Below are 144,179 nucleotides of genomic sequence, written 5' to 3'. Positions count from 1 at the left end.
TTAGAAAATACATATCTCTGATTATATTTGAATAAAAAAAGAGTAAAGGTTTGAAAAAGGAAACCTGAAGCAAGTGGATGAATTTAAATCATGGAAGAAAACTAATATTGAGCATGCTTTGCGGACAGAACTCAAGTTCTCAACTATGAATGAAAACTGATGATAATCTTCCCCCCTGGGGTGGGGGGTAAAGAAAATAAACCATAAAATTTCGACAAATTCTGAATTTGCTCACGACATAAAACTAGCGGGCAACCTTAACTTAGGTTCAGGTGTTTTCTCATGCCTCAAGCTTATAAGTACATGATATATCTTCGCATTAACAAGTCTATTAGAACCTGATATCATTTCAGGAGCTTCTAGATGGAGAATGATGCCACAAAACAAACAAGAGCTTTCTTCAAAAAAAATTCGAACCATCTCAAGTAATATTGACCAACAAATAATTACATCCTTTCTGTACCTCCTGCATTAACATGTTCAGAAACAATCCGAACCAACGGCAGTGATATGCTCAATGCTTGACCTAATCCATCAGGGTTTCACAAAGCATGTATGTGCCATAACTTTATATTTCAAAAATACCAAAAACCGAGTATCGATTTCCAACCTCTGATCCACAAACTGAAATCAAAACAAAGGGAATCAAAACAACAAAACTATGAAAATATACGACAGTTTAAGAAAGAATCTCTGCCTTCCAACATCCTTGGACAAAACTCCTGTCATCTTAAGCCCTCACTCTTTTATGATTGGTACCTTCTGTACAAATTTGTGTTTTGTCAACAGAAGTTGCAATACCTGAACAGTCTACAAAGAAATCTATGGGCACACCATCTAAAATCCAAGTCAGTAGTCATCGAATGCCCCTTAGCCTTATGAATGAATCATTGAACAGGCCACGTTCCTATCAAGGATAAGGAGTCAGCTGAGCATTTCAACAGCAGGATTGTGGGCCAGGATCATATCAGAGTTCCTGCTTGTGTCTATCACCTTTAAATTCATATGAAAGGTAGGAGAATAAATGACATCAAAGACTAAGTGGGATCTATCCAGGAATATGCAAATGCTGGACAGCAGGGTCCTGCAAAGAATTGCGTTTGTACAATTTATATAACAACCTTATCAGTCTTCTCACATTTTCGGCATAAATGCCCATACCATCTCAACAGCTCCACAACTGTGCGATCGTCGATCAGGATCAGCGCAACACCATATTTGTCCATACCCATCATTAGTATTACTATCATCACCACATGGACTTTGGTATAACCATCAATGTGACACACAAAAAGTCCTAAGGTGAAACATATGAACTCATAAAACATTCCAGGAAATTGTTAGAACTTCCATTAAGGGCTCATTTGGTTCACAAGAAAAGAAGGAAGAAAAATGTGGTCAACAGAAAAGTAATGAGATCATTGAGATGCCTCTTGTTTGATTAGAGTTTTCAAACGAGAGAGACGGAAAAGTTGTATTCCCATCGGAATATGATTCTCACGTTTCATGAAAAAGTCTTTCCCATGTGAAATATGAAAAAGATACTTTCTCATGAGCCGGAAATCACTCTATTTTTATTTTTTTCCAAAAAAAATCCTTCGGCATTAAAGAGGCATTAAAGGCCTAATTTTTATTAAGGGTATAATAGGAATTACACAACTTTCTCAAAAAAATGGATGGTCAACCAAACATAAGCACTCTGAAAATCTGACACTTTTTCATTGTCAACCAAACATGCCAAAAGTACTTTTTCAGACATCCTCTTCCTAGGAATCTACTTTTCAGGAATCATATTTTTAGAAGAAAAAATACTTCCCGCGAACCAAACGAGCCCTACAAGCCAAGGCACGTATCAATTACACAAAACCCCAAAAAACAATTGTCCAGTTCATCTGCCTACTCGAATTCTTGGTAACTTTAACTATCCTTTGGCTCATTTTTTTGAAACAAACACAAGATAGTGAAAAAAAAAATTACCACATCAAAATATATGTATTTATCCAGGACCTAGTCCCACTAAAATTGCACTACATAAGCTTTGCTTTACTACTATCTATTTTCTATTATCCAACCTCCGTGGCATTCTTTCCTACCTGTAACTCTGCAGTTTATCTCATCTTTCAGAATGCAGCATCAACAACAGATAGATTATCCTATTGTGAGGCAGCATAAACATGCAATCAGAAACTCAGCAGCATGAAGCCAATCAAAAGTAGACCACAGTAACAACTCAGCATTATAAATTACATGGATCCAAACCACCAAGAAATGGAGATAAACTCCAAAGATTATATGCATACAGAAGAGTGTTATAGGAGATAACATGCGAAAGGAAATAAGACAAACATAGTCTTTATGAAGGTTCAACCACAAAGTTGTCATTAATGACTTGAATCACAAAGCCATAAATTAGCAGGACACAAGATGTAAGAAAATTATATTAAACTGAAGTAAACATCACCTCTAAAATTCCAAGCAATTATATTCATAATAAACATAACTGCAGCTGTAATTGGAAAACATCTCATGAAAAATAAGAATAAAACATCAGAAATTAAAACATGTCCAACACTAGACTCAAAACACCAAAATTTCAGAGCTTTCATGCTTGTCCAATTCCTAATAAAAGACAAGTCTAAGATCAAATGAATTCTTCCTCCCATAAGATATATCTAAAACAACCTCAAATAGCTAGTTCATCCTTCTGATAAGCTCGTTAATGTAATTCTCACGGTTTCCAGCATCCCCTCCTTCCACATAGTGCTTCCTCTTCTTCTTCAGGCCACCCAATGGTGCCTTAAGCTTGAATGGCCACAGGAAGTTGTTTGCCTCCTTGAAGTGCGGTCCAACAGTCATAATCTCATGAACAAGGTCTTCAATGCAGATAATGCCGTACTTCCCCAAGCCCTGACAACCAAACAGTAACATTGTATAAATAATGCATAAAAGCAAGACCTACAAACATCCTAATAACAAACCTGCTCAATAATAGAATTGTCTGAGAGAGGAATCCTCTGCTTGTTCAACTTCCCGTAGCCTCTCTTGTAAATTAGTTCCCTCACACTCTTCAAGTTAGGGTACCTAAAAAAAGATTAATTCCCAAAAAGTGAATGCAATGTCCACACAATTAACAATCTTATTAAAGTTGAACCAAAAAAAAAAGATATGATTTAATACCCATATGTCACGTAAGGCTCAACCCTACGCAACATGTTCACGGTCGCCTTGTTAACTTTCAGAAACACTCCATTAAATATCTGCAGCAAAATTAGCATAACTAAATTCATAAAAAACATAAAATAAAATCGAAATAATCATCTTTCGCAAGATAATGAAACAATCAGGATCAACAACCATTACCTGTCTGAGACGAAGGAGCTGCAAAATCTTTCGCGTTTTTGGGTGCATGGCATTGATGCTGTACGAGATTAAGAAAAATAAACAAAAACCCATGACTGATTACTGCTAAACATAGATAAAAAAAATCCGGTGCACAACAAGATAACAATTTATTGATTAATAATAAAATGCATAACATTTAGTAAAAACCAAAAAGCATCAATAATTACTAACAAAGATAGCTAACGCATCTATAGTTTATAGTCAATTATAATTTTTTATATAAAGTCAAATATATAGATAGAGGGTTAAATAAGAAGAAAGAGCTTACCCTCGAATTCGGATGATGAAGAGAAGCTTGGCTTCGGGGCTAACATAGAAACCTCCCTTCATCCTCGCCTCTCTCTTCAAATGGATCAGTTCCTTCTCCTGCCAAGCCAGAACCAGTTCCCCATATTAGATAAAGATCATTTTTTTTTAAGAAAAATGTATAAAAAAACGAAGGTCTGAAGTAACGATTCCCAATCATCGCACCTGGTCCTCATACTCCTTGGCATATTGCTGGGCTCTGCTAAAGATGAGCTTCCGGTTCTCACGGTCTTTGTTCTTCTTGGCGTCGATATTCTTCTTCTTCGCAATCACCCACACCTCCTCCCTCTTCCTCTTCTTCAGCACCGATTCGGGGATCACCGCCTTCGCTTCCTCAGTCGCCATCTCGCTCTTCCTCTCTCTGCGAAACCAGATAACAGAACCTGATCAGCGAACCCTTACTGCGATCAAAACCCTAAATACCCAAAAAAAAAAAGAACAAATCTCCGCTCTCCGTCTCTCCCAAAACCCTAGATTCCGATCGTGGGAGAGATCAGATAGCGAGCCGTAAACTGGAAGAGGGTTTTCTTCTCCTTTGGGCGCTTACACTTCGGAGCTCTTGGATCCGGTAATGGCCGTGCTGCGAGAGAGAGGAACGGTTGGCTTGGAGTTAGGCTTTTAATGGGTTTTCCACTCAGTGTTAGGGCATGGATAAGCGAAAGGACGCTAGCATCCGACGGTTACTGTTTTGAGAAAGCTCCTAATAAAATCTGGGCGGTCCGTTGTATGCGCGAATATAATGTTCTGCGGAACAGTGTAAGGAAGTGTGTCCCGCGGTCTTGTGGCGAGGTCTAGGCCGTCGCTACCTGATCATCGGAGGAGGAGCACTCTGTTGGTTTAGGGGGATTTTGCATTTTTTATTTTTTTGACATCGTTGTATTATTTTGTTACAAAAATTTACAGTTTATTTCTTTGGACCTAGGGAAAAAAAAGTTTCAGTTTAAAAAATTTTGGATGCTTGCATCAAACTAGCGAATTCACTCCAGTCGTATGCTCAAACAAGTACTAAGGGCCACAATTTTTTAATAGTTAATACACATATTTTGATTTTGATAATGCATGAAAATGTGTTTATTATTGAACATATTTGTTGCGCTTGGAATACAATGTAAGAATATATTATGTTTGTTTGAAAATATCCAAGATTTTTCAAAATTTCATCACTCTTGTATTAAAAAATATCAATATTTTATATAAAATGGTAAAGTAAAATGAGTTGATCATGTGAAACTCTAACTGGGTAATTTTATTATGGTTAGACAAAATCAATCATTGTCTAAACCACAAGTGCATGCTCAGGTCTCAAAGCAATAACAATTTTTTGATTCTTAAAAATTTATTTAATCATGGTCTAAAATAACTCATTCTTATAATCAATTATTCTAATGTGATCTAAGTCAAACTATGATCAAATAAAATGTCGTTCTAACTAAACTAGTCTAACTAAAACTCTAATAATTGCTAATATCTTCGGAAGATGTAGCGCACTCTCTCAAGTCTCGAGCAATAATGATGTAGGACGCTACAAAGTGGGGTCTAAACATGTTAAATAATTAATTAATTAAAAAGCATGATGCTGACCAAATAAATCATTTTTTGAATAATACATATATCTCTTTTGAAATTTATTATTATTTTTATTACTGATACTAGAGACCCATCATCTGGCTATGCCCACGTAAACCAGTGGTATGGGTCAAATACAAAATACACAAAGTGCCAGCTACTACTATTCACTAGTGTCTTGGTGTCGCAATAAGTTTTTCAAATTACAAGTCGATAGGGCTAACGAATAATCTCCATTGATGGGGCAAATCATAGCTGTGTTGAGAATACATACATATGAAATAAATTCCATAATTTACCCCATCATATTTACAAATTTTATAACAAAACATATAACATATTTAAAAAGATTTACTATTATAGCAATTACATGCCCAGCCTATTTGACCAAGTATAAAATAGATATCTGATGTGTAACAAGATCAATGCATGCAAACTAATTCTTTTTTTTTTATATATATATATAATTAGATTTCAGCAACCCAATTCATAAACTATTAGCCAACTCAAATCTAACAGCTATCAGATGATTATATTAAAAATCGAATTTACTGTAAGAAACTACCGACAATTGATCAGTTCCTTTAACAAATTTTAAAGAAGGATCGTTGATGATTAGGAAATCAACACATAATTAGGGCACGTTGTTCTACTTTAAGTTTCCTGCTGTTAAGTATAAAAATTTGGGAACTTAACTGAATCCAATAACGACTTACTCAGAATTGTAGTAGAAGGATCACACGGACACGATGCTCGAGAAAAAAATCCTGGAAGAGGGAGGCAAGTCCAGGGTCCTGATTCGCTGACGGGTCGCCCTTCGTTGAGACGGATGGAGGAAACCGACAAGATCTGGAACAGAAGTCCTGGGTTAATTGAGGTAGCAGGATGTTTGGAAAAACAAAACACAATAGTCTAATCAAAGGATAAATAATCCGGACGAAGATTCGCCGGATCGGGAAGGAGTCCGGAAGAGAGAACGGGAAGCCGGATGATGAGCGCCGCCTACGCTAGAAGAAGTTGTGGAAGTCAGGGGGGACGCCGCGTCACTTAGAAGAGAAGGATTTTAAAGAAGGAAGGAGGGTGGGATCTTGGGATTGGACACCAAACTTCTTTCAGGCAATACATCAAACAGCTTCTCTTCTTTTCATTTCATTTCCAACATAACAAGATAAACCCCTTTTATAGGCAGAGCAACCAGTACATGATAAAGAAGAAATAAATGGCCCCGTAACCGGCTGATACATTCAAGCCAAAGTGATGGAAATTAATCGTTCCAAGGAACCGTGGAAGCTGGGAAGACTCGTGATGGAGAATACGATGTTGAAATGGATCGGGATGGCCTCTTCTTGGATGAATAACAGCAGCGTTCAAAATCCCATGGCAACCGGCTGATATTTCCTTGAAACAGGGACGTCTCATGGGCTTCAAAGAACGGCTGGAGGGCACTGGAGTCGAATGGGATGAACCTGGATGGTATTTTGGGATGAAGAACGGATGCTTCTTGGGATTCTGCAAGGAACGGCTGGAGGAGAAGATGACCCGTCGGCGATGGAGTTGGAACGGCTGGAGGAGAAGATGACCCGTCGGCGATGGAGTTGGAACGGCTGGAGGAGAAGATGACCCGTCGTCTTCTTTGGCTGGAGTTGGAAGAGAACCGGTCGTCGGCTGGGAGGAAGGCGACTCGTCGGCTGGGATCGGCTGGGAGGAGGACTTGGAGCTTCATTCGGTTGGGAAGAAACCACCTTGGAACCGGCTGGGGAGAAGACGAGTACGGCGCTTTGGAACAGGGGAGCTGAACCGGCTGGTGCTTGATGAGTGAACCGGCTGGTGTTTTGATGAGTGAACCGGCTGGAGCTTTGATGAGTGAACCGGCTGGAGCTTTGGGAGGGTTCTTTTGAATGTAGACTTTATTATGACATGGACTCAATACTACTTGGGCTGGACCGACATTGACTTGACTCAGCATTACTTGAACTGGACTTGAATTGGATTGGACCTGACACGAACTTGACTTAAATAACGAGAAAAAATAAAAATAAAAACTGGACGACTCAAGAAATGTGGACTAGCAGTCAAGCCAAAGTGATGCTGGCTCATTGGTGTCCCCACCAATTCTCCCGGACTGGAGAAAATTCAACTCCGTTGAAGGAAGTTGTTTCTGGCTTTGATAGTGCTCAAGAATGTCTGGATCAATCTGCTGCAGTTCCTCTCGGGTTATCCATGTGTCATCAGACTCTGGCCGACCGTGCCAACGAACTAGGTATCTCTGGTAGCCTTTCCTCCTAGTAGAAATAATCTGCTCGTCCAGGATCCTCTCAATGCGATCGTGTTTCTTGGAAAACTTTGGCCGTGGACACTCAGGTAAGGGTTCACTCTCAAAGGAGGGATTAGGCTCAAATGGCTCACTGGGTATCGTTATTGGCTTTTTATACTTAACCAAATCAGAAATATTAAAGGTAGAACTAATGCCAAAATCTGGTGGTAAATCTACCACAAATGCATTTGATCCGACCTTCTTTAAAATTTTAAAAGGACCTGCTCCTCGTGCATGCAATTTCTTAACAGTTCCAGAAGGAAATCGTTCTGGTCTAATTCGTATCATAACATAATCACCTTCAGCTAAATCAGATGTCCGGCGGTGTGAATCTGCTAATTGTTTATAAATTTGATTGCTGATATTTAGTTTTTTTATAATATCTTTATGCAGATCCCTAATATGTTGTGCAAATGACTCAGCTGACTCAGATGTCCTGGAATGCATGGGTAATGGAATGAGATCAACAGGTTTTCTAGGGTGCTGACCGTAAACAACCTCAAATGGACTCATGCCAATGGTTCTGTTGACGGAACTATTATATGCGAATTCGGCTCGAGGTAGTAAAAGATCCCAAGTTTTCATATTTTCACCTACTAAACACCGAAGTAAATTACCCAAACTTCTATTTACAACTTCGGTTTGACCGTCAGTCTGAGGATGATATGCAGATGAAAATTTTAACTTTGTCCCCATTAGATGCCATAAAGTTTTCCAGAAATAACTGACAAACTTGACATCTCGGTCTGATACAATGGATTCGGGTAACCCATGTAGACGAACGATTTCGTTAAAATATATCCGGGCAACTTGAGAAGCATCGAAGGTTTTGGAACAGGGCAGGAAATGAGCCATTTTCGAAAATCTGTCTACAACCACAAAGATGGAGTCATGTCTCTTGGCAGTCCGTGGTAATCCTAGAATAAAATCCATACTGACATCTTTCCAGGGATATTCAGGTATTGGAAGTGGAGTGTATAATCCCGTATTCTGTCTTTGCTGTTTGGCAACAGCACAGATTCGACACTGAGCCACAATTTTGGCAACGTCGCGCTTCAAACTGGGCCAGTAGAATTGACGCTCTACGGCTTCAATAGTTTTGGCCTTCCCAAAATGACCAGACAATCCCCCAGCGTGTAATTCCCAAATTAAAAAATCTCGAACAGACGTATGCGGGACACATAATTTATTATTCAGGAAAAGGTACCCCTCTTGTAGGGAATACTTATCTATCTCTTTCGAAGTTCCTTGTTGGAGAGCAGACATGATTTTTCCAAAATCAGGACAGTTATCATATTCTTCTTTTAATTTTTCGAATCCAGTGACTTGAACACTGACTACTGACAACAGGTTTGCCTTTCGAGATAACGCGTCAGCAGCTCGATTATCTACACCGGAACGATGTTTTAATACAAAAGTGTATGATTGTAAAAATTCAACCCATTTGCCATGTCTAGGATTTAATTTCTTTTGTGAACTAAGGAATCTGAGGGCTTCATGGTCTGAATATAAAATGAATTCTTGTGGTAGTAAGTAGTGCCTCCAAAATTTAAGAGTTTGAATTATGGCATAAAATTTCTTATCGTAGGTGGAGTATTTGCGCCTGGTTTCATTTAGTTTTTCACTAAAATAGGCCACAGGGTGTTTGTCTTGACTTAGGACTCCACCAATTCCTACACCTGATGCGTCACATGCGACTTCAAAGACTTTAGAAAAATCAGGAAGTCGTAACACAGGTGCACTGGTCATTAAAGTCTTTATCTCCTCAAAAGCACGGTTACTAGCCTTAGTCCACTCAAAGGCTCCTTTACGAATACAATCTGTAATTGGTGTCATGATCGTGCTGAATCCCTTAATAAATCTACGGTAAAAGGTGGCTAACCCATGAAAACTTCTTACTTCATGCACATTCTGGGGTACGGGCCAATTCTTGATTGCACTCACCTTTTCAGGATCCACAGATAGTCCATCTGGAGTCACAACAAATCCTAAGAATGTAACACGTGTAGTCATAAACTCACATTTCTTAAGGTTGATAAATAGGCTTTCGGATCTAAGCGTCTGGAAAACTTGCCGAAGATGGTCTAGATGTTCCTCCTTTGTTTTACTGTAAATGAGGATGTCATCAAAGTAGACAACAACAAATGTTCTCATGAAAGGTCGTAGTACTTGAGTCATTAGTCTCATGAAAGTGCTGGGAGCATTTGACAGACCGAACGGCATTACTAACCACTCATATAGTCCATCCTTGGTTTTAAATGCGGTCTTCCACTCGTCTCCTGGTCTGATTCTAACCTGATGGTAACCACTTTTAAGATCAATTTTAGAAAATATATTCGATCCAGAGATCATATCTAGCATGTCGTCTAGTCGGGGAATCGGAAATCGATATCGTATTGTGATCTTGTTAATTGCCCGACTATCAATACACATTCTCCAAGTTCCATCTTTTTTTGGAGTTAAAAGGGCAGGTACGGCACATGGGCTTAAACTCTCCCTAATGAATCCTTTTCTTAGGAGTTCTTCGACTTGACGTTTCAACTCGGCATGTTCAGTAGGATTGAGCCGATAGTGAGGGGCATTTGGTAGGGTCGCTCCAGGGACTAGGTCTATTGCGTGCTGTATGTTCCTCATAGGTGGTAGTTGATCAGGAAGTTCCTCTGGGGTGAGTTCCTCAAATTCTTTAAGAAGATTAGTCATTTCTTCTGGAATTGGGCTTGTTTCTTTCAGACTAACTTCTTTAACAGCTAAAACCCACACAGAAGGGCTTTCTTTGATGTCTCTTTCTAGTTCTTTTGCGTTGATCAAATGTAATCCCTTGGGTTGCTCTTCCTCTTTTGGTTTTATTGGGTTACTATCCTTTGGCTTTTTTGGTGGTGAAGGGTATAGTGTGATTTTCTTGCCTTTGTGCATGAATGAGCAAGTATTTGTTCGACCAAAAAGCGTGGCATTTTGATCGAATAACCAAGGTCGTCCTAAAATAATGCTTCCGACGTCCATAGGAAGAACGTCGCACCAAATTTCTTCCTGGTAGGATTGAAACTTAATGGGTACCTTGCAACGGTATCTAACAGGTATGGATGAAGTATCTAACCAGGCGACCTTGTAGGGACTGGGGTGGTCGACGGGTGTAAGTCCAAGCTTGGAAATTGTATCAGTGGAAACTGCGTTGATGCAACTTCCACTATCGATGATAATTTTACAGACCTTGTTCCCATTGTTTATGTAGGTATGAAAAATTGTAATTCTTCGCCAATCTTCACATTCCTTTGGTTGTGTCAGGGTACATCTTAGTACATTTATCCTAACTTCAGGTTCAGTTTCTTCAGTGAAATTTGGTTCATCGAATCCCTCGGCTAGTTCGGGATCAGCTATGTGAATTTCTTCGTCTTCTACAGTTTCCCCAGGGTGTTCCTCTTCGATCTCTCCAATATGTAGGGCACGAGAAGGGCACTGGTTTGCAAAATGTCCAATTCCATGACAGTTGAAACATCTACCCCTTGAGCTACTCTCCCTACGTCCTTCATTCAGGATGCCTTTGCCTCGGTCTTCTTTCCTGGGTGGAGGAGCAACTAATGGAGGTCTGGTGGTTGAGGTTGGATTTGGATTAGTTCTGGGGACTTGGTGTGGTTCGGGTCTAGGACCTAGTATACTTGAGTTTCTAGGTTCACTGGGTCGAGTGTTTGGCATTCTTTGGAATCTCTCATAATCCTGAGCTAATTGATATGCCTGCTCTAGACTATAGACCTCTCGCATGAAAAGCTCTCGTTGGATGTCATTTCTTAACCCGGCACGAAATCGGGAAAGGGTGACAGAGGGATCCTCATTGACATGACATCGCATGAGATACTCATCAAACTTGGCGATGTAGTCAGTGACGGATTTGTTTCCCTGGGTCAAGGTCTGCCATTGATCAAGAAGGCGTTGTTGATAGGAAGTGGGAAGGTATTTCTCCCTAAGTTTATCCTTCATTTCATCCCAGGTTCGGATGGGTTCCTGTCTCCTATGTAAAATTAGACGTTCCACATTCTGCCAATAATATTTGGCTTGACCGAGAAGCCTCATTTTTGCAAATCGAATTTTTCGCTCTTCAGACATGTCGTACCATTCGAAATAATGATTCATATCTGACTCCCAGTCAAGATACTCATGAGGATCCATGCGGCCTACGAAGCTGGGTGCCTCAACCCTGACACTTCGAAGTATACGGTCATCGATGTCACGGTGATCATTAAGAGGTTGATTTATAGGATCACGACCTCTTTCATTGTGATGGGGCCTTTCTCTGGGATAGTCATCTAGTGGACGATTGTGATTTCTGTCAAAGTTTTGCCTATTCCTGGGATAGTCATTGACATGTTGGTGGTTCCGATCAAAGAGTGGGTGATCAATTCTTTCTCTTGGGTTATTGGCTTGGGAAGGACTACCCCTATCTTGGTATTCTTCTAAGGCATCGACTCGAGTACATAACCTTCCTAGCTTCTCATTAATTTCTCTAAGGATTGAGCTGATGTCAGGGTCCATCCCACGACTGGACTCAGGCTCGTCTGGTTGATAACTAGTTCCGGATCTGGTAGTCATGGAGTTTGGGTAGCTTTTCTTTGAATTTTATTTTTTTATTTTTACACAAACACCCTAATACAATAAAGCAAACACATGCATCACCCAACAATTTCTAAGGTTTTCCCTAAAAATTCTAGACAGCTCCTAACTGAGTTGAAGAGTACACTTAAGCCTCCAATCCGGTCTAATAACCTAGTCGACCAGGTAAGCTCCCAGGTAAGTGGAGGGGTCACATTGCATGTAGCAAAGGTCCCACTTAAAACCCACTTTCCTCGAACAGAGACTGTCTCCCTTTAATCACTTAAAGGGACAAAGCTTGCCTAGACATCGACCGGGATCATAGAGCGAAATTGGTGCAACTTTCAGTGATCTTCGTCCTATTGAGCTCGATTATCCTTAGGGGCCAACGTCTAATTAATTTTAATTAGGCTTAGGATATTTATGCACTGGGATGATTTTTGGGCTAAGGACGAGTGATGAAATCCCGACCTTATCTTGTTAATGGGTTCAGCCCTTAGATTATTTTATGCAAATGCTTATAATCAAGAAATTTTTTTATCATTTTATGTCATGTCATTAAATTGCATTTGAATAGTTGATCAAGCAAACTAGCTAAAAACTTTTAATCTTAATGTTGATGACCCAAATAAACTATACTCAGAAAAGGATGCGGAAAGATTAAAACTGGTTAGTAATTCTAAGTTCTGCACTAATGCATGAAAATGGTGCCCTAATAAACCGTGCTCTGATACCAAATTGATGTGTAACAAGATCAATGCATGCAAACTAATTCTTTTTTTTTTATATATATATAATTAGATTTCAGCAACCCAATTCATAAACTATTAGCCAACTCAAATCTAACAGCTATCAGATGATTATATTAAAAATCGAATTTACTGTAAGAAACTACCGACAATTGATCAGTTCCTTTAACAAATTTTAAAGAAGGATCGTTGATGATTAGGAAATCAACACATAATTAGGGCACGTTGTTCTACTTTAAGTTTCCTGCTGTTAAGTATAAAAATTTGGGAACTTAACTGAATCCAATAACGACTTACTCAGAATTGTAGTAGAAGGATCACACGGACACGATGCTCGAGAAAAAAATCCTGGAAGAGGGAGGCAAGTCCAGGGTCCTGATTCGCTGACGGGTTGCCCTTCGTTGAGACGGATGGAGGAAACCGACAAGATCTGGAACAGAAGTCCTGGGTTAATTGAGGTAGCAGGATGTTTGGAAAAACAAAACACAATAGTCTAATCAAAGGATAAATAATCCGGACGAAGATTCGCCGGATCGGGAAGGAGTCCGGAAGAGAGAACGGGAAGCCGGATGATGAGCGCCGCCTACGCTAGAAGAAGTTGTGGAAGTCAGGGGGGACGCCGCGTCACTTAGAAGAGAAGGATTTTAAAGAAGGAAGGAGGGTGGGATCTTGGGATTGGACACCAAACTTCTTTCAGGCAATACATCAAACAGCTTCTCTTCTTTTCATTTCATTTCCAACATAACAAGATAAACCCCTTTTATAGGCAGAGCAACCAGTACATGATAAAGAAGAAATAAATGGCCCCGTAACCGGCTGATACATTCAAGCCAAAGTGATGGAAATTAATCGTTCCAAGGAACCGTGGAAGCTGGGAAGACTCGTGATGGAGAATACGATGTTGAAATGGATCGGGATGGCCTCTTCTTGGATGAATAACAGCAGCGTTCAAAATCCCATGGCAACCGGCTGATATTTCCTTGAAACAGGGACGTCTCATGGGCTTCAAAGAACGGCTGGAGGGCACTGGAGTCGAATGGGATGAACCTGGTTGGTATTTTGGGATGAAGAACGGATGCTTCTTGGGATTCTGCAAGGAACGGCTGGAGGAGAAGATGACCCGTCGGCGATGGAGTTGGAACGGCTGGAGGAGAAGATGACCCGTCGTCTTCTTTGGCTGGAGTTGGAAGAGAACCGGTCGTCGGCTGGGAGGAAGGCGACTCGTCGGCTGGGATCGGCTGGGAGGAGGACTTGGAGCTTCATTCGGTTGGGAAGAAACCACCTTGGAACCGGCTGGGGAGAAGACGAGTACGGCGCTTTGGAACAGGGGAGCTGAACCGGCTGGTGCTTGATGAGTGAACCGGCTGGTGTTTTGATGAGTGAACCGGCTGGAGCTTTGATGAGTGAACCGGCTGGAGCTTTGGGAGGGTTCTTTTGAATGTAGACTTTATTATGACATGGACTCAATACTACTTGGGCTGGACCGACATTGACTTGACTCAGCATTACTTGAACTGGACTTGAATTGGATTGGACCTGACACGAACTTGACTTAAATAACGAGAAAAAATAAAAATAAAAACTGGACGACTCAAGAAATGTGGACTAGCAGTCAAGCCAAAGTGATGCTGGCTCATTGGTGTCCCCACCAATATCACGATGATATTTAATAAACTAATTATTGTTTTATGAAAATTCGAAAAATATACTTTGAAGCATTAAGCTACTTACTTCTTCTTGCTTCAAAATCCTACTTCTGACAAGCGAGTCAGGTTTATCTGTATTAATATCATTAAAATATAGTTAATTTCATCGTCATCTTGGAAACCAAACAAAGTCAAAAATTAAAGTACTATTGGGGATACGACCTCGTGCCCCTCAGTTAGATTGGTCAAGTGGCATTGTCCAACTATTTGGGTTAGTCAAAATAAGATGAACTCAATTGGTCAAGATGAGTTATAATTTAAGTAACTCAATAAAGGTTAAGGATAACTAAATTCTAGGGATACCTGACAATGCTGGGGGTACTAGTCTGGTATGTTGCTCAGGTATTGAGGCGGTATAGGGCGTCCACCCTAGGGGTCAACTAGGATTCAAGCAAAAGAAGACAGAATTTTATACGAGGAACCCTAGGGCTAGCTAGAGAGAGAAAGAGGAAGAAAAGAGAGAGAGTCTCAATTCGGGTTCAATCAAAGATATGGGTTTGGTTTGTCATAGTTGCATAAATCATCTCTGCATCAAGTCTATAGGTTAGAAAAGAGAAATTAACTAGCAGGGAAGAAGAACAAAATATATATATATATATATATATATAGAGAGAGAGAGAGAGAGAGAGAAATTAATAAATAAATAAAGAAAACTAAAATGGGAAGAAAAATGAGAACTAAGAAGAAGGAGAGGAAGAGAGGAAAAAGAAAGAAGAGAGTAGAGGGAAGAGAAGAGAAAAGGTCGGGAAAGAGTGGTGGCAACCAGGCCTGGGTGGTCGACGGCCAGCCGATGATAGCAACAGTGGTCGACGGCAGCTGCAGTAGCCGATGAGAAGAGAGAAATTAAGGACATTCTTGGTTTGGCCCGAAACAAGGAAGATAGCTCAACATAAGGAAGAATAGAGAAGAAAGAGGGAAGAAAAACTCACCAGCATGGGGTGGAGATGGTGGATCTCAATCGAGGACAACTCGGTTCGCCAGTCATGTGGCGGCGACACTTGGAATGGGGAGTAGAAGAAAAATAGGGCCGTAGGGGAACTAGAGAGAAATGGAAAGGATTTTGGGGTGGCAGAGCTCGAATGCAGCAACATGATGGCTGCCGGAGGTGAGGAAGAAAGGAAAAGAGGCTCGTCGGTGGATCAATCACAGAGGATGAGGGGGGTTTAAAGGATTTCGAATGGGAGGATAGGCTCGATGTTGTTGCACCCACCCACAATTCTGGTAAGGGTTGAGCACGACCCAATGGCCGCCGGCCGTTCAAACGACCCCATGGAGTCATCATCGGCCACAACTCTGCAGCCTTATCCCCTCAACGGCCGGCGGATCAGGCAGGAGAATGCGATTCCTCTATTTTGATCTCTTTTTTTTTTTGAAATTTTTGAGTTGAAGTATGTGGCCATTGCTGACTTCAACTTGAGTCAAGCCAATGAGGCCCATGAGGCCCAGTGAGGCTATTTCTCCCATTCTCCACTCAAAAAATATCATCCGTTCTTACTCTGGCACATTTTAAAAGTTTAAATGTATCTATAATCAGAGAAAATGATAACATCCATGGACTTCACTCATTGGAGAGGAGGGTATCTATTGATCTTAAACCCAAAGTAATAATGAGGTGTCCAAATTTCCATAAAAATAATAATAATGAGGTATCTAAATTAAAGATACGCCCTACTGATCATGATATATGCCATTGACATGTTTACTAATGTCCATAGTATGAATCAAGTAGATGTAAAAATAAATAGTTAAAATGATTTGAGACCATGTTTTGTATTTGGTGCTCAAGTTAGAAACCACCAAAATAATATATTTTTGATTTAAATGTGTTAAGATCCAACACAAAATTTTAAGTTGGAAGGTGGATCGACCATGAGCATGTAACCACCATTGGAGTCCTCAACTATCTAATGTGGGACTATTTCTCAATACCCCCGCTCATGTGTTGAGCATAAGGGACAAAACCTAGATGGTTGGAACCCTGAGTGAGAGATAACATGTGGATTAGCAAGTGAAAACATAGAGATAATGATAAGCTTAGATTACCACACTAAGATCTAACCCAAAAGCTTAAGTTAGTAAGTGGATGGGTTTGCGAGTAAATAAGCGACACTAGAGTCCTTAAGTTATCTAATGTGGGGCTATTCTTCAACAAAATGTTCCATAATCACGATCCATTTTAAATACCTCCTTTTTAATTTAGCATGCACTTCTCTCTAGAAGAGCACGATCCATCCTACAATAATATACTTTCAATTAAAAGAGGAGTTCTAATTGTCTATATTTCCTCCTATCTAAAAAAAAGGAGCTAAGATTGATGGATCTAAAGTTAATCATACACCTAGAGCAAGGACTATAAATAAATTTCTTTTTTGTACTTCATATGTAGGGGTCTGCAAAAAAACTGATTGAACCTCAAACTCGATCGAAATTGGTCTCTTTGGGGTTTTTTTTTTGAAAAAAAAGGTTTGATGTCGGTCTGAGAAAGTCTTGAACCGAAAAAATTCAGTTCGCTTCAGTTTGAGTTTTAGAAGACTAATTCAAACCAACTCGTCTTGATCTAACACGATGCATATGTATGTGTATATATTCAAACAGACTCAATCTGACCCAACCACACTCTCTCACACACATATGTATCTCAATTTTTACTTTTTATTATACTTTCTATTATATATAAAATATTTTTTTATACTTTGACCTAGCCCAACCTATTTTGCCTAACCAGTTGAATATCAACTTAATAAATCAAACCGAACTAAATTTCTCGATTCATTTTCAAGCAATTGTTGGAAATGATCGGTTTGATTTTCATTTCAATTTTAAGAAGTTAGTTTAAATAGGTTCGATTTTGGGTACGTCTCCAAACTGACCGTATCTGATCTTTGTATACCCTTATTCATATGGTGATCTTTAAACCATTTCACATCCATGGGAATCCTCAAAGTATGAAAGGAGAGAAGGCCTACCTCAATAATCTTAGTAGGTTATTAGTGTTGTATTTCAATTCTCTCAATCAAGAAAAATGCCTAGTGAACAACATATTAATTTTTTTCCTTGCTTGAACATCTCTATGTATTGTTTATTACAGGACATTTATAAAAAAGAGTGATTATCAATTCAAAAGTAAGGCAGCGATAGCATTACTACAAAAGTTGTGAAAATATTTTTCTGCATTGTTCTAGTTTTAAGATTTTATTTGGTTGTAACAATGCAGTGCCAAAATAAAAATAAAAAAACAACATTTCAATTTTTTAATTTGACTGAGTGAAGGTTATTATAATCAGTGAAGGTTATTATGATTATAGGCGACCGTTCCCTGCACGAGTGTACATAGTTGCAAAATCATAGGAGAAACAATGCTGTCCAGTCTCCATTGCTCCCTTGGCCAGGTCTCAATTGCACCAAGCAATGTACTTCACTATACTAATTTTTCACTTTATTGATTTCACTGAATTAGCATCTTATTTGAGGCTGCAGATCAAATTAGAATTTGGATTATCGTAAAAAATTAGTTTTTTTAATAAATATTTTTCTAAATATCAAATTTTGTATGTATATTTTTTTAAAACTGATATTTTGCATGTATAATCTCGTAAAATATGTGTTTTTGCTATTCTACTTTCTTATTCTTATTTTTGTATATATATCTATGCTATCTAACGTGGTTAAAAAATTAATGATTTCAAATTAAAATAACTAAAATATTTTTAATGAATAGATATGTAAAAAAAATATAAAGCAATCACGATGAAAAAAAAATAATTTCAAAATTTTATTTTATTTTTAATCAAAATAAATATGATTTTTTTAATATTATTAGAAGAATAGATATTTGTACTATTTTATGAAGAATAAAAAATAAATATAAATTTAGGAGGTATTCACTCAAATTTAAATTTTTAAAAGGATATCTATGAAAAGAAAACCTTAAAAAATTAGAATACTTGATATCGCCAGGGACGTAAGCTGCGGGGTCTTCATAACGGATATAAAGAGAGTCCGGTGCTGGGAAAGGCGATTCATGGAGGTCTTGGACTCTTGGGATATTCTTCTCGCATCACTCCCTTTCTCTCTTCTCTTCCTCCTTCGCTCTATTTCACATTATCTTATCCTCGATTCAAGAAGTCTCCCAGCTCCGACTCTCCGGTTGGTTTTCCTTATCAAGATCACATGCCCTTCTTCTCTTTCTTCTTCTTGTTGACGTTGCTCTCTTGGTTGCTTCTTTCTCTGTTATTCTTTCCTAGGGTTCTTCTATGTTCAGTATGCTAATTTTTCACTATATTAATTTCACCGAATTAGCGTCTTATTTAACGTTGCATTTCAACTTAGAATTTAGATTTTAATATTAGATAGCGCGTGGGACGTAAGCTGCAGGATCTTCGTCACGGCTACATCGGGGGGAATCGGTCGGTAAAGAAGGGTCTTGGGATAATTCTCTCTTATCCTCCTCCTTCGTTCCTATTCCAGATTATCGTATCCTGGATACAAGAAGTCTCCCAACCCTGCGGTTGGTTTTCTTTATCAAGATCCTTCTCTTTCTTCTTCTTCTTACCGTTGTTCATGTAGACGGATTATGGCCATTATGTTAAGCTTCTTTATCTCTTCCTTTTTCTTTTCTAGGGTTTTTCTTGCTTCTTTTCTTCATTTTTTTTGCTGTTAGTTTTACAAGAAGAGGCTGTGATGATTCCTGAACGAGGGTTTGCTGCATTGGGAAGCGGAAAACGGCTATGTCTAACGGCAAAGCGGAATCTTGGATGCTCTGCTGTTCGGTTTGCTGCCTTCTTGCTTTATCTGGGGGACGTCTTGAGGCTAAGAACGCGAATAAATGGTGAATTCGAGCCAATTTTTCCTCTTCCTTTTCTTCTCTTTTCTAAGTCGGCGTTTTTTTTCAAGATTTTGTTTTTAAGGTTTCGTGAATTTCTTTTGCTGCTGTTTATCTCATCTGATGAGTTGTTCTTGTGGTTCCTCAAGAATTCATAGGATATGGAGGTCAATGGAGGATATAAGGTAGGGTTTTTAGAACCCAATTCCTCAAATTATATTATGTTGGTCACTGAAAATTAGGGATTGTTTGCTTCCAATTAGATTTGTAAAGGTTTTGAAGAATCTATCGCCTTCCAACGACGATTTCTCAAATTTCTTGATTCATCAATTTTTTACTCCTTTTTTACTAATTTTTCTTGGGAAATGAAGGCGCGCTGTCTTGCATGGATTCCCTTTTCCTCCATCTCTTTACTCCTTTCCTTCTTTTCTCTCCAAGCAATAATATGTCAGTCGACAACTTGGAAAAGCTCCCATACCATACTCCAGAGCAAATTCTTTGTTGTACAGACCTGGCACTGCTTTTTTTCTAATGCGGCTTTCATACGGGATGACCGGGGCTCATGATAACTTAAGTTCTATCTTGTTTTCATAAAAAATTTTAGCCTCCTTATTGCAGGAGTTGAAGGAGTCCTTAGAAATTTTTCTGAAGCTGGTATTGAAGAAGCCCATCCGCTTCAACTTCCCCTTGATGATGCAATAGAATCCCTCAAATGATTTATGCTGCTGCTTTATGTGCTTTTATTTTTCTCAATCTTCCTACTCATCTCTGCAAACTTAATGGTAGTTTGCTCTGCTTATGTGCTTTTATGCTTCAGACACCAGGATCACACTCCCTGCTGCTCTCAAGTGGTGTTTCAAGTGCTACTGCATTAATTTCTGTGCTGCCTGTTCAGATTTGGTATGTACTCCACGCATTATGACCATCAATGAAACACTTCTTTCCTTTTAAACGCATAAATATTGCTTGTCTGCAGGAATTGTTCATTTGATTAATTGGTTGCCACATATTCTTCTTGCAATTGCAAGCAAAAATGTGAACTTCTTTTACTCTTTTAAATTTGCAACTTCATACTTATCCTATATTTCATAATATTACTTGCTGATTAGTTGGGGAAAGTGGAAATAGAATGTGAAAAAATTGTATTCTTTGCAATTTGGGGTCTGTTGTTCTGCAGGCTGTTGCTGTGGCCTATTGGTGACTCCCAAGATTTCTGGTAAATGGGACCAAATATGCCTTTCCTCCTACTGAACTCCATATGCCATTTCTCTCCATACCTTTCTGTTGTTTTCTTTGTTTGCCAACTATCTAATTATTCTTTTATCAACAACTTATGAAGTTGTATATGTCACATCCTTTGTATTACTTTTCTTTCTTTTGTATTATTAAAGACCACTAATGATTCACCCAGGAGGGGTGAGGTGTAATTTATGATGTTTAATCAACTTCTGTTATCAATTTCCCCGCAGATTGCTGAGGTGATAATGAGATCTTGTGAAGGTGATTTGCCTGTAGGAGCATAATTTGCATGTGATATTGCCCACCAAAACCAAAGCTCAAGCAATAACTTTCATGATTTGCCTATAAATTTATCCATTAGAACTTATGGCTAGAGGAAGTCATGAAAGATGACTTGTGTCCCTGATCTCACACTAATTCTACCTTGTCATGATAGCCTTACCTAAACTTCTTAAGCTTCCAAAAGATGTCATCTCTCATTTAGCCACTGCAATATCATACATGATAAAATGCTGAAGAGCAACCATGTGCTGAGTTATGATTCTTAAAAATTAAATTGTATTTAGATATGCCACTAGGAAAGTTTTCAGAATCAATTGTCACACCAAAAATCCTGTCTAATATTCTGGTTACTTCACGATGACCAAATGTAATGGCTAATTAGTTACTAAAGGAATTTATAAATTGAAACCTTGGAATGCATTTTCTAAGAAAAAATTGTGTTGCATATTGTAGTAAGAACATCATAATTGTTGGGGCATGGAAGTGACAGAACTGCTAAATTATGTTAATACATGTCAAATATTTTTTTTTTTCAGATTTAGTGGTCCAATGCATGATAAACTTTTTGGCGATGAAAACTTCCAAGCAAGTAGGTAGATGTACATGGTCGAAAAGTTTCACAATTCTCTCAAAGAATGTTTTTGGACCTTTAGGAAATCAAAACACTAAAATTGCTGATAAATAATGTTAATGAAGACTAATTTTATAAAAACACCACTTTGGAGTGGCTTAAATAATTGGACATAGGCTAGAGATTTTCTTGGTGAATGGAGGTGCTCTTAGGTTTAGGTTGAAGGGTAAAAATGACCAGAAAAAGTTTGGAAGAAGGGATTTATGCACAAATTTGTTGTGGACTTGGCTTTGTTTAGGAACCAACAAACTTATCTGTGGCAAAAGCTAATTAGACCACTATATTCTTAGGTCATTGTTAAGGCTAGAAAAATTATTTAGGAAGCTGTTAAGGAGTTTGTTGTGCATTAGGCTGGTAACTGCTACTGGAATCAATATTGAGTGTTTTAGATGATACTGGCGAAAAAACTCCTTTGCTGGTTTATTTCTTGCTTTGATGATATATCCTAAGAATTGTATTGCATTAAGAGAAGTGCTTTACTTGACTTTGTATGGGTACCTTGTTCTGCAGAGGGTAATGTTGGTGCTACTTTAACGGGCATAGCAGGGCTTAGGGTAGTTGCTATGGTTCTTGCTGTCTTTTCAGTCAGGTAAGTAAGAACTTGCTCATGTACATCATTACATCATTCTATATTGTTAGCAACAAAAGATTTTTTATTATTAAAGCTTGCAGATACTTTACTGATATAGCAAGCCCTGATGCTGCAATTTATAAAGGGATAGAGAAGTGTAGAGTGTGCAGTGAATGGAGCCATTAAGATCTTGACAGTTGCAGTATTATTCATACTTCAGATATTGGCATATTTTCTTTTCTTAAATAAAATAAGGTCTTTCAACCCCCCAAAAAAACATAACTTTGTGACTGTTGTGGTTATTGTGGTACCAAAACTGCTTACGTTGGCTGTCACCTTCACCTTGATATAAGTACACATGATTTCTCTGGTACATATCTTTCTTGAACTTAAATACAGATGTTTCCTGGCATATATGCTTGGATGGTGTTCAAATGATTGCATTACAGGTGCTTAGGCTTTCAGCATGTGAAACTATGGGGTCAGCTGCAACTATTTGCAGTTATAAAAGGAGCTTTGACCCTTAATTAGGTATAACCAATGTGTAGTTTCATGGTCTTTACTATTTGCTTTTTAATTATTTCAAAGTTTAATCGCAAGTAGATGTGAAAATGGGAGTGTGATATTTGGCTTTTAATATGCCGGGTCCACTTGAAGAAGTAGAAGTTTCCATTTTCCTTTAAAAAGTATTCAAATTTTATATGTTTTCTAAATCTTCAAATGTTCTACATTCATGTTTTACATGTCCACCATGGAGGCATACATTGGTGGGAGGAAGATAGATCCTCTAGAAGATGTGGAATTGAGATCTTCAACTGCATTCTATTTTTCAGTCGAAGGAATTGCTCAGAATACAACTGTCGGTATATTTGAGCCAGAGGTACGCCTGTCTGTTCTGTTTGAACCGCTCTAACCACAACTTGGTTTGTTATTACTATGACTATGACCAAGATGGACTTGTTTATTTGTTTTGGAACTAGATCGATATAATATTGTGCTGACTGCATTATATCTTCTGTGTTTTTTTGATTTTTATGAACTTTAGAGTGGCTGAACTATTGAGGATACTAGTTCACCTACTGAAAAGGCTATCCTTTATTGGGCAGTTCAGGTATACATTATACAATAATGCTGTTTACCTTCTTTTATAACACCAATGTCTTTTCTCATCAGTTGTTGATCATGTTGATGATCTTGCATATCTGGGGATGAAATTTGATGATGCAAGGTTGATATCTTCAATTCTTCAAGTCTTCCCCCTTTAATTCTGAGAAAAAGCATGGTGGTGCTGCAGTACACGTGGTAATCACATTTCATATTTATTTAAAAAACCATATTGGTTCTATATTTGCTGACAATGAGAACTAATTTAGGGCTATTGATAATTTTTTTCCTCTCTTTGGTGAATTTTATACATCTCAGATGGAACTGTGGGCATATGTGGTTCACTTCTGAAGTATGGTTGGTTCACTGATGATTTGATAATAGTTTTGCTTAATCGGGTGCTACTTGAATTATCGGACCATGCGGCAATTTTGTCACTATTCAGAAAACAATATTTGCAAACTATGTGCCCCGTTCAGGCTCATTTTTTGGTTCTTCTGGTTTGCTGGGCATTTACTTTTTTTGTCCTGTATACTAGCCTCAATAATTACTTATCTCTGTGACCCACTTTCTGTGAAGCTTAATAATGCTGGTTTCAAATGCTAACAGTGTTAAAATAGCTTCCTAACTAGATTTCCTGGAGTTCTTAGATCTATGCTGTGTTAATTATGTTACCTGATGCTTGCATATTTGCTACATGGGGCATCTTGCCAGCGCAGTCATGCACTGATATCTTGTTTTCTCATGCTTATTTATGCAGTATTTTTCTTCACACTGATGCATGGCTGTCATATCTTAATTATTCATTTTGGTTTTTGTCTATTTGTAATTGCAGGGAGATTCTGAAGTTCACTTGCATTGGAGAGGTGCTGCTGAAATTGTTCCTGCTGCATGCAGAGCTGGCCTGAACCAGATGGTTTGGCTCAGCCAATGACTTCAGACAAGGTGAAGCTCTTTAATCCTTACTAGTTAAGCAGTTGCTGAACCATTTTGTCCCTGCAGGTTAATGCATTTAAGAAATTCATTGAAGATATGACAGCAGTTAGCCTTTGTTGTGTCGCTTCTGTACAAATTATATGTATACTTTTCCAAATGAGGAATAGGGAGACAACTGGCAGTTGCCAGAGGATGACCTGATTCTACTTGGTATTATGGGGGATACAGAAGGTGCATGGTGAGAAATGTATCTGGCAGTGATCGAGTTGGTCATTGAAGTTATGTCTAGACAATGTTCATATATATATCTATATATTCTTAAGCAACCCCGGATAAAGACCCTTACCTTCCATTTTTAGTTCTTTACTCATTTATGGGGAGGTTAGATACTCAATATTTCTTCCACTATGGAAAGGAGAAGGAATGAGTCACTTTACTATATGTCAGAAAATGTGAATGATATCAGAGTGTTTGCTGTAGGCCAAGTACAGTATTTCTTAATAAATTTATTATGTACATGACTGCAAATGTCAACTAGCTCAGTGAATCTTAACGTTGTTCCCTAATTTGACATGCAAATAACTCAGTCACTACTTTTTTTTTTTTTTTGAGCCCATTAGTACTATTTTTCCACAATAAACTATCCAATTAATAAGGAGTTAAGGACCCTTCTCACATCATCCTGATCCAAAAATTACCTGGATCGGAAACCAATAGTATTCAGTTAAAGCAATTGTTTCCGTTTTCTTTGGTGATTTAGGGTAAATTAATAGGCAAATCGAGTCCAACTAATATCCATCAAGATAATTTTTCGCGTTATTAACTTTCTGGCTTCATTAATGGATCCTAACAAGTCATCTTCTATGTTCCACCTCATTTGTTTTACTCTGTTTTATTTAATATCGGTGGTGATTTTTTGGGTACTGAATTTGTTGGCTTTCAGGATCCTTGTAGGCCTAGGGTCAGAGATGCTGGAGAGATGCACTCATGCAGGTTTCAAGATGCTTTGCCAATAAGTTGGTATGGCATAACAGACAAGCAAGTTTACAGGCATTATGAGTTGCCCTGGGAATCTTTGACCTCAATTGACTTTGATGTCAAAGTCAAGTATGAAACTGGCTTAGCATAGACAGTTGATTGCTCAACTTATTGGTCAATCAGTCATTGAATGTTTGTTAGCATGTTAATAGTGTAACCAAGATATGCGGTACCGACTGTACCGACGTACCGGTGGGCATCGGTACCGGTACGGTACCGAACCAAACCGAGCCGAACCGGTACTGTACCGATGGGGCTAAAAGCCAAAAAAAATTGGAGCCGGTATGGACTGGTCGGTTCGGGCCGGTACCGGTTCGGTACGGGCCGGTATGTGTCGGCATGGGTCGGTACGCATCGGTACCGATCGGTACGGTTCGGTATCGAAATATGTAGCTGTACCGTACCGGTAGGGTCCGGTACCAGTATGTACCGGCCGGTACCGGCCCGTACCGGCCGGTACCGACAGACCATGAGTGTAACAAAAGTTTGTCTTTCATTAGCAAGGTTTATTTTGGAGTTAGCATCAAGAGGCCATCTTCAATAAGCTATGCTATTATTATCTATTTAGAAAATTTTCAACCATGCAGAGGAGATTTATTTTCCTTACATGTTTTAATAAATATTATAAATTTGATTTAACATTTTGAATAACTAGGTATTCTTGGTCAGTCGAAATAATCTTCAGAAAGCGAAGCTATAGCTTTGGTGTTCTGGATACTTACAGATGCCGATGCCTCAGAGCCAACTGTTATATAGGGAAAAGTATTTCGAGCCATGACTGATTCAGGAAGAGGGAGAATTGCTGAGAAAATATTTGTAAGACAAACACTACCATTCTTTTATGTATTAAAGCGAAGTCCATTGTTAAGATTTTGTCAAGATATCATAAAAGTAACATTATAGAGCATTATTTTTTGTAAGTACCAGCCACGAGGCATGTGCAATGCATGTCGGAGGGAAGAGAAAACAGAGAGTCAAATCTATTTAGGAGTAAATTCAAAGAATTCAATCTACATGGAAGCCAAATTAGAGAAAGAAATTGTATCCGTTTTCTTTGGTGATTTAGGGTAAACTAATAGGCGAATCGAGTCCAACTAATATCCATCAAGATAATTTCTCATGTTATTAACTTTCTGACGTCATTACTGGATCCTAACCAGTCGTCTTCTGTGTTCCACCTCATTTGTTTTACTCTGTTTGATTTAATATCGGTGGTGACTTTTTTGGGTACTGAATTTGTTGGCTCTCAGGATCCTTGTAGGCCTGGGGTCAGAGATGCTGTAGAGAATGCACTCATGCAGGTTTCAAGATGCTTTTCCAATAACTTGGTATGGCATAACAGACAAGCAAGTTTACAGTCATTATCAGTTGCCCCGGGAATCTTTGGCCTCAATTGACTTTGATGTCAAAGTCAAGTATGAAACTGGCTCAGCATAGGCAGTTGATTGCTTAACTTATTGGTCAATCAGTCGTTGAATGTTTGTTAGCATGTTAATACTGTAACAAAAATTTGTCTTTCATTAGCAAGGTTCATTTTGAAATTAGCATCAAGAGGCCATCTTCAATAAGCTATGCTATTATTATCTATTTAGAAAATTTTCAACCATGCAGAGGAGATGTGTTTTCCTTTCATGTTTTAATAAATATTATAAATTTGATTTAACATTTTGAATAACTAGGTATTCTTGGTCGGTCGAAATAATCTTCAGAAAGCTGAATTTATAGCTTTGGTGTTCTGGATACTTACAGATGCCAATGCCTCAGAGCCAACTGTTGTATAGCGAAAAGTATTTTGAGCCAAGACTGATTCAGGTAGAGGGAGAATTGCTGAGAAAATATTTGTCAGACAAACACTAACATTCTTTTATGTATTAAAGTGAAGTCCATTGTTAAGATTATGTCAAGATATCATAAAAGCCACATAATAGAGCATTATTTTTTGTAAGTACTAGTCACGAGGCATGTGCAATGCATGTTGGAGGGAAGAGAAAACGGAGAGTCAAATCTATTTAGGAGTCAATTCAAAGAATTCAATCTACATGGGAGTCAAATTAGGGAAATAAATGAGGTCCAATTTGTTTGCAAGTTTTATGGGAGGGATCCGATTTGATTGGAAAATGAGGAGATGAAGTGTGTGTAGTTAAGATAGGCAAAAAGTAAGTGTGATAATTAACATATTTATAAAATAAATAGGAGAGCATTGTCGGTATAAAAAGCAGCATGCGGAATCAGGAAGGAAAATTCCTTGATTACAAAACTCTCATTTTTATCAATAGTATAGATTTTTAGTTTAATTGTTATTGAAATGGTGATTGGTATGATATACAAAGAAATCTAGAATCAGTTGGTATTGGTTTAGGATCAGATTGACTCAAGTCAAAACCAAAATGTGATAGACTAGCATGACATGCTTAGTGAAACAACATGCTAGCTGCTTATTTGCCAAAAACTTGCATTTGAAATTGCTAATTTGTCTGTATTGATAAAAGGAGAGTGACAGTTTTGTCTTATATTTGACCTGTCAAACAGAACTCACTGTGGTGATTATATGCATGGTGCACTATGTCAATAACTTGTGCTAATTCTCTTTCATATCCTTGTTTGATCATTTTGTATGGCTTCATCTTGTGTAAGCAGCTTCTTTGGGTCAATCTCATCATGAACCCGGTTGGAGCACTTGCGTGGTAAACAAACCAACAACAAATCACCTTGTGGACATACCTGCTGGTTGAAGTTTAGGAATGTTTGTAAACATGGTGGACCATAACAAGAACCTGCTCTATTCTCATTCATATCTTTGTTTGATCATTTTGTATGGCTTCATCTTATCTAAACAGCTTCTTTTTGCCACTGTCATCATGTACACGGTTGGAACACTTGCATTGGTTGCCATCCCTATGGTCTTGGTCATGACTCATGAGCCTCCCTAGAAAGCCTTCTTCTCGTGAAGTGGAAGAAAATGTGAGTCTCGTCCAATTAGCTTACTGATCTAGGATTCTGAGAGAGATACTGAGAAAGCGGAAGACATTGATGCTCTCTTTGACCCAACTTCTGACTTTCTTTGCCAATTAGATGCTGGAAGGGCTGATGGTCAAATTCTCTAACAGCAAGGCAAGCTTGGATGGTCTGCCATTTTGCAGGCAACTTGTTGTAGCTGTTCGCAGATGGTCTAAGACTCACAGAGTGCCTGAGAAACCGGTGGATTTGTGCCTCCATTTTCTTTTTCTTCTGTCTGTTTGTTTGTTTGCTAGTTTTTGTTTTCTGCTGATTGGGTTCTCAAGTTCTCAGAATTTCATATGACATAGTGGTGGATGAAAGATTGGGGGGTAGATCTCATAGAAATAAAGCAGCTAGGTTATGGGAATGCAAATGCTTACTTCATTATAATAAGGTTGGTAAAACCTTACAAAATTGTTTGTCTGATGTATGGCATGCAGTGGTTTTGAATCTGAAGCATTAAAAAATAAACTCTTATCTGAAATGATGACTATGGTTATTATTGTTGTAACTTTGAATTAGAGATTTTCTTAGGTTCTTTCTTGACTCATGTCTCCACTTTTCTCATTTTATCACCAGATATGAAGTTTGTATTAAGTTGATCTTTTTTATAAGAATTTTAAATTATGATGTTTAACCCCTTCATTTTTCCTTTTCCTCTTCTTGTTGAGGATTGCTGGTGCACCCCATTCACTGCACTCTCAAAACTCAAAAGCAAAATGAGCGGAAAAAGTTACAGGAAGAAGAGTGGATTACAAGCTTGAAGTTGTCCAACAATTGCAAGGGGATCTCCCAGTGGGGTACGCTTACATGCACATCCATATTACTAAGCTCTCATGTAAGATGTAACCAGTGTCTTCAAGATGGCTACAAGAATTTGGGATGATAAGATCACCAGAAGCGCTACCCATGGGCTAGGGCTACTCTTTTTCTTTCTTTTTTCTTCTCTCCTTTGTTTCTATTCACCTGTAATAATTTTTCATTAGTTTAGCTTGATCCTTAATTGAACCCCATCTCTCCTCTCCCTTGCATGTCTTAATGAATGAAAGCCTAGGCAACTCTTGAATGATCTCTACTGTTCAGTAGGCGACCGACTTGCAGCCTTTATTAGATGGAGAGATAGATAACCATACAGGAGAGGAATGAGGGGGATTTTAAGGTCTGACAAAAAGATTGCTCTGAGCCTTGGACCTTGGATCTGTGGTTGGTTTTCTTTCTCAAGCTTAGGGTGAAGCTTTTGGAAGAGCATAGTTGGTTTGAAGGTTCCCCTCTCCTTGGCCCATGCTTCTCTCCCTTTTATCAGATGAAACTTCTCTTCATACTTCTGCTTGGTCTTCTAGTGGCAGTGGTGCTAATATGGTGCTTCTCTCGCTTTCTTCTTTTCTTTCTTCGCACTTGCTTTTGTTCGCCATCTTTTCATAAACAGGAACATGGCATTGTTCTTCGATTTATAAGAAGAGGGGGTGATAATTCGTCAGACAAAGGTTACCGTCACTGTTAAGAGGAAACAACTATTTAAACATCAAAGCAGGCGTGGATGATTTGCTATTCTGCAGGAAACTGTTTGCAGCTATTTTATTTTAGTTACAGAGAATTGGAGACCCAATGATGCTAACAATGCTGGATGAATTTGTGAATCTTAGCCTCCTCTTCCTCTTCTCCCTTTCTACCCTTTCCTGATTTCCAGATTTTAAAGATTTTGTTTTCTAAAACACATTTAATTCATTCATTTTCATGCTTCTGACAATTTGTTCACATGGTTCCTCAGCAATTTATAGCATGTGGACATGTACCAAAAGCAGCTAGGATTCTGGAGACCTAATTTCTCATAATTCATTCTGGTTTACTAACGTTTTGGATTGGTTTGCTTGGTATCAGGGTTTATAACATTTTAGTGGTTTTGTACCTATTCCTGTCCAAGGAAATTTTATCTTGGGTTTTCTTATTTTGTTCCCTTAACTCATCTTTTTTACTTGCATTAATTTTCTTTTTGGGGCACAAAGTTTTTGGTCTTGTTTGGTCTATCCTGGAAGCCTCCAATTCGGTGCATGGGTATGCAACAACGAGGCCCAACAAACTGATTTCTTATTAGTGTCATTATACTAAGTGGCTGGTGGGGTATTGGAAATTTTTCAAGGGTTATTTTACTCTGTTTCTTTGGTTATCTTTTTAAGCTTTCTTTATCAAGGTATTTTGGGAGTTTAACCATAATTTTCTTTGGCATCAATGAAAGGGTGCTCCCCTTTGACTCTCCATTGTTGATTTCCTATTCTATTCAATACCAACTTGTCATTTAGTTTTTTGAGATGCTTTATTTTATATCTCGCAATCTTCTTACTGAACTCGAGGCAGTGAGGTTTTGCTCAATTTTATGCTTTGATGCTACAGACGCCTGAACCATATCCATGTCTACCAAGATGAGGTGCATCATGGCTGCTGCACAAATTTCTATACTTGTTTGGAGTTGATAAGAAAGTTTTCCACTACGGCCATCCCTGAAATATTCCTTTTCTTCTTGAACATATTAGCTTTCTCGTCTCAGGTATTATCCATTCAAATCAATATTTGTCACATATTCTTCATGGTTATTTTGCACAAGAAATAGATATTCTTATTCTTTTAAAAGTTAAGAACTACTTACTGTAGAAAATAAAGCAGACACTGCTCAGTTTAGTTTTATATTCTGGTTTTCTCAAAGCTACCATCGCAGTCCAATATAGACCCCATAAAATGTCTTGTAAATGGGCAAAATGAGTCTCCCTTCTTACTTTTGCAACTCAAAAGACCGCCTTTTTTTTCCTTTGTTTTTTCAATGTTGCACTTTTTTTTGTATCTTAACCTCTTGTGAATTTGTATACGTGAAGGCCATTTCCTCCAGAAACTCTTGGAATCATCTTTCTGCTGGTAATCATGGTGGTGGAGTAAAGGGATGCCCCTTCTCCTAAGCTGATGATTATTGATGCGGGACAGATGATTTAAAGGAGAAAATAAGAAGGGGAAAGGAGGAGAGGGGAGTTCTGGAGTCCACCAGATGTCAAAGCAACGATTTTTTTTTTAATCCAAAATATCCTGACTACAACAATAGACATGAGGGTTTCATATATAGCCCCCCCTATGTAACTACCCATGATTCCCACAAAACATCATATAACTACCCATGATCCCCACAACATAGCTAAATACAGTCATAACAAGTCAACAACTAACAAGGACGAAAATACATAATAAATAAACGAAAAATACATAAGAAAATAAAACTAGGGCAGCCAAAGTGCTATACACGCCGGCGACGCCTATACACATGCTGGAAATGGTGGTCTGTGTCCCCACCAACTCCCCTCAGCTGAGAGGAGTTCGCCTCTGGCGAAACGGATGTCTGGTAATGCTCCAACAGGTCTGAAGCAAGTCGCTGAAGCTCATCTCTGCTAATCCAAGTATCATCTGACGGAGGTCGACCATGCCACCTGACCAGATATCGCTGATAACCACCATTCTGTGTACTGACAATCTGATCGTCCAAAATCTGTTCCACTGTGTCTGTGATCTGTGGAGAAATAGGTACAGGAGGCAAGGCAGGAGCAGGAGATATGGCCTCAAAGTTGGATGTGAGGTCAGTGTCAGGCTCATTGAATGGGTCGGTAGGAATAGTTGTCGGACCTCGGTAGGCAACTAAGTCTTCTACATTAAAAACTGGATTAATCCCAAAATCACTTGGAATATCCACCGCATATGCATTAGATCCAACCCGTTTCAGAATTTTGTATGGACCCATACTTCGGGCGTGCAATTTCCTAACGGTTCCTGGTGGAAACCGTTCAGGTCTGATTCTGATCATTACATCATCACCCACTCGAAATTCTTGATAACGTCGACGTAAGTCAACGGCCATTTTATATCTCGCATTATTGATTTCAATTTTCTTATTAATCTCTTTATGTAAATTTTGCATGTGTTGCGCAAAGGACTCAGCGGTCTCAGAGATTCTATTGTTAGGTGCTACTGGGATAAGATCAACAGGTTTTCGCGGAACATAGCTTAAGACAATTTCGAAAGGACTCAAACCAGAGGTCCTGTTCACAGAGCTATTGTAGGCAAATTCAGCTGTGGATAGGAGAAGATCCCAATTACCCGGGTGGTCACCCACTAAACATCGTAGAAGGTTTCCTAGGCTGCGGTTGACCACCTCAGTTTGCCCATCTGTCTGAGGGTGATAGGCTGTGGAATATTTAAGCTTTGTACCCATGAAATTCCAGAGGGTCTTCCAAAAATAACTAACAAATTTGACATCTCTATCAGTCACTATTGATTTTGGAAGCCCGTGGAGTCTAACGACCTCATCAAAGATGATCCTCGCAACTTTGGAGGCGTCAGAAGTCTTGGAAGTGGGCAGGAAATGTGCCATTTTAGAGAACCGATCCACTACCACGAGAATGGAATCATGCTTACTTCTAGTCTTTGGCAACCCTAGCACGAAATCCATACTAATATCCTGCCAAGGACGATCTGGGACAGGAAGGGGTGTATATAAGCCAGTGTTTTGTTTGCGCTGTTTGGATAGATGACAAGTACGACACTGACTAACAATTTTTGCAACATCCCGTTTTAAACTAGGCCAATAAAATCTTTGTTCGACCATATCAATGGTCTTATTTCTACCAAAATGGCCAGCTATTCCTCCCGCGTGGAGTTCCCAAATAAGAAAATCTCTAATGGATGTTTGAGGGATACACAGCTTGTTTCCTCGGAACAGGAAAGCATCAACCACAAGGTAGTCACTATTGTCCCTGGTGTGACTTTCTAACACACTAGCATAGATCTCAGCGAAGTCTGGACAAGTTGCATAATCGGCAATCATACGATCAAATCCAGTAACCTTTATGCTTACTGACAAAAGTAATGCGACACGTCGGCTTAGGGCATCAGCTGCCTTGTTGTCAATTCCTGCTTTATGACATAACACGAAGGTGTATTCTTGAAGAAATTCAGCCCACTTTCCGTGTGGTGAACTCAATCGTTTCTGAGAATTCAAGTACCTCAAAGCTTCATGATCGGAATATAATACGAACTCTTGAGGTAATAAATAGTGACGCCAGTGACGCAGCGCTTGTACAACTGCATAAAATTCGTTGTCATAGGTGGAATATTTTCGTTTGGCATCATTCAGCTTCTCACTGAAGTATGCGATAGGATGTCTTTCTTGGCTTAAGACTCCACCTATACCTAGACCAGATGTGTCACAAGAGACTTCAAAAATTTTAGTAAAATCTGGAAGACGCATTACCGGAGCTTCAGTCATTCTAGTCTTGATCTCTTGGAATGCCCTTGAGGCCGCAACGGTCCAATGAAATTCACCTTTTCGGATACAATCCGTAATCGGTGCAGTGATTGTACTAAAATTCTTAATGAACCTCCTATAAAAGGTAGCTAGGCCGTGGAAGCTTCGCACCTCAAATAATGTAGTGGGTTCAGGCCATTCAAGAATAGCTTGGACCTTCTGTGGGTCTGCTGAAACACCCTCAGAAGACACAACAAACCCTAAGAAGATTACACGATCAGTCATAAATGAACACTTCTTAAGGTTTGCATATAGACTCTCTTTCCTTAGGGAATTGCAGACCAAACGTAGGTGCTCCAGGTGTTGTTCCTTGTTTTTGCTATATATTAAGATATCATCAAAATAGACTACAAGGAATTTTCCCATAAAAGGTCTTAATACTTGGGTCATAATTCGCATAAATGTGCTAGGTGCATTTGTCAACCCAAAGGGCATGACTAGCCACTCATATAACCCATCTTTGGTCTTGAAAGCTGTTTTCCATTCATCACCAGGGCGGATACGGATTTGGTGGTAACCACTCTTAAGGTCAATTTTGGAGAAGATAGTGGCACCTGCCATCATGTCAAGCATGTCATCCAATCGTGGTATTGGAAATCAATATTTAATCGTTATCTTATTGATTGCCCTGCTATCCACACACATTCTCCAAGTGCCGTCTTTTTTGGGCGTTAGAAGCGCGGGCACCGCACACGGGCTAAGACTTTCTCGGATGAACCCTTTTCGGAATAGTTCATCAACTTGCCGTTTCAATTCAGCATGTTCAATCGGATTGAGTCTATAATGAGGCAAGTTCGGGACAGTCGCCCCTGGAACCAAGTCTATGGCGTGCTGAATATCACGCATAGGAGGAAGCTCATCAGGAAGGTCCTCAGGAAAGAGATCCTTAAATTCTTCCAGAACTTGACGAACTTCCTTCGAAAAATCTACTTGAAAATCAGGAACAACTTCTTTGGACACTAACACAATGATTATGGATTCTTGGGCTGCTGCTTTCTCAAATTCCTTAGGACTAATGATGTGAAGGCGCTTTTCAACCTTCACATCCTTCTTTCCAGCAATAGAAGGCCTAGGAGGTAATGGGTTTAGTCGAATTTTCTTTCCTTGGTAAACAAAAGAACAGGAATTGGATTTGCCATAAATGGTTACATCCAAATCATAAAGCCACGGTCTACCAAGGATGATGTGTCCAACGTCCATGGGAATAACATCACACCAGACCTTATCATTATATTCAGAAAAGTTGATTTGGACTAGACAACGCTCAGTAACTGGTATAGCGGTTTTATCCACCCAAGACACATTATAAGGGTTAGGATGAGGCACTGTCTTTAACTGTAGCTTGTTGACAGTTCTTGTGGATACAACATTGACGCTACTCCCACTGTCGATGATAACTTTACAGTTATGTTCACCACATTTGATATAGGTGTGAAATATGGATCGGCGCCTCCAGTCATCATCTTCTTGTTTAGGTTGTGTAAGGACACACCTAACAACGCTTAAAGGAGTGGAACCCTCAAGTGAGCCAGGTTCCTCACCTTCATCGGACTCTTCAGGGTCTATCTCTGGTTCGTGGACCAACTCATTCTCTTCATCATTTCTATCTTCTTCGATGACCAGTATTTTCTTAGTAGAACATTGACTAGCTCTATGCCCAAAACCAAAACATCTGTAACACTGATCTCGAGAAATTTTGGGTGGTTCACTTAAAATTCCCTTATTCTTTTGATCAATAATTTTTGGGGACTCGGTCGCTTGATTTCTATTATTAGGCTTACTCCAAGTATTAGTTTGACTACCATGGGTGAACTTATAATTGGTCTCCTTAAGATCAAATCGCCTAAAGGTTGTCTTATTAGTATAACGCTCAATGTCTTGGACAAGTTGATAGGCATGTTCTAATGAGTTGACCTCGCATAGAATAAGCTCTTTTTGTAGATCATCTCGCAATCCGGACCTAAACCTAGAAAGGGTCAATTCCACACTCTCGCGTGCATCACATCGCATGAAGAACTCATCAAAGCGAGCTATGTACTCAGACACAGGTTTGTTTCCTTGAATCAGTCGTTGCCACTGATCTAACAGGCGACTCTTATAGGATGTTGGGAGATATTTTTCTTTTAACTTCTCCTTCATTTCATCCCATTGTACCACAGGGGGTTGTCTAGCTCTAGCAAGCATATTTTCTATTGTGTTCCAATGCAACTTTGCGGGACCAATGAGCTTCATTTTTGCAAAACGAACTCTGCGATCCTCAGACAGGTTATACCATTCAAAGTAATGGTCCATATCAGCGAGCCAGTCAATGAAGACTTTTGGGTCAAGACGACCATCATAACTTGGTGCATCGATCTTAATACTGCGCATTACATGCTCATCTGGTGTCTCACGTGCTCTTAGATAGTCCCTTTGGTGTTGTGGCCCAAGGCCTCTGGGGCGGGGCGATGTCGGAGGGTGGCGATCTTCGTTTTGGGGAGCGAAGGAAGCGGCGAGGGCGGAGGATGGAGTCGGCAACGGAAGTGGAGGTGGTGGCGCGGGGAAAGAGAGGCTTCGGTGAGATGGGAGGGAGAAGGGTTTTAGTGAGCTGAGAGGGAGAAGAAAATGGGAAGAACTCAAGGGTCGGTGGAGGGTGGAGGAAACGGAGAAGATGAAAAAGAGGGGAAGGGGAGGGTGGCGGTGTGACTGAAGCAGCGGTGCATGCGGTCGCTGAGGTGAGCGGCGTCGGCGAGCGAGAAGGGCCTGGTGGCGGAAGGGAGAGGCGGCTCGGCAGCAGCAACAGGGATCCCACGATCGGCGCCAGCAGCGGTGGTAAGAGCGGCGACAGCGGCGGTGGTGGCGTGGCAGCAATGCGTCGACGACGGCAGTGGTGGCGGAACCCTAGATCTAGGGTTCTTCTCCGTCGAACGACAGGTACAATCTTTCTTTCTTCTTTTTTTTTTTTTTTGGGAACGGATCCGGGTTACTAACCGAAGGTTAACGGGTTTGGAGTCTACCCGTTTACCCACTTGAAACTCTCCAACAGTTTCAAGTGAGCGTGCCGAGATTCACGCCCACGGTTGCTGGCAGTTCCCGGCGGCCGATCGTGCCGAAGTCCACGCTAGCAGTGCGGGTGGATCTCAGTGGTCTGTGGTGGTGGCCGGCGACCGGTCACCTGCTCCGGCACTGGGTTTCTTCGCACTAGAGATGTCTTCTCGTCTCTCTTCGTGTGCGCGGTGGCCGGCAGGCGCTTCGGCGGGTCCGAGGGACAGATCTGAAAGAAGGGCAGCGATGCTCCTCTTCTTTTTGACAGAGGGAGTCACCCGTGGTCCGTCAGCTCGCTCCGGCGTCCGGGGTCGGGTTACCGCGTAGATTTCGTGTGCCCACCGGAATTCTGGGATCCGGCGGTGCTCTGCCATACACTTTGTGGTGCTTCTGTGGAAGAAGAACCGGCTGAGAATGGATGTGGAAGACCAGCTGCAAAGGTTTCTGTTTTTTTTTTTTTTTTTGCCGACTGTCTCACTGCAGCCCAGAAAATGGCAGTGAAAGAAAGGGAAGGGAAATAGACAGACAGGATCGGGGCGTTGGCACAGAGGCAAAGCCCAATAGGGCTCTGATACCAAACTGATGCGGGACAGATGATTTAAAGGAGAAAATAAGAAGGGGAAAGGAGGAGAGGGGAGTTCTGGAGTCCACCAGATGTCAAAGCAATGATTTTTTTTTTTAATCCAAAATATCCTGACTACAACAATAGACATGAGGGTTTCATATATATAGCCCCCCCTATGTAACTACCCATGATTCCCACAAAACATCATATAACTACCCATGATCCCCACAACATAGCTAAATACAGTCATAACAAGTCAACAACTAACAAGGACGAAAATACATAATAAATAAACGAAAAATACATAAGAAAATAAAACTAGGGCAGCCAAAGTGCTATACACGCCGGCGACGCCTATACACATGCTGGAAACGGTGGTCTGTGTCCCCACCAATTATCCTATAAAGGCTTTTCTTGGTGGTGGAGGTGGTATGTATCTTGCTTTTTTCTTTGATTCTTTCTTACTGGAAAGACAAGGATGATTTGTTCTGGAAGGATAAGGCTTGTTGTTTATTTATGGTTTCTGATGCTTGATCAATTGCGCTATTATTTTTTTGGATCAGCGAGCAATATTATGGTTTTGTGAGGGTGATCTGCATAGTTGCATTGTTTCCATGTAATATAAATATTGCACACTTAGCTACTATATCTATTCTGAAAAGTTTGCAATCTTTCCCCTCAAAACTGGAGCAATTATGATCTTGTTTCATTTTTTTATTTAGTCGACCGGTTGATATACCACTTCCATTTTTCTGAATATATTTTAAAAAGACAGGAGAACTTGGTGAATGAGGATCTATTAAGCAGGCCCCAAATAATTGATAAAAGGCTTGGATGCTAATGGTTAAAATGATTGGGGTTTTCATCATGAAAAATATTTGGTTTAATAAATATCAGTATATGTACATCATACATATATACACATGCATATACACATGAAAAATACATGCATGAATACGTACATGCATAAATATGTATACGTACATGTACATGCATACATACGTATATAGGTGCAGGCAAGGTCCGCCGTACCGGTATCGGTCGGCGTATCGGTGGCGGCCCAGACCGGTACATACCGGTTCCGTACCGGTCCGAACCGGTCCTGTACCGGTTCTTCAACAATAAACTACCGGTACCGGATTCCACGCTGATCCAGTACCGATCTTAGGCCGGACTGGTACGTACCGGCCGGTACGGGCCGGTATGGCAGACCATGGGTGCAGGCAAACACAAAACATCTACAAGTATTCAATGGATGTGATAAGATCTGCAAGGCAGATCTAGTTGATAAGATCTGCAGGACAGATCTCACCGGTGGATTGTTAGGAGAAGAGGGTGGAGAGAAAGAGAACAAGAGAGAGCGTAAGAAAGGAGGAGAGAGAGAGAGCACGTGAGGAAAAGAGAGGCGTGAGCGGAAGAGAGAGGACGTAGAAAAATTTCGGAATTGTTATCCCTCCTTCAATTGAAAACAATTACAACTCTTATAGGGGTCGGGCGCCGCTATGCCAATTAGACTCCTACCTAACTTGAACTCTTATTATAATGGAAAGACAATACGCCTAATTGAGAAAGACAACCAAATAAAAGACAACTAATTGACTAATCCGGCATTAAGGCAATTAAGACTTAATTCCTTCTGAATAAGAAATCTGATGCCTCCTATTGATAGACGTGCACAAGTGGAGGTGGCCTAAGTAAGAAGGACAACTAAATAAAAGACAACTAATTGACTAATCCCAAATAAAGGCAATTAAGATCTAATTCCGTCTGAATAAGGAATCCGACGCCTCCTATTATAGACGTGCACAAATGGAGGTAGGTGCAAATCTTGGCGTCTATCATTCCCCTCCCCTTCAAGACGAACGTTGTCCTCAAGGTTCAGATGAGAGAACTGTAACTTGAGCTTGTCATACTCCTCCCAAGTAGCAACTTCTTTGGGTAATCCCATTCACTAAACGAGAGCCTCCTGCACATAGACCCCTTTCTTTTTAACCCAACGAAAATCAGAGATCTCCATTGGCTCCAAAACCAGTTCCCCTTCTGGAGAGAATGTGGGCAACTAAGGTAGCGCTCTACCTGCATCCCCTATTTGCTTCTTGAGCTTTGAGACATGGAAAATTGGGTGGATTCGGAAGTCATCCAGCAGCTTAAGCTTGTATGCCACTGATCCAATGCTCTCAATCACCTAGAATGGTCCATAAAAACAAGGCGCCAATTTCTTGTTAGCACAGATCTGTATTGAAGTCTATCGATATGGTTGGAGCTTGAGGTAGACCTAATCCCCAATGCTAAACTCGAGCTCCCGACAAGGCTTGTCCAATTGGACTTTCATCCTGTTATGTGCAATCACCAAATTATCCTTAAGTAGTCGTAGGATTTCATCTCTAGCACGCAACTCTTGATCAACCAATGCTACTGATGTGGAGCTTAGTTCATAGCGGTGCATTGAAGGTGGCCGTCCATAGACTGCCTCGAAAGGAGTCATAAGAAGGTGTTATACCAAAATTCTGCCCAAGGCAACCATCTCACCCACTATTTATGTCGTATGCCTACAAAACACCTCAGATAAGTCTCCATATACCGGTTCAAGACTTTCATCTGCCCATCGGTTTGGGGATGGTAGGCTGTGCTCGTCTTCAATTTTGTGCCCTATAATCAAAAATACTCCTGGCAAAACTTGCTAATAAATATGGGGTCCCGATCTGACACCATCGAACGAGGTAACTCGTGAAGGGGTACAACCTCACGTAAGAAAATCTTAGCTATTGTCTTTGCCGTGTATGGATGCTTCAAGCGAAGGGAGTGACCATACTTAGTCAATCTATCGACCACAACGAAAATCATGGAGTAACCAGCTAAACACGACAACCCCTTGATGAAATCCATTGAGATATCCTCCCAAACCTGCTCTGGAACTGGTAACGACTGCAGCAAACCAGTAGTGAGCATCGTTTCGTACTTGTTATGCTGACAAATGCCGCATGCACAAATATAATCTTTCACATCCTTCCTCATACCCTGCTAAAAGAAGTTGTTGGCCAGCCTCTTGTACATTCTTAGAATGCCAGAATGTCCCCCAATAGGAGTGTCATGGTACTCATGCAACATGCTTCTCTTTGAACTAAAATTTGGAGGCAACACTAGGCTACCCCGGTACCACAGATCTCCATCAATAAGGGCGAACCGCTAAGAAGGGTCCTCCCTCACCTGAACCTGGCACCAAATCTCATCCAATTGAGGGCTCGCCCTTGCCTCCTCGCGCAAGCTGGCCAACCAATCTGGACGTGGGACAGTGATAGCTATTAGTTTCCCAGCTTCATGTTGACGAGATAGTGCGTCTGCTGCATTATTTTCACGCTCGGGCTGGTCCACAATCTCAAAATCGAACCCCAATAACTTCACCACCCACCTCTGTTGGTCCATAGTCGAAATCCGTTGCTCCAATAGATGCTTCAAGCTGTGGTGGTCTATACGAACAACAAACCGGCGCCCGATCAAACAGCTATGCCACTTGTTGACAGCATATACGACAACCATCAGCTCCTTCTTGTAGGTGGATCGCCCTTGACCCCTTTCTGACAATGCCTGACTATAGTAGGGAATGGGTCTGCCCTCCTACATTAGAACCGCCCCAATGCAACTTCCGGATGCATCCGCCTCCACCACAAAGATTTTGGAAAAATCCGAAAGGGATAGCACATATGTAGAAGACAGCGACCTTGAGATCCTCAAAAGCCTTCTCTACTATGGGTGTCCGCTGAAATCCGTTCCTCCGGAGGAGCTTGGTCAGTGGCTCGGCAATCTTTCCATATCCTTGCACAAATTTTCGGTAGTAGCCGGTCAGCCCAAGGAAGCCCCGTAAAGCCCATACATTCTGCGGTCTCGGCCAGTCCACCATGCTCCAGATTTTTTCTAAATCAGCTGCTACCCCCTGGCGGATATGAGATGCCCAAGGTAGTCAACCTCCCACTGGCCGAAAGTGCACTTCTTCCGATTTGCAAAGAGGCAATGCTCTTGCAAGGTCTGGAAGACATATCGAAGATGGCGCAAGTGGTCCTCCCATGTCCTGCTGTAGACCAAAATACCATCAAAGAAAATAAAAACAAACTTGCGCAGAACATACCTAAAAATGTCGTTCATCAAGGCCTGGAAGGTAGCCGGAGCATTGGTGAGACCAAACGACATCACCAAGAACTCATAGTGACCATCATGGGTGCGGAAAGCTGTCTTTGGTACATCCTCTGGAGCGACCCGAATCTGATGATAACCAGACTTTAAGTCTAGTTTGGTGACTGCCCTGTGAAGATCATCCAGCAGCTCGTCAATCACTGGTATCGGATATTGGTCCTTGACCGTGATGTCGTTCAAGGCCTGATAATCGACACAAAATTGCCATGAACCATCTTTTTTTACGAGCAGGACCGGAGAAGAATATAGACTTGTACTCGGTCGAATGATGTCAGCATCTAGCATCTCCCAGACAATATGTTCAATTTTCGCTTTCTAAATGTGTGGATAACGGTGTGGCCTCACGTTAGCCGGTCCAGCTCCTGGAACAATCTCGATCCGGTGGTCATGCGATTGAGAGGGCGGTAGTCCATGTGGCTCCTCGAACAAGTGGCTGAACTCCTCCAGCAAGGGGTTCATGGGGAATCATGCTCCTCACCGTTCGGGCTCCCTTGCCCAGTATGGCCCACCATCATAATGTACGCATCGGCTCCTGGACATAGGAGTCGTTGGATCGAATGTAGGGTACCCGACAGCACGGATGCCTTTGAATCGCCCTCCAATTGGTACCAGACGTCCTGCACCTCAAACTGCATAGTGAGTTTCTCCCAATCACAAAGGGCTGGTCCCAAACTCCTAAGGCACTAAATGCCGAGGACGATGTCCGACCCTTGGAGACCCAAGGGATACATGTCAACCTGGAATAGGTACCCTTGAATTTGAACGTCCGCAGCCTTGCAGACCTTGTTGCATGCTAAGCGATTGCCATCAGCCACCATCACTGTGAAAGGCGTCGCGGGTGCGATCTTACAATGAAGCTTCCAAGCCAACCGATCATTCACAAAATTGTGGGTGCTACTGCTATCTATCAAAATCGACACCGGTCGACCCTCTAGTGTCCCAGCTACTCGCATCGTCTAAGGTGAGGTACATCCCGACAAGGCATGAATCGAGATCTTGGGGTGGTCGAGCAGGTCCTGCTCCCCCTCTGCAGTCGTCTCCTCCTGTATCGACACCTCCTCTTCTGTCTCCAATATCAGCAAAAACAACTGCTGAGATTTGCAGACATGTCCTCGTACGAACTTCTCATCACAGTTGTAACATAAGCCTTTCTTTCTACGAGCTTGCATCTGCTCCTAAGTCAGGCGCCTGAGACCAACACCTGTCAGAACCTGCGATGGGGTTGCTGGGGGTGGGAGTCGGCCCGACCCAACGCTCGGGGCCGGTCTGGGTGCTGGCAAGGCCGGCGGTGGCTTCTGCATTAGTGTAGGAAGTAGACCCTGACGAGGTGAGTTGCGTCTCGCCCGAAGGATCTTGTCTTCCTGTAGTCACGCCAAACTCACTGCATGCACCATCATCTTTGGCCGAAAAAGCTTAACCTCCAAACGAATGTCCTTCCAAAGGCCGCCTATAAAACTCCCTAGAAGAGCCCCTTCTGGCCAGCCCTGAACCTGAGAAGCCAGCCACTTGAACTGGTTCTGATAATCTTGCACCGACCCCATTTGTTGTAGTTTGGCGAGAGCCTCATCAAAGTTTTCATATTCAAATGGCCCAAAACGAACATAGAGGGCTTATAGGACCTCGTCATGGAGATGGAAGGAAGCAAATAGTACCTTTTCCATATCTGGGGTGCCTTGGTAACGGGAGAACTGCTCGGCCTTATAGATCCATCCCGTCGGATCTTCACTTGTAAGTTTTGGAAAGTCCACCCGCGCGAGCCGTGGTTGAATTGTTCCACCGTCACCCAACGGAATCCGTCAAGTCGGGCTACATGGAGACCGAAGAGGCGGACTCTCCCTGTCCTTCAGGAGGAGAGCCACGTTAGATAAAAGGGTCTCTAGGTTGGCATTGATGGATTCGAAAGCATCCGCATGTTGGCGTATGGTCATGTTGACATTGTGGAGCTCGACCTCTACCCTCGACAGGCGATCTTCATCTGTAACTGAGCGCGTGGAAGCTATGCTAGATGCCAATCGGATACTATAGCGAATTGGCTATCGTAGTGAGCCGACTACTACAGCAAATCGGCTACTATAGCTCTTATACCAAGTTGATAAGATCTGCAAGGCAGATCTAGTTGATAAGATCTGCAAGGCAGATCTAGTTGATAAGATCTGGAAGACAGATCTCACTGGTGGATTGTTAGGAGAAGAGGGTGGAGAGAAAGAGAACAAGAGAGAGCGTGAGAAAGGGAGAGAGAGAGAGAGAGAGCACATGAGGAAAAGAGAGGCGTGAGTGAGAGAGAGTACATAGGAAAATTTCGGGATTGTTATCCCTCCATCAATTGAAAATGATTACAACTCTTATAGGGGTCGGGCGCCCCTATGCCAATTAGACTCCTACCTAACTTGGACTCTTATTATAATGGAAAGACAATATGCCTAATTGAGAAAACAACCAAATAGAAGACAACTAATTGACTAATTCGGAATTAAGGCAATCAAGACCTAATTCCATCCGAATAAGAATTCAACGTCTTCTATTTGTAAACATGCACAAATGGAGGTGGCCTAATTGAGAAGGACAACCAAATAAAAGACAATTAATTAACTAATCCCGAATTAAGGCAATTAAGACCTAATTTCGTCTGAATAAGAAATTCAATGCCTCCTATGGTAGATGTGCACAAATGGAGGTGGGCGCAAATTCTGGCGTCTATCAGGATGTCGAAACAATACTAATCGCAGTTTATTGGAGCATTTTTGATTATACTCTCCATTTCAGTTTATATACTTGCAGCCGAGTACTCATGTCCTCTCTTATAACTTATCGTATCTTAGTTCTAATTTTGTCTTTTTGTTTCTTTTATGTTTGGATTTTCTACTGCTTAGTTCTTCTGATTTCATTTATATTTCAAATTATTTGGTACTCTACTCTTGCTGTATGCAGAATGAATATTTATGCATTCGCCAAATTTTCTGCTGTCATAGTATTAGTTATAGACATTTCTGTGTCAAGTTTTTTCAGTTGCAGAGAGTTAAAAACATGCAATGCTGGATGAAATGGTGAATATGAGCCTCCTCTTCCTTCCCGTCCCATTTTAACCTCTCTAATTATGGTTAGTTAAAATTGTTTTCAAATATGTTTACTATTTTTAATTCTTCTATTATACTTCTCAAAAAATTTATGGATATGGAGGTGCATGGAGACTCGGAGTATGCAGTTCCATCAACATAAGGATTTCAGGGACCCAAAGTTCTCAAATATACCATTTTGATTGAACATTTAGCGGTTGTTTGCTTGAAATCAGAATTTATAACATGCATGGAATGTGAACCTACTTCATTTTTATATATGCATATTCTCTTCGATTTTATAGTGTTGTTCCCTTTACACTTTTCACTTTTCCTCCCAGTTAACTATGGTTTTGATCTTCATTGTGCTTTTCTTTTCCTTTTTTTTTTTTTTAATTTTTCCCTTGCTTTGACAGAAGACAACTTGAAAGATCTCCATGCTATTTGCAAACACCAGCTGTATCCAGAGGGCCCATGCAGACCAACTGCTGTATAAACTGGTTTCCCATGCATCTCTTGCCTCATGTGCATTAGGTAGGGTTTGATGGTTCATGCCAAATTGTTAAGGTGTATTTTATTATTGTTATTGTTTTAATGTCCTTTATGCAGGAATTTTGCGATCCTGCATAGAAAACTTCGTGGGCTGCATGCTAAAAGGTCTCCTCCCTTGATGTCTTTATGATGCCTCTTACCTGAATATTCTGCTGTTGCTTTTATATGCTTCTCTGCAGAGGCCATGATTGATTTGCTGGCTCATGTTTTTATGCTTTGACACCCCAATGGCAAACTGTATCCCCTGCTTCTACAAAGTGGAGGTGTATTAAGGGCTACAATATAAATGACCTGCTTCAATTTGATAAGTTACTCTTTCCCTTCCGCTGTTGGTGAAGTATTCCTTCTTGAACATATTAGTATTTGTTTTCAGCAGGAAGTTATCCATGACAGTAAATTATTTGCCACGTATTCTTCATGGCTATTTTGAACAACCAGCAGCCAGTCCGATTCTTTTAAAATTAAATTTTATGCTTATGTAATATTATTTGCTACTTGAATGGAAAGGGAAGTAGGAAATAAAATAGAAAATCATATCAGTCATACTTTGGATGGTCTATTCTTCTGCAAGCAATCATTGCAGCCTGCTAAAGAACTGCAAAAATCTGGATGACTCCTCCTCCCAGACAGGACAACTTTTCTTTTTCAGCCTTGATATTCTTTTCCTTATTTTCTGATATAATTATACATTATTTCGATGGCTTTGGCTTATGAGGTTATTTCTGATATCAGCAGTAGTTTTTTCTTTTCTTTTGACCTATTTCAGTCAGTGAGAGTGCCACCAACTCCAGCACTCGCAATACAGTAGTATCACCCTACAGATGTGCCCAGGAATGTCATCTCAGAACCAAGTTTGCCTGCTCTTAGGATTTATTTTCTTCCTGACAATCGTGTTAATTATATGTTTTAAGTAACTTTACATGGTGATTGACTATTCTAAGGATCGACCAGTCATCATTTCACCAAACAAAAGATGATGTGGTGCTTTTTTTGTTTGGTTAAATTTGATAAAGTCGTTGACTCGTTGTATTATAGTTGGATGTGGTCCAGCTCCATTAATCATGCTCTCAGTATCTAGTCTCCAAAAGGCAGGGGAGGCCTGGTCATGGTGAGGCATCTATAGGCAGTCCACGGGTGGAGCTACCCGCCTGCTTCAGCTTGAATCTTACTCAGATATCCAAGTACTTTCAAAACCACTAGAAGGCTGATAATGATGCTTCGAGCTAGTTAGTTTATCTGTGAACATGGCCACCTAGTAGCTTGGTGCAGGGTGAAGTTTTTATCTTGTGGCATTACTAACATGTTGCAGAGTTGTGGACAACAGGAACAACGGTGAAATGATCTTTATTGCCTACAGCATGAAGGACTATATTGGTGCCAATCCAGACACAACTAGATTGGTGTCAACCAAAGCATGAGCCTCTTAAGAGTCCTCAAAAAGAGTCAGGGTTATATGAGATCACTGCGATGCTCTTGCAGAGAACAGTAGAGACATCTGACGCAGAACGGAAGGTTTCACGGATGCTCTTCCTGTGTAAGGGATATTTTATATAATATTTTATAAGAACATCAAAGAAAAGGGGGAAAGTTCTCAAAACTCAGTCAATCCTTATGAAACTGTTTAGTGCATAATAAGTGCTTGGAGTGAAGACCATCTGCCTTGGGTGCAACTTTGGTTTTGCTCAACATGATTGGTAGATTTGGATCAAGGTTTGTAAATTTGGATCGAGCTCGAGCTCAAAAATTTCAACTCAATCTTTAAGAAGGGTTAGGCCAGAGTTGAATTTAAATCCAATAGCACCCTGACCCCAAATTGACCCAAATTGGACATGCTTAATCAAATCCAACTTAGTATAGTAATAAATAAATAATATATTTATGAATCCAATTTATATTTATGATTTATGTAAGTTATTTGTGTATTATGGAAATCTATAAAAAAGGACATCTGAGTGTAAGAAGTTCCTATAAGTGCTCGTTTGGGATGATCAGATGTATGTAGTCTTACCTCTATATACAGGGAGATTATTTTTATATTTCGAACCTATGATATATAAGTCATAATAGAGCAATCTTATCGTTGCACCAAGGACTACTTTTTATAGTCGAATTATGAATGTTTGTACTGTCAGTTTTGATAAAAATGTGGCCCAACCGTTTCTGATCTATCTGACTTAGCCTAATCCAAATTTAGTTTAAACTGGTGTTCTGTTGGATTTGGTTAGAGAATGCCCTAGGTTTAGTTGGGTTCGGATGTGTGCTCAACCCAATCCAATGTGCCCATATGAGTCACTTTTTTGGTTGCTCTGTAGGCACAAGTTGGTGGATGGGCTGGCATTGTGTTGAATGGTGGGGTTGCGAGCTTGTCGCTCTGGCACTGTTCTATAACACTTTTAAATACTAACAAATCTTCCAGCCTTTTTGGATAGGGAATTGATTTTATTCATTTGATATCTGAGAATGTACCAACAAACATATAGGGATGAGGAAGATGGAGGGAATGTGCAGTATTTCTGACAATAAATGTTTACCCCCTTGCAACAAACTTTAGAATGTAGAATTATCTTTAGACATTAGCATATACGCAAGAAGCAATTTTCACCCGTATCGGATTGATTTGAAAGGATAGAATGATCAAAGAGTCAGAAAGGTCCATTGAAGAAGCCTAATACTATCAATTGTTACACAAACGCGAGTGTAAGCCATCAACATTTCTTTGTATTGCGCCAATATACTGAAAGAAACCCCGAAAAAATCCAGCTACTCCATTTCTTCTTCCTTTTATTTTGAAGCAGACAGCTTGGTTTCTGGCACATTGTGATAAGCCTTTACCCATTCCATTCCCATAACCTCAGGTTTTCAATCGAGTCCCTCGTCTTGCATACTTACCGGTTGCCCGATCAGAACATCCAACGAAAGGTTTGAATCTACTGTCTAAGGACTATAAGGTTTTATATTGGAAAGATAGCGGTTTGGTTTTCCATTTGGTTGTCTTATGGTGCGTTTGGGTGTTTGCTTCTACGATATGATAAGAAGCAAAAAAAAAGAGGCTTTCTACCTTCTTCTAGATGCATTTTTATGATTTCTTTTCTACTTGTTGAAGCACTTTTGCAAGATTACCAAACACTTTTCTCAAGGAAAGTCTTTTTTTTTTTAAAGGAGTCATAAAATACTTCTTTTATGTCACGCTAAACATTCCCTTGTGGCTTCAGTTGGGTAGTTAAGGTGGAAAGGACATATGGGAAAAGGGTTTGGGTGAAGGTTGTTGAGAAATATGATAATGATAGCAACAGATTGATAGACGCTGAACCATTAGGCTACTTAATGACATTACACATTGGTGGATTCAGCCCTGAACCATTAGGCTACTTGATGACATTACACATTGGTGGATTCAGCCTTGAACATATGGTATACGGTACACATACACAGTATAGGATATAGGGTATATAGTATATGGTATACGGTATACGGTATACAATAGACAATGTAGGGTAGACGGTACACAACACACGGCACACGGTATACGGTATACAGTTCACGGTACATGGTATGCGGTACACGATATATGGTATATGATATGTGGTATACAGTACATGGTACACGGTATACGGTACATGATATACAATATACGATATAGAGTAGACGATATCGGATATACGGTATACGATATAGGGTATACGGAATAGGATTTACATATGCTATGGGGTATACTATATAGGGTTTACTTATATGCTATAGGGTTTGTAATATAGGATATACGGTATAGGGTTTACGGTATACAATATACAGCATAGGGTATACGGTACAAGGTACATGGTATAGGGTATACAATATAAGGTATTGAGTATACGACATAAGGTACACGGTATAGAATATATGGTATACGATATAGGGTATACAGCACAAAGTAGACAATATAGGATATGTGGTATATGGTATAGAGTATACAGTATACAATCACTTACTTACATTCATAGAACTTGGCATAGTAGTGCCTTTGAACATATATATAAGTTGGAGTCCGTACTGTAGTCGCATATTTGGTTATTCGGAATGGGCTGAAGGTGGTATTAAGCTTGGCTATCGCTAGATGGCTTGGCCATAGCTGAGTCAATACTCCTTTTATGTAACACTAAACATTCTCTTATGGCTTCAGTTGGGTAGTTAAGGTGGAAAGGATATATGGGAAAAGGGTTTAGGTGCAGGTTGTTGAGAAATATGATAATGATAGCAGCAGATTGATAGATGCTGAACCATTAGGCTAGTTGATGACATTACACATTGGTGGATTCAGTCCTGAACATAGGAAACTGGTGGGCCGAAAGCCCAATTGATTCCAAAATCATGGCCTGTTGTACATCTGGAGGACACTCCGTCATTTCCAGGCTTTCGAAGTGGATTGTATTAATCGAGAGGCAAATGGTGCGGCAGTTTGGGTTGTATCTGATACAATTACCATTTGCATGGCTTCGTTTGAGAGAACTCTTTAACTGTACCTTCTTAATTTTGAGACATTGATGCTTCTAATTGTATTAAGGGTCCGATGTAACCACCCTACCAAACGCAAAAAAAAAAGAAAAAAAAGAGTGAAGACTAACCATGAGGAACAATTTTCCTACTTCCTACCCCAAGTGGATCCCAGTCATGGGAGATCATTTATTCTACGTTGCTGTCACCCACAACTAGGACCTAAGAGAGCAAAAAGAAATTCGAAGTGGTAAAAGTTTATAAGATTTGGTTTAACCCAAAAAAGTAAAGGATTATGGGCACAGATTCTGCCGTATTTTGATTTTCTTAAAGTGAAATGCTTTATGGAAGATCACTTATTCTACCTTGCGGTCGCCCACAACTGGAACAAAAGGGCAATAAGGAATAAAGATCCATTCGAAGCGGTCAAAGTTGCATAACATTTGGTTGGACCAAACGTAAAGGAAAAAGATAATGGACACAAATTTCATGGTGTTTTGAAATTTTTTAAAGTGAAACGCTTTAGTGATATCTTTTATTAGTTTATCAAAGCACGCATCTCTCTCCCTTCACGCCATTCCATTTTAGTCTACAAAAACGGTAGTAACTACCGTTCAGGCTTCGGAATGCCCAATTCTACCTAGAGCCAGGACAAAATTATTGCTGCAGGCTGGTGGTCCATTGTTAAGATCAGTTGCATGATGAATAAAATAATATTACTGGCATGCATTATTATGGTCGTATATGCAGTGTACATAATTATTTTTGAGTTAATTTTTAATACTATCTCAAGAAATATGAATAAGAATGTTATACTGGGACAATTGATATGACAATCAATTAATTTTTAGTATAACACAATAGAATGATCGGTATATAACAATCATTTATGAGAATATCAAAATATAATTTTTAGTTTTTAGATATTTTAAATAGTGTAACCATAGTTAATAGTGTGATTATTCAAAATCGACATTATTAATTTTGAATTTTGGAGATGAGTTTTATTCTCTTTTCGAAAAGAACATAATCTATTATTTTGGACGGAGGTACGCGGGGCGATGCGGATTTTGTTATTCGGGATCCGTCTACTAGAATCGTGGCTGCAAGGGGTAGTCAACTCTTCAACATTTCGATTCTGGGTACGAGTTGAAGGCTGCTTGGGCGGGTCTGCATTACGCCCGATATGTTTTACAGGCCAGTTTTATTGTCCTGAAAGAAGACTTGGCCACGGTCGTTAGTTGAATTCGGAGAGGCCCGAGGGGTAATGGTTGTATCCATCCTTTGCTCTGAGATATCTGGGCAATGGTGTGGGACGGAGAGACCTTTCAGGCCAAGCATGTTTTCCGTAAAATTAATGGAGCTGCAAACTGAGTGGCTAGTTATATAGTCAGCCAGTCCGGTAGTGCTTTGTGGGCTGGTGATGGAGAGTTGCTTCGAACACTCTTATTGGGTGTATTCGTACTCGTCAGGTATGATCCACCTACCTTAGTAAAAAAAAAAAGAAGAAGCATAATCCATCTCTAATATTAATATAGTATTTCAATTTTAATATTATGATATAAAATACCAATATGTAATATATTATAAGTATATTATGATTGTTAGTCGTTAGATAATCTAATTTACTATAATGCCATATATTATAATATATAATAGAATATATAGTATTATTTATAATACTCATATTATATTTATAAGTGGAAATTGTTGGCTGTCAAAGTTGACTTGCTAGAGGAGACCATCGAGGGCTGGGAGGGACAATCCCTCGGGAAGAGAAAAAAGGGCAGCAAAAGGTAGAAGCCGAACAAAAATCGTAGAAGGCGATATTGTTTCCCGAGCATGTCAAACTTGTGTAGGTGGAGCATTAGATTCTTGTGCTTGAGCGAGATATTCTCAATACTTGCATCCCCATTTCCTTAGTCATTGTTGGGTACGAAAGTGAACAACCAAAAAAGTACGACGGCATGAAGGTCGTAATATCTCAGCCAAAGTGATTCGAAGCGGAAAAAAAGTCTCAGTCAAAGGGGCATATGGCTCGAATATGAAAAAATTGATGTTGATGCATATATTGCTTTTTTTTATTTTATTTAGATATCACATATCTATAAAAAAAATTGTTAGCGTAGGAGATTGGATGATTGTTTATATAGCCAACCATTCTAAAACCACATTACGAGACTCTACCATAAATCTTTTTGCTCAAAATTTTAAATATTTTATTTTTTGATTGTTATAAACTAATGTATTTATACTCGAATGGCTTAATTTATCCAATTTATTTAAAAAAAAAAGAAAGGTGCAGAGAATTCCAATAATGCAATCGATCAAGCTTTGCCATGTGTCATGCTTGCAATGATTTGCTCGAGTGAAAGGCCGGCCTTGGATAGAGGGGGGTCTGTATCAAGTCCAGGTCTTAGGAATCCCCCAACGGCCTACCAAACCGTCCAGGATTTGAGAGACAAGAGAGAGTCTTGGCCTGAGGTTCCTTGTAGCGGGGTGAAGCTAAAGTAGAAGAGTGTATGCTACCACAGCCAGGAGCGGCCCAATATATTTGAGGGCCTAAGATCGTTTTGTCTTTTGCAGTAGGCCAGCTTAAAGCGAACTCACAGAAAAGTCTTTTTTTCTTTCCATTTTGTTTTTGAGACCTTTTCTATGGTGGATTTTTTTTGAGCCAGAGCCTTAGACGACCGCCTAAGTCATCTAAAAGTTCGGCCGACCCTGACCACAGCCTAGGGCAATAGAATCAGCGACCACCTTGCCATGTGGTTGTCTGTGCTGCAGCCAGCTTCGCATGCTATATCTTACCATCAACAATAACATTTCCATCTTGCCTCCATCTCTTTGGCGGTTATAATTGGATGTTTCACCGTTTCAACCCTTATCAACTTTGTTTTTTGTACAAACGCTGGCACGCCAGTTTTGCCTTACATTTTTCTTTTCCTTATTTTGTTGAGTGGAAGCAAGATAAGCATGGCTCCCAAAAGCAAGACAAGCGAGAGTGCATTTACTATCTAACGTACATGGGAATGATCGAGCATTGTTGTTATAGGAGTGGACATCTGAGCATTGTTGCCAATTCATGGGGATGAGAACCGATCAAATCAGCTGTTCTCAAGTTAACTTGGTAACTTAGGCTGACACTTTCATCTCCCTTCTATCATTTCCATTCTGCTCCCTATCCTGCTCCCTTCTATTGAGGTGCACATCCCCATGAAGTCTAGCTATGAACCGATCAAATCAGCTAACTTGGTAATATGCGAGGGATGTGTTGATTTGCAACTCATTAGCCCGGCAGGCAAGACAGGGAAAAAGGAAAAAAAAGGAACAGCTTGTACCAATAAGTAAGGCCTCGAGTTGAGGAAGGCGATCACCTCCAGTTGGATCCATTCCAAGGGTGAAGACCATGCGAGAATAGATTCCTGCCCATATAGATTCCGCCTATTCTTTCTTTGGGTTGTTATTTGGGAGATGGATACTATTTTGTTTATTTATTATTTTTATTAGACTTTTTGACAAGTCCATGCACAGAAAATAGAAGCTATAGGGCAGGGATACCAAGATACCCAAGAGAGTTTTAATTTAATTGCAGAGATTCTCATTTGATGACTTGGTATATTATTAGTCACATATGGTATATAGCTATGTGAATTTAAGTTATGTGTCACAGAAACCTTCATCATAGCTAGACTTCATGGGGATGTGCACCTCAATCAAAGGGGATGAGACCAAGCATTTCGTCTCCCTTCTAAATACAGTAAATGATCCTTTTTCAGGGTTTATTTCAGTGGTCATACTCTGCTCAGCAACAAAGGTTTTACGTTCAAATATTGAACAGGGCATCTCCGAGTATAGAAACTTTGATAAATATAGTGCAGGTTGGTCCCCCTCTCATTCTCTTTTCTTATGAAAATACACAAATAAAAGAAAAGAAAAGAAAAGACTTTCCGATGGATTAAGAAACAAAGAAAAATAGGCACTAGTTCAAGGTATCTTAAGGTTGACCTGAAACATAAACATGCTTATTTCTCTTGAATAAATCATATCATCCCTTATGCTTTAATAAGTATCAGAAGAGGTTCCCTATCTAATTATATTTGTGGTCTTAGGTTACAAATTAGAGGTTCTTTATTTAGGCCGTCGATGGTAAAAAAAAGAGAGAGCATTGTTTGGTTTCATTTTTATTTCTTATTTTTATTTTTAGATATAGAATCACAAATTTGAGGCAAAAATATGTTTTGCGCTATTATATTTTTTTTATTTTTAAAATTATTTTTATTATTTCTAAGAGTGAAAGTTAAAAAAAGTCTTACTTTTACTAGTTTCAAAAGTAAGAAATACATGTCTTTTACTATCACTATTGATATCATCTCCATTGTCGTCATTGATGCCACTGCCACCATTTTCATCTCTACCATCATCATCACGACCATTATCATCACTGTAATCTCCACCGTCCTAGCTGCCGCCAACACCACATCATTACTAGCACCATCCCTTCTATCTCTGCCTCATTACCACTGCTTTAGCTACCATCGTCATCTCTATATTTTGGAGACTAATTGGTTATAGCAAATATATTTATGTTTATCAAAATTTAAAAATAAAGCAGAAGCAAAATTTTTATACTTCTAAGAATAAAATTAAAAATATGCCAAACAGCACCTAAGGACCCATTTAGCATCACTTCAATTTCTTTTTTATTTTTTTGAAATAAAATCATAGAAGCAGAGATAAAAAAAATCATGTTTGGTGTAATTATTTTTTTATTTTGCAAAGTTATTTTCATTATTTCTAAAAAAATAAAAGTAATTATTACTTTCATATTTTTTTTATTTTTATAAAATAACAACCTAGAAAGCAAGACAAGTAACATGTTTGCTATTATTATTCTAATTATTAGTTTATGAAATTATTTTTATTATTTTTGAAAAAATGATAGTGAGAAATTTTTACTTCCAGTATTTTTAAAAATAAAAAAACTCATATTATGCCATTGTTGCGAACAAAGTCATAATTATCTTTACTATTGCCATCACGATTGCCTTCAACATCATTGACCCTACCACCTCCGCCATCGTTGCCTCCTTTACCTCAGGCATTATTACGATTTTCGCTATACTAGCGCCATCTCCTCCCATTAACACTATCTTGTTTCTACCAATGCCACCACTATCGCTGTCACCTTCACCACATTTTTGCCACTCTTCACCACCATAACACTATTGATACTATCATGCCTTCCAACATCATCATTGTCACCACCACTACTCTACCTATCTTCACTATGTCATCATTATCTTTGCCGTCAATATCATCACTACCGTGCCACCTCCACAATTGCCGCAACTACCATGATATTTATATTTTTAAAAAATAATTAAATATATCAAATGTATTTATATTTTAAAATTAAAAATAAATTTGTTTTAATTTTTATTCCTGAAGATAGAAAAAAAGGGCATCCACGTTATCCACTAGCCGCATTGGCGTCTGTTTGCTTTGTCATATCCCTTTCTCCGGGAAAAGCCAAGTCGGCTCGCACACTAATTCCAACTCGTGGCAATTGACCGTATCTCATTATAAAAAAGCACAGCAGGATCCGACATATTTCCGGGGCTTCCGGCCTCGTACTTCCTGTTTTTTTTTTTTTTTTTTTGAGGTGAATCATACTTCCTTTGCAATGAGTTAAAAAAGAAGAAATAGGACTTTTTTTGGTGAAAAATCGAGGGTCAAGGCCAGTTTACGTTATATATAAAAATGTATTAGATCCTGATGCGTTTCATGCACATGAGAGATAGTTGTGACATTTAAATTTCAATACATGCATGTGTATGGATGACGTGGCCCAAGCAGTTCCAGAAATAGATGGCAGTTTGAAGGATACATGGATTTGGGCAGTTTTGCCGAGCATTTATTTACAGTCATCCCTTTTAAAAAGGAGTTGAGAGTGTATCTTCAACACTTCAGGAACTACCCAAAATTTGTACAGGGCAGTGGAGGCATGAATCCTTTGTATCTTAACTCTTCGGCGTGACAACCATTCCGTCCTGAAGAGGCCCCTTACTTGTACTCAGATATCCTTGTGCAATCAATCCTATTAGTTTGTTGCATTTGTTTGTGAGTTATTACTTTCCTTTTGGCCCCTTTTTTTATGTGTTATTTTTTTCATTAGCATTTGTAAAGTCCTCTTTGTCGGTTATCAGATCTCTGCTCGAATCAGCCTTGCTTGACACAACTTATACCTCAAGGCTTTCGTGTATGGTTGAGAGAGAGATGACTAGAAATAGAAGATTTGGAAGCACAGGAGAAAAGCAGGGAAAGTGAGTGAGCTAGGGTTGCCCAATGGAGGAGAATGTGAAAAGCAAACGGTGGAAGAGTCCTCATTTAAATGGCTTTTTTGTTGCATAACAGTTAATAAATATAGCTGGCATGCATTGGAAAGCTACATAATATAATGGTTAAATTGTATCAATATTGATATCGTCTACTACCGAGCTAAGCATGAAATTAAGCTTGGTTTTTGAATTCTAAGCATTAATGGCAGGCAAAGATTTTTGGGGTTTTTGAAGACACTTTAGAGACTCGAAAAAGAGGGAATATGTCTAGTTTTTAATTTAGCCATGTGGCAATTATAGACTAGAATTCAATACTAAAAGCCTTATTTAAAGAATTTTTACCTTAACTTAACTACAAAGAAATAAAAAACTTTAGTAGTCACTAGACTCACTAAGTCACTATAGTAGTCCGTCCGGCTGCTCTTGCTTAAATCATTACTCTTCATTCTCCCGTGCTCTAGCAATTGCGCTCCCTAATCTTGATTGGGTATGAAGGTACATGAGAATGTGAGTTAGCATATGGATGATGTTATCGCAGAATCCGGGTTGAGGCTGAAGCGCAGGTTGGACAATCCGAAGTCGGTTGGAGACGAGTTGAGCAAGCTAGTTAAGGTATAGGGCGCTAGCTCTCTCCAAAGATGGCCTGCAAGAAAGTTTGCTTGCCGAAAAAGTTTTGGCCGAGGATCCTCTGATGTTTAAGCCAGAATAGAGAAACAATTGTATAAAAGGGAGAGAGATTCAATATAGTCTCTATAAATGATAATATGTGTGTATATTATCGTGCGTACTTAAGGTCCTTCGTGCAACCCTTTTATATACAAAAGTATGTTTTATCGTTATCTGGGCTGATGTGGCATATACTGATGGCTAGGTAACGACCGATAGTATGACCATGACGTGGGAGTTAGTGCACGTAGGCGGTGTACAGCGCGGACGAAGCACAGACTGTAGTGCTGCCACAATTGCGGATTGCCAGAGCTGTCGGTTGTTAGGACTATCAGTCCTTGTTAATATGTGCTTATTGTTCTCCTCGGTTGGTGACTTCTCGGTTGATCGACTCTTCAGCCGGGGCTAAAACTATTTTCTTCGATTTATATCCAAGGTCAATGAGGTCGGTTCGGTCCGAGGTCGAGGTGGCCAATATTTTTCCATTAGATGACATGCAGCCCAAGTAGTTTCAAGAACCAACAACAATTTAAAGGAGACATAGATTTTGGTAGGCTTTTCAGGTAGTTATTTGTGGTTGGGGAGAGTCCTGTTCATGGAGCAAGCTTTCCATGAATCTCTTGTATCTCGATCCTTTGGGTTGATGACCATTGTATCTTGAAGAATCCCCTAACTTGTACTTAATTATCCTTATGTAATCCATCCTATTGGTTTGCTATACTTTCCTTCTAGCATTTCTTTCTTTACGTTGTTCTCATCCGATTAGAAATTGTAAAATCCTCTTACCGGGGCAAGTTCGAGTCCTACTTCCTGATAGACCAAAATCTTCGATCGATCTGCTAATCTGACATCCCAGCAATCTAATCGACCATCATTTTAGTTTCCCAGGAAATAATATGTATGTATATAATTTTAATAAGACTCGCAATTATATTCTTTCTTTTCTCAATATGAAGTTATAAACCAAATGAAGTGTATCTATCAAACCTTATAGAGCAGAAGAGATGCATGAATCTTAAGGACGAGGAGGGAGCCATGCTTTTACATTTCATCGTAGAATATAAATCTAATGCATGCACACAGCTATTGATTGATGAGAAATTATTTATTGGTGCTTCTCGCTCAGGGATCATGGCTCACTGTGCCAAATGCATGGAAAGCCTGGAGACCTTTGTATCCAGCTTTAACCATTCTACTCCATTTCATGAGGGAGCCCAGACAACACCTTTTCTCTGCGATACTGAATCTTAATAATAGCAAACTACAATCCGCAGTAGGATTACTCTAGCATCATGGACTTCAACATCATTCCTCTTCAGTACCTTTTTTTCTTCCAATACATAATGGGAGGCAAGCCTGGATCTGCTCTGCTAGCTCTCACTTTTCTACTTTCTTTTTCCTTTTTTCTTCTTTGGTAAATACTTTTCTACATTCTTTTGAGGCTTGCCTCCCCTGATGTACCAACGAACAAAAAAAAAATGAAAAAGAAGCATTCCTCTTCATTAGCGATACTCAGTACACCTGCTCGTCCAAGCATCCATTCTCACCCTCTCATCCACAGAACGATCCCACCCTTTGCCACAGTAGCATGCATTGCCATGGAATCATGGACTCTTGCACTGGTTCGAAGTTTGAGTCTGTTTGTATGTTTGCGTGTATTATAACTAATTTTGCCAAAGAGCTGGGCCCCTCTATGCCTTCAACAGAAGGAAAAGCAGGCACAGCCCAGGTCATTCTTCAAGTGCCCTCCTGTTCGACGGCCACCTCCCACGCCAACTTTCTGGGCATCAAAAGTCTATTAGCAGCAGCTATCATGATACTTTCCTCGGCCCCAAGGCCCAAGCATATGCCTCATCCCACAATCTGATACTTTTCCAAAAGCTTAAGGAACGGAAGCAGGCATCAAACGAGCTATGTCTCATCCCCCCCATCTCCATCAACCTTCGGTTAATGGTAACAAAATGCTACCGTCCCTTGCCGCCCAAGGAAGGCGCATAGTATCAAGTCCTATTCCCCACTCTCGACGCCATCGCTCGTGAGAAGTCTTCCAAAAGACTCAAAAGTCGACCCTGCTGTCGCTTAGAGCGCGTTGTGCTTTTGTCCCACACGGTTCAATGAAAAAGAGAGGAAAGTTGCCGTCGTCGCCATGCTGCATGCTGCTTCTTCTCTTATTAAAGTGGACTTTAATGGATGATCATAATTTTGGACAACTCGAGGAGTCGGTGACATGAAATTTGTATCGTCTCAGTGTGATGATAGAAACCAATGCCAGCGCACGATGTAGGACACATCATAATTGTAAATTGCGTAGCGTGATGGATGGTTTGCAGGCTTATATTTGGTATATTTTTTTTGGATGACAAGGTAAGTTTTACTAGATTGGATTGAGCATGGAAGTTGGATGTCATTATTATAACATGCGTATGGAGTAGAACAAGTGCAATGCCGGATGAGTTCCGCAAGGGGTGGTGTTTAGGCTTATTACATGGCTGAAATTAATAGAGAGTTTTACTTACCGGTGGAGGCAATGGACACTGCACTTCAAGATTTGAGTTCTGGACGTATAAATACAAATTAAATTCTTGCATGATCAGCCATACAAAAGATTCTTTCTGTTTGCTTGGGGATAGAGCTTGGGTTTGTGAGTTATAGCTTAAATTAGCCAATAAGCCATGGGTCCAGATTTAAAATACGGGGTTAAAAGATTTAACGAGACAGAAGAACGTCTGAAAAAAAACATTCTTATCTAGTGAGTGCTTAGTGGTTGACCAAACTCAATTAGATCATCGTCAACTTTACTCATATATGCTAAAGATCTCATTGGGTTAGTTAATCTTGCTCTCATGCAATAAACAAACATATTCTCTCTAGGGTTGTTCGTGGTGGTTGACAGCAACATTGTCTTGCATGCCTATCCGCACCTTCTTGGATATGATGTATACGTTTATGCAAATCAAAGTTTAGAAGTGAAAATTATTGAAATATTTAATCTCACCACCAATTTTTCTTTCTTTTTTAGTTATTGCTGATGGGTTAAAATGGATTTGCGGGTCTCCGCCAGAGCTTACCACCCTATTGAACGGGTTCATGCTGCAATGGCAATGTACAGGATACACAGGACATTGCCCCGTACATAGAGGGCGAGAAGAATGTGCAATGGTATGTGATATGGCATCAAGCTAACCTTTTTGGATGGACACATGGCAAACAATTTTGAAAATATTTGATTTCTGAGCATTTACAGCTCTAATCCAAAAAATTAGGATGGTTATGAATCTATTAATTGCTGTCGAATTCGGACCGAGGTGGAAGTGCAGTTCAGACGATCCTAAGGTTAGCTGAAGGCAAGCTGAGCAGGCTGGTTAAGCGTCAGGCACTGGTCTCCTCCGCTAGATTGCCCACAAGAAATCTACTTGCTGGAGAGTTTCCGGCAGGGGACCCTCTGATATCTAAGTAAAATAATGAGGCAACAGTGTAGAAGGAAAAGATCTCAGCAGAAGGTGGTCCCTATGAGCGATAGTGAGTGCTTAGTATACACATACCTCAAGTCTCCCGAGTTGCCCCCTTTATATAGGATAGCCAGTCTTGTCGTTATCTAGGCCGACGTAACGTACAATAATGCCAGACAACGGCCGATTGTACGACCGCAGCGCGGGGATTAGTCCATGTAGATAAAGTGCAGCACAAGTTTGACGCAGGACTGCCAAAGCTGTTGATTGTTAGGGCTGTCAGCCCTGGTTGATGTGTGCCGATAGTTCTCCTCGGCTAGTGACTTCGTGGTTGGAGATAAAGTCATTCACCTCAATTCATGTCCAAGGTCAGGAGGGTCGGTTTGGCCTGAGATTGAGATGTCCCATATTTTCTCTATCACTTGCCCTCCACTTTCGATTATGAACTATATTTTGGTTAGGGCGATTGAAGTTGAGCAATTACCTCGATTGAGAGCGATTTGCTGGATCACCGCATTAATGGCATCTCAGAAGCTGCTGATCTATTGTTGCTGAAGATGCTGTGGAGGTCGGGGCCTCTCAGAAGAAAAGACCTAGGGGGAAATCTTCCTCGATCGTTGCCGACGAAGCTGCCATCAAGGATCCCCACGAGGGTCTAGTTCTCGATGTTCGTACCCTGGCTCAGTTTGATCCAAGCTTGTCTGCCAGCTAGGAGCGCCCTCCTACCTGGGGCTGTGCTCCCTGGTTTTACTCTCTGCGATGGTTTGTCCGGGAGTCAGACTCAGCTCTGGCGAGCCCCGAGGTAACGATGGAGTTGATCGAGGCCATGCGGCCCCCGACACGAAGATCTTACATTTATTGGCCTTGACGGGTTTCTCAACGATGCCTACACCACAATCATTTGGGTAGGTCTCTGACTCGCAAAGTTTTGCGTGGTCCTTCACTTTGGTTATTGATTCTCATTCCGTTTTCCAGCATGCCCATGTGGTCAACGAGATGCAGTGGCTAGCCAAAAAGTTCTTGAAGCATATTTTGACGCTCTAAGGGCAATAAAAAGTGGTTGTAGAGTGGGTTGAGCTAGCCGAGGTGAAGGCCATCGCGACCGAGGCGAAGGTTAAGTCGGTCGAGGACGAGTCTAGGTCAATGGAAGCCCGCACCTCGGTTGCGCTAACCCATACAGAGGTGAAGGAGGCCCACCTGTTCGCAACCAGGAAGGCCCTCAAAGCCACCGATCAGAGAGCGGTAGATCTTTTTGCGAAACTGGCCCAAGCCGAGAAGAGGACCCGAGAGGCTAAACAATAGGCCAAGGAGGCAGACCAACGAGTTGTCGAGGCCAGCAAGCGGGGCCTTCGTGCCGAGGCAAGGGTTGCAGAAGCGGTCAAAGAATACCGCGCTTCAGGGGAGTTCTGAGAGGAGGCCTTGGAGACTGCGGCTAATGCCTTTAGAAAAGGCTTCGAAGCATGTTGAGCTCAAGCTCAACAGCTTTTCTTGGGAATGGACTTCTCTATCCTTGATGACCACAACGTCGATAAAAGCGGTGATGGAGGTGATGACCCTGAATTTCGTAGAGAATCTAGAGATGTTGAGGTCGATAGTGGTGGTGGAAATGACAGAGGCGACGGGGGAGAGGGGCAATAGAGCTGATATGGGGGGATGCCCTCCTTGTCCTGGATCTTGGCCTTGATGTCGCGGATTGCGTCCGATGACCCAACCCCCAAGGCAACAGCTTGGCCGGTGGGGCTCTTGACGAAGAGCTGCATATTTTCAACTAAAGAAAACTAGGTACATCGGCAGCGGCGTAGGCGGTGAAGGTGAGGAATGTAGCCCTTTATCTTGTTGATTTTGCTTTTTCTTTTTGCTTAGGTGAACCGAGTTTAATGTACTCTTCTTTTTATTTGGTCTTTGCTGAGGTCAATACAAAAATTCAAAATTTTATTGAAAATAAAGAGTTTTCCAATTACCTGACTCCGGTCATGGTTTGCGTCGTATTATTGTTTGCTCTTTATTTAAGTTTGCACTAGGCCTCGACCTTTCACCATAGCTCTTTTTGCAAGATTTCTGCTAAGATTAATGCATGTACAGGAAGATAACATGAATAAAGAACTTCTTAAAGTACCTAGCTTTGGTTTTTACTTGTTATTTATTTCTTTATTCGACGTTCAGGTTGTCTCATCGAACCCTCCTGCTCGTGGAGCTTTAGCTTATCTTGAGCTCTTAGGCTGATTTTCTCCAAGTTCGGCTCCCGAGAAATTTTACCTAGGCTCAATCTTCTGCTTGGGCCGTTCCAGACCCGAAGAGGTCGGTTGGTATGCCAAGCTTTCGGCGCAATGTCTAGTTCTCCTACTTGGGCCATTTTCGATCTGAAGAGGTCAGTGACACGCCAAGCCTTTGGCACGGTGGCCGGTTCCCTTGCATGGGTCATTGTTGACCTGAAGAGGTTGGTTAGCACCCCAAGCCTTTAGCGCGACGTCCTGTTCTCCTACTCGAGCCATTCTCAACCCGAAGAAATCATTTGGTGTGCCAAGCCTTCGATGCGGCGGCCGATTCTCCTGCTTAAGACATTTTCGACCTAAAGAGGTCAGTTGGCATGCTAAGCATCTGGTATGGTAATGGTGCAGGGGTCAGTCTGCATGGGCAGAGTGCGGCATAGGTCTGATACGAGATGTGGGGCTGCCATGACTATGAACTTCCCAGGTTGTTGGTTGTGAGGGCTGTCAGCCCTAGTCAATGTGTGTTGATGGTTCTCCGCGACTAGCGACTCCTCAGTTGGAGCTAAAGTCATTCATATCGGTTCATGTCCAAGGTTAGGGGGGTCAGTTTGGCCTAAGATCGAGATGTCCCATATTTTTCTTCTTAGTTATGACTCATAAGGTAGAAGTTATGGCTCCAATTGTAATAGATCCTTACCACTTCTATATAAAGAAGGCCAAGGGACCTCCAATTTTAAAGCCTTTTTTGATCTAGGCATCGAAGGGCCCAGTCGGAGCCAATCGGATGAGCTTTTGTTTTCTTTGTGTGTATAGATCTGCATCTTTCTATGGATTGACTAGTGCCCTCCAAACCTCCATAGGAGGGCAAAATTTTAGCATCAACAGTCTGGTTCACTTTTTTATCCATACATAAAAGTTCATGGGACCCTTATAAATACTGATGTGATAGTTTGAAACCTAAAGCTCTCATCTATAGCAACAAGTCTAGAGTCTACCTGATGGGAGAAATGTCGAACATCTCGACCTCGGATTAGGCCGATCTCCTTGACCTAGATATAAACCAAGGTGAACAATTTCGACGACGGCCGAGGAGCCAATCGACACATGCCGATAGAGACTGACAGTTCTGGCAATCGACAATTATGGCAGTACTTGTGTCAGCGCACGATTAGCGCCATATGCCGCCCATGAGGAACGATTTCCACGTCGTAAACGTACAACTTGTTAGCAATAAATCACCTAAATAAACAAATAAATCTATAAATATAATTAATAGAAACTTTTAAAAGGAATAATATATATATATATATATCATTCGGCATCCAAATGATTCTATTTTAACGCAAAATAAATTTATTCTAGCCCAAAATAAATCTATTAATTTAATAAATTTATATCTTATAATTTCAAATCCTACATATCTACTGATATTAAATTAAAAATAAAGGTGGAAGAAAATAGCTTGATTGAAGGCAGGTCAAAGCACATAGACGCTGTCCTAAAGAATATTTGTTCTCACGTATGGATCTTCCGGCAACCCTCCTCAGAGATACGGCAACCCTAAATTTTTTCTTCGGTACGTCTTGAAAGAAGCCAAAATGAATTCGATCGGACTTGCAGATCCAGCGAAAAACAAAATAAAAAAATAAAATAAAATATAAAAGGGCAATAATAAAAATCACAAGTGGCTAGGAGGAGGAAAAACTTTTTTTCAAAATTTTTTCAATATTTTTCTCTAATTTTTTGTATCCTGAAAGAGATGAAATCAAGGGGTATTTATAGGGGTATTCACAAGGGCTTTATTGTCATTTTTGCGGATGTGTCCGCACTCTTAACACAGAGGCCAAAGGGGCTGGCATTCGTCCGCAGAATGCAGATGCGGCCAGCGCTCCTTTAATTCATAAAAAGAGCACAGCGAGCGCCCGTACGCGGCCCGAGAATGGTTGCGTGCACATTTAATTTTTCCCACAATCCCCTACAAAAATTATTATTTTTAAATAATTTTAAAACAAAACAAAATGTTGGATATCTTATATTATATAATAGGTGTAGGTACCTTTCAGTTTGAACCTTCACTTAGTGACAGTTGATTACATCTATGGAACCAAGGTGGTCTTAACCTTGAACCTCGGTCCATGGCTTAGATTAAATCAACAGCACACATAATATAGCCTGATCTGGGTTCTAAGCGGGTTGCGCTATTATGGCAATGCACAGGTATCTTTTAGGTGCTTTTTAGGGAATCACCCATTTTTCATAATCGCGGCCTCACAACTGTACATATAAGTGAGTTCTAATAAGGAAGTTAGTAAGGAAGCTCATGCCTCTTGGATCTCATACTCATTAAGAGTTATACAAATAAACTCATCCTACCGCTTGCTTTTATGAGCACTAATGCCATAGGGATGAGGAAAATATAAAACAATGTTCCTCTTAGTCACACTCTGATTTGTTTCTACCCATTGAACCTTTTAAGGTTGGGTTCCCACCGTAGTGATCTATCTTTATGGGCTAAGTCCAATCCTCCTCGACGACTCTGGAACTACTATTTTAGACAAATCTTTTGTAAGCTGATCAGCCAAATTATTTTCTAATTTTACAAAATTTAAAACAATAATGTTATTTTTCAATTTGTATCTTAATGATTTGTGACGCACTTTTAAGTGCCTGTTCATTTTTACATTGGCATTTTCTTGGTTGCACTTATCTATTGCAGATTTACAGTCATAATGTTAGGAGATAAGTGATAAAGGTGACTCATCTACAGGAAGGTCTATTAGTAGATCTCTAAGCCACTCAGCTTTAGTATTAGTGGTGTCTAAAGCTATCAGTTCAGACTCAATGGTACTCCTAGATATCAAGGTTTGTTTGGTGGATTTCTAAGACATAGCAGCACCTCCTAGAGAAAGACATATCCTGTGATGGATTTAACATCTAAGGAATCGCTGATCCAGTTGGCATTACTATAGCCTTCTAGAATAGCAGGAAACCCGCTAAAGTTCAAACTATAGGACTTGGTATCCTTAAGATACCTAAGGATCATCTCTAATGCTGTCCAGTGATCTCTATTTAGATTAACAGTATATCTACTAAGTCTATGCACAGCATATGCTATGTCTGGCCTGGTGTAGTTTGCTAGGAATTCTAGTGAGCCTATGATTTGAGCATATAGGCTTTGAAAGATAGGAATTCCTAAGTTCTTCTTAAGATGTGTAGAGGATCAAAGGGACTTGAGACAGGCTGACAATCAGTATAATTGAATTTATTGAGAATCTTGTCAACATAATGACTTTAGGATAACTTAATACTATTTGCACTTCTAATAATTTTGGTATTTAAAATTAAGTCAGCTTGTCCTAAGTCTTTCATATCAAACTTATGATTTAAGAATTGTTTTACTTCATCAATTATCTGAAGATTTGTCCCAAAGATCAGTATATCATCTACATAGAGGCATAAGATCACAAATTTATATCCAACTCTCTCATGATATACACATTCGTCTGTGCTATTGATTTCAAATCCAAATGTCATTATGGTTTCATCAAATTTCAAATGCCATTGCTTGGATGCTTGTTTAAGACCATAAAGAGATCTAACTAGTCTGCAAACTTTATTTTCTTGGTCGAGGATTACAAATCTCCCTAGCTAGTCCATATAGATTTTTTCATTTAAGTCTCCATTTAGAAAAGTTGTCTTGACATCCATCTAATGAATTACTAATCTATGGATGGAGGCTAATGCTATAAGGATCCTAATAGTTGTAATCTTAGCTACAGGTGCATGGACATCAAAGAAATCTACCCCAGGCCTCTGAGTAAAATTCTTGGCAACTAATTTAGCCTTAAATTTATCTACAGAACCATCAGGCCTAAGTTTCTTCTTAAAGATCCATTTGCACCCTATAGTTTTATAGCTAGGAGGAAGATCAGTCAATTTTCAAATATGATTTTGGATAATTGACTGCATCTCATTATCCACAGCTTCTCTCCAAAAAAGTGAATCCAAGGATTTCATTGCATTCTCAAAGGTAGTTGGAGAGTCTTCTATAAGAAAGATATAGAAATTATCTCTAAATATTTTCTCTACCCTGGATCTTTTACTCCTCCTAGGTTCTGTTTCTACTTCTATTTCACTTGTCCTTATTCTACTAGAGCTATTAGCTATACCACTATCTACTCTAGTCCTAAGTGGAAAGGTGTCTTCAAAATATGTTGCATCTCTAGCTTCTATGATGGTGTTGTTACTAATATCATTTTCTTCTGAATTAATCACCAAAAATATATTGGCATTACTATTGGCTGCATATCCTATGAACATCACATCCACTGTTTTAGGTCCTATTTTCTTTCTTTTAAAATTAGGTATTTTCACTTTTGCCAACCACCCCCACACTTTTAAATAGCTAAGATTAGATTTTCTATGTTTCTAAACTTCATATGGGGTTGGATCATTATTTTTAGAGAGAATCCTATTGAGGATATAACAGGCTGAAACTAGAGCTTTTCCCTACAAATTCTCTGGTACTCTTGAGCTTATAAGCTTGGAGTTAACCATATCCATTAAAGTCCTATTCTTCCTTTCTGCTACTCTATTTGATTAGGAAGAATAGGATGCAATTACTTCATTAATGATTCCACGATCTTCACAAAATTGAGTTATGTCATTTGATGTATATTCACCTCTCTGATCTGATCTAAGAATTTTAATTTTCTTCTCCTGTTGGTTCTCAGCTTTGATGTTAAAAATCTTAAATTTGCTAAGCACCTTATCCTTGGTTTTAATTAGGTACATGTAACAGAACTTGGATTAATCATTTATGAAGGTCACAAAGTATTTGTTAGCTCCCCTAGAGGTTCTACCAGAGTCACAAACATCACTATGGATCAACTCTAATAGATGTGAATCCCTATTAACAGATTTAAAAGGCTTCCTAGGAAGTTTGGCTTCTATACAAATTTGACATTTCACATGGTTCTTAAGATCACTTTTTGGTATCAGATTTAGGTTCATAAGTTGCTTAATTGACTTATAATTTACATAACTTAATCTAACATGTCAAATAGAAGGAGGTTCTATATTCATAATCAAACGATTTTCATTCATTGAATGAGCTATTACATTCAACTTAAACAATCCTTCACTTAAGAACTATTTTCCAAACAATATTACACAATGAGAAATTACAACTTTATTAGACTCAAAAACAAGACGATAGCCTTGCTGGACAAGCAAGGAACTACTAATGAGGTTTCTCCTAACAACTGAAACATATTAGACGCCGTGCAGGAACAGAACTTTTCCAGAGATAAGCTTTAAGTCTATTCGTCCCATTCCTAGCACATGCGCCTCCGAGCTGTTTGCCATAATCACAGCTCCTCCACTTGAGATCTGGTAAGAAGAAAACCAGGAGCGATCCGAACAAATATGAATACCAGCTCCAGTATCAATCCACCAATCCAATGCTTGTAAAATCATGTTAACTTCAGAAGTGAAGGAAACAGACTTGAAAGCTGTCTCAGAAGATCCAGCGCCGGAAGTCACCATTTTGACTTGAGCATTGGTTGTGTGTGGACCCTTATTCTTGGATTGAAAAGGTGCAGTCTTCTTATAGACGCATTGGGGAGACAAATAGTTAGTACGACCACACACATAACAGAAACGGACACCACCATCCTCTTTCTTCTTCTTCTGCTCCTGAAATTAGATAGGTTTCCCATTGTGGTGGTTAGGGTTTCGAGGGTTGTAAGGTTTTTTTTTGTAATGCTTATTTTTGAAGGGTCGGTTCTGATTTTTTCTGGAAGGGTTCTCTACATTATAAGCATTATTCTTGTATCCAGTAGAGATTTTACTCCTAAGCCTATGCTGCTTTTCTACTCTAATGGAGTGCAAAACTTGGGTTAGGGGTGAGACCTCCTTGGGTATGGCTCAGGGTCTTAGCAAAATCAGACCAAGAATTTGGTAGTTTATCTATCAGACAGGCTATCTGGAATGACTCATCCAAATTGGATCCATTAGCCCTACGTTGGTGGATCAGAATTTCAAAATCATAAATTTGGTCATTCATAGGCTTTGAGTCCACCATCCTAAAATTATTGAAGTTGGAGGCCTTGAACCTCTTTACTCCAGCATCATCAAGATTATATTTGTTATCTAGAGTGTCCCAGAGTTCTTTGGTACTCTTGACTGTGTAATAGATATCATACAGCCTCTCAAAAAGGGTACCTAGAATTTTATGGATGCAATGATCGTCTATCTCATCAGGTGTCCTAGAGGGTATACTGGTGAAGGCAAAAAGTTCAATGTTGGAGATGGTTGAGTTTCGGTTTGAGTTTTGGCGAGTGGCATATCGTGAAGTAGTTGAATTGGACCCGTCATCAACTTCTGTGATGCTTTTACCTATGGCTGAGATCAACCCTAATGTGGTGAGCCAGAACCGCATTTGGTTCTGCCACCTCCTAAAGTTATGGCCATCAATTTTTTTAGGTTTGACACTAAGATGGTAACTAGTGCTAGAGGCCATAAGTTCAAGATTATAGAAAAGAGATAGAAACCTATTTGAAGGCAAAAAGTTTATGTCAAAAGATTGCATTAATATTTATATTGAATTTTGGATATTTAGTTGATATATCCAAAAACTAATAGCCAGATCAGCTTTAGATCGGTGGTGGAACACTAGGCTCAATTCAGTACCAGCCTTCCTTAGGCACTTATGCCTTTTTGACAAGCTTTTTTTGACACTATTAGTTAGTGGATATAATCACTAGAAATTACACAAATTTAATTTTTAGAAAAGCCTAAGTGCAAACTTAAATTTGTTATTATGGATTAACCAATTTTCAAATTTTCTGTTTGAATTTTCCGAATTAGTAATAATTAATTATTAATTTAGTGCTAGCTAGACAATTATTATAATTGAAATCTAATATGTCAATTCAATGAATTATATATTAGAATTGATATATTGCCTTATTAGAATAATTGATTACTAATTTTGTGCCAACAAATCAGATATTGTAATTGAGATCTAAAATGTCAATTCAATGAATTATATAAATTAGAATTGATATATTACCTTATTAGAATAATAGATTACTAATTTTATGTAGCAAATTAATTATTATAATTGAGATCTAAAATGCCAATTCAATGAATTATATAAATTAGAATTGATTTATTAACTTATTAGAATAATTGATTGAGATCTAATAAGTCAATTCAATAAATTAATTATTATGTATTAACCAATTTCTAAATTTTTTGTTTAAATGGGATCTGAAAATTACTCCTTTAGGAGTTCAAATGGAGTTATGATAAATCTCTTGGAGGTTAAATAAATAATTATCTTTTCAGAATGATTTACTGAATTATATGTTACTAACAAAAAAAATGAACAAACACTTCTTTGGATTGTTAGCAATATATTATCTAAATAAACAAATAAATCTATAAATGCAATTAATAGAAACTTTTAAAAGGAATAATATATATATATCATTTGGCATCCACATATTTCTATTTTAATGTAAAATAAATCTATTCTAGCATAAAATAAATCTATTCTAGCATAAAATAAATCTATTCATTTAATAAATTTATATCATAGAATTTCAAATCCTACAGATCTACTAATATTAAAGTAAAAATAAAGGTAGAAGAAAATAGCTTAATTGAAGGTAGATCGAAGCATGTAGATGCTATCCCAAAGAAGTATTTACCTCCACGTACGGGTCTCCTGGCAACCCTTCTCAGAGATACGACGATCCTAAACTTCTTCTTCGGTACGTCTCGGAAGAAATCAAAACGAATCCGATCGGACTTGCAGATCCAGCGAAGAACAAAATAAAAGAAATAAAATAAAATATAAAGAACAAGAATAAAAATCACAAGTAGCTAGGAGGAGGAAGAATTTTTCTCCAGAATTTTTTCAATATTTTTCTCTAATTTTTCGTATTCCGAAAGAGATGAAATTAAATGGTATTTATCGGGGTATTCTTAGGGGCTTTATTGTCATTTTGTGGATACGTCCGCGCCTTTCGCGGACGCGTTCTCGCTCTTAACGCGGAGGCCAATGGGGCTGGCACGTGTCCGTGGAATGCGGACGCGGCCAGCCCTCCTTTAATTCAAAAAGAAAGAGCACAACGGGCGCTAGCAAGCGCCTGCTGACATTGCGCACGCGGCCATTCCAGCACCCGCTGGCATTGCGCACGCGGCCCAAGATTGGCCGCATGCGCATTTAATTTTTCCCACACACCTGGCCATTAATACATGTTGCATCAAATCAGGTAACAACAAAGTAGACTATCCTTTATAAAGGGGTAGCCCGAAGGTTCTTAGATAAGCTCATTCATTCAGAAAACTCTACTCTGATGAGAATTTCCTTCTTCTATATTGTTGCCTCTCTATTCTGACTTAGGCATTGGAGGACCTTCCACCAGAAACCTTTTGGCGAACAAACTTCTTGAAGGTCGTCTTCAGAGGAAATCAGCTTCTCCACACGTTGGCCACCTTATTCAGCTTGATTCACACCGCCTCATGTTAGCCGAATAATGCTCCGACCTCAGTTCAAAATTCTACGGCAATAAATTAAAGCTAGAGGAAGGTCCCAACTATACTGATACCAAGTGAAGGGAAATATTGTCACTATGAGGTCGCGAAGGACGCACGGTGCATCTAATGCCTCTCTGCATAGCTTGGAACACACTCCGCCAATTCAACCCGTTGCGTCTGTGAATACTGAGCAGTTCAACTTGCTCGTGCAATTGGTGCAAGTTTTGACCGCAATGGTTTGGGGCTTGTAGCAAACAGCAGCACGACCTGAATCAATTCGGTGAGTTTTTTTTTATTTTGTGTATACAGATTCATATCTCTTTGTACATTGACCGATGCCCTCTAAATTTTTATAGATGGGCAAAATTTTAGCACGAATAGTCTGGTACACCTTTTCAACTGTACATAAAAATTTATTGGACCCTTAAAAATACTGATGTGGTAGTTTAAAACCTAAAGCTCTCATCTTTAGCAAAAAGCCTGGAGTATACCCCTCCCCATGTGTCCTCTCACGAGAGAACCCTGTAGATTCGAGGAGGGCAATACCTGCTGGTGCAACCGACGTCCGGGCTCGCCTCGACCATCTCCATGAAAACACGCGGCGTCTAAGCCGGTCGATGGGGCCCACCCGTCACTTGGCACGTGAAGGGTCCATCCGGTTTCGCGGGTCTCGTAACGCGGCCGGTGCGGTTTATCTATTTCATCAGGCCCTCGCTGGCATCGAGCGATTGGACCGTCTTGCCGCCCTCGCCGAGTCGCGACTATCGTGGCTTCTGTACAAAGCTTCCGTGCATGCCTGGAACCCCGAGGCTGTGGCTCCGCGAGTTCCGCTTACAAGTCCAAACTCCAAAGCAACCATCAGGACAATTTCCGGTTCAATCGATATGGCGCTATGTCTTTGCCGTGTTTTAGGAGGGCCACTGTAATTTGTTTGACCGACATGTCTATCTTCTTGCTTACCAAAAAAAAAAAAAAACCCTACATACTATTATCATGAGAGTCCCGATACCAATTAATGATGGTCACTAACAACTTCCATATTGGTGCAAATCACCCTGAGAATACCTACGCATGTTAAATACATTTGAGTTGGTGAGGTCGCAACAGCCTCGGATCCGGATCCACTCAACCCCTCCGCTAACTCATTTCCCGTGCTAGGTAAGCCTCGAGTCATGCAGATGCAAGCAATGCTTATAGTCCTAATGAGATGTAGGTCATTATACCTCAAGGGCAAAATCATCTGCCAACCTTGCTCGTGGATTAATTTTTTTTAAAAAAAATATTTGATTATTATTCTGCTTTTTTTATTAGCAGTAATTATTTTTATTTTTTATTTTATTTAGGAAAAAAAATATAGAGATATTTTATCAGTTTTTTCATGATTATGCACTTATATCTCAAAAATTCTAATTTTTTCAATTAGATCCCATACATTATAGGATTTTTCTATGTCGTAACAAATATGAAGATAGGGCTCAAATTTTTTTATGCATTACATATTTAAATAGTCTAAACAACATGCCTAGCAATTTAAATACAAATACACAAAATTTTACAATTCTCTTATTTATTTGAGGGTTTTGGGATAGCCTATAACTTAAGCACGCTGGCACACCAACGAGGCATGACTTCTACCTCGGTTGCAAAGATGAAAAGAGGGTATAAAAGAGTCAAGAAAATGAGAGGGCTGGAGTTGAAATGGGGGAGGAGGAAATCAGAAGACATGCGAGATGGAAGAGAAAGGCTTAGTCAAATTGAGAGGGTTGTGCATTTTTTTTTTTTGGCTAGAAAAAAGGGGAAGGGGAGAGGAAGGGGCAAGCCCACCCCCGCGTAGTAGCTCCCACTAGGCCCCCACCCCGCTAGGAGAATGTTCGATGCGGGCAGAAATGACCGTGTGTTTGGCACCTTAGCCAGTTTTACTCATATCCTCCCCACCTGTGGGACCGGCTCGGTTACCCCTCCGGGCTCCGGCACGAATATCACGTGTGAGTACGTCACATCTGGTACTACCAAGGCTACCAACAGAGCGATACATCCTTCCAGACCCCGTGTTCGAGCTGGAAGCATCCGGTCTCTACAATTTAATCGACATCCGTGCGTTTCGAACTTGGAACCACTTGGTTGGAAGTAAGACCACGCTTCCATTAGGCTACCACCTCAGTGGCTAGAGGGTTGTGCATTGGATGCCTGACCAAAATAGAGGAGCAAAGGCAAGCGATAAATTCAATTCCTAGCTAGAATGAAAGAAGAAATGATCGTAGGGACTAAGAAATTTTTCTCCAAAATTATATTTTAAAATCTAGAGGTAACTTAGCAATTTGACACACACCGTTAAAAACATTGGAGTTGGTGGATGACAGAAGCATTGCAACCAAGCCATAACTTTTAGGAGCCTAAATGAAAAAATTAGAATGTTTAGGGTATAAATGCAAACCGTGACAAGTTGGAGGGGCAATCTGTAATTTTCTCTTCTATATATATCCTTATCGATTAAGCGACACGACGTTCATCTTTTGACCTAGCGCAAAAGCACCAGCGCCGGTGGCAGGCGCTCTACGACCTCTCCATGATAAAGAACGACAGACGGAAGGAACAAACGAGATCCCCAAGCACGCGAAGCCAGTCCGGTCGGACCCCCTCGCCGCATCCTAGTTTCCACCTTTTTCCACGACAAAGGTACGGTCCTCCTCCGACCACTGTAGCCATTTCTTTCACCCAGATAGTCTCAGGGAAAGGTTTAGATCTAGGTCGTGTATAGGAGAAGGCCGTCCGTTGCCCGTGAGATTCTGACACGTACCTGCGGCCCCGTTGGATGGATGCTATCAGGGACACGTGTCGTCCGTTCACGGGCCTTGGGATGCTTTTCGTCCGCCGGTCTGTCCCGTGGGGGACTTCGTCGGCGACCGATCGGACGGGCTGGTATGCATTCGAGCGGAACGGTTCCGCTGGAAACGTGCTTTTGGACGGAAGCAAACGAGGCAGGCTGCATGTGCGACAGCTGTGCGTCCGGCCGTTTAGTTGACGCTCCACACGGACTCTCCGTGTGACAGCTTCCACTTTGAATGAGCTACCATCCAAACACTCCCTCTACACGGACCTTTCATTGCACATAAGATGCATAGTATCATCTCGGTTGCATGTAAGCCTTTGAACTTGAATATGTTAATTATTTTCACTATGTGAGATGGTACTTTTAAAGCCATGATTTTGATTCAAAAAGGATCATCAGATTCATTGTGAACCATTATAATTATCTTGGATAGGTTCGAATAGGGTACATGATTGAGATCCATAATATTTAATATCAATTTTTTGCATTCTAACTTTTAGATAACATAAATTTCATATGTATTCATTAGAAATGTTTTTCTCTGATAAATTGGGATAACTTTTCGTGTTCTACGACCTGATAGTCGGTTGATAAGCTCATATAGCTCCGAATAACCTGATTTTGAAATCATTTAGGTCTCTGAAATATCTGACCAAATCGAATTTTGTCGGTTTTTTTTTAAATTTTTGACATAATTGTATCTTCTAATTCAAAAAATAACAGATGATATGATAGAAAGTAAAGTTGATATTAATATCACAGTTGATATTGCTATGATAATTTTTTTGAGAGTTTGCTTCTTCAGAGAATCGAGATTGTAGAAGGCAAAGTTTATATTGATATCAAGTTGATATCTAGAAACTATTATTTCGAGAAAATCTTACTATCTTTTCAAGTAGACGAGAAATTCTACTCAAGTCGAACCTTAATAGTATAAATAGATGAGTTAAAATCAGTTTTATTATTTAATGAAATCGAAAAGGGTCTAGAGCCATACTTCAGCAATTTTTTCTTATTTTTCTATTTTTTGGAGAAATTATAGTTAAGCAGATCAAAAAATACTCTCTCTTATTATAAATTACCACTACCGTATGAGATGATACTTTTAAGCCAGGGTTCTTTCTAGTTCTGGATTGAACTAGAGAGGTCCATTCTAGCAATCACGACTAGTTATGCATTGCACAACGGTCGTGTATTTGCATAGGCCCGGCCCACATAAGCGTATGAGAGGATATGCTACATGTATCATGTGACAACCAAGCAATCGCATCCAGTATAGATACATCAACAGCCATGATTGCAAGATCGAAACTCGAGTTCAATCTTGAAATGGAGGCGATTCGAACTCGCACTGCTCATGCCTTGTAAAATACTATCAAATTTACATAATTTTATATTGTTGCCAGGTGCTTATGATATATAGAAAAAGACTCTGTTGCTCATTGCATACAAGTAGACTATGTCTAGGTGTTGAATAGCTAACCATCTCTTGAATATTTTAACTATTAGTGATTATCCCCTAAACCAGCTAATCAGTGAGTAAGTTCATTTGCCATTAGTTTAGTGTTTCTATGGTTAGAGGGATAAAGTTGTGGAAAAGAAAAATGAGAAATAGAAAGGAATAGATCACATGTATACATCACATAGCTGTGCACCATGCTAATCACCTCGTCTCCTTTCCATGAGCCTGACTCATTATTAACCATCCAAAGAAGATGAGCTGATCGGTATAGTGCATGGCTAAGTCGGTGCATGCGATGTATAGTATAATTTGTCTGCAAGATAGGTCGTAAATAGAATAATGTAATATTTTCTAGGGCTTCCAAGCATATATCTATGAGGCAAGACATTCTTCCACATTCTAGGTGATCTCAGCTTCAACTACTCTACTAAAGAACGCAAGAGAATGCAAGAGAATCAGGTTCCGTTCCTGGGGCTGGCCGAGTAGCTGACGCCCTTTCTAAGCCGGAAGCCCCTAGATTTATACAAGTCGGTGGAACTACTCGCATTTATTCACCAGAATTTGACGAGTGGAACCGCTTTGAGTTTTTTTTATGTTGACGTTTGAAAAAATTATACTAGACAACGAATTGCAGTCGGAATCCACTATTCCTCGCCGCGTATTATCGTCTTGGTACTTGATAATAATTAATTAGTGATGCGGAAATCACTTTGGATGCCCATTACTTTGCCTTGTTTCGGAAGCCCAGCCCACACGTCGCATGCCACCTATTTTGTGTCAGAATATCCATGTGAGCATACGGCAAGAGCTAATTGGGACACGAAGTATCACAGATAATTATTTTTATTGCTGTTCCTGCTTGACGAGCCATCTTTTTCCTTATGCTTGATTATTTTAGTTGAAGTATTCCGTGGCTCTCTTGTCTAGTCATAGGCACTATTCTCCAAAAATAATAATAAAAACAGTAGAGCAGGCATGTAAACTGCCCTCACTAAAATGTTTATTTTTATTTTTATTTAATAGTCATTGAAGGTTAAAATCATCATTTATTTCAAAAATTTAAGCCAATAAAATAGGATAGATTTATTTATGTATTTTATATTTTTTATACTCTTTTTCGTATGTGAGCCGGACTTTTTTTTATTGGATAAGCTCAATATGTAAAATTTTTAATAATGAAGTTAAAAAATGCAAAGATAGAATTCGAACACAGAATCTCAATCTTAATACTACATTAAAATCATCCCTTGTCTCAAAAGCTTAACAGTGGCTTTAGGGAGTCTATGGAACAAATTTGTTTATTATTATTATAAAATAATAGGGAGGTTCGCAATTTGGGGTCATCATCTTTGAGAGACTTCTTTACATGTGGAGTGATCGTAGGCTTGTGAGACCCCGTAGGAGACAAGACGTGGAAGCATCCAAGGCCATCACGATTATTTCGAAGAAAACCGAATGCATATTAACTTTATCTTGCCTTCCCAAAAGAGAATATTAGGTAAGTGGTGGTGTCGATGATGCCTTACGGAATCTGCTGTTCGAGGAGATCGGTAGGCATCTGGATTTGTGACAAGCTGGGCTGGGCGCTCAGATATGTCTTGCATGTGCAGTAGATTGATAAGCATCGGTTCGAAAGGCATCTCGGCAAAGGCCCAAATGCAGACCTGAGTGGTGAGAATTTGAATGTTTCCATGTGACCTTTAAGCTACGTTTTGACTCTCTAGGAATGCCAATGAACCATGTCATCATCTGTGAGGTTATGTCTTGTAACGGAATACAGGCATCCAATCTATTCAGTCTGGACTCTGGAAGTACTTATGTTGCTACATAACCATCGTTACTTAATCAAACTCTCTTGGTTCTGCGTTGGAGGCCTCACGTAACTCAGGACCTGTCCTGAAAGAGGTTACATCTTTCTTTTTGAAATCCGCCCTCTCTTCCATCATTATTTCTTTCACAACGGCAAGATATGCGTGAGCCGTACGGGCGCCCCGCCAGCTGCTCTGTCCTGCCCGAACAAACGGCTATGATGCATCATTATCACTTTGGACTACGTTACCGGTGGGCTTCAACCAAATAGTCTTGACCGTTCTCTACATATATATATGGTTGCAGCGAGTAGGAAAGAAGCTTCGAGGAAACTTCCTCCTTCATTATCACCGTCTTTCCTGCCGGTCTTCCTGGAGAGCAGTTTCTTGGCCGGAAAGGGGAAGCCAGATATCGAAGAAGGAGCGGCGCGGAAGAGGAAGAGAGAGAGAGAGCAGAGGGAGGAAATAACGAAGAAGAAGTCCCCGTTGCTTCCGATTCCCACCATCTCTTAAGTTTTCTTCTCCAATCCGCCAGGTAAGCCGCCTCTCAATAAAAAGGAGGGCAGTATTCCTCCTACTGGTCTTTGCGAACCCTACTCTCTCTCTCTCTCTCTTTCTCGATTGATTCTTTGGAGACGGAGAGGGGAACGATCGACCGCCGTTTGATGCTTAGTGGTAGCAGATCCACCGCAACGGTGTCATCTCTCCTGCGACAGCGATGGCCTTCCGCCCGGTGGCGTCCCCCAACAGGTACATGCGGCAATGCGATGAGGAGAGCGGCCGCGAGCGTGGCAACCCTGGCGAGATCTGCTCCTCCAGCGGCCCCTTCGATATCCCTCCCAAGAACGCCCCCATAGAGCGGCTCCGGAGATGGAGAGTACGTTCTTGATTTAATTGCTTTTCTTTCTTCTTCTTTTTTTTTTTTGTAGCGTTGAGTTCTTTGAGCTGCATTATAAGTGCTTTTTTTTTTGTAGCGTTGATTTCTTTGAACTGCATTACAAGTGCTTTCATACCAATACGCAAGTCGGATTTGTATTTCTTCATGGCTTTTTATTGTATGCAATCTGATGCGTTTTCAGCAATGCGGTGGTTCATTTGGAATACTGCTTTTCTTTAATTCTTTCTATTTATAGATATCTTGCCTCGTTTTTGTCCAGAAAGGGGACCCAGTTAATTTAGATGGAAGTAGAGTCATGGCACCTCATAGATGGGGATTTGATTTGGGGATGGATGCAGCTCAAGTTGTTTCTGATAGTTTATTTGTTAAAAGTGCATGTTTATTTTGATTTTATCTTGGTGTTCTACTAGAGTGGACTGGTAGTCCTAGAGCGCATAAGAAATTAGCACCGGCGGAATTATTATAAGGTAGTTCTAGAGCCCCTAAGAAGGTGGTACCAGCAGAGTTATTATAGGAAAACATTAAGATGGATGAATAGGCAATGGAAGAAGTTGATGTAAGATGGACTAGGACTCAAGACAATAAATGCAGGGCATGAAGCAATATAGGGCAGCGATCTGATTGATGCCCTGAATATCTTTATTTCTTATTGAGAGAGATGTGGAGATTGATGCACTCTAGGAATTTCCCAATATAGAACCCTGGTCATATGTAGCAATCTTATTCAAAGATCAAGCCATGGCTTCTTATAAAGCATTCTTCATGGATTGCTTCTTAATTGTAGGAGCAATTAGTCTTGAGACTAGGGGTACCAATAAGTTACGTGCTCAATTCAATGTCAAGACAAAGGCACTAGACCAAGGTTCTCAAAATCGGTACTGGGATCTATACCGGTTAGTGACCGGCATGGTGAGGTATGGATCCGTGTACCGTGTTGGGAGCATTTCGGTCTCTTTTTTTTTTTTTTTAATTTTCAGATTTTGAATTGAAGTCAGCATAAGGTTTGCCAATCTCAATTCAAAATTTGAAAATAAAAAGAAAAAGAGAGGGGCAGGGTCTAGTTTGGAACGAAAAGGGAGGGGTTTAGAGAGAGAGAGGGAGAGAGAGAGAGGGGAAGAGGAAGAAGGAGAGGGAGGGCCGGTGTCTGATTGAAAGCCATGATGCTCTGGCTCTTGGGACAATCGGGTTTCCATAGGGCGGGGGTTAGAGAGAGGGAGAGGAGGCGGTCGGCGTACTTGGAATGGTCGTCAGTCGGCAAGATGGACGAGAGAGATGCGTGAGGGGGTCAAGAGCATGATCGAGCGTTTGAAGGAAAGGAAAAATTGAAGAAGCGAATTTATAGCATGTCCGATCGGTTCGGTTCAGCACGTCCCAAACCGGCTGGTTTGGCATGGTTTAGCATTCCTTGCGCTAGACCATAATGACCAACCTGAACATGACCATTTTAGCAAACTGGGCAAGTATTTAAAGCCTAATTCACAACGAATGATTAACCTGATATGCATGAACTTGATAAGGAAATCAACTCTAGATACTGAAGAACCCTTAAAGAGAGTTGTTTTTGTGGGGGGGAGGGTTGAGGGGCGACGGACTTTAGTCCCACATCGAAAGAGTAGTGGAAAGGACTGTGCTTTATAAGGAGGGGAAGCACCCCTTTTCTTCGAGGGAGCCCACGTCACGTGGGACAAAGCCATGAGGACGGCAAAGGTGCCGAAGAGGCTCGAACTTGAAACCAGAGCGGACAGTACTCTCGAGGGGACGTAGTACCTGGACATGCTCTAACCCGATGTGCTAAGTGGTGGCCCATGCAGGTCGCCCTCCAAACCTCGGCACAGCCCTTCCCACTGGGGGGGTATGTTGGGGGGGATTGAGGGGCGACGGACTTTATTCCCACATCGGAAGAGTAGTGTAAAGGATTGTACCTTATAAGGAGGGGCACCATCCCTTCTCTTCGAGGGCGCCCACATCACGTGGGACAAACCCGTGAGGACGGCAAAGGCGCCGAAGATGCTCGAATACGAAACCAGAGCGAACAATACTCTCGAGGGGACGCAGTATCTGGACACGCTCTAACTCGACGTGCTAAGTGGTGGCCTATGCAGGTCGCCCTCCGAACCTCGGCACAACCCTTCCCACTGGGGGGGTATGTTGGGGGGGTTGAGGGGCGACGAACTTTAGTCCCACATCGGAAGAGTAGTGGAAAGGATTGTGCATTATAAGGAGGGGCAGCACCCCATCCCTTCGAGGGCGCTTATGTTATGTGGGACAAACCCGTGAGGACAGCAAACGTGCCGAAGACGTCCGAACCCGAAACCAGAGCAGACAATACTCTCGAGGGGATGCAGAGCGCCCCCTGACATTTTGCCCAATGGAAAATCGACATCTTGGGGCCTTTCCGTCCAGCTACAGGACAACAAAAATTTCTCATTGTCGCCATCGACTACTTCACAAATTGGGTCAAGGCAGAACCTGTAGCCCAAATCACCGAACCAAAAGTGCGGAATTTTGTCTGGAAGATGATAATCTGCCGGTTTGGACTTTTTCGAGTTATCATATCCGACAACAACTGCCAATTCGACAATGCCCGGTTTGACGATTTCTACTCCGAACTCGGCATCAATCATCGGTTTACATCGGTGGCCCATCCTCAAGCTAACGGAGAAGCAAAAGTGACCAACCAAACCATCCTACAGGGGCTCAAAGCCAGGCTGGACCGGGCAAAAGGACAGCGGGCCGATGATCTTTATAATGTCCTCCGGGCATACCGGATGACCTTCCGAGTTTTCACTGGAGAGACCCCCTTCAACCTATCTTATGGTACGGAGGTGGTCATCCCCCTCGAGGTCGGGTTGCCCTCGCTCCGAGTCGAAGGCTTTGATGCTACGACCAACTCAGAACAGCTTCGGAGCAACCTGGACCTACTTGAAGAAATGAGGGAGCCCGCTCAAATTCGTATGGCAAGATACCAATGAAAAGTGGCACAATACTACAACTCCAGAATCAAAGTTAAATTATTCAAAGTCGGCGATCTCGACTTGAGGAAGGCTGAAGCCTTCCGACCTCTAGAGCAGAGGAAGCTCGCCCCAAACTGGGAGGGGCCATATTGAGTCGTCCGAATCTAGTGGCCAAGAGCTTACAAGCTGGAGACTCTGGATGGTAATTTAATTTTTGGAAGCTAGCATTCTGGAAATCTCATATATATTATCAATGAAAACAGCTTCCAGGAACTACAAAATATTTCTAAAATGCTTCGACTAGTTTGGCATATTTTAGCCATCTTTATGGCAAATTCATAATATAATGACGTCCCAGGCCCGATCTCGGGGCGCCCCGCAAAGTCGACTAAGAGCCGAAGAGGCTCTGTCGACCGCAGGAACAAGCACGCCCTTGATCTGAGTGGGGGCGCCCCGCGGCATCAACGAGGAGCCTTTGAAGAGCTCTTCCGACGGCAGCTATCTACAAGCACGCCCCTGATCTGAGTGGGGGGCGCTCTGCGGCATCAACGGGGAGCCATTGAAGAGCTTTCCTGACTGTAGCTATCTACATGCATGCCCTTGATTTGAGCGGGGGGGCGCTCTGCGGCATCAACGGGGAGCCATTGAAGAGCTCCTCCGACCGTAGCTATCTACAAGCACGACCTTGATCTGAGTGGGGGGCATCCTGCGGCATCAAGAGGGAGCCATTGAAGAGCTCTTTCGACCGCAACTATCTACGAGCATGCCCCTGATCTTAGTAAAGCGGGGCGCCTCGCAGAGTCGACTAAGAGCCGAAAAGGCCCCGTCGATCGTTCCCGAGAAATGATGCCCCGGTTGAGCCCGGAGCACAATGAGGTGCTGACTGAGTCAATCGAACTCCCTCGACCTCAAGAAAAGCCAAAGCACGGCCCGACTTCGGTTCGAGTGCCCCAGCTGGGCTTACAACAATTTCTAAGGCCGAGAAGCATCAAAGATTGCAACGGCTCTCTATCCTATGGACGCCCAAGTAAGCTACAATACGAAAGCTAAAACAGGGCTCCAAGCTCAATTTTTACGTAAGGATTTGAAGCCAGCCTGATGTCTGATCTTAGCGCCTAAAGTGCACCAACAAACGAGCTTAAGAATAGCAGGCTCCGCCAACTCTCCAAGGCCAAGCCGGAGGTGAACGCCGAGCACAAGAACCTCGACGAACACCCGATGCGGCTCCTGCTACGCAAGATAGGCTCAGACCTATGCTACACAGTTCGGATGTCAATAGTCGGACACGAAGCAGGACGAGCTCGAGCGCCTAGTAGGATTTCAAAGATAGCAAAACGAGCTCAAATACTTGCCAAATCTCAGAGGTACAAAATACTGAAAGGAACGCATATCTCATTGATATTAAAAAGGCCAAGGGTCGAGTACAAAAAATACCGACCTTGAGATCGGGCTGAATATAAAAGGCCCTAGTGGCCGCCAACCTTACAAAAAGAATATATATATATATATATATATTATAAGTAGAAGCTTAGTCAGCTCGGTCCACCTCGGGCTCGACCTTGGGGAGGACCTCCACCCCGATAGCGGGCTCGTGCGCCTTCGCAAGCTCGCTTATTTCGACTTCGGCTCTGACCTTCGCCTCGGTGCCTCCATCCACAAGTAGCTGAAGTCGACCTCAGGGCAAATTCTCTGAGCCTGATCCTGGCAGTTCTCAAAACCTCAGATCATGGCGTCAGTTGCCCCCTCTGCCAGCTCGTCGAAGTATTGCTCAGACTTGCGGAAGTTTTGGACGGCCACTAGGACTTGCTCCTTTGCCATCCGGTTGAGTTCCTCGGCCTTCAGCTTCAAAGCCTCGGCCTCGCGCCTTTGGCTAACCAATGCGGATTCCATCTCTGAAATGCGACCTTAGGCGGTTGAACGAGTCTGGAGGAGCTCAACTTCCATTCTCTAAATTTGGACGAGCCCGACCTTGACAAGAGCCTCGGCCTGTTGCCGCCCTTGCTCGGCAGCTGTCGACTTTTGCTCTGTCTCCACTAGCCGCTGTTTGGCATCGGCAGCTCGGGCCTCGGCTTCCACCCTTCGCTGCTCCGCGACTCTCACTTCTGACCGCAACTCCCAAATTCGCTTCCGGCAGTTGAGCACGGCGTTCCCCAGCATGTCGACGAAATGGAGCGACTGACACAAGAAAACAGAAGTTAGCCGGGGTCAAGCATCAACGCAGAGGTGATATCACTTACCAAAATACTGGTGGTGTAGGCCTCGTCCACAACCTCGGTCACCCCTAGCTCCACTAGTTGAGCTCGATCGCGTGGGAGCGAGGGGCAACGGACGAGCTCGCGGGCGACCTCGCTAGACTCCAATGCCGTGTCGTCCTCGAATAATTGGCACCCGGGTTGAAAAAGCTTTCTCCCGGGCCTAGAAGAAATAGAATGAGCTTCGGGCGAGGTTGCGACCCCTGAAGAAGATGGAGCTCCAAGCTTGGCCCCTAGCTTGGAACTCGATCGGGGTGACCGAACGACCCTTCGAGCACTCCGAGCTCCGGCAGGCGCTGCAATCGCCCGCTCTGCTGCGCCCCCTTCTGCGGCTTGCAGGGGCGGCCTGACCTCAATCGGGCGGACCAGCTCAGGCTCAAGCCGAGCAGGTTCGGCGATGACAATCCCGACCTTACGCCGTTCGGCGCTAGAGCTCGAAGCAACTCGGGCTTTCTTCGCCTTTTGCTCGGACCGGGCTCCGTCCGAGACGGCCACCCTCTTGCGGTATTTGGCCATCAGAGTCTTGGAGTCAAAAAGCATCCCTGCAATGTCTGGCAATAAAGCTTGGTCAAAACCCAACAAAAAGGAAAGAGAGGAAAAGGGAGAACGAGCGGATCACCCTTGCCCCCAAGATGAGCTGAGCTTAAGCCAACATTCACAGGACCTCCTTGCTAAGCAAGTCGGAGAGTCTTGGAGTTTCTTCCAAGCCAAGCAACGCGTCTAAAGTCGCCTGCTCGAGCTGTGACAACTGGGGGAGTCTGTTGTTAACAGCGACCCACGACGAACACCAGGTTGGGTCAAACCCCCATGATTGCTCGGAGGAGAGAGAAAAAATTACTCTTCCACCCGTAAATGGAGGATGGGGCATCTCGAAAGAGTGTGCGGCCTCCCCGAAAGGAGAAGTACCACCATCCTTTGTTCGCGGGGTTGCCTTTCAACATGAAGCAACTCCGAAAGACTTGGACCGAGGGGGAGAGGTTATGTGCAAGGCACAGGATGAGGAAGCCAACTATCATCGTCCACGAATTCGGAGCAAGCTGTGCTGGGACTAGGCGATAAGTCGTCAGGAGCTTGTTTACGAACCCGTATAGGGGAAACCTTAACCTCGCTTGGAGTGTTGCTACAAACACCCCAATCCGACCCTCTGGAGGGTCGTCGACTCGAGCCCCGGGCTCCGGGAGCTCTAGGGTAAACTCAGAAGGGATGAAGAACCGAACCTGAAGCAGGCTCAGATTCTTCTCACCTATGTTTGAGTTGATCCCATATGGTTCGTGGTTTCCCTTGAGCTCGGCTTCCTCCGTCGGCGGAAAGACTCGAGCTCGGGATGGGCCCGCACTAAGCATAAGGGCTCTCGAGGGCGATCCCATGGCCTTGCTCAAGGGAAAGCGAAAGAAAATAGAAAAAAAAGCTCCTCTGAGCAACCGAGAAGGATAAAGATGCCTACCTAGAGTTCTCACTGAAGAAAACAAAAAGAGAGCTCTCTGAGAGGTTCGCCAAGAAGCTCCAAAACACTCTGGAAACCTCTCCGAAAGCTCGAGAGCAACGGTGGCGGCCAGGAAGAAGGAAAACGGAAGATTAAATAAGAGCCCCAAAGGTCTCCCGAAGGCTTTATATATAGCCTGCTTCAACGGCTCCGATCGACTTCCCCAAGCGACTAATCAGCCAGGTTCCACCACGCGGCAGGCCCCGAGGCCGTCTCTGCAAATCTCTTCAGATCACGCCACTAAAGGCCGATCATCATGATGCACATCTTCGAAAAATGAGGCATTAATGATTGGCCCCTCATATTCCACCCGGCCATGCCTTGAAAAGAAGCGCGAACACAACATATTAAAGAGCTCCCACGACCGTTCCCGCTTCGATTGATGTGACGGCCTGATCTCCTCAAACTTGCCTAATGGAGCACGATCGAAAGTAATCGGATAAGGCAAAGTACACCCAGCTTGGTGCGCGCGTCTTGACTAAAATGCAAGACGATTAACGATCCAGCTACTCCCTTCGCCCGAGCCAAAGACCGGCTCGACCTTGGAAGTCGAGGGGCAAATGATGGGGGGCAAAATGGATCGTCCTGCTCACTACAGTAAGGCCACCCAATTCTAACCAAATAAACCCTAACATCGGTCGACCCGATCCTCGGCCCCACCAAGGGTCAATCCGAGCTTGAACTTTGTTGAGGACTCAGCCGACCTTGGACAGGTCTCCGGTGCTACAACCTGCGTCAACCTTCTCTGATGCTCATAGCAAGGCGTCGTGAGGGAGAAATTGCCGTGCACGAGCCGCGCACGATGTTAAGCACATGCGTTCTCCTCCAAAGCGGACAATACCTTACTCTCCGCTGAGCTGCTCCAATATTCTCCATAGATAACGTGCCCTGTCCGAGCTCAGGGCGCCCCTATATTCACCGACGCACCCCGACCGAGCTCGGGGTGCCTTATCTAGTGACGCGCCCCAATCTCTGAGCTCAGGGCGCTCTACCGAGCACATCTCAGAATCAGAGACGCCGACTTCACCGAGTATATAATGCGACCTCTTGACGAGCTCGGCCTCGCCCACGACCACATTTACGAGCGTGCCTACGCCCATCTACGTGGCCGTACATTGCAACACCTCCGCGCCATGCTTTACCTACTGGCCAATGACAGTCAATGACAACGCCATACTACTTCGGCCGTCCCCTGCTATGACTGTCAACGCCTTACCATTCACAAGAACGGATTGCACTGCGCGCCACAAACAGACCCTAGCTACGCGCCATCTGGCTTAAAGCCACTTCCTCTCATGATGAGAACGGCTATACCTCCGCCACTTGGACACCTCTACAGGGACTATAAATAGCCCCGTAAGGTAACGTAAGGGGAAACTTTTGGAAATCCATCCTAAATTCATTCTAACTTGATCGTCGGAGGGCCCTCACCGGAACCACAACAAGAGTTAAGGAAAAAAATTGCACAAGCTCACTCTGCACCACCACAATCACCTTCCCCGCCATCACGTACCAGCGTTGCCATGGCACTTCCCGTTAAACCCTAACTTCATATCTCCAATCCTGCTCAATAAATGATGTTGGACGAGGAAAGGAATATGGAGGTGTGGTAGTGGTGGTGTTTTTGTTGGAGGAAGGGGAAAACATCCTTGATTCTGCTTTTGATGGTGGAGAGAATTGGGGAGTGGTGGAACTGATGCTATGGATTGGGGCAGCAACATAGAGGAAGTGTCGTTGAAGGAGGAGTACAAAGTGGGCTTGGGACCAGCTGTGGCTAGAGCATAGAGATGGGAGTTTTAATATAGGAAGGCGGCTTGAAATTTTGGATTAATGTGATAAAGGGTTATGGACTTAGGGAGTTATTTTAACCTTTGATATTACTTCATTTACCACAGTGCCCTTGTTTTTGTTTTTTAAGTATTAACAATTTGGTCATGTCAACTTGACCCAGTTAGTAAATAGCTGGTTTCTAGTCACTTTGGCCAACTTCCCAAGTTTACCAATTGAAACCTGATTTGCTTGAAGTGGTAGCAGCTGACAGTTTTGTGACTTGAACTGAATGTTGTCTAATTTAAACCATGTCACTTCACATGGGGTTATGGTTTGGTTCAAAATTCGTATCAAACATTGCCAAATTTTTTTGACATTACTAAAAGAATATCATGAACTTATCTTTTGCTTCTTTAGACAAGTTAGGCTGAATAAGGCCAAATCAAAATCCAGATAATTTTGCTGAAGTAGGCTCTCATGTAAATTAAATCTAGGCATGAATAGCTGTTGAATATTTGGTCATGCTCCAATTTCAACTTTGGTTCAACTGATTTGGATTGTGATAGAGATCTAACTCAGTGCTCTATGCCTCTATCCAATGCCTTAGAACCTAAAATTCATGGATTGATAGCATATTTAAAACTCGACTATTGGTATAGATGCCTAAATCTTATTTGTGTCCATTAGCTGAAGCAATATTTGTCTCTTTAAGATTCCACAATTTGGTTCTTGGCTGGAAATCACCTGTGAATTACATGGTGGCCTAGCACTACTGGACACTTTGGGACTATTGATGGTTCTTTGCATTCTTGGAGTGGCTCTTCTTGAAGGCTTGCTAGATGTATTGTACCTCAAAGCCTTTGATTTTTCTATCGATTAGCCCAGCATATTGGACTAAACAACATGAGAGCAATTTACTTACATCATTTACCATAGTAGGCATGAGTATTGTGATCAGACGGATATTTAATCAAAGAAAATTGTTATCTAGATCCTTAATCTCATACAACCTTGCCTAGTGCAAGGGAACAAGTACTAAATCAATTCTCTTTAGCAACCAGATCAGAGGAAAATGAATAGAAGGGACTTATTAGATTGGCAACAGAGTCATTATTCAATGGGAAGAGAAGATTTTGGAGGAAGGTATTAGTTTCCCTGTTGGAATATGGAATAACAAAGAAGTTAGTTTCAAATGATGCAAGGAAAGAAACTGAGAAGCACCAGAAGTTAAAGTTCTTTGATTTGTTAAATAGGAAGGACAAAATTGGAAACAAATGTGTCTACTAAATTCAGGGATTTACTACTTGGGAATATGGTGATAAAGAACTGTTGACATCATTTGCTCATTCAAATCTCCTTGTTGGTTTTTTGTTGCTTGTCATACCTGAATTGCCAACTTGAAAAGAGTTATCATATCTTCCTATGTTGAGTACTTGCATTTATTGAAATTGAAAATAACATGCCTACAAAAGATATACTTCATATATGTCGAATAATCTTTTGATATTTTATGCACTATTAAAGTTCCTTATGATCAGTGAATGCCAGCCTTTAGATGTCAAAGCAAAAGGTTCATTGCTATTAGACAACTCATGCCTGTTGAATCATTTCAGACATCATTGCTGCTACTGTAGCCCCATATTATCAAATATGAAAACATGTTACTTTTGATAATATTATTGGTATGTTTAAAAATGCACATTATATTGTGACACATAATTTAGCTCCATCTTTAGATCCATCATCTTAGCTCCATACCTAGCAACTCATCTGAAGTAGATGGTAGAATGATGTTTTCATAGATGTGAACAGTGGTGCATGGTATGCCGTACCGGTCCGAACCGGACAATATGGGGCATACCGTACCATACCGGTTCGGTATCGGTATCGGTATGGGTGACGTATCAACACTTGGTCTGCCAAAAAAATTTTATACCACATTATACTGACATTGTGTTAGTGTGGCACTGGTACGGATTCTGGTACTGAGACAACTGCATGAGGCGTAACAATCTTTTGGTCCTGAACATACAATTATGTTTTTCATGACTCTTTGTGTAGCATGGAAACTTATTTATCCCGACTTAGAAAGCAATTCACTGTTATCTCTTACATTTTGTTTGCTCATTGTCCGAAAATATCTTCATGCTCTTTTATGTTGCTTTGCTTGGACTTATGGTTGTCATGCTTCTGATCATAAATAATAGATGGACTTTTCATGCATGTTTGGTAGGTGATTAATGTTGGGTGTTAGGTGAACTGATGTCAATTACGTCTCTGTATATTGTGGTTGTGAGACCACATTGCATGATGACCTTACACATTTTCCCTTGTGCTAGCTGGGTGCGGAAATTAAGCTTTTATATAAAAGATTCTGCAAAAGATTTAATCATCGCTATTTTGAACATGGTACAACTTAGATACCCTATTTTTTAAATATGCAAGATTTTTTTCACTGATTTGGTCATACGAACATGGATTTGTCAAAGGATGCACGGTGAATACTTATAATAGATCGATCTGATGATGAGTTATCTGTTTAAGTTAAATATATCCATTAAAACTCCAGCAGGATAGTACTTTTGTCACTAGTTCATCACACCTTCATTGTTAAAATAAATCATAAGATGCATGGTCTGCCGAACTGGGCTAAACCACCTGGTTCACCCTATACCGAACCGAACCGGTGTAGAATCAGCATGGTTCAGTGCTGTTTTTCAGAAAATAGCATGAACCGCTCCGAATTGGACGGTTCTGGTGCGAACTGCTCGGTTTGCACCAGTTCAAACCGGTGCGACCCCCCCTTTCAATATCTCAAAAGGCTTGAATCGGTATCATACTGAACCGATATTGTACTGAACCGGTATCGTACCGACATGGGTCCTAGTATCAGTTCGGCTAACCTTGATAAGTTGTTTATTGATTCAAGTCGGAAAGCGCATATGGTTTCTCTTTTGGATGTCAATAACTTGCTTTTTAATGTATGGAGCAAAAAGGTATGGAAATATAATGAGTTTTTTTTTAAACTTTATTTATATGGGTACGAAAAACTGGGGTTCAGAGATATTTTTGGCTGCTTCTTTGAAAGAATAGATCAAGCTTCAATCGTGCATATGTTAATTTCACATTACTTTTAAAGATGCACCATGATGTTTTTAAAGGCAGACAAAAAAGGGGTTTTGATGTGTTGCATTTATCATGTATTGCATCTATCTTGCAATCAATCTATCTCTATGTATGCATGCATGGAAATAGGATAAAATTATGTTGCATTGGGCAATTTTAAAGTTAGACAAAAGAGGGTTTTGATGTGTTGCATTTATTATGTGTTGCATCTATCTTTAAATCAATCTAGCTATGTATGTATGCATGGAAATAGGATAGGATTATATGGATCGAGCAAAGTTCTCAAGTTGGTCTCACGTCTCTTCTACATCTGATAAATTGCACTGAGCAGCTTTAGTTACCTGGGTTTCTTTGAGTCATTTAATCCATGCCTCTATAGCAAATTTTCTCCATGATGATTATGTCAACTTCTGCTGTGATGATGGCATGAGTTTAAAGTGCTTGGAATTCCTCCATGTACTTGTCCAATGTAATTCCTTAAGCATAACTGAAGGTGCCCTGTGAGGCTGTGAGAATAATTGCAACTTGCTTTGCCAAATGCAATATAATTTGACTCAAGTAAATTATTTATATATGCATGCATTTGATAAATGATTACTACTTACTAACTTACTATATATCTGCCTTCACTGAAGCTTATTTATCGAGGAAAATCAAATCATTTTAGCTCAAACCAAGTCATTAAATGCAATATAATTTGACTCAAGTAAATTATTTATATATGCATGCATTTGATAAATGATTACTACTTACTAACTTACTATATATCTGCCTTCACTGAAGCTTATTTATCGAGGAAAATCAAATCATTTTAGCTCAAACCAAGTCATGATATGAGAGATTTGTTTATAAATATACCTAGCTGATGCAAAAAAAAAAATGGTGGATCATTAAGACTGAGAACCTGCACCCCTAGAATGATTTGCAGCTTTAAAATGCTTAGAAACCGAAGGTTTTGGAGGTTTCTGACCTATACATCAAGTGGTGAGAAAAATGTCACTGACATGCCAGGAGTGGTGAGGTGGAGGTTCAGTAAGGTGAGGGAGGTGAAGAGGGGGCACGGGCAAGCATTCTTAGCCATGGTATGATAATAAGAAAGAAAACGAAGCATTATTTTTGTTCCAGATGTTTTTCTAGCTAATTGCACCCTGGGATTTATATCTATGTAGCCTATTATGTGGGCATGAGATGGGAAGATATGGACTGCTTAATATTCATAACAAATCAATTTTCTCATAAATCCTTGAGTTACTGTTTTTCCTGAAAGTAATGCACTTTCCAGGCATAGTTTTATACTTTTATTGTTGTTCTGTCAGTAACTCTAGCTTGTATGTTTCTTTGTAATGAGTTAGCCAAGGGTGCTGTTATGTTAGCATGACAGTTCAGTCTCTCTCTCTCTCTCTCTACCCTCTCTGCCTCTCCCTATTCACCAACGTCATTAAGTACAATTCTGCGTTAACTATTTTCTTTGCTTGTTCATTAAACAGAGATATCTCATTGCTAGATTCTTTCTATTTTTGATATGTTAAACAGATTAATGTGTGAATAATCTTCACTTTTATATAAATGGTTTTTGGTATTTGATAGCACAAAATTGATAGTATGTGGTTATTGGTTAATATCACACTCAGTCATTCTTTTCTTTTTTTCACAGCAAGCGGCACTTGTGCTGAATGCTTCTCGCAGGTTTAGATATACTCTGGATTTGAAGAAGGAGGAAGAAAAGGACCAAATAAGGAGAAAAATTCGTGCACATGCTCAAGTCATAAGGGTATCAGTTTCAGCCGCATCTGGACATAGCTTTTGTACAGACATTTCTATTTGCTCATCCTATTTCTGACTTCTTCAGGCAGCGTTTCTTTTCAAAGAGGCTGGGGAAAGGGAGCGCCCAGGTACTAAATGTGCTCAAAATTGATTTGATGTATATTTGACTAATGCTTATATTTGTTATGTTTCTTTTTGTACTCATGTTGTTATTTGATCTTCTCTTCTTTATGGATAAAATAATAATATAGTTTATTACTTTACGCCTGTTTTAATCTGACCAGGTGATATTTGTCCAGACTGATACACATGCATTGGTTCTTCTCTTTTTTGTTATTCTTTCTTGTTGAATTAAAATCTTCAATTTTTCGTCTTTTGCCTTATTTCCCTAATGCTTATTGCTATACATGATAATGGGGCACAATTTGCAACTTAGGCAGGTTGCTTCACATTATGAGCTCACCAAAGCCAACTTAACTGATGTATTTTCCCATCCCAAATCCAATTTGGCTTGATTTAGAGACTGATTTGCTTAATCAAGACCTGATTGAACCCCAAATCTTCCAAGCCAATCACAATTCTTGTTGCATTGGGATAGGCATGTTTTTTAGCAGTTTTGAGTGCCAACTATACTATAGTATAATCTTGTTTTTAATAGAAGTCTCATTTCTCAGGAAATGGGAGACTAAGGCCCTGTTTGAGGGAGCTGTTGGTAGTAGAGCTTTTAGAAGTAGAGCTTCCTGAAGTAAAACTTTTATAAAAAGCTGTTTTTGTTTGGTAACCATATTTCTAAAGTGCTGTGGCATTTAACATGTATTTGGTAAACAAACTGAGAAAGTACTTTTGTATGACAAAATTACTATAAAACGCATTGCATAGTATTATACAACAGAGCATAATAAAATATAACATATATTAATATATAAATATATGATATAGTATAATATTACTGTAATGTAATATAATATTATTATAATATAGTAATATAACATTGCATTACTATAGCATAATAATTTAATATAATATTAAATTATTTAACATAACATATCAATGTATTATGATATAATGTAATATAATATTATATTTATAGTAAAATACAATAATAAAAGTACAAAATATTATAATTATTAGCATACATTAATTTCCCATAATATAACATAATATTAAATTATTTAACATAACATATTAATGTATTATGATATAATTTAATATAATATTATATTTATAGTATAATACAATAATAGAAAACAAGAATACCTTTTCTTGCATGGAAGGGAGTCTGATCCACGACTAGAGTTCTTTGTTAGGGCTTTAGCAAATTTTTAGATTTATAAAGGGACAAAGTATGTAATTGTTTTATTTTATTATGGGTATTTTGGTCAAAAAAAATAGCTTCCCGAGATAGCTCAAAATAGTTTTTTCGGAAAGCTCCAAAATGGAACTTCTTCCAAAAAGCTGTTTTTAGCTTTCTGGAAAAGCTAAAAAAATTTCTTAAAATTTTTATCAAACACCCTTTTCATCCAAAAGTGCTTTTAGAGGGTCAGAAAGTGCTTTTTGCCCTTCCAAAAACTCCCCCAAATGGAGCCTTAGAGTTTCACCTCCAGAAATCCCATCATTTTTAAATTCTTACTCTTAGGAGAGCAAAACAAGATAAGCGCACATCCTAAAAATTGGATTGAATTTATCAAGTCACACAAATAATAAAAAAATATTTTCAATCATGTAAAATCACAAAAATTCGTACTTCCTCGTTTGCATTCAAATGCCCATCTCTGTTACTACATAAGCTAGTTAATAGAGCATTTTATTTGAGTAAATAATAAATATTATTGTTTTATGAATTTTCTGGCCTAGACAGTATCTGAGTGTTATTCTGTATAATTAAACAAACTGCTAGTGCTTCTGCAGATGATTGTTGTATGTCAAGTTGGTTTGTACCAACAAAAAATAGAGCATTTTATTTGAGTAAATAATAAATATTATTTTTTTATGAATTTTCTGGCCTAGACAGTATCTGAGTGTTATTCTGTATAATTAAACAAACTGCTAGTGCTTGTGCAGATGATTGTTGTATGTCAAGTTGGTTTGGAAACTATTAAGGGTTCTATTGTTACAATAAAGAGTCAGTATTGGGTTGGTCACTTTGTTGCTCCCCTACTTCTAGCAAAACCCAACTATATTATGGTTGGTGTTTTTGCTAGACCAACCCTGATTGTCGAAGTTCAGTAAACACCAAATCCAGCATCACCCATGGCTGGATTTGTTTTTTTTTAACCTAGGGCAGGTCGCATCCCTAATAAATATCTGCTGAACTTTTGATTGCTCAATTTTATTCTTTTTTCAGATTTACATTTCATAATAAAATGCATTTTAAGGCTTTAATGAATATCTTCTACTATTATTGTACTCTGTGTTTGTATCTGTCCTAGGCACGCCGGGAAGCTTACCAAAACTTCCAACTGATGGTTTTGGCATTGGAGAGGAGCAGCTTACTTTAGTGACAAGGAATCATGATTATTCTGCTCTACAAGAATATGGCGGGGCAAGTATCCATTAAAATCTTAGGCCCATGCTAAGAAACTGTTATCTTCTTACCTATTACTCTAAGCACATTTTCTTGCCATTTTATTTAGGTTAAAGGGCTGTCAAATTTGTTAAAAACCAATTTAGACAGGGGAATTAGTAAAGATGATGCTGAATTATTACATAGGAGGAACGCATTTGGGGCCAACACTTATCCTCGAAAAAAAGGAAGAAGTTTTTTGGTATGTCTTACTTATGGTCACCTATCATTTTCACTCGCTGCTTGGTAAGAAAAATTGTCCATAACATTTTATATTCTGTCTGGTTTCACTTTTTTAGATTTTTCTATGGGAAGCTTGTCAAGACTTAACCCTTGTCATCCTTATGATAGCTGCGGTAATATCATTGGTATTGGGCATGAAGACAGAGGTGAGATTGACCTTGTATTGCCGTATTTATTTTCTTGCCCAGACACTCTACTGTAATGTCTTGTACAATAGTTTAACACAATAGTACCTTTTTTCTTATAAGGCTGTACATATTACGTAATAAGGTTATGTGAAATTGTCTATGTTGCTGCTGCTGCTGCTGTTCCTACTATTATTATTTTCTTTTACTTTCTGGGGTCCTCAGTCTTCCTGACTTCTATTAAGTACTAGTGCATTGTGTTAGATTCTAGTTAGTATACAGCTTTTGAAGGACTGCCACTCTTATCTACCAAAAAAAACGATTTCTACCCTTTAAATAATGATTTAAACTACGGTAAATTTTAATTTATACTGACTTGTGCATCTTGATTTCTCATCACACTCTTAAAAGTTCGCTTGTGAAAACCTTTTAAGTGCAAATCAAATCAATTAGTTGCAAAGTTCGCCGTCTTAGTACTGGACCCCGTACTGGTGCCACTCTAGTATTGTGTCGATACGGTACGGTATGAAGTCTTTTTGGCATACCGAGTGTCGATACGCCACTTATACCAGGTACCGGTATCAAACTGGTACGATATGATACGTTCCGTACTATCCGGTTTGGGCTAGTACAACGAACCATTATTAGTAGTTGCATAAGATCTTGCTATTTGGGTAAGCGATTGCTGTGTGTTCCTTCAGGTAAAAACATGGACGGTTATGATATTGAAATAAAATGGTTGCTTGCACAAACTCTTAATGCAAAAATGTATTATTATATATTTTGGTTATTTAAGATTAAAATATTTTATTAATTGGGGAATAGGATTGGGATTATGTAAGCATGGGGAAGCTATATAAGCTTCACTTGGTTGTTTGAAGTGGATGTTGGCTATCCCATTATAATTCTTTAAGATGTTGTATTGTATTTGGATGTTGGCCTTGCATTTGAGATCATGAATGACTAAATTATTGATGTTTAAATGATGGGATGCCATGGGTGTATTGCAGTTATACAATATCGTTGAAACTTGAGATAGAACTTTGGAAGAAAATTATAGGACCAGTTATGGACCAAGATGTAGGTTGAGCTTAACATAAACTGGATGTTTATTCGGATGTGTTAATGCCATTTTGAATGTTTTATTTATAAAATAAGTACATTGTTGGAGATTAAGTAGCAAGACCCATGAAGTTAAAATGAAAATCATTTTTTGATGGCTTAGGGACATTTTGTGTGTATTTAGGGCTTAGTTACCAGAAGTGAGTGTAGGAGCAGATTTGGTGTTGTGTGTGTGGAAGTGGGTCTCTTTTTTTTTCCTTTTTTCCTTTTAAAAAGTAAGGCAGCAGACATGAGGAAGAGTTTCAGTTAGTATATTATTAGTCGAGCTGAATGTTGTTACTTGAGCTCTATCAAGACTTCATTGTCATGTTATTTCCCATAATTCTTGCTTTCCGGTTTATGGTGTACGATGTGATGTGAAATTAACAAAGACGATATATTCTTGGACAACCATCGGAAACTATGACCAAAGGAAGGTCAAGAAGGCATTCTTGATTACATGCAAGAGTTTGGAGAGACTTGAATTTGTCTTGATAGCTGAAGGTAACTAAAGTTTGATAAGTCTGATATTGATTGAAGAACATGCAGATGCATATTCATGGCTCATGAGGTAAACTGAACAGTGATGTTTAGCTTACAGTCATATACCAGAATTTTCTCATTATTCTTTGTTTTCAAATGAAGTTGTTGATACCTTACTCTTGCTTTAACTATTTGATCCCCCCTTTTTTAAGGATAAACTTGATTAAATTTACTGCCAATCTATCTAGAACAAACTTCAACAGTTTCTTCTTTAAAAGCTGTTTTAGAACCTTCCATTCAGTTTTTGTTACTTTGACTCTTTATCTTGTTCGTATCCAGCATAACCGTGTTATTTGCTCATCATGCACAAATTTTGCCTTTGTTGCTCTTAGCGTATGATGTAATATGAGGGCTTGCATGAGGTAAAGTACTTACATTGGGTGTGTTGGTAGGATGATTTGTACATGCATGTCTGGAAGATATCCATATAGGGTTGTTCAAAATTGAAACCTTGATGAATTGGGCTTGCTTTTGACCATGTGGTGCATATTGCATACTCTGAACATATGGGGAGCAACCTTTTTTTGTAAGTGGTAAGTGGCTATTTGTTACAGACAAAACAATCCTTGACAGCATGCCTATAATATTGATATCTAACCATTGGTCAACCATCGAAACCATCTTCCTTTGTTTTAGATTATGAAATGTGGATTGTAAGGAAGATCTAAAAGGACAAACTTTTTTTGTAAGCGGTAAGTGGCTATTTGTTACAGACAAAACAATCCTTGACAGCATGCCTATAATATTGATATCTAACCATTGGTCAACCATCGAAACCATCTTCCTTTGTTTTAGATTATGAAATGTGGATTGTAAGGAAGATCTAAAAGGAGGGATGCAACTTGGGTGAGGTGGTTTGTTTCAAGACTAATCCTGACCCAACACTACCTTGATATATTCCAGACCTTAACTAAACCGACCTGACCTTGTATTGGGATTTCTTGAAACCAACCCAAGTCAACACCCTTAAGCTCAATTCATATCAGGTTGGAGTTAGTATTGGTTTAGATTGTGCTGGTTTAATCATGTTAGCTTGGTTATTTTTGTTTCAAGACTAATCCTTACCCAACACTACCTTGATATATTTCAACCCTTAACTAAACCTACCTTACCTTGTATGGGATTTCTTGAAACCAACCCAACTCAACACCCTTAAGCTCAATTCATATCAGGTTGGAGTTATTATTGGTTTAGATTATGCTGGTTTAATTAGGTTAGCTTGATTATTTTTGTATAGGTAATGTAAGATTAGAGAAAGGTTTTAAGAAATTTTGTCAACTTAATATTTAGCATCTTGGGGTCTCATGCAAGTGCAGCTAAGCTATTCTATAAATTAATAGGCTAAGATATAGTTATATGAAACATACAAGCGAGGTCTGCAAAACCTGTACTGGGAACCATACTGGTACCTTATGGCTTTGTATGGTATGTTTGGTATATATGGTATGCACCCTACACAGAGACAAACCTTCGACATTTTATTCTCACTCCTAACTATGGTACCAAAGTTCGCAATCTCGGTACCGGGTACTGTATCAGTACTTTATCAATTCGGTATGGTACAGTACGGTACACCCCTATATCGAAATAGTTGTCTAACCATTTTTCTCAATTTTTATTTCGATACGCTTCGATACAGGTCGGTACATCTCGGTACGGGCCGATACACACCTTGGTACAGGTCGGTTCATCTTGGTACGGGATAGTATACCTTCGTACAGAGCGTACCATACCGTACCGGAAGAAAATCTGTATGAAACTTAATTTCAAGTTGGTACAAGCCCGGTACTTGGCGGTACGACAGACCATGTATGGTACCACTTGAAATCGAGCAGTACGGGTTGGTACCGGGCGGTACGAGGTGGTTTCGCTCAATTCAAAGTAGTGTGGAGTGATTTGACTTGTACCAAATCGAACCTTGGTGTTGTAATGGTACCTTACTGGTCTCATATAGTTAGTTAGTACAACCGTTACAAGGCAAACCTTGCATACAAGTATGTAAAATACAAATGTAAATTTATTTATTATATCAATTTTGGTTGAGTGGGTTTGTGACGACCCAGAATCTCACCCAAAAGGTATGAGCTAGAAAGTGTTATTTTGATTCCTTGGTCTTATATAAGTATCCAACAGCTTCCTGACAAATAATCAAGGTGGGACCCAACACGCATGTACGGATGTTGACTTACTCTCTGTGTTTTAAGCTCTGGCGTCCTCACCCTGACAAATCTAGTCAAATCTAATCACACCACAATCGGCTCGTGGCCAGCCTTAAAAGGACCCGTGCTGCACTGTCCCTAATCCACATGGGTCAAGAGCCCGGTCTGCCCAAATACTATTTGTATCTAGGACCTCATCCAAAAAGCCTAGCCGATATGTGTTATTTGGATTCCTTAGTTATTTATAAGTACCCAAGATCTCCTAGGTAAAAATCAATATGGGACTAAACACATGCTCTCATGGGTTCTCACGGGGTTGGTTGGATTGGGCTTGAACCTAACCTAACCAAACTTGGGTTGCGAATGGCATTTGAGTCTAAGCCTCATCAAAGTTCATAAAAGCTTGGCCTAACCTTACCAATGAGTGGGTTGAGCCAAATCCAAGTTGCACCTTAACTTAGGGATTCTTCGTTGCATTTTTCATGGGATTGGATGCTAGTTGACATAGGTCAAGCTTAGAAATTGTGATATAGTGAGACATGACCACTTCTAAATGAAATTACAATGAAGAATAGGATATGTGATAGACAAATATCTTGTATAGGTAAGGAGATGAGGGCAATCATTTTAATTACATATGTAAAAAAGGGTGTCCTAGTGTATGAGACTTCTATCCAAGGTCGGAGGAATCAGTACCGAACTTCGTACCGATTTCTCCGCGGGATGGCTCGGTACGGGCCCACGCTATGCCGTGCCGGGCCCGTACCGACACAACGAACATATGGGAGAGAAGCAAAATGAGAGAGGAAAAGAGAGAGCGGGGGAGGGAGGGAGAGGACACCGGAGGAGGGTTGGTGGAACCTGGCGGAGGCCGTGAGGGGACCGGCGCCAGGGAAGAAGGCCTCGTAAGCGGCCGACCTCCTGTTTCGTTCGAAACAGGGGTCGGTCGCTTAAAAAATTTGTCAATTCGTAAGTGAAGTCGGCAATCGATATGCCGACTTCACTGCTTCCGTTTTGTATGAGAGCGGGCGCACTTTCTTCTGAACTCACTGACCTCCCGCCCACCGCCCATGTTTGCAGAGACGAAAGGGAATCGATTAGGCCTAGCACTTAAGGCTTCTAGCTCCTCTCCTGTTGATATGTTTTGTCACCTCGCTTCGATTTGCTGACTTCACTTACGAATCGGCAAATTTTTTAAGCGATCGACCCTTATTTCGAACGAAACAGGGGTCGGCCGCTTAAGCGGCCTTCTTCCCCAGTGCCGGCCCCCTCGCGGTCTCTGCCAGCCCTCCGCTAGCATCCCTCCCTCCCTCCCCCGCTCTCTCTCTTTTTCTCTCTTGTTCTGCCTCTCCAGGGGTCGGCCACTTAAGCGGCCCTTCTTCCCCGGCGCCGGCCCCCTCGCATCCTCCGCCGATGTCCTCTCCCTCTCTCTTCCTTCTCCGCTCACTTTCTCTTTCCTTCTCCTTCTCCAGCTTTGGGAACACATCTCGTTTTTTGAGCCTGAACCGTACCGGTGGCTCACCGATACGGATTGAAACGGGCGGAACCGGTCGGTTCGGGTCGGTTCCGCTGACGTTGCTTCTATCACTGCAGGATTTGGGGAGGGTCAAATATATACAACCTTATTCTGCATGCAGGGAGACTGTTTTTGTGTTTTGAACCCATGATACCTGGCCATAATGAAGTAACCTTACCATTGCACTAAGCCCACCCTCATTTTTATTATGTGTTATAAATTTTCTTTGATTTATAAGTAGTCTTTTAATTAAAAAAAATGTGGTTTTTTTGACATGTACGTCTTTTTTTTGGTACAAAGGATGAACATCTTTACTACATATAATGGGAAGGCCTTGGAGTCCAGCATGCTTGTGTTGGACACCAGGCATGCCTTGCCAATAATGCTGGCTTGGAGTCCGGCATGTGCTGGAATCTGAAATGCCCAATGCTGTCACATTTTTAAAAGATTTTTCCCTTTCTTATTGTGCTTAGAAAACAAAAAAAAACTCTCTTTATCCATGACCCAGAGATTTCCTGAAAGAGAATCCTTGCATGTGCTGAATTCTAGTGAGCAAAAGCACATTGGAAGCAGAGTTAGAAGGTGAAAGACTAGAAGATGGGAGGGCCTTCCAGGCCAAGCATGTATTTAGAGAAGCCAATTGAGCGGCCGACTGGGTGGCGGCCCATGCGGCCCACCACTTAGGGTACAAACTTTGGTCAGAGGAGGGATAGCTGCCACTAGCATTTCGCGAGTTATTGTATTTTAACTTTCTTGGGTGTATTCGTACACGCACTGTATGAAACACCCGCTTCCAGCAAAAAAAAAAAAGACTAGAAGATCATGAATAGCCAGGAACTAACAGAGAAGATCGGCATATTTAATTTTTAATTTGCTCATCTTTTCATATTAGAATGGACCGCACCACGAGCTGGTTTTATTCATATTAATTTGCAATTTTTATGTAATTTAGCAATGAATTTAAGTATGATTGACACCCTTGTGAGTTATAATCTGAAGCCACCTTCTCAATGATTTGTCTCAGCTACTCCATTCCTTTATGACTGTTGTGTAAGTAGTTTCAGTCCTTGCATATTTTTTAAGGCACGCTTGTTGTACTCATGGAGCCTTAATTTATGTTATTGCCAAAATCTTGCTTCTAAATTGAGGAGCATTAAGGAGAAAATGTTTGTTTTGCATTCCTGCTTTACTATAAAATGCAATTCCATTAGAGTTCCTTAAAAAGTATGATTTGTTAGCTCGAGAACTGCTGAAAGTTTGCAGCGGTGTGCTCTTAGAAGTTGACCTGTAGTTTGCGACATTGGTATGAAGGAGCACCTAAGAGTGTCCAGAAAGCATGTTTTACATAGTAAAAGATCCGTGATCATAATCAGCCAGATGTGCATATTTCTAACCACAGGCAATTGTGAAAAGACATGGTGAAAAGAATTTAAACATAATCACTCCATCTGACATGACTTTCTGACCAATGCCACTTTTGAAGTGCAATTATGAAATTAAGTTATATGAGCTACTTGACTTGCTTAGATTTGAATTTCTCTGATAGTTCTTTAATGAAGTTTGGACTAGTGCATGCTTAACCAGACCAAAATCTGGTCAGCATTTGATTGATAATGTAAATTGTCTTGGATTATGTGGTATTTCTCTTGGAGTTTTTTTTGGCAAAATTTTTCAGAACTTCTTTTAAATATCTGAGTTCCTCTATATTTTTTGTTTCATGCCATGCTAGTCTATTGTCATGTTGCTTGAGACATTCCCACTATCATTCTTATTTATAATGGGGGCATTTCTGTATAGATTCTTCATAGTCTATGTAGCTTTTTGGCTTTTTTCTCCTAACTGTCTCCTTGTTCTGTCTATTTTATTTTAGGGTGTTAAAGAAGGATGGTATGATGGTGGAAGCATTGCCTTTGCTGTTATTCTTGTTATACTTGTTACAGGTATCTGATTTTTCATTCATCAAGTTATTGTAACACCAGTTACCTTGTTTCAGTATAACTAGTGCTTTAATATTCAGTTTAAACCATTTAGCCATTTTTGGCAGCTAGGTTATCATTTAGATATATGTAATCCTTGTAGGGTAGGATGAGCTAGAGCTGTTTATTTGAAATTTGATACCATGTAATTAAACGAAGACGGAAAGCATGGAATGCCGTAGCCGGTCCTACCGGCCGGTCCTAGACCGGTACGCAGAACCCACAAGAAAACCGGTATTTTCCATTTTTTTAGCCGACCGGCCGGTCACGGAGCCCGTACCGGCCGTACCCTGCTGGCTACCGGCCTCGTACGCGGTTGCGATTTTTTTTAGCGCCTCGGCGCTGTGGTTTTTGAAACCACCGCGTACCGGACGGTACGTACCGGACCCGGACTCGTTCCGGCCGGCCACCGGTACGCTGACGCGGTACCGGTACGGCGAATACTTTGTACGGAAGTAATGGTATCCAATGTGATGTAGGACAGCAAACAAGCCCTTTTGGGAATTGGTTCGAGGTTTCAAATTACTAGGACAGCAAGATGGGTTGTTGGCTAGAAATTAGCTAGCATGCTGAAAATAACATGAAATATTTATTAACAGTGATGTACTAGTGCTCCCACAAGATAAGCTATCAAATTCACCTGGAAGCAGCCCAGAAAGAAATCTTTCACATGACAATACGTTGCCTCCTCCAAACTAGCTGTCCATGCACATGAATAACCTGGTTTTGCACCAATTTATCCTTTGTTCATCTTCACCATCAGATCTGATTTCTGGTGCTCTTGGAAAGCCTACGATCAAGGCATGTGGGTGTGGCTTAGATAGGTATATAGGATGCTAAGTGGAAGGCTTAGTATTTCCGGTTTAAAGGTAAATATTTAGGGTAGGGCAGGGGTTGGATGAGAATGGGGTTTGCTACAGTTTCAGCCAGCACTGTGCTGAGAGGATTCTTGTAGAAACTTAGCGTAGGGATTAGGAAGTAGGCTTCTGGGTGGCTGTGGGGTTTCAGTTCAAATATGGCAGCAGGAGGAAAAATAAAATGATGGGAAGTAGATAGATAGGTATATATAGAGTTAAATGATTGGACGATGTGGATCAATCCTAGCTGCATCACATGCTATCTAACCACAAGGTTGAGGGTCGGACACTCAGATGGCATTTCCTTCACGCATGATCTCAAAATCAGCCATCTGGATCTTCATCACAATGCTTAGCAGCTTTAGATTTTTTGCTGAGGCACCCCAAAATGTGATCCGACCGGGGAGAAGGAACATTTTCTTCAGCCCGCTCAACTCGAATCTCTCAGAAGATAACTAGAAAAAGATGGAAGAATCTCGAATGTGGGACCTTAAATATCCTTTTCTTTCATTAATCATTAAGAAAATGAGGTACATAGCCTCTATTTATAATGAGGTTCGTCCTAACTCAATTTGGGTGAGATTTCTCTTCCTAATTCTAGTAAGACTATTTTCTTAAATAGACACTTCTAGTAAAAAAAGCTAAAAATCTCAAGAAGGTAAATCTCGACTTCTACACTAACTTGCCTTCTATCGCTGCACCGAGTTTTTATCAAATAGAGAGCTACGCGCGGTCAAAGTCTTATCCGAAAAGAAAACTTTTGGTTTGACCAGCTCATTTCGGAAGCTAAATGATAGAATTTCGACCCCATTTAACCTCCTAGAAAGTTGGCCCAATGTTATAAATCTTGAAAAGATACCTAATTTAAAAAAAAGACCGTCTCAATCGGGCATCATATGACCAAATTATGCCATCCTGAAGTTTGGCCTGTGATTCGGCTTTCCGATGTGGCGGATCTCGCTCCTGAACCCTGTCTAGCCCTGCTTGTAGTGGCCAAAATAGTCCACATTGCGTCTGGTGATCCTCCTAGATTAGGGCTCTCGTTGTTTAGGAGATTTAGCTCCTACTAAATCAGAACTAAAGGTGGAATGCCTTGCTTCCCCATCTTGCGGTTGAACCTTCTAGCTTTGCTTGGAGATGGTTTCTAGCCTTGCTCTTCTTTCCTCTCGAGTCTCAACGAATCACTTGATCTGCTCCTGCATCTAGACTTTGTGGTAGGGACACTCCTTGCTATCCTTCCTCGTTGATGACGACTCCTCGATGTTGATCTCGGTAGATCGATTAAGGAACCAAAGAACGAGAGCTTGGCCTAAGTAGTATCAGATTTTTGTATCATCGCAAACTTATTGCAGGCATTAACAAGTTGCTTCGCTTGGGCAGCAATTGCAAGGTCTAGGTCTTCTTGTGTTTTGGAGATGTTGATCATAAACTCCTTTCCATCCTTCACGGACCGATACTTCTTCAGATGCCGGTAGAAGATTGTATCTCGATCCCCAAAGATAACTTGGCAAATATCCAAAGAAACTACTTTACAAGTTACCTCGTCAATGTACCTCTCGGTTATAGCGAATTTGAAAGTACACTGCTTAGTGATCTTTAATTCAACGTCCTTTTGAATCCAACCAAGAGGGTAGGGATGTGGATGAGGCTTAGTCTGTAACCCCAACTCACGAACCAAATTTTTAGAGATGAGGTTCTTTTGGCTTTTAGGATCTACAATAGCATCAATGATACTCTGCTTTACCTGGATCTTTAGGTGGAAGAGTTTCTCCCACACCTTTAAATCTGCTTCAGTAGCTGTCTCAGGTTTTCTCGCCATCAGGCTCAATTTGGAGTCTGCTTGCTCAAGCTCAGGCAGTTCAACTTCTACAGCATTAAAAACCGCCTTTTTCTTCTTCTTGGAATCCTCTTCTTTCTACGTCTTCCTCTTCGGCCGCAGCTCGGGGTGAAGTTTCCAATACTTCTCCTTAGTGTGTCCACGGAGGTCACAATGATTGCAGTAATTTCTGAGTCATGTTGGCTTGCTTCTTACCTTGCTCCCCGTTTTGGCTTGATTTTTCACCGCCTTTCTTAAACTTGTCACTCTTTTTACCTTTTCTAGGCCGATTCGATTTTTCTCCTCAATCCCATGGTCTTCACGCTGGCTTCTCTAATGTCTTCAACTTTAAAGAGTTTCAGCTCCTTTTGGATGCTCTCGTGGAGACCTCCGATGTATTTCATGAAGATTGCATGATCGTCGTTGGAGATTCTGAGAAAGATTGCTTGCTCATGGAACTTGGTGTAGTCCTGGATAGGCTAATCATACTTCTGTCGTAGGTACTGCCACTTGATCCACCAATCCTCCTCCTAGCTGATTGGGTAGAATTGCTTCTTGATTTGGCTCTTGAATTTGTTCTATGTCAAATTCAAAACATCATTATTGCTCATGTGTGAGTTTTACTAGTTAAGAGTATGACTAGAAAGCTTGAGACAAGCGAAAGCCATCTTTTGGATACTGGAGTATCCATAGATAGTAAAATATGTCTCTAATTAGTCTGGCCAGTTATCTAGCTTTTCCACATCAATAATCCTGTCATATATAGGGATCTCGATTCGAGCCTCAACTTTAGAGGTTGAAGAGTGATTTTTCATACCCGTAGGTCGCTCATCTTCATCCTCCTCACTGGATTGTGGTTCTTTATCTCGAGCCGTAGGAGACAGCTTCGCAACAGGAGTTGCTGGTGCTTGTGCTGAAGGTATCATCAATCTGGAGACAATCTCGGTGAGTTAGACAATTTTCTTCTTTAGTTGTACGAGACATTCCTTCATATCATCATTACCCATCGAGGAAGAATTAGCAGCCATACTCGCTTTTGTCCTTCGATGTTCTTGAAGCACGGATAGCTCTTCTTCTGATTGCTTGTATTGTTCACGCATCTGGATCATGAATAGAGACCCCCACAGATATAAAGGTTCGAAGCTCTGATACCAACTTGATCCGAAGGAAAATTTTCTTTAACCCGCTCAACTCGAATCTCTCAGAAGATAAGTACAAAAAGATGGAGGAATCTCAAAAGTAGGGCTTTAAGTTTTCTTTTCTTTCATTAATCATTAAAAAAATGAGGTACTTAACCTCTATTTATAATGTGAGGTCCGTCCTAACACAATTTGGATCGGATTCCTCTTCTTAATCATAGTAAGACTCTTTTTTCTTAAATCGACATCTCTAGTAGAAGAAAGTTAAAAATTTCGATTAGGTAGATCTCGACTTCTACATCAGCTCTGCCTTCTGTCGCTCTGCCGAATTCTTATCGGATGCAGAGCTATGCTCAGTCAAAGTCTTCCTCGAAAAAGGAAACTTTTGGTTTGATCTCGAAAAAATACCCAATTTTGATCTCGAAAAAAGAAACTTTCGGCCCGATTCAACCTCCTAGAAGGTTGGCTCAAAGTTTTAGATCTCGAAAAAATACCCAATTTAAAAAAAAAAGATCATCTCAATCGGCCACCATATGACCAAATTATGGCCTCCTGAAGTTTGTCCTGCGACTCGACTTTCTGATATGGCAGATCGCGCTCCTGAACCCTATCTAGCCTTGCTTGTAGTGACCAAAGTGGTCCACATTGAATTTGGTGATTCCCCTATATCAAAATGATACATATTTCAAACATTTTTGTGCTTCTTGAGTGCTACTTGGCAGCCCTAATTATACTTGCTGATTCATTTGTTGTTTTGGTTGGTTGATGATTCAATTATATGTAAAGCAAAAGACTTTCTCCAATTAGGAAATTATATGTAATTCTTCAGAAACATAAAGCAAAAGACTTTTTCCAATTAGGATCACCATTACGTACAAAAGTTTTTTTGCATGTATTCATGTACATGCTTCAAAGTTCAAACCATAATCACAAAATTTGTGGAACTTCTTAGGAAAAAAATGCTGAATAATTCGTGGCTGGCAGCTTTTCTGAACAATTCAGCAAATAATTTTCTGTTCAGGAGTGCTCCATGAATATATCACGAAATTCATGATATTTACAAATAATTCCCACGTCAGCAAATCATTTGCTGCCTCATTTCTAACTTGCATAAAGAATTTGGGATTTGTGCTAGCTGCCAACAGAGTCCACGGCTTTTTGGTAACAAATGGAATTTTTGAGGCGACGAAGCATTAATGCGTAGGGCGTACGTTGGAAATAGGTGTCTGGGCCATTTGGGGATCTTACTTTAGATTTTAGAATACTAAAAAGTAATCCACGCCACCCAACAAGGGAAACTTAATGGTTGGGTAATAGGTAGATTTCTTCTCTCATGTTCTGTCTTGTTTCCTTTCCCAAATCTTGTTCTTATACTCACCCTCTCACCACTGCATCTCATCTCATTTACCTATCTCTTGAATATTTTATTTTTTAATTTTTATTTTTTGTTTTTAAAGTACTCAAAATTTTAGCCTATTTTTCCCTAATTTAAACTTCACCTTGCCAAATTATTCCTGAATGCTGAACTTATGACTATAGTTCACATATAAGAAGTTTAATATCTTTTTTGAAGGACTTATTTCATACCTATAGGAGGTCTATAGCAAGGTCTGCTGATCCGGCCCGAATCGGCCGGTTCAGCGCGTATTGTACCGGTACCGATGCTCACTGGGCTGGAATCGACTAATTTTTGATGTGTACCAGTGTGAACCAGGCTGGTTCTTACCGCTACAAGCCGGTACCGGTGCGAATCGGCCCAGTTCGCACAATACAAGCCAGTACCGATGCGAACCAGGGCAGTTCGCACCGGCCCAAGTGCTGGCGCCCTCGCGCCCGCGTGCGGTTCCCCGCACAGGGAACCGCGTTCGTGCGCAGTTCCCCACGTTCGCGTGGGCGCACGCGGGCCTCGCGCGGGATATTCAATGCCACTGTGGCATTTAATGCGTCCGCACAAGCGTCCGCACGGTATTTTTCTTGGTCTTTGCCGGTACAGTACCGGTTCGGTTCGGCAGCACCGGTACGTCGGTATAATCGGTACGGCGGACCTATTGTCTTGCTGACCGTTGCTGTTGATTCATGTTTGTACACTCTTTCTTTTTTTTCAACTAAACATCTAACCTCCACCATTAAATTCTCCTAACCTTCAACATGTCATGTGAATTTTTCTTAGTGCTTCTTTAAAAAAATGTCTTCCACAGTTTGAGACCAAGGTGGTTTGAATTGGTATCGTGCTCCGTGCTGGTTAGCCATTGGTACCGAGTATTGGTACGCCCTGGCGTGCCGATTTTATTTTTAAATATTTTTGATATATAATGATCTTTTATGAACTTTTTTAAGATTCTATGATGTTTTATGAAGATTTTTATTTTTAAGTGATTTAAATATTAGTTTGATGTTTTTGATGTTCTTCAATTCATTTTTTTTTTGCAAATTTTTTGTTTATAAAATGACTATAATTTCAATGATAAATATAATTAATGTACATAAATCATTATATTCATAAAGAGAATCAATAAAACATGAAAATAAAGTTAATTTAAATACATACCAACATTTAAAATCTTGTAGAGTGGCGATGTCTTTCGTAGACATTGACGATCTTTGTATGCAAGGGGCTCAACCCAGTTTTCTATCCACATAGCCCTTTGATCTTGTAAGCTCATTGGGCAACCATAAGGTACGTAGCCCAAATAGTCCCTGTACATGCTGTGGGTGATAGTGTCTCTCTGGGAGAAGTTATCTGCCTGATACTATAGATATGGAGCGATCCATCCGAATATGCCAACGGCAAATCCGATCCATTAGGTGCTTCAGGCTGCATAGAAAAATAGCCACCGGAGGATGATGTGTCTGAAGCCCCATTTCCATAAGGAAATTAGCTAGCACTATATTCGTAGGATCTCGTATAGGATTCCGAATCTGATACATTTAGTAATCCTACCCTACGTGCTATATCATCTGCAGTAGCCTTATATCCACGACCTCGAAGATTCCATCTTCTGTATGCAATCATATCCTCGCGGTCTTTTGGTCGTGTAACATGGTTCCTATCCTACGTGGCATAAGTGAATTGGGACCTAAGTGAATCGAAGACCACATTAGGGCTGTGATGCGGTGGTCACCAGATGCATCATTGCCGCTACTTCCATGTGATTGTGAGGGCTCACTGGTGTCTGATTTGACTCCACTCTCTCCAATGGGGTTTTGCCTTTGTCTTTCTTTCTAGCTGTTCTTGCCTTGCTTTACCTGGCTCTATTGTGAAGATTGACTATGATTGGACCGAGTAGCGGGGCGGCCTTGTCTGAGCATCTCTTGATTAAAGCGCTAGAAGGATGTCTCAGATATGGAACAATTCTTATCTTCGTTCATAACCCCTTGCTTCAAAGGCCCTACGTTTTTTTGTCTGCTGTGGATCAGGGCGAACTTGAACCAGTTGCGCTCATAGTCACTGGAAGATGCCACTGTGAGAGGATTCGGATAGCAAGCCACCGAAGGTTCTAGGCCGACCTCCAAAATGAAACCAACACTCAACTGCAAAGCATTGAACAAAAATACATATAAAATATTAATAATTATTAAATGTCAACCTATCAAGTAATAGCTATTGTTCATATGTAATATTCTTGGATTCATCATGATATTGCCCTTGTTGAGCACAACTACTCGTTCATCGAAGCTGCAGAAACTCTCCTTAAATAGTTTTGTTGTGCAAAAAAGATATGGCACACAATGTTATACTATGTTCAATAAATTATGGCTTGCGAGTTGCTAGCTCCGTAGTTGATTGCTAACCAGAGGATAGTGACAACCAATATTGCTAGCTTCGTATACTCTTACTTGCATGATGCAGTTTCCTAGATATCCGGTAGTCCCACCTCTGCTTAATGATGTTTACTTACTCGTAGGCATTCACTGGATCTGCCTACCTAATCTGCTTCTTGGCAACCATCATCATATGATAAAGAAAGCCCATCTGCGGGTACCTTTCACGATTGACGGCCCAAAGCACATCATCTTAAGGCTTGATAGCCTTCACAATTCTCTCGGCTTGCTTCTAGAACTGCTGGCTCGTCACCATGCTCTTCAAGCGGCTCCCCTCAGTGCCGACCCAAGCATATCCACTCTGCTGCCACTCAGCACTAACAAACATCTGATGTAGCCTTATACTGTGGCCTATTATCAGTGACCATCGGCGTGACGTTCTGCTCTCCCACATGATCTATCACGTCCTCCATTAGTTTCAAAATGTACTGTGCATCGGCACGTTATCTGAAGCATCAATTGATTTGTGGAGGGTCTTTATGTCATAATATGTTAGAAATTTGATGATGCTTCACCTCTTGGGACTCGTCCACCTATCACACATCACTATCAGTCCATAGGTGCCCATCTTGCTTTTATATGATGTTATCCAGTTCTCGAGCTCCTCGTTGTTGTTAACGAGCTCAGCATATCCTTTGGTTCTGGAGGATCCACACCTTGTTCTGCTGGTTGTCTGATAGTATATGGCATGTCGTGTTAGTTGGAATGTGGCTGAAGTAGAACCTGAATGCAATTGCTCTACGCATGTGTTTCTTTTTATCCTTCACCAGTATGGTATCAATCCCTTGCTGCTTCGCATCCCTAATAGGGAAGGCATGTGGATCAAAATCGTGGATAGTGGCCCGTAGTGGTATCTTTTCGGAGGACTTCTTGTGGTCCCTGCTACCGAATGCTCCTAGCATAGATGATATGCCCCTCCCACCTCTGCTGACAGTCTTCCTGATCAAGGCCCTCCTAAACTCTCTCTACCCCGTTGGTCCCAAAACCAGAGCCCGACTTGTTCTATAAGGGTCCCAATCAAGCCATAGGCATGACCACCTTTTGCTACTACCTTTGGTCATTCAGGCTTATCGAGATGGTAGCCTCGATCTATCTCCTCATCAACTGGAATAGAGCTTTCATCTGATACCTGAAGTGGTAGGAAGGTAGCTCTACTGCTCGACGATCCACTAGTGCTCTCTCTGGGTAGCTTTATCTTTTGCTGCTTTGAAATTAGTGAAGTGCTTCTTCATTAACTGTCGGACCTCGTAGGGGCATTTTCAACACATTGACAAATTGAGGTAACCATTAGCAAGATCCTGCTTCAGCTTGGTTATCCTATCCCCTCTGAACTCGGTGTCGCAGCACTTGCACCTTCGGTGGTATCGACCCAAGAGTATGACTCTATGATCCTAGCCAATGTCATGCTCCATCTCCTTTCTCCTAGATGGATTCTTTCTGCAAGCAAATTGAACACATGTCAAACATTTTTACATTAATTGATATTTAGGTAATTAACTATGTGTAATACTAAATTCTTATAATTTTTCACTTAATTAACTATTTTTAATTAATTTTAAAGTATTCAATAATTAACTAAAAATATCTAGATATTTTATTTTAATTCAGAAAAATGCAGAATCATAATAGGGATGTTGCATTTATTATTATCTTAGCTCATCGTTATTTAATTATTTTTTGAAAATTTATGAAATTTTTATGTGTTGTGAAAAATGTGTTTTTACTTCAGAAAATACTTCTAATTACCTATATGCAGTACCAATTTTTTCATTATTTTTTAAATTATTTTTATTTTCTATTATTTTTTTACTTAAAATAATTATGAAATATAAATAATTTAAAAAAATTATTTTGAGATTAGATCTATATAGAAGGCCACATATATTTTTCTCATCCTGAATGCTACATATATTTTTCTCAGCCAGTGGACATGCATGGAAGGCCACCTTTTTGTGGATTTTATTCAAATTTGGGCCTATGTCACTATTCACGTGATCATGTCCAAACCACAATAAAATGGCATTAAATTTTTATTCAGAGTAGGATTCATGCCCCTAAGAAAGGCTCTGATTTTGCAGTGATTTTTAAAACTTCATATTATCTTTTAATCTTTTATTATGAAAATATATTTTTATTTAAAAATTATAGAGTCAATAAAAAATTATAACCTTGGTTTCATAGTGTAGATCTTCCTTAAATCTACAACATATCATCAAATGCCACCAAAATACAAAACTATAACATGGTGACCCCCTATTTTTTTTCACTTTTCAGCCAATTTTTGGCCTTAAAATTAAAAAAACATAAAATAAGTGACGAGGAGCTGCTTAACTTGATTTCAGCAAGATCCCAAACAGGAATCCACTGAAATGGCCTAGATTTGGGCTACCTTTTGTTTTCTTGAAAAAATGGGTTTGCGGTTGTTGGGAACCTTTTGTAGGTTCACAGGCTCTATTATTGGTTTCATGTGAGGGGGAAGGGACTTACGCATGTGGCACGCGAGGATGTGCAATGCGCATGGCATGCAAGGATGCACAACATGGGGGAGGGGGGGATTCACGCGCACGGCATGTGAGGACGTGCTTGGGGTGCAAGCGCGTGATGCGGCAGGTGGGAGGGGGAGAATCAAGCACACAACACGTGAGGATGTGCATGGGGTGCGACCGAATGCTAAAATGGGCTCTGTTCCGGGCTAGAACCGGTGCAATTGCCCGGTCTGCACCAGTATTTCTTCGAACTGATCGGTTTAGAGCGGTTCAAGCATTTTTTTCATTTCGAACAGCCAAACCGTCCTAGTTTGGGGACTACACGGTATTGTACGCCCTGAATCGTCTAGTTTGAGATGGTACAATGTACCTTGTTTGAGACTATTCTTTTAAGCTTCTTGGTCCTTGTGATGCATCGTTATCCAATTTGTTTTTGCTTTTATGCATGGGAATTCCACATACCAGTATGCAACAGGGAAGCTCACATTCTTAAGAGTTAGTAATTAAAGATCATTGTTGAAATGATGAGAATGAGAATTGATATATGATTTTTTCAATTTGTGGTAGCAAAATAGATAATTGCAATTTGTGCAATGAAACCACTTTGAGTAGTGGAGGCTGATACAAATGGTAGGGATGTAAATGAAGTCTTTAGCATCTTTTTATTGATTTTATACATAGTATGATTGAGAAATAAACAGGGGCTTGGGCTATTCTATGTACTTGGTTAGTGATTTCAACTTATATTTGTACAGTCGTATCCAGTTTTTAGCATCAATGTGTGTAGTTGACCTTGACAATTTTGGTCAATCAGGGGAAATAATGACTTTTTTTGTTCACAAGGATTTTATTGCATTTTTCCTTTTAGTTGCAATCATTCAATTTGAGCCGTGTTTAGGAGAATAATGCATACAGAATTCATGCTATCATTGGAAAGTAAATCTCATATTAAGAGAAATAATAGTTACCACAGTGAATATCATCATCAACTTCTTTGTAGGATGCATGCTTAAATTATTTTGAGGATTTGTTTGGGATGAAGTGTTGCCACTCTATCGAGAGAGGATTGCATGGTTCTCTGCTTCTATTTTTTTTTTCCCAAAGTTGGTGATTGTGAATTTTCAGTGGCTTTGTATTACTCCTGGCTTATTACCTTTGGATTTTTAAATACAATTCTGTCATAACATATTTAGTGTAAAATTCTGCACATCCTCTCTCAGATCTCATTTTTCTTTCTTTTAACGTGTAAATAGAGGTTTCTTTGAGCAAAGAAAATTTCTTCTTGTTAGGCCAGCAGCATTTATTTACATTTGCTTCAATTCTTTCTTTTTTCCTCCTGTTAGCAATCAGCGATTATAGGCAATCAGTCCAATTCCAAAATCTGAATGAGGAGAAGCAAAACATACATCTAGAGGTGCGTTATACCACCACAGGGAAAGTTGCTCGACCTTTATTTAATCTTTTATTTATTTCCCTTCTTGTATCTGTACTTCATGATATTCAGGTAATTAGAGGTGGTAGGAGAATTGAGGTCTCAATATATGATCTTCTAGTTGGCGATGTTGTTCCTCTCAAAATTGGCGATCAGGTAGGCATGCAATGAGCAACTCTGGTTTAATTAATCTTTTGATCTGCACTTATTGTGAACTAGCCATTTGCAAACTGTGTTCCAGGTCCCTGCAGACGGCATTTTAATCAGTGGTCATTCTCTTGCAATTGATGAATCCAGTATGACTGGGGAGAGCAAAGTTGTGAGTTTCTGTCATTCTCTCTTCTCTATCTTAATTATGTTAATTTTATCTAAAATAGTGACAATTACTTTTCAATAAAACCCAAACTCGCTTGTCTTCATATGTTGGCACTCTTTCAACCTTTTTTACATCGAACCCCCTATAATTTAATATTTTGTATATAATCTTCCCCATGTTTTTAGCATGTGAAGGGATTTTTGCTTACGCCTTGCAAAGTTCAAATTATAAAAGCCAAAGTCCCCTGAATTTTTTCGTTCTCTAGAATGTTGCATGAAAACTATTAGTTTGTATATTTGTAAGAAATTGTTGATAAAAGCCCCATCATTTTAGTTTTAACATTAACAAAGATAAAAGTTTTACATATATAACCTCTTAACTTCACTATTTATTTGAAATATTTAATTTCATGTCTATGAATGGCTATTGGGAGTTCTCCACTCAATCTAAAATGAAATTTAAATTTGTAAATCTCTCTCTTGCTTTTCGTGATTATGCTAGGGCCCCAAGAGCCCTTTTGTTACACTTGTAAGATGTGCTGAAGTCTTATGATGCTTTTTGTAGATCCATAAGGATCAGAAGGCGCCATTTTTGATGTCTGGATGCAAAGTTGCTGATGGTTATGGTAATATGTTGGTGAGTGCTTTTTTTTGGATTGATTGATGACCTAAACAGGTTTCCACTAGCTGTGTATGAACTTGGACTTTTATGTGTTAAACATTTGGCTTGACACTTTCTTGCTATCAACATCTTGACTATTAATTGTGCCCGCTTTCATTGTTGAAATAATCTTAATATGAAGGAAATTTATAGACATCATGCAATGTATGAACTGTATCAGTACTGGGCTAGCACGGTACGGCGCGGGGCCATACCGGCCTATGCTGCTGGGCAATCGGTACGGGGCCTGGCACCGGCACAATAGATGTTGAGTAAAACCTAAGATTAAGAAAGGAAAACACCCATCAAACCAAAAGGATTTCCATTATTAGTAAAAAGACAAGGCATAAAGAGATGGAGCTTCTCCGGTGTACATGGGTGTGCAGAGGAGGAAAAGAACAACAGAGTAAAAGCAGGCTGCTGTTCCTCACCTAGCATGCTTCTCCACATGTTTCATCAGCTAAGCATAATTTATGTTGGCATCCAAGACATGCCACCCTGAGGCATTGCCAACAAGAATGGTGGTTGGATTGGTCCCTCTAGTGAGACATTCCCTGCCCCATTGAGCACATGTCTGAGTGTTCCTTGTTCACGCCCTTTAGTATTTGTATGGCACAAACTTGGCTAAAGTCTAATTGAAGCTCCAGCTTGAATGGCTGCGGCTTAACTGGACAGACCCTAGGTTTATGAGAACGCCTAGGGAAGTGATCAACTCAGTTTGCCACATTCAGCAATTGTAGTTCAAGAATACAAGAGCAATGGCAGCAAAGGTTCTGAAGGCAGACCTCAAAGGAAATGGGAAGGGTAAGGCTCTATTCCATGTGGGGACTTTGTGGTGGGGGGGGGGGGGGGGGGGGGTAATGTGCCATACAAATACGGCACAAACTTGGCTGAAGTCTAACTGAAGCTCCAGCTTGGATGGCTGCGGCTTAACTGGACAGACCCTAGGTTTATGAGAATGCCTAGGGAAGTGATCAACTCAGTTTGCCACATTCAGCAATTGTAGTTCAAGAATACAAGAGCAATGGCAGCAAAGGTTCTTGAGGCAGACCTCGAAGGAAATGGGAAGGGTAAGGCTCTATTCCATGTGGGGACTTGGGGGGGGGGGGGGAGGGGGTGTAATGTAGAGAATGATGGCTGAGCGAACAAGGTGGTTGTGGAAGTAGAGGAAGAGAAAGAAGGATAAATGGTGACCAAAAGAGAGGGAAAAATGGTAGGGGATTAAGTGGGTATATTTGTTAGTTTGGCTAAAGGTAGCCATTAAGTGGCTTCTAGTATCTCATTTGACAGATTAATGTTAGCGAGATGGAGAAAAATAATTGAACAATAATATTAAACTAATTCGTAGGAATGTAAAGATAGGGTATTTCTTTAAAGAAAATCATAAGAACCGGAGGAGGTTGGGGAGTTCAATTGGGTACCAAAAAAATTCTATCTCCATGTTTGTTTTGAATGAATATGGATATTAATATAATATTGTTAGTACCCATGTGTTTATCATTTAAAAAAAAAAGAAAAAAGTGAAAAAGGATATGGAAAGAGTACTTCGACAAATGGATGAGATTCGCAAGAGATAGATGCATGGTCTGCCATACCGGTCTGTACCGACCTGTACGGGATGGTACGTACCGGTCCGGCCTGGGATCGGTACCGGATCAGCGTGGAATCCAGTACCAGTAGCTTATCATTGGAGAATCGGTATGGAACTGGTACAGACCGGTACGGAACCAGTACATACCGATCCGGGCCGCCACCGATACGCCGACCGGTACGGCGGATCTTGGATAGATGTCAATCTATATGTTGAAGGGGAAAGAAGATTCAACATAGTCTAGAGATAGTCTTGATGAATAGAGATTTAGTTTGAACTTTGAAGGGTCAAAGATGACCAGAAAAGAGAAGAAGAAATGCAAATACTAATTTTCGGAGGACTTGGCTTTGATTAGGAGCCAACATGGTTATCTGTGACAATAGACAAATAAGGATATTTTGTTAGTGCTAGAAAAATTATATAGGAAAATTTTATTTTTTTTCTTTTTTTTTTTTTGTATTGGTTCGGTAGTTGCTTGCCTATGTGGCTTATTTAAATTATGTTCAGGTAACTGCTGTTGGGATCAATACTGAATGGGGGTTGTTGATGGCCAGTATTTCAGAGGATACTGGTGAAGAAACTCCTTTGCAGGTTTGTTTCTTATTTTGATGATAAATCTTTTGAATTGTATTGCATTAAGCAACATGCTATGTTTGACTTTTCATGGGTGGCTTGTTCTCCAACAGGTACGCTTGAATGGTGTTGCTACTTTCATTGGCATTGTAGGGCTCAGTGTAGCTGTTGTGGTTCTTTTAGTCCTTTTAGTCAGGTAAGTTACAACTATCATGTAAACTATTACAATTTTTATATTTTCAAGAGTTACAGTATTGTCTTTTATAAACATATCTTTTCAGATACTTTACTGGACATACCAAGAACCCTGATGGTTCTGTGCAATTTATAAAGGGACAGACAAGTGTAAAGTCTGCAGTGAATGGAGCCATTAAGATCTTGACAGTTGCAGTATGTATTCATACTTCAGATTTTGCCAATTTGTTTTTTTATAAATTTTTCTAAGGTCTTACACCCCAAAACAAAATATAACTAGGTGACTATTGTGGTTGTTGCGGTACCTGAGGGGCTTCCGTTGGCTGTCACTTTGACGTAAGTATGCATAGTTTCTGTAATTTATTTTTTATCTGATATTGATTATTTAGTTGTTACCTTGATGTAAGTATGCATAGTTTCTGTAATTTATTTTTTTATCTGATATTGATTATTTAGTTTCCTGTTTTTCAATACCCTGATATTTATTTTGATTATTTCAGTCTGGCATACTCAATGCGAAAGATGATGGCTGACAAGGCTCTGGTACATATCTTTCTTAAGACCTTAATAGAAATGTTTCTCGACATGTATCTCTGATGGTGTTAAAATGATTGGGCTGCAGGTGCGTCGGCTTTCAGCATGTGAAACTATGGGGTCAGCTACGACTATTTGCAGTGACAAGACTGGAACTTTGACCCTGAACCAGGTATGCCGTCATGGTTATTGTTTGCTTTATATGCACTTTATATGCACACACAAAAGTAGATGCAGAAATTTGTAACTGTTATTGTTTGGCTTTTACATAGGGGAACGACACCTGCTCCTTCCATTTTACAACCAGTTCCTTTTGACTGTATTTCATTCTTGCTCCTTGAAATAAGTTCAGTCACATGTAGATGTAAAAAATTGTAGATGTTGTAGTTTGGCTTTTAATGAGTTAACTGAAAAACTGTCCTTCCATTTTATGACTGTTCCCTGTTGACTAAATTTTATTCCCGCCCCTTGATTTCAATTGACATTTAATATGCACATAACAGTGTACAGAAACAGGTGTGAATGTGTGCAAAACAGGCTTTAGTATGTGCAAGACACTGGCTTAACTGTATACAGGGCTAAATATAAAATGCAAAGTGTGTATTGGTTACACATAAAATGGTAGTCAACAAACAGTCCGGGTGTTAAGTTCTCTCTTTTAATATGCTGAGCTCATTTTGCAGAAGTAGAACTTTTCCATTTTCTTTTGCCAAAGTATTTGAATTTTTTTTATTTTTTAATCTCTAAATGTTTTTAATTCATGTTCTAGATGACTATTGTGGTGGCATACGTTGGTGGGAAGAAGATAGATCCTCCAGACAATATTGAATCGATGCCTTCTAATGCAGTATCTCTTTTAATTGAAGGAATTGCACAGAATACAACTGGCAATGTGTTTGAGCCAGAGGTAAACTAGTCCTTTTAATTTGAACCTCTCTAACCACAAATTGATTTGTTATATCTGTGACCATGACGAAGATGAACGATTTCTGGATCATACTTCTGCACTTTTTTTTCTTTGTGATTTTATGTGTAACCTAAAATTGTTTGTCATGAAAGTAAAGATGGTGTCAGGCTTTTGGATTCCAAAGTGCTCATGTACTTTTTAAGCTTATTTGATTGCTTAACCAATCTCTCTAATACTAAGTAGGGGGATGTGAAGAAACTGGTGGAGAGATCCCGGTAAGCCACTGATTCCCCATCCTTGAGTTTCTTGGGACATTGGAATCCATCACTTAAAAATCTTAAGATGTTGGATCAGTGGCCTCCCTTGATGTTTCAAACTGACAGAGTCTTTTATTTTCTCTGTCCGGCCCTTTGAACTCAAAAAATGCCCTCACATATGAAGGTCATTTTGAATTTAGTGGTACTTGTTAAGCTATGCTAATACAAAGTTCTAAATAATCATATATTCTGATCAAGGATTTCTCACATGCACCCCCATAGAATCTGCTGCATTTGCTTTGTAACTATATGGAAGCAGTTCCTTGTTTAGAAGAGGTCATATTTTGTTTCCTATTTGGGTCGGGCTAGTGGACAAGATATACCTTTAAAAGTCGACTGCAAATATATAAAGAGGAGGGCAGATCATAATTGTCAGGTGTAACAATGAAATTCTCCTTGATGAGCATAGTCAAATCTTCTTTTTCATGGCCACATCAAGTATTTAATGTTCTCCACACGTGCTTGGCTAGTTGGAAAGCTTTAGTCTAGCAGTTGAAAGGATAGGAGGCAGGGGTTTCCAACAATTGGAATTTAGAGTAGACGGGTGCAAGCTTCCCGAAACACCTAATAGTGTGAAGCTTTTAGCACAAAAATAATTAATCCATATGCAATTAGCATTTTTTTTTGTTTGCTTAAGAACACCTCAAGCGTATTCGGCCCATTCCTTGTTTGTAGCCTTGATTGTTGGCTACCACACACACCTTGCTCAAAGACAACAAATCCTACCCTCCCTTGGATGTCGACCACTCTCTCGTATTGGTTAACTTCTATTTCCATAATCATAGCTATCTGCTTTGTGCCAACTATTGGGATTGGCTATATGGTTCCTCATTTGCTAAGCTTTCATATTAAGGCCAGTTTGAATGTTATTTCTAGTCCAAATCTATTTCGAATCATTAATGAAACTTATTTCTACTCCCTAATCTTATCCATGTATAGTTGAAGGCCCTTCTCATGTGCACAACCTATCATATGCACTATGTTAGTGCGTCAAAATAATCAACAACCTTAAACATCTTAAATGACCATTCTCTTATTCACCTGTATTATGTTTATGCGCATGGAACCAATGAACCACCATCCCACACAGCTCAATTGCCCCATGGATCAACCATATCCTTGTGGCACGGCATTGACCATATGGTGCTGAACAACTAATTGACCAATTATTGGAAAGCACCCAAGCCATCAAAGGACTCAGCATTGAAGTTGCCAGTAGGTGTTGGAAATCCAAGAGTCACACAAGGCCATCTAACCATGTTTCAAAAACCGTTATAGCAAGAAGACATGATTGATGTTGTACCATTCTGACACAAAACTACCACCACTATAGGTGCTGAGATGTCGAACCAGGTGTACTTGTAGGTGCCAACTATACTAGTTAGTACTAGTATATACACCTGTAGTATCGTATTGGTTGTCGGTCGATATTGATTGTTTTTTCATTTTCTAGAAGTTGCAAAATTTGGTATGAACCAAGGTTAGCTGAACCGGTATGGGAACCCATACTGGTCGGCTACCGGTTTCGAATCTGCTCACCATTTTTTGATTTTTTTCAATTTTTTAAGATTTATGAAAAGTAATCAAATTACTTTTGTTTTTTGAATGATTTTAAGTCTAATTTGATGTTTCTTAATGTTTTATCACCGCGGTACAAGTATAATTGTTTTTGATGTTTTGGAGTGTTTTTTTTGCTTTACTGTGGCATTAGTTTGAAATGATACTACCTTGGAGAGTCAAAAATCTGATAAATTTGTGTCATTGGGTTTGCTACTCCTAGCTATTTGCGTAAACATTACGTTGAAACCAAAATGTACCAATCAGTGAACATAAAATATCCTTAAATCAATCAGTGAACTAAAAAACATACAATGATACAATCAATTAGATGTATCTAAAGTATAATGTACATACTGACATCTAAAATCTCATTGAGTAGCGTTGTTTCACGTAGATATCGAGATCATTAATATAATCAAGAGGAACATCAACCCTTCTCTCTAACTAGTCTCGAGTCTCTCACCAAAACTGTTGCTTTAGGCTGCAAAAGATAGTAGCCAATGAGAGACGATGCCTCAGACGAACCATATCTAGCATACGATTTGGAACTTGATACGTTTATGGATCTTACTCCACGTGCAAGATCATTTGCAGTTGCATCGTCTTCTTGAACGACCTTGAGGAACTTGTCTTCTATATTCAATTGTATCCTCTCGAGCTCTACCAGCTCATGTACTGCAGCTCTTATCCTATATGGCATGCGTAAATTGAGACTCACCAATAAATCAAAGATCATCCTATGACTATTCTCATAAATGGTCTCATGCATGGTATGCTGAATCGGCCCGTACCGACCGGTTCAGACCGGTTCGGTACGTGCGGTGTAAAACGGTTTCGGCTCCTATGGGGTTGAAATCGAGCGGTACGAGGGCATATCAGTGTGACCTAGAGCATTTCCACTAGTACAAGCATGGTACCGCCTTGTATCAGTGCGAACTGGACCGGTTCGCACCGGTACACCTTCAGTTACACTGTGGCCTTTTTGACCACGCGGTAGCCGAAACCTGACCGAGCCAGTGGTACCGGTTCAGTATGGCCCAAATCGGTACTTAACCGATCCGGTAGGCCACCGATACGCCTACCGGTACCGGTTCGGCAGACATTGGTCTCATGTCCACTTCCTTTCTAGTCGTCAGATCTATGATGAATTGGGGTTGCAGATCAAGCCTCATCCATGTCTGTATCCTCTTGGCTGGATTCAAAAGGATGTCGAGTTGAAGATCACTAACAAGTGTCCCTTCAAATTTGTTATAATTGAGAGATATATTGACGAGGTAACTTGTGAAGTAATTTCTTTGGATGTTTGTCAGGTCATCCTTGAAGAGCTCGTACCTCTGGGATCGAGATGTAGTCTTCTATAGGTGGCAGAGAAAGTATCAGTTCGTAAAGAATAGGTAAGAGTTCTTGTTCAATGCCTTCAGATCACAAGGTAACGTTGACCTTGAAACTGCTACCCAAGCAAAACATCTTGTTATTGCCTGCAATAAGTTGGTGATGATGGTACGAGAACCCGATACCACTTATGAGAAGCCAAGCTCTCATCCCTTTGTTCCACTGACCGAGCTATGGAGATTGAGGTCGAGGAGTCTCCGTAGTTTTCATCGACGAAGGATGGCAAGAAGCATCCCGACCATATAGTCCAGATGCGAGAGTAGAGCAAGTGGTTCATTGAGACCCGGGAGAAAAGAAGAGCAAGGGTAGAAACCATCTCCAAGTGGTTCAACCATAAAATAGGGAAGCAGGTATTCCCTACCTTTAATTCTGATTTAGTGGGACCTAAATTTTCTAAAAAATTGAAGCCTTAATCTAGAAGAATTTCTAGACCAAAGTCTGCAATCTCGGTGTCGAGTATCATATCGGTACCTTACCAATTCGGTATGATACAGTACGCATCATGTACCGACATAGCTTTCTAACAACTTTTCTCAATTTTTATCACGATATGTCTCAATACAGGTTGGTACGCTTTGGTACGGGTCGGTATGCATCTCGGTATACCTCGGAACAGGTTGATACGTCTCGGTACGGGACTTGTACCGATTTAAAATTAAGTTTTGTACCCATTTTTTTTGTACGGTATGGTACGGTACGATATGCTCCATACTGATGGCACAATACGGTATGCTTCGTACTGGGCGGTACAATAGATCTTGTCCCAAACTCTATAGGACTATTTTGGCCATTACGGGGAGCGTTGGATGGGATCTAGGAGCAAGATCCACTACATCCGGAAGCTAAATCGTGTGCAAACTTCAGGAGACCATAACTTGGTCGTATGATATCCGATTGTAATTTTTTTTTTTGAATTCAGGTAGCTTTTCGAGATTTACAATTTTGTGCCAACTCCTATAGGTTGAATCGGGCTGAAATTCTATTGTTGGGACCCCAAAATGGGCTAAGTTAAACCAAAACTTTCTTTTTTGAGGAAGACTTTGACCGGATGTTACTTCCATTTCGTGAACAATTAGGCCGAGCGACATAAGGCAAAGTTGATATGGAAGTCAAGATCTACATCTTATAGAATTTTATTTTTTTAATTATTTCCATTAATCATATTTATTTTTGGAGATCTAGTTCTATTCGTATTAGGAGGGAAAACTAACCCAAATTGTGAAAGGGAGAACCTCACTAGTATTATAAATAGAGGCTATATATCTCATTTTATGAGGTGTGGATCATCAATGAAAGAAAAAAAGGGGCAAACCCTACTTTTGCAATTTTTTTCACCTTTTTCTAATTATTTTTGGAGAGATTTGAGTTGAAAGGGTTGAGGGAATTCTTCTTTCTCCCCGATCAGATCATGCCCCCTATGTATGGAGGGAAAAAGAATGAAAAAGATAATAGAATGAAAATTTAGAAAAAAAAGGGGGAAACAAAGGAGGCGAAGCTACTATTGAAAAAGAAATAACAAACACTGGACTTTTTTCTTGAAAGAAAAGAAAGAGCGTAGTTATTTCTGGCCAGAACCTCTCATAAGTGGTACTTATGTCAAGATATCGAAGCGGAGTTAAATAAGGGTCCTATACTAAGAGTTTCTGTTTTAGTAATATAAAATAAGAAATAATTGCTAGGTACCTAAGATTCTTTTTCTATGTTAATGGTTGAAAATTGCACCCTGCATTTCGCATACTATGTTCAATTGTACTTGCAAAATTCTTATATTTTTTATTTTGCTGGCTTTGTGCATGAAGATTTTGTCGTATTGGTGACAAATATATGTTTTGGGAACATTTCTTGGTAATGCTTGGTCTACATGTGAGCACTTCAATAGCTCTTCAATATTTGCCTAAATGCTTGAATGTTAAGTATCTCATATTATGTGTTTACTCAGTTTCTTTGGCTATTTTTTTAAAATATTGTGAGCTGTGAAACAAACAAAATTATTCTTCTCTTCTATAAAAACTGAAAGCTTTTAATATTCATAGAGTGGCGGGACTATTGAGGTTACCGGGTCACCTACTGAAAAGGCTATCCTTTCTTGGGCAGTCAAGGTACTTAATCATGTTGTTTATGCTGTTTTGTTTAACTTATTTCTTTTCTAATTTCTAATCATGTTGATGATCTTCTATAGCTTGGCATGAAGTTTGATGATGCAAGATCGAAATCTTCAATTCTTCATGTCTTCCCCTTCAATTCTGAGAAAAAGCGTGGTGCTGTTGCAGTGCATGTGGTAACCACATACTGTAATTATTTTTGAATCTATATTGGTATACTTGCTGAAAATAAGAACTAACCTCGAGAATTTCTTTCTTTTCTCTGTAAGCTTTACATTTTCTATATTTTGATATACAAATGCAACTAATACATGTGGTTTTGAAGGATGGGTTTGTTCACTATGGATTTGATAATAGTTTTGCATAATTCTGTGCTATATGAATTATCAGACCATGTACCTTATGTACTTCTAGCAGCAGTTTCTTTAGATCATGTATAATTGGTTAGCTATAAAGTAGTGAGAACCTATCCAGAGAACAATCTTTGTAAGCCATATGGCCCTTTAAGACATTGTATTAGTTAAAAATCTGTTCTTGGCTATTGCTGGTTTGCTGGGCACGTAAATTTTAATTACATACACCGACCTTAATAACTACTTATCTATGTAACATGTAAAGCTCAAAAATGCTTGCTTCAATTACAAAGTCTTGGTAACTTAATAAATAAACTTCCTGTAGTACTCATATGTATGCAGTGTTAATTATCTGATATCTTTCTCTTTTCATGCCTTTGTAGTATTTTTCTTAACAATGCTGTAGGATTATCATGATCTTGATTGTGCATTTTGGTTCTTGTCTGCTTGTAATGGCAGGGAGGTTCTGAAGTTCGTGTACATTGGAAAGGAGCTGCTGAAATTGTTCTAGCCACATGCTCACACTGGCTTGATGCAGATGGTTTGGTGCAACCAATGACCTCAGACAAGGTAAAGCTCTTTATGTCTTTACTTATCCATCCTTACTAATTAGGAAGTTTCTGATCCATCATGTTATTGCAGGCTGACACATATAAGAAATCGATTGAAGATATGGCAGCAGTTAGCCTTCGATGTGTTGCTTTTGCTTACAAACCATATGACTTGGAAAAAGTTCCAAATGAGGAACAAAGAGACAGCTGGCAGTTGCCTGAGGATGACCTGTTTCTACTTGGTATCGTGGGCATAAAGGTATAACTTAAGTCACTGCTCTAGAGTGCATTAGTACTATTTTCCCCCTAAATCATTCGAGTAATACAGCCTGTATTGTATCAGCCTGATTCAAAAGCAATTTAGATTGAACACTACCAGCATTCATCAATTAACATATTTGTGGGGGTTTTTTGGTGATTTGTGGTAAGATAACTGACCAATGGAGTTCAAATAACATCCATCAATATAATTTCTCATGTTAATGATATTCCATCATTTCATTATTGAAATCCAAATAGGTGTCTTCTTAGCATGATATAACAGCTGAGTTTTTTATGCACTGCATCTCGTTTCCTTTTATTTTGTTTATTTAATATCGATGTTGTCCTTTTTGGTACTGAATTTATAGACTTTCAGGATCCTTGTCGACCTGGGGTCAAAGATGCCGTAGAGCTATGCAGTCATGCAGGTGTCAAGGTACTCTTCTGTAACTTGTTAGGGCATGGCACGAAAGCATTTTAAAGTCATTATGAGTTACCTTGGGAATCTTTGACCTCAATGAATTCGATGTCAAAATCAACTGTGAAAGTGGCTTGGCATAGATAATTGATTGTTTAACTTACTGATCAATTAGTCATTGCATGAGTGCTTTTTATCTATTTTTACTGCCAAGGTCCATTTTGAAGTGACCTTCAAATAAGATATGCTATTATTAGCTATTCAATAAATTTTGAACCATCTAGAAGGGATGTGTTCTCTAGATATTTTTTGACATATCATTTAACTTTGATAAATCATTTTGAACAAATAGGTACGCATGGTCACTGGGGATAATCTTCAGACAGCTAAATCCATAGCTCTTGAATGTGGGATACTTAAAGATGCCAATGCTTCAGAGCCCAGTCTTATAGAGGGAAGAGTATTTCGTGCCAAGACTGATCGAGAAAGGGATAGCATTGCTGAGAAAATAACTGTAAGACAACAATTAGTCTTCTTTTGTATATTGAAGCAACACCACATGTTTCGTTCAGATTTTGTCAAATATCAGAAGTAAGGGCATTAATTTTTTAGGCACTTCAAAGGAATTTGTATCAAATTGATGATTGTTATGATATACAAAGAAAGCCAGAATCTGTTCTTATCAACCTGTCACTTGGAACTTTTGACTTGGAGTATTGCAACACATGATAAAATACTAATATATATTAATCTTTCAATTTCAAAGTTTAATTTGGTTTGAATGGTTGCACAGATTCCTCCCCTTTCTATAATGCTGATCTATTGACTTATTTTTTACAAGATTTCTAGCCATTTTTTCCGTTGATGAATTGCAAACTGACACTGTATCATTCTGCCCATTTCTCTTGCCTTTAGATAGATTTTTATATTTGTTTTATGAAGGTTTTTAGGCTTTTACATCTACACATCCTGAAAGTCGTATCTTCTCTTATTATGGGTTTTGGTTATTCTGAAGTTTGTTTGTTAGTCTGGGCATTGATACAATATCTAATCCTCCTGAACCCTGGCAATTTCATGTGATAAGAGTGTAAATAATAATATAGAAACTATGTGGTGGCATTGTCTCAGCCATCTCTCTCTCTCTCTCTCTCTAAGTTACACACACTTATTCATGTAATGCCTTGGTTACTACGTCCAAGGGGCCATACTTGCTCCATAATCTTGCTTGTGCTTTTGAGACATCATAGGTTAAACTCGATTAAGTTATATCTAATCTTGCTTCTGCTTCTGACCATATACTTTATACACTTGTAAAGTTTGGCATACTTCTGAATTATGTTATTAGTGCAACCAAGAAAATTTGAAACTAATTAATGTTCAAACTATGTGCCATATTCTAAAATCTAGTTACTTATAAGTGATAAACTAATGTATTATAAAGATATCTGTGAGTATGGTATTCATAAGATGAATCTATACATTATACAACATGTGCTACTAAGCCTTAGAAGCTTTCTGCACATGCATTGACTATTTCAGGCACTTAATCCTCCCAATTTTGTTTTAACTTTTTAAGTGTTATTGTTCGCAATTCAATTCCAATTTCATGCATGTATTTTTGACATCATGGCAGCAAGTGATTTAAATTTGAAAATCTTTTACAGGTGATGGGAAGGTCTTCCCCCAGTGACAAGCTTCTCCTTGTACAAGCACTAAAGAGACTAGGTCATGTAGTTGCTGTCACGGGAGATGGCAGTAATGATGCTCCTGCATTGCATGAGGTCTGCAATTATATCTTCTCTCATGTGATGAAGTTATAATCCAGTGTATGGTTGCTTATTCAACCTCAATTTTTGGTTTTCAGGCAGATATTGGTCTTGCAATGGGCATTCAGGGAACAGAAGTAGCTAAAGAAAGCTCAGACATCATTATATTAGATGACAATTTTGCATCAGTTGTGAAGGTATATGTTAAAATTATGGCCTGATAGCTTCGTTTTAACTGATAGATGGAAGAGGGATGCGTTATTTCTTTTTCTTCTTCGTTTTTTTCTATATAGGTTGTCCGCTGGGGTCGTTCTGTATATGCAAATATTCAGAAATTTATCCAGTTCCAGCTCACTGTCAATGTTGCAGCGCTTGTAATTAATGTTGTTGCTGCGGTTTCATCTGGTGAAGTTCCTTTGAATGCTGTCCAGGTTAGATAAGAAAATCTTTGCGTACTCTGTTGCTTTTGGATCAGAAGACTGGTTTTTGATTAGAAGACTTGAACCAAAACCAAAATCAGATTTAACCAGCTAGATAGTCCAGCACGACATGCTTAGTGAAACAACATACCTGCTGCTTGTTTGCCAAAAAAATGCATGTGAAGTTGCTACTTTTTTGTGCTAATAAAACAGAGAACAACAATTTTGACTTCCATTTTCAATGTCATTACCTGCCAAATAGAACTCAGAGGTGTTGAATATAACACAATGCACTCCAAAAAAAAAAAAAAAAAAGAGAAAACTTGTGTTGTACTCTTCATATGCTGACTTAACCAATTTGTTCGGCTTCATCCTTGTCTGAACAGCTCCTTTGGGTCAATCTCATTATGGACACACTTGGAGCACTTGCATTGGCGACGGAACCACCAACAGACCGCCTCATGGACAGATCTCCTGTTGGTCGAAGGTTGCAAATGTTTTTCATTTAATTAATATATACAAGAATAGTTGAGAAATTTGGTGTCTGCAATGTACTGAAGTAGTCTGCCACCTGGCTGGTTAAATCCTAATACCAGTCTTGTTTTGCCTCTGTTCTAAGCATGTAATTGTCGCATTAATTTCATTAGCAGTGAACATTCTGAGCAAGATGCTGATGGTCAAAGTAGAGGGTAGCTTCATTCAGTTATGAATATATATGATATCCAACACACGCATAAATTGATATAGACAATGGAGAACACTGAGCTATATTAGTTGGCCAATATAGCTAAAAAAGAGATCTGTGTCTCATATATACCACCATTCATTAATTTGTTTGTAGCCTGAAAAATGTGCGGTCATTTCCGCATCAATCTGGTACCTTTCCATTTAGGATGAGCAAGGAACTGTATGCATAACAGAGATGGTTGTTTAAATTTTATTTGATTTAGGGCTTGCTTGTCTGCTTGATCACATACCATTTTTTGATATTTTTCACATGGTGAGAAGTGAATCGCTAGAGGGGAAGGAGGAGAGAAGTGTAACGAATCGGTGGAGGCCATCTCTCCAGGCTCTATTGGAATAGCAGATTCCATCTAAAACATGTAGTACCCCAAAAAATCTTAATGTTGGGAAATCTGTGAACTCCTTGATGATTCGAACTTCTTCATCCTGCCACCTAGTTTCTCATCCTTCCATGCTTGCAGAGGAGATCACATGATAGATGAGAAGTTTAGCATCCAAGTAGGTCCTCAGGTTTGATCTGTTATCAGAAACTTAGGCCCCATTTTGTTAAGCCTGAATCTATGGTGAAATTATTTATCAAAATATTATTCTAGTATTGGTCCATGAAATAGTTTGAACAGTTGTCCATAAATCACTTTCTTATCAGATACAATCATTTGTGTAACTGAGATATGCATTAGTTTATATAGACAAAATGATGTTATTTATGTTGACTTTGGAATAACCTCAGGAAGAGGGGGAGCAAATGGATATTAATCATATTTTCTCAATTAGTTTTGACATATTTACAGAAGAAGAAGTGTTTGATGGGTGCCACATGAGGTTCTTGAGTAGTTTATTCCCACATCTGTTGAATATAGGGTTTTGCCTTACCTAAGAAGAACTGTCTTTTATATTCCAGGCTTAGTTTTGCCAATTTTTATGAACCCTTGTGGCACTTATTTGTTTCAACAGAGAGCAATCTGTGCTTTATTAATAGGAAGAATATGGTACATATAATGGCTAGTTTTAGAAATGCATGGAAACATATATATAGCTGACCTGAAGTAATTGGAATATCTTGGTGGTTTGAGGATGTATATAGATACTATCTGCTTGTAACTTTTATCAAATAGTGTATTCAATGCAAGGAAGTGCTGTTTGCCTACCAGTGACTCCAGATTATGTATTTCCTTGTTTCTGTATTTGGCAGAACTATCGAACATAGGATTTTGACTTGCATAGAAATAGACCTGTTCAAAGTTTTTTATGCTCAAGCTACACAAAATTAAATGATTTATCAAAGAGATCATAGTTGTGTTGCCGCCTCCATTTTGGACATATTTCAAGGAGATACTGATTTTATAATTGGAGAGCTTTCTTTTTATGATAAAGATACGGATGTCATATCTTATACTTTTTAGTTGTTCTAGCTGTATGGCTATTGATTGATGGACGACATGAGTCTGGGCTAATCAATAGGAGAAATGGATAACTAGCATCATATAACCGTGATGAGTTTTGTTGGTTCTGCACTTCTGATGTTGTTTACTTCTCTCTTGTGCCTAGGAATCTTCTTGTTCAGAATTATTAATACAAGATTAATGCCTTAACTAGAAAAGTGGCCTGTTCGATGGAAAGTGTTTGCCTGCTTGCTTACTAAGCATGCCTCAGATCTCTCTGTATGTAGCACATTTTGCTGCTGATTCTACCTACAGGCCGTACATCCAAAAAAGATTATACCTATGGGCCTTGATTAGCTGCTAAAATTTTGATATCTAGGGTGGTGGTTTTGTGAACAAGAATCTTGATAGCTATGTTTGAATTTTGACTGTTTTAAGTGTACAAAGTTGCTAGTGTGTCCTCCTGTCACATGGTATATGTCATGCTAGGGGTGGCAATCGGGTCGGATCAGATCATAAACGGGTCGGGTCACATACAGGTCGGGTCAGAAAATCATAAACCTGAACCCGACCTGTTTATTAAACAGGTCCGAAATTACAACCTGAACCTGACCTGTTTATTAAACAGGTAACCCGATCCGACCTGTTTAACCTGTTTAATAAACATGCAACCTGTTTACCCAATCCGACCCGACCTATTTAACCTGTTTGCCTAACCTGATCCGTTTAACCTGTTTAGACCTGTTTAACCTGCCCAACCCGACCTGTTTAGACCTGTTTAGACCCGTTTAACCTATTTAGACCCGTTTAACCTGTTTAGTCCTGTTTAACCTGCCCAACAGTTAAACGGGTTAAACGGTTTAAACGGGTCAGACATCTAAAACCCGTATCCGACTCAATTAATAAACAGGTTAAACGGGTCGACCTGTTTACGACCCAAACCTGTTTAGGCCAAACCTAAACCTATTTATGGCGGGTCGAACACGGGTCGGGTTGGCGGGTCGGGTCATATTTTGCCACCCCTATGTCATGCTGCCATTTTTTCTGTTTCCTTAAATTTCATGTTTACAATATAATCTGCTATGAATTATATGATTGTAAGTTGAGACCTAGACAAGGTAGAGCCTATATATATTACATGATAAATGAGGAAGTACCAGTACAGTAAGGCATATATGGATATGATTTGCTGAAATTTAGTTGACTTATGTGTGGTGGCATCTTGATATATCACACGAAATGAAGCTACCATGTGTGTGGTGTCTAATCAATATATTATATATTATCTGCAGTTTTATCCTCAACGTCGAGCCATAATAGCACAATTTCACAAAGTTCTGATGGGCCAATTTTTACTACCTTTGATGTTGAAGCATCTACCGACTTAATCTTTTTGTTTTATTTATATCTGTTTTGGCCATGATTAAGACTTTTCATTGTTTATTCGATTAAAAGTACATGGGAGAGCTGAACTATCTATAATCGCAATTTTGGTTGGTAAATTTCCTTTGAAGCATTCAAGGATTTCTCAAACTGCCCATTTGTTATTTCATGTATTCTATTCTGAAATGGATTTACATCAATGATGCTGATGAAATACTCTCTCTCTTTTCTCTCCTTAGGGAATCTCTAATTACAAATGTCATGTGGAGAAATTTGATAGTCCAGGTGTGCTTTTATCTTTTATCCTTATGCAATCTTTGCTACGCTTTTTGGAGGCTTTGTTTGCTTTTCTGGACTGATTACTAATAATGGTTGGAAATATTGTTGCAGGCTTTATATCAAGTGGTGATCCTCCTGGTACTCAACTTTGATGGGAGGAGTATTTTGCATTTGAAGCATGAGGGCCAAGAGCATGCAGACAAAGTGAAAAATACATTCATTTTTAATACATTTGTCCTATGTCAAGTAAGTTTCAACATTTTTCCACAAACCATTCAGTACAACAATAATTCCAGTTTTAATTTTCTATCTCCTGAAAGGTTTTCTGATATATCATCTTGAAAGCCTTGCCGCTCCCTGCAGTATATTTGATCTAGTTCACATATTCTTGTTGATTTGTCCAAATTAGAGGTGTGTTGAAATTACAACAGCTTGTTTGAAATAATTGTTCAAGATTCTTGTTAATAAAAGATAACCTCTTCCATGTCAGTAAGTTTAGATGCGTAAACAGATGCTTTGGAAAAAATGAAATTTACCCAAATCAGAATGTGCTGAAATTGCTGCAGCTTGTATGGAATATTTGTTCTTAGTATTTCATTTAATGGCCTATTTGGATGCTCCGGCAGGCTAATCGGGGATTATACCATATATAGTGAGGGCCAGGAAGAAGTTAGCTGGGAAGACAGTGTGGGGGAGAGGATGTCTTTCCCACAAGGAAACTTTGGCCCCAAGACTTCCTGAAAAATCAGAACACTAGAAATCACCTCTCAGAGCATGGTCTGTTGTATCGGCCCCAACCAAACGGGACGTACCGTACCGATTCGGCACCGATATCTGGTACGGGTGGCGTACCGGCATCCGATATGCCAAAAAAATTCTGTACCGTACTGTATCGATACTGTGCTGGTATGGTAACGATAGGAGGTCTGGTACCGAGACAGTGAACCTTGTCTCAGAGAGATTTCAATGTCCTCATTTTTTTCAGGATTTTATGCTCCATAAGGTCCGCTTATTCCATCAATTTACCCTCACGTGGCTTCCTTAAAGATTCAGTTTTGTGGGGACTTTCTCCGAATTGTTGGTTTGGGCATCCAAACAGGACCTAAAGGACTAGGCTCCGCCATTAGTAACTTTTTATGTATACTATGGTTGCCATACAGAAGCTTCTTTAACAGGTGTTTCAATGACTATTATGCATACTATGGTTGCCATACAGAAGCTTCTTTAACAGGTGTTTCGATGACTTTCCTTGCTCTAACAGATATTCAATGAGTTCAATGCTCGGAAACCAGATGAAATTAATGTGTTCAGTGGATTAACCGGAAACCACCTCTTTATGGGGATAGTAGGAATTACAGCTCTACTTCAGGTAAAAGGGAAAAAAAAACTTAATATTTCTGCTACCACATGCAGTCTTTCCCCTGCTTTTTTGTATGATGTTAACTGTTTGCACGATTTCCCCTACTATAGGTCTTGATTATCGAGTTTCTAGGGAAGTTTACATCAACTGTGAAGCTCAATTGGAAGCTGTGGCTAGTTTCAATTGGCATTGGTTTCATAAGGTATATTATGCTATTCTCTCAGCTATTAGATAATGCTTTTACAAAAAAGTGTCCCAGTGCATGAGGCTCCTACACAGTGAGGTATGGAGAGGGTCAAATGTAGCTTTACCTCTGCATGTAAAGAGGTTGTTTCCATATTTCAAACTGTTTGACTCCCAAGTCATAATGGAGCAACCTTACCATTGCTCAATCTTACCATTTAGCAAACTTAATGTCTATATTTGTATCCAAATGTGATAATAAAATCTTTGAAAGCCCAAATGTTGGCTTCTTAGATTGCACTATTTTAACACCACCTGATGTACCATATGTGATACCTAAATAGATGATTGCGAGCCCCGTAGTTGTTAAAGGATTTTTGTACTAGAAAAATCAAAAAAACAGCTACTGATTTATAGAAATGAATATGATGTGTTTCTGTTAATTTAAATGAACACTCATGTTTCACTGGGCCTAGATTTTTTTTTTTTAAGCACATGGTTTTCGTATCGTCAATAGTTGTGACCTAGTTTTGTTGCTCACATGCAGTTGGCCTCTGGCTGCTCTTGGGAAACTCCTCCCTGTTCCAATAATGCCATTTGGAGACATCTGTATGAACTGGTTTAGCTGGCGGAGAAAGCAAGGTTCAATATCTTATCTCAAGAATAGTCCTCATCTGTGGTTGGTTTGAAAATGTTAACTTATCCATAATTCTGTATTGCAGATGATATGGTGCAGGGCGACTCCACTAATAGGCTGTAAGAGTGGATTTTCAATTGGAAGCTGGAAATTTGTATATAGGAGTAGGTTATACATGATGAAATTTTACATGTTTCTATGGATCTAGTGAGAACGAAGTTATTGCTTCATCCCTTGCAGATATTTGTTTTTCAATATCAATACAGAAAGGGTTCAGCGGTCAGAACGTTCGCACTAAAATTTGTTCTGGATGACCGGTGGAATGTCTTATCGTCCTAAGTATGCATAGAGTTTTGATACTTATAGATGGCTCCACTCCAACTTCTGACTTTTTGTACTTTAATTACTTATAGATTCGCCTGATCTTTGAGAATATTAAATGGCTAGTCTGCACCATTCCTTTGGGGAGTGTAGGATGAAGTCAATTTTGTTTGGCATAGGTTCGGGTATTTTAATGCGTAAGAATGATGTTTCTATATAAAACTTTGCGAGGATAGATACATTTTGCCAGATCTGACTGAAAGACGAACAAACTTTATTTAACTAGAGCTAGACTAAGATATGCATTAATAACTGGTTATCAATTCATGCAAAAGTTTAGCAGGTTTTCCTAATATGGGAGTTATGGACCTATTTGGATGCCGGGTCGTTTTGCTTTTGCTTTTGCTCGTGGAGGAATGAAATACGATCAAGTGGGCCATGGGAGCTACTATCGCTGAAATTTTGGGGATGGATAAATCACTTTTTAACGTGAAATATCATGCAAGTGTGCTGGGGTCCAGATCATCCGAAGTTATCCATGGTCCCGATAATTCCTCTCTCATACAAGCACATTTACTAGGAAATCTTGAAGAGCTGGTTTTGTTACTGCCGGGTGACTAAAAAAGATACGGCAACTAAGCAGATGCAGTAAAATTGATTGATTTTGTGTCTTTGTCTCTATGAATTATTAAAATACCATATGTTGATTGACGTTGAAGATAGCACTTGCACAAAATTTCTACTGTTTTTTTTATTTTTATTTTTACTTCTCTTTTTGAAAGCAAAACAATCTTTGTAACCAAGAGCCTTGAATAACTTAGAAAAGCAAAAGCTTTTTATGGTTCAATCTAATTCATATCTTAGATTTTTAGAAAAACATATTTTAAAAAAAGCTCTATTATTTTGAAAGCAAAAAATCTTTGCGACAAACAGCCATGAAGATGTTATGAACAATTTACAAAAGCAAAAGTTTTAATGGTTCAACCTAGTTCATATCTTTTAGATTTTTTTTTAAAAAAAAGCATTAAAAAAAGCTATATCTAACCGGCTCTTAGATTTTTCAATTTTAAGAAAATAAGTAGAACTAAATTATTAGAAAGGCATTCTGCTCCTTATGATGTTCCAAATTTAATTTTTAGAATAAATTACCAAACCCTTCTCGAAATTAGTAGAAAATTATATTTGTATCCAATAGTTTATAAAGCCTATATTTACCATATTGAGATTTATTTTTCTCTAACATTTTAACCTATAATTTAATAAAATATTAGTCAAATCATTTATTTTAAATAAAATCTAAATGCCAAATCGGAAAAAATTCAGAAAATGATCAAGCAAGGGATGGTGATGGTGAGAGAGAACGAGAGAAGAGAGGTCAGAGAAGAAGAGGGAAGGAATAGGGCCTTACCTAGATGCCGAAAAGGTGGCTGGTGGCTGGTGGCTGGTGGCTGGTGGCTGGTGGCTGGCTTCGGGCATCCTCTGGTCGCACCAAACAATCGCCCCCTTACTTCTCTCTCATCCTGTCAAGTAAACCAAACGCACATCACCTGTGCCCATGAATTGCGAACGCATGGAATCATCGCAGTTTAGCGGTGCGTATCCCATGAATTCCAAACACACTTCTCAAGATCCTAGTTGCCCACACGGTGGTGGGGCCCCAGTTAAGATTGCCGGACCATGCTCTGCTCCTTGCGCGGGGTATCAAACGACGCACGTACACCAAGGTCACAGGCGTCTCGAGCTCACGGACCAACTCGTCCATGATGAGCTGGGTGGGCTGCATGATAAGGCCAGTGATCTCGACCGTCCAGGTGCGCCGGTCGGCGTGACGGAGGATGATGAAGCCAAGCCATGGTGCATAAGCCAGGTCAGTATGGGCTCGCAGCTGAAAGGATGCTTCCCGGTGAGGAGGATGAGAGAGGGATTCCGCTCCACCTAGCTGCCCGATGTGCCCTCATCCCAAGGATGCTCCGTCTCCAGATGGTTGATGCCAACACCGCAGATGATTTTTTTCCTCCTTATCATTGGAGGAGGAGGGCTCTCGAAGACACAAGACTTCCAAGAGAACCGAGAATTAGGAAAGTCCAAGTGAATTGGGCTTCACTGGCCTGGATCCAAAACCTTCTATATAGAGGCCATTTTGATTTTTTATATTAGGTAAACAGTTTCACTAATATTGATAATATTAGTGTAGATCTTACAAGATATTGAGTCTAAGTATGATAAACATAAATCTTATGGAAATTTTTGTAATTTACACTGATACAGAACCTGCACTAACAAAACAAAAACAAAAAGTTTAAAACTGACAGCAGAACTAAGAGCGTCCCAATAATATTTCAAGAAAGGCTGCTCGCAAGAGAAGCAAAAGATTTGTACCGATTTGTATTTCAGCAATTTGGCTGAAGCAAAAAATCATCTAATTGGTTTACCTCAGATAAAAAATTTACAGCAAGTGAGGTGGGGAACCATTTATGCAACACCACTTGCTATAGAAGCCACTACAATATTAACTGCAATTGTGTTTCTGTAAAACCGAAATGTATTGCTGCACTTCTCAAAGTGCAGACTGTCGTCCATAAATCCAATGCTTAAGTAAAATTAAATTCTTGCACATCTTGGGGCCATTATGCCGGTAGTCGAGGTACACATAACTACATTAGGCAAACATCTTAATTTTGATGGCCTTTATATGAACAACCACATAACCTAAATCATCAGCCGACAAAATAATGCTTTCCTCAAAAGGGAATAAATCAATCTCCCTTGGAGAAGGCACAAAGAAGAAAACCAAAATTGAAGATCCAATAATTAAAGAAGTGTTTATATCTGCATAGACTATGAAAACATTTCGAATATCAGTTTCATCATTAAGCTTATCCAACACCAATACATCTAAAGTTTGTTGATATTTTTACCCCATGTAGCTTCTGGTGGTAGAATTACTATTTCCTGCCCATGGACCTAGACCACAATTTCTCTTATCTTTACCACATTCTCCTGGTCATACTTTATATATATATATATATATATATATATATATATATACAGTGCACTTGTAAAGAACCATATCTTCTCTTCCTTGAGTTGGGTTCTTCCTTGTATGACATAATAGAAAGATTGTCATAAAATCCTCCACTCCCTCCCCACAGAAAACAGTGATCACTAGGTGTCCATAGGATAGCAGTCGATGCATGTAAAAATCATGTGGCATGTTATCCTCCTCCAACCTGGCATTAGTTTTGAGGAGATTGCAATGATTTTGTTGAAGGCATTTTGCATGAACTAATGTTTTCATTCCTCCCTTCATGGTAGGGCATAGAACTAGTATTTTAAGTAGAATTACTTTTCAGGATCTTCATTTTATACAACTTCTCATGGTCAGATGCCTGAACTATAGCCCCGTAATCATCTCATTGTCCATTACTATTAGGAGGCTCTAATACCAATTTGATGGAAAAGAAAGGCCAAATAAGTTGAAAATAAACTCTATCTCAGGTCAAACAGATGCACGTAGAAGAGAGAAATGGTGTACAGAGAGAATGATATCAGTGTATACACACTCAGACCAGAGCATATGGACCTACAATAGCAGAAATAGAAGAGATTTTCTTCCCTTTGTGTGAAAACAATAGGATCACGGGAATAAGGCCGTAATTAGCACCACAAAGCAACAAAACAAAAAGGAAACGGGGTTTTTACATGGAAAACCAGTGAGGAAAAGCCACAAGACCAAGTCCACGTAAACCTTCCACTATCACCGATAATGGGATTACAATGGTTTTCTTCTTGGCCCAGCTAAGGATCACAACATTAAGAGACTGCCTCTCTTAGATCACAACCCACTAAAGATCAAACTAGAGGTTATCAGCATCAAGAGGCAAGTTGGCTTACAAAATGAATCTGCTCACCATGGCAGATAACAATATAAAATAGAAAGGAATGGACTTACCTTGATGGGGCACTCAAAACCTTTCCAGGATTTAGATTTGGAGATGCAAAAATCAAGGCATGAACTTGTGGCTAGATCTTCACAAATACACTGCACATCTTCTCCTCGCCTTCTCCAAAGAAAGCTTTTCCTAATCTGTGGGGTTCCTAGAGCTTACTCAACGAGGTCTTTGAGGGAAAGATGTCTCTCCATAGAGAATAGAAGGGACCTCTTAGGGTTCTCTCCAAACACCACAAATAACAACCCTGGTTCTCATCCTTTTATACTTTTGATGAGCCTCTATATTTCTTTCTAACCTGGCCTAATATGCATCATAGCATGACCTAGTGAGCTAGGCACAATAAGATTGTGCTTAGTGTCTTGAGTAATTCTTTGTATTTTTGCTCAAAATTGTTAGCCATTTCAACTTTCCTTACAATGATTTATGGGGGCCTAGTTGAACCAAAAGGGCTTCCATTTTTCATTACCTAAAGTCTGACTAACCTTGCTCCTACCACTAATCTTACTTGAGCCTCAGCCTTGATATGGTATTCTAAGGGATTGCTTGAGTAAACCCGCAAGATTTGTGGGATTGGGAAGTAAGGAGGAGAGGGAAAAGGAGAGAACAGGGGTTTGAGGTGATGAGGGAGACAGAAAGGCCTAAGCATTGCATGACATTAAAAGGACCAGCAAGGGTCTTTTTTGCATGATATGGCCTAGGGACGTTGGGTTGATATGAGCCCGACTTACCCAATCCCAAGAATCTAGTGGGACTATGGAGGGATTACCTAAACCAACCCTAAATAATTTCCAAACCCTAAATAATCTCTCGAGTTGCAGACCTATATGAAAGTGCAAGTAATGAAAAGTCAAATAAAAAAATTATAGAAAAACAAGGCTTTAAATGATTTCATGATGACTTGGTCCACCATGGGAACAAGCTATGCATTACGAGACTTTTAGAAGGTTAAAGAAGAAAGAATAACCAATCTTGTGCCAAGCTTGCTAGCTTTTGTCATGTTACTTATCTTTTATTCGACCAATAACAAGGAACTGACTCAAAATTTGATCCTTTTTTCACCTATTTTTTTAAACTTTTTTCACAATCAACACACAACTTTTCAATCTTAACTGCAAGACATCAGCATTTTATCTGTACAATCTTGCCATTATGATTAAATATCCTTATCCTGCATAAAATTCTAACATAGAATAAAGCCCTTATCATGTCTCTCCCCTTCCTCTCCAAACTCAGAATAGTCATTAATCAAATCAAAGATGCATCTCCACTTCATAACAAGTACTAAGCATAAAAGTATTTTCACATTGAATGGATCAAATTCTATGTTTCTATGCTTCATCAACTACAATGAATGACAACCTAAGGAATGTACATTCTTGTGTAGTATATTATTAAATGACAGTCATAAATAACAAACTAGTATAAGCCATTACTTTCTATCTTTAGTAAGTTCATGAAATATACTGAATGATTGATGATGTTACTTTCGCTTAAAACAAGTGAAAAGGCAAGCTATCATCTTACAACTTTTAGAAATTTTCTATCTCAGAAGAATGAGACTTTCAAAGGGTGAGTCTTGGCAGAACGATAAAGTTGCTCCACTGTGATCTCCAGGTCATGAATTCGAAATACAAAAATAGTCTCTTCATGCACAGGATAACGTTGCATACATTTGATACTCTCTAGATCCTGCAATGGAAGGAACCTTGCGCACTAGACTGCCCTTTTAGAAGAATGAGACTTTCATACCAAATTTAGCCTATATAGCATTGTTCACTGCCCGTCTCTTCTGGTACCTACCTATGTTTTTTTTCTCTGCACTCTTCACTGTTTGTCCCTTCTAGTACAAAAATTCTCAAATCAACTGAAAAGAAATGGCCATCTAATTGTTAGCCTAGGGTTCGGCTCCCAAGTTATTATTCTACTTCTTCCTCCACCATTATCTTTTTTTAAAGAAATGCACCTTGCAATCCTCGGTCCCTAACACCTGATTGGGGACTCTCTTGATTGTCACTCTTGCTATGACTTCAGTAGGAATCTTCCCACCTATTATGTTACACCGTTCATTCTCATTTATTTCTGAAAATCATACTTACTTGCAGGCTCCTTCAAAGTCCTTCAGTAATTTAATCATTGAAATTTTTGCGAAGGTATTAGAATTTTTCAAAACAAATGACACATTGCCTGAAAGTACGCAAATAATTTGAGCAAGTTGCAGTAGCCTGAAAAATTAAGCAATTGAAAATGACTACGTAACATTACAAGGAAAAACTCCATGATAATCGGCTCATTTCTATCAGATCAAATTACTCAAGCCCTGAGAGTAAAAGAAGGATCAAACAGAGATAGAATCTTTAAGTCGAACTTGCTAAAATTGAACGAGAGGAATTTGTCACTTACCATAAATGCGATGAATCTAACAATCTTTTCACGGAAAGAATGCAAAATAATTTCCAACGAGCAGTAAAAATAAAACGAGTGCAAGAAAAGAAGGGATAAGGAATCACCGAGCAGATACCATCGCTGGGAGGGAGAAGATTGATTCGAATTCAAGAGGAAAGAACGAGGAATCGCTGTGCCCCGAGCTGGAAGAGATTAGGGCAGCTTCTTGTGGGGGAAATCCTTTGATTCCTGGCCTCGCGGTGCGTCGGAGATCCCGATCCCTGACGAAGAAAGCACGCCGGCGAGAAGAGGAGTCAGACGAAGGGGATCTGGAGCCCTAGGGTTTCTCTCCAACGGGGCCATGGCCATCGCGGGGGAAGGGACCAAGAAAGCCGGAAAGGGGTTCTCACTTCTCGGCGACGGCGACGATGACGCCCGAGGAGTGAATCGAGTTTTAAGGAGGAGGATGTAATTATGAGAAGGCATGACGTGTCGAATTCCGCTTGGTGTACGAGGTGGATCCCAGCAGTCAGGTTTCAACGGGTTCGAATATTCCGCGCTGCCAACGTCACCGATGGACATTACCTTTGCCTTTTGCGGAGCCGCATGTGCTCGCGGATCGAGCGGTCTACTCAGAAGATAAGAGCGTGAACGGGTCATTCGGAGGCGGCGGCATCTCTAAAGAGTGGGCCTTCGTCCTGTTTTTATTTTTTGTATTTTTTTTTTGAACTTTTTTGAATGAATACTTTTCTAAATACCAGATTTTCCATGAATACCTTTTCAAAATTTATATTTACATGTATACCCTCATTAAACTCTTTTATTGTACAAATATCCGTAATATAACGGTTATTCTAACGGTGTTAAGAAAAATCATATTTATATTAATTAAAAATAAAATAAAATTTTAAAATTACGCTATTATCCTTGTCTTCTTTTTTGCTATCGGGATCGCGATCTATTTGCATGTTTACCTATTAAGAACATTTTAATCATTTTAATTTGAAACCGTTAATTTTTTAACGTCGTTATATAGCATGGGTATATATGCAAAAACAAAAATAAAAAAAGGGTAAAATGGCAAAACAAGTGTTTTACGAGGGTATACATGCAAATATGAATTTTGAAAGGGTATTAATGCAAAATCCGATATTTAGAAGAGTATTCATGCAAAAAATATTTTTTTTATTAAAATGGATGATTCATATATATTTAATATAAACAAAAAACAACGGGTTTCTTAGGCAATTTTTTTCTCCAGCCCACAGGATGTCTCTGAAGTGACTGGTCATATATGAAGCTATCCAGTCCACAACCCCTGCAGTCCTTATTTTTTGATGAGGAAAAAGAGTGGAGTCCTTATCAATGACTGATGTAATCTATAAACAATTTCAGCAACCATTGCCGACTACTTTACATGAAGAACCTTGAGGCCGCTAAGTAGCTAGGCACCTCCAAATTATCCTGCCTTCCTCCGTTCCAAATCTTTCCCGTCTCCACCTTTTTTTTTTTTTCTTTTTAGTATCTTCTAAGAACATGCCTTCTCTGATATTCTCTCTTGCAATAAGGGGGAAAAAAGGGAGTCGCATGGAGTGATCTTACATTGTTTTGGTTCATGCTGAAACAATATTACTCATGAGTATTTAAGTACCTCAGTTCAATCTTTCTTTTTCTCTTTCTTATCACTATACCTTTTTCTCCATTTTTATTTGTATGCCCTGCATCATAGAGAACATAGAATTACCACACAAAAAAAAAGGAGGAGAGAGAGAGAACGTACTACTTTAGTGTACGTAACTGGACTCTCAAACTATTTAGGGCCTTAGATATTGTACACTGATGTTTCAAACTACTAATTGGTGCACATTTTGACTTCCATGACTAACTAATCTCTTAACAAACCATATGTAGAAGCAATTCTTAAAGTAATATTTTTAGAATAACTTTTATATCGTTTCTTAGCGATATGGTCAAATTTCAATATATGAGTGAACTGTCATCCAACGATGCTATGTCCACCCTATAAATTTATGCGACAAAACCACCACTCATTATAAAATGGCCAAGATTTCAGGTGACACGAGATCTTACCCCAAGTTGATATTTTCTTTTCTCTTTTTGGTTTTTGACGTACAAGTTCTATCATCCATTCCTTTGGTTCATCTTCCATTATTTTCAACTCTGGCTTGCAAGCAGCTAAAAAGACATAAATAACATTGCATAAAAGTTTCAAACGCATTCCAGATTTTAAACATTTCATGGGCGTGGTCTGCGGTCTTGGGCCTCCAATTCAACCGGCCGAACTTGTGGTCAGGAAAAGGACAACGAGTTACCTCATGGGCACTTGACCTCAGCTCCCTGATATTTTAACAGAACCAAGAACTGAAAATATATATATATATATATGATCTTATAGTTGAGTCCAGATCTCCTGTGGTACGATTTTTGTACTATGAAAATTTATACTGTCATTGGTGGCTGCCACATCATCTTGAAGACCTGCAGCTCCTCACTTATATTATGATGTTGAAGAAGAGCCACTTGTATCATGATGACGAGGAAGAGCCATTCATTTTTAAATGCATAATGTGATAAGTATTCAGAATAGTACAAAATTCTATGGTACAAACCTTTTACACCATCTTGATATGAGGATTTTCCCTGCTCCATCCCAGTCCCTGCGGCCTTGAGGCTCACACCTCTGTTTCCTTCCTGATGATGTCAATGGTAAAGTTTTCCACGCTACAATTACAAAATTGCTGAAGTCATTGCTTTCTATTCATCAGTTCTGCTTTGTATCAAGCATCGACATGATATTTGTAAAATGACTGAACCACATCCAGACCCCGCCTGACACTCATAAATCTCACCAATTCTCAACCAGTTCCTTGATCTGGGGTTGGATAAAGCAATAACAGATAGCACTGCTCCTAAATAAATTATTGCGGATATAAAATTATCAAAGGGGATTGTGAAAATCTAAGAATAAGCCGATCAAAGTTCCAGTAACATCATGATTCCACTATATAATATAGCTTCACTGCAAAATCTTAAAATTGGCCATCGTATAAAGATGCTGATTATTAAAGACTAAAATATAGTGATCATTACAATGATCGTTGTATGTCATTATAATAATTAAAAAAAGGTAAAAAAATTATTTGCCCAAGCCTCTATTCAATCAATTATTATATAGCTTTTTTTTTTTGCTAAAACCGGCATTTCATACATTAGGAGTACGGATACATCCAATAAAATCTGAAAACAACAAGTTATGGAGTGCCCTAGGCAACTCCCCCTCCTCATCCCACAGAGTATCCTCGGAGTGGCAGGCCACAAAAGAAGCCACTCAATCCGCAACCCTGTTGGCCTCTCTGAACACATGCTTAGTCTAAAAGGCTACTCCATCTTTCACCATCACCTAAATATTCCGAAGCAGAAGGTGTCCCCCTTCACCATCGCTCAAGCCACCCAAAGATTTAGTTTAAAGAATATATATTTTAGATGAATAATGAAAAATGTTAAAAAGTAACTGTTATTTTTATCATGTAATAGTTGTTAACATAGAATAATAATTAGATGATCGTCAGCATCTAAATTTTTATTGTCTATAACATTATCAATCCTCATGGAGTTGTTATAATAGCTAACACACTATCATATCAGCATTCATTTAAAATTTTAAGTCAACTTGTCTCCATGGGCGAAGAATAAGCAAGCTCTTTATCCTCTGCTTTGCCTCTTCGACTCAGATACTCTTCCTCCAAGGGTCTAACCCGAACACATGGTTGGGAGTTTAGATTTGGTTTCTTTATACTTATTTATACTTATCCGTGAGCAATGATTCTTCCGACGTAGTTAAAGCTTATGACTTTCTTTCTGTGATGTGCCAGTATTTGTCAAAACTATTGATATCAATTGAGGAGTCTCTATCGCCATAATATGTTGTAGAATTTAGTGGGTATTATTATTCTTCAATTGCGGCCTAGATGTTGATAGCTATAGGCTTATAACCTATATCCGAAGAAAGTTTGAGGCTGACAAACGATGGAGGGTCTAAATAGTAGGGCGTTTATGTCACGGTGGAAAAGTCCTTGCAGGCGAAGCATGTGTAATTGTGTATAGAGTGGCCAACACCGCAGTGGATTGGATAGCCTCATATGTGGCCAACCATTACGGGGATTTTTTTTTTTTTTTTGACTTCAGAGATATACTTTGAGGGGAGAAGAGGAAAGTATCCGGTGCGCTCCGGAATATATTATTTTTTAATTTTTTAACGATATCCGTACCATAATGTATGATGCATCCATTTAAAATATTAATAAAAAAAAAGTGTTTGGAAAGGGTGGATCATGTATCAGTATGACTCCTACGGTTTACCCGTTTGTGAATTTCAAGCAAACTGTTCTCGTATCATGCCTATCGAGGGGGGAAATATTTTTTTATTAATTTCAATTTTTTAACAAATATTAGACTCAATTGCCAACGTTGCTTCTTGAGAATTACAAGAAAAGGACAAGCAATTGGCTTGCTGAATTTTTGGGATGCATGTTGATGACCAAAGGCAGTAACTGTAAAAGATCAGCTGGAGGAGCCTTGGTTGCAGCTAGACCTCATCCTTGAGGTAATGGAATTATTTGTGTATTATCCATTAGATCGAACAAGATTTGGAGAAATTTGAACGCAAGGCTCATTGATAATTTTGTAGCTTGATTTTAACTTGACAGCAAGCCTAATAAAAGAATATAAATTGGTTTACTGTTCTAATTGGCATTGTCAAGCAAGTCTAATTAGTATTATAATGGTTCATACCATAACTAGAGGATCAATTGGCAATGTCAAGCATATGAAATTACTTTAGACCTTACTAT

The 144,179-nt window shown here is 39.8% G+C and overlaps 2 protein-coding genes and 2 long non-coding RNA genes across 31 annotated transcripts; 2 read left to right on the top strand and 2 right to left on the bottom strand.

The window, feature by feature from the left end:
• Positions 1–2,427: 2,427 nt before the first annotated feature.
• LOC103701498 (60S ribosomal protein L7-2-like) lies at positions 2,428–4,515 on the bottom strand. Its single transcript, XM_008783573.4, has 7 exons — positions 4,256–4,515; positions 3,874–4,069; positions 3,671–3,768; positions 3,361–3,418; positions 3,178–3,257; positions 2,979–3,081; positions 2,428–2,907 (listed from the first exon to the last, which is right to left on the bottom strand). Exons 2-7 carry the CDS (start codon positions 4,051–4,053, stop codon positions 2,692–2,694), a joined length of 735 nt encoding a protein of 244 aa, XP_008781795.2. The 5' UTR covers positions 4,054–4,069; positions 4,256–4,515; the 3' UTR covers positions 2,428–2,691.
• A 14,105-nt stretch (positions 4,516–18,620) lies between these two features.
• LOC103701499 lies at positions 18,621–46,751 on the top strand. 26 transcript variants are annotated; one of them, XR_005512722.1, is made up of 15 exons: positions 18,621–18,770; positions 18,993–20,346; positions 22,109–22,187; positions 22,264–22,539; positions 22,619–22,700; positions 22,927–23,049; positions 23,215–23,280; positions 23,398–23,471; positions 24,109–24,218; positions 25,153–25,229; positions 25,903–29,044; positions 30,633–30,786; positions 44,354–44,453; positions 44,826–44,943; positions 45,019–45,676. It is a non-coding gene; the product is annotated as an uncharacterized LOC103701499 (long non-coding RNA). The 26 variants fall into 26 exon arrangements; XR_005512724.1 differs by having other exon boundaries at positions 22,109–22,700; positions 45,019–45,066; positions 45,141–46,751; XR_005512699.1 differs by having other exon boundaries at positions 18,993–19,131; positions 19,245–20,346; positions 22,109–22,700.
• A 26,403-nt stretch (positions 46,752–73,154) lies between these two features.
• On the top strand, positions 73,155–133,112 carry LOC103701502 (calcium-transporting ATPase 5, plasma membrane-type-like). Of its 3 annotated transcripts, none has more exons than XM_008783577.4 (36): positions 73,155–73,320; positions 77,052–77,279; positions 77,461–77,621; positions 90,882–90,998; positions 91,077–91,119; positions 93,421–93,533; positions 93,625–93,756; positions 93,854–93,943; positions 101,112–101,181; positions 112,681–112,751; positions 112,842–112,925; positions 113,011–113,088; positions 113,650–113,721; positions 115,844–115,927; positions 116,023–116,105; positions 116,191–116,299; positions 116,385–116,440; positions 116,605–116,647; positions 116,727–116,810; positions 117,408–117,545; positions 122,848–122,913; positions 122,994–123,092; positions 123,729–123,839; positions 123,912–124,079; positions 124,458–124,517; positions 124,852–125,013; positions 126,164–126,280; positions 126,364–126,462; positions 126,559–126,696; positions 127,071–127,171; positions 130,433–130,478; positions 130,584–130,718; positions 131,734–131,841; positions 131,943–132,034; positions 132,563–132,657; positions 132,738–133,112. In XM_008783577.4, exons 3-36 carry the CDS (start codon positions 77,463–77,465, stop codon positions 132,773–132,775), a joined length of 3,261 nt encoding a protein of 1,086 aa, XP_008781799.2. In that variant the 5' UTR covers positions 73,155–73,320; positions 77,052–77,279; positions 77,461–77,462; the 3' UTR covers positions 132,776–133,112. The 3 variants fall into 3 exon arrangements, with proteins under 3 accessions (XP_008781799.2, XP_008781797.2, XP_008781798.2); XM_008783575.4 differs by having other exon boundaries at positions 77,427–77,621; XM_008783576.4 differs by having other exon boundaries at positions 77,418–77,621.
• Positions 133,113–133,326: 214 nt separating this feature from the next.
• LOC113462361 lies at positions 133,327–139,892 on the bottom strand. The gene is made up of 2 exons (XR_003384576.2): positions 139,434–139,892; positions 133,327–135,244 (listed from the first exon to the last, which is right to left on the bottom strand). It is a non-coding gene; the product is annotated as an uncharacterized LOC113462361 (long non-coding RNA).
• Positions 139,893–144,179: the final 4,287 nt, after the last annotated feature.

This window comes from Phoenix dactylifera, chromosome 1, assembly GCF_009389715.1.
Source record: "Phoenix dactylifera cultivar Barhee BC4 chromosome 1, palm_55x_up_171113_PBpolish2nd_filt_p, whole genome shotgun sequence".
Taxonomy (NCBI): Eukaryota; Viridiplantae; Streptophyta; class Magnoliopsida; order Arecales; family Arecaceae; genus Phoenix; species Phoenix dactylifera.
Note: the sequence above shows the minus strand (reverse complement) of the source record. Positions and strands in the feature narration are given on the sequence as shown.

Coding starts and splice junctions, on each gene's coding strand:
- LOC103701498 (XM_008783573.4), bottom strand. CDS start 4,053: ATGGCGACTGAGGAAGCGAAGGCGGTGATCCCCGAATCGGTGCTGAAG. Junction 3,419..3,670: donor TTCATCATCCGAATTCGAGG/GTAAGCTCTTTC, acceptor AATCTCGTACAG/CATCAATGCCATGCACCCAA. Junction 3,082..3,177: donor GAGCCTTACGTGACATATGG/GTATTAAATCAT, acceptor ATCTTTTTTTAG/GTACCCTAACTTGAAGAGTG.
- LOC103701502 (XM_008783577.4), top strand. CDS start 77,463: ATGGCCTTCCGCCCGGTGGCGTCCCCCAACAGGTACATGCGGCAATGC. Junction 93,534..93,624: donor CTCTACAAGAATATGGCGGG/GCAAGTATCCAT, acceptor CATTTTATTTAG/GTTAAAGGGCTGTCAAATTT. Junction 126,463..126,558: donor ATTTTGCATCAGTTGTGAAG/GTATATGTTAAA, acceptor TTTTCTATATAG/GTTGTCCGCTGGGGTCGTTC.